Source organism: Gavia stellata, chromosome 20 (assembly GCF_030936135.1).
Source record: "Gavia stellata isolate bGavSte3 chromosome 20, bGavSte3.hap2, whole genome shotgun sequence".
Classification (NCBI taxonomy): Eukaryota; Metazoa; Chordata; class Aves; order Gaviiformes; family Gaviidae; genus Gavia; species Gavia stellata.
The window spans coordinates 3,692,837-3,837,015 of record NC_082613.1 but is presented as its reverse complement, the minus strand read 5'-3'; the positions used below and the strand labels follow the sequence as shown (position 1 = coordinate 3,837,015).

The window sequence follows — 144,179 nt, the reverse complement described above, 5'->3', positions numbered from 1 at the left end:
GAGGAAATACGTGCCCAGAAACCACCTTGGCTGTGCGTGGGCTGGCCAGGATCAGACCTCCATGTGCAAATCCAATCCTCCCCCTGCAATGGTGGCGGTGGTGGAGATCTTCCCTGTACCATTTGCATCCCCAGCAGCGCAGAAAGGCTCTGACCTCGACAGATTATTTTTGCATTTAAATATTTCCAACCATTTCTCAGGGACTGGATGAAGCTGCGCCGTAATTCCCGGCTAAACACAAATGTTAACTATAGATCATGAAAATACAGTGGGGCATAAATAGTTCTCTTTTATATGGCACTAAATTATAAGCGGAGCCAATTAAGTTAGAAGACAAAAACTCCTTCAAATTAGAAGTCACTTTTGCAAGCTCTTGGTGAAAGCAATAATGAGTTTTTGCCTGAAAAATCCGATGTTTGGGGTAAGGGGAGGCCATTGCAGGCTGCTGGTCCTGCTGGAGCACACCGCAGCTCTTTAACAAAGCTTGGCTTGACAAATCCGGCTTTTAAATGTAAAGGCTACGCCACCCTTCAGCCTGATTTTTAATTATTCCATGCTAAAAGGCTCTGAAGATCCAACCTGCCCCCAAAGATCCTCTCCAGAAATCAGACTCACAAGCAGAAGGGGGTAAAAACCCCAAGCAAATACTCTGCCTGGAATGGCCACCGTGCCGGTTAGGGTTCCTCAGATGGGTCATTAGGTCTTTTATGGATTGTCAGCATGGAGAACCATTCCTGGTTCCAGGGCAAAGAAAACTACTTCATATTAAAATACATGGCTCTTGTGGGACACGGCACTTTCACAGGGCTGCCTGCGAATTTGGCGAGAGCCCTGAAGTTGAGAAAGACAGATAACCCTGCAAATCAGAAAAGGCAGGGTTTCGTCAATAGAAAATTACAGATCCCTGGTGAGAACTCCCATCATTATCTATCAAGAAATAAATTGGCCTGAGTTCCTCTTAACTGGCTCATCTGCTGGGATCTCGTGGTGGGAAGGACCTTTGCCTTCCGACCAGCCGTCGGTTCGCTGGGTGTTTTAATTGCTTGTAAGAATAACCATTGCTAGAAGGCCGGTAAAGCCGCTTATGCCCCAGTTTCAAAGAAAAGTAGTTTTTTTGAAGGATTCATTGGCCTGGAGTGCTCTGAGCAGTGGCACAGGTGGGAAGGGAGAGGTTCATGCAGGGAAGAGGTGCAGAGGTGTATCCCCATCCGCCCCTATAAACCTGCGGTTAGAGCAATCCCCATCCCTATGAAACCAACTCCAGGAGCGCTGCTCGGTGTCAGGGCTTCCTGATGAGAAACATCCTCAGGGGGATAAGAAGCACCCTGGCAGGGCCGCGGGCCAGCTTCGCTGCGGCAGCTTTGCGTCTTTAAATCCAACCTTTGGAAAACGCAGAGATCTACCTCAAATAAAATACCCAGGAATGTAGAAGGTAAATGTCCCTTCTCCTTTAGGATACATAGAGCATGCTAGCGTGTCTGATAGCAAGGACGAGGACACCGGCAAATTGCCACAACTCTGCCGAAACAGTGCTTGGGCTCCGTTGGCAGGAGAAAGCCGGCATGCCAAAAGGATTAATTGTGCCCCAAAATAAATGCAAGGGTACGGCTGGAGAAAAGTACCAGCGGGAGGATTTCTGGCACCGAGCTGCGCGCTCACGGCCAGAGGAAACGGAGAGGGGGATGAGAGGTGAAACATCCCTGCTATTAAACCCCGGTGTTTAACATCCTCCCCCGGCAAAAGGCGGGGGGGGGGGGGGGGCACGCGTGGAGAGGAGGCCTTTTCCAGGAGAGGGCACTCGTGGGAAACAGCAGCTCCAGCCGCTCCGGCCCCGGGCAGCGGGACCCCCCCCGGTCCCCCGGTCCCCTCCGGCCCCGGGACCCCCCCCGGTCCCCCGGTCCCCTCCGGCCCCGGGACCCCCCCCCGGTCCCCCGCATCCCTCCGCCACCGGCTGAGCGGGGCTGGCAGCGGCTGTGGAATTAATTAGGAGAAGATGAATCCTCGCCGCTCCATATGGATCCTCTCTCATGCCCCGTCTATGCCGGGCGGATGCTGCTGTGTGCTTCTATTTGCTATCAGTCCTGCAAAAAAAAAAAAAGAAAGAAAGAAAGAAAAAAAAAAGACGATGTACAGAAAAAAAAGCCCTTGGGCCACTGGTGCCTATGTGAGAGGGAAACATCATGTATGCTAATTGGCTTTAGGTACTTACAGCAAGATTGAGACTTGTAGCGTTGCCACAGATTGTTGGAAATTCCTCCGATAAGCTGACAGATGAATGTGTCTCTCTCATGGAGAGGTGAGAGAGCAGCAAAATACTTCCAAGAGCACAGGCAGCGAAGCAGAGATATTTCAGGCATGTCAACACGCCGGGGCGGTGAGAATGCTGACCACTTGCTGCGGGAAGGATGGGGGGAGAGAGGGAAGAGAAGGGGGGAAAGCAGTGGGCAGGCACGAAATGCTGATCTGCTGGCCACGTCCTGCCACCCGCACGCTGAGACGCAGCTTTTTGTATGAAGAACTCCATCAATTTGAATTAGTGCTTGTAAAAGAAGGTGGGAGCGAGCAGGGATAACTCTGCCAGAATCTGGCTCATAGCATTTCGTATACCAGGAAAGGTGCAAGCTGAGATTAATGTCCCGGCAAAGCTCATTGTTGGGGCCTCCTTAAACCATAAACCGTGTTTGTTTGGCGGGGTTTGCTGGGTTTTTTTTCACAAGTTTGAGAATTAATCTTGCCCATTAGCATGGGCAGGGTTCGTCTCTCCCGGCTCCCCAGCCCCGCTGCTTGGGTGATGCTGGGGGGGCTCCCTGGGCGCTGAGCCCTGTGGGGTGGCAGCGGGCAAGGCAGAGCCATGCCGAGGCTTCTGGCCAGCACCCACCCTTCAGCACAGACCTCTACCTCCCCTCTGCGCTGTAAAAAATGGGAAGAAAAACCTTCATGCATCTTGCACCAGAGACTTAGACAGCCGGCACAAACTCTGTCACTCTGCCGGAGCAACACTCGGTCCTGAAAAAACACCAGACCCTGCGGTTCACTCAGTCTATTCCAAATGCTGGGAATAAACCCCACAGGAGTGCAAAGTCGGTGTCACACGGACGGGGTGCCTGGCCCGTGCCACCGCACCGCTCCAGCTGCCCCCGGCTGCTCCACCAGTTCTTGGGCCTTCCTCGACTTGCAAAAACTTCAGGGTCATTTCTGATGGTTGAGATGGTAGCCGCTGTTCAAGATTTTTCCATGACATTTGAGGACATTTCGGAAGCTTTTAATTTGACTCTTTTGGTATCTTCAAGCAGGGACACGTGGCTGAAGCAGTGTCCGCTCCCAGCCACCAGCCGTGCCCGATGCTGGCTGTGGCTCCCTCCTCCTCATCCATACCAGAGTTGCACTGAGCCCTGGGTATTGCTCAGGTCAAACAACGCTGCTTCTTCTCTCCATCTACCTGAACGCATTTGCATGAGTGATTTCCTGCCAGTTTTGAGCGTGCAAGGAACAGAAATGGTCCTGCGGCGTTTTACTGAGCCCTCAGTTTCTAGATCTGGGTTCAGCTCCTCATCCTCTGAGAAAATTCTGCCTCTGACCTTGAGCAACCTCACTTTGTACTTCTGTGCCTCAGTTCCCCCAGCAATAAAATGGGCTTAATAACACTTCCTTTCTCCAAATTTAAGTTTTCCTCACTATGCCTAGCTTTCTGTCTCTTGCCCACATCTGCACGCTGTGGATCCGATGGGACTCTTAATTTAATGAGCACAAGAGAGCCTATTATTATAACCTTCATGCCGCAGCTCTGTCTTTATCTCTGTCTGCTATTTGCTGTGGGAAATATCTCAGCTTTCTCTTTTCAATTGCCATTAGCAATCGCAGCAGCTGTGGTACAGGACCCAGGGATTTTCAGCTGAAATCTAAATGCAGTTGACAACTGTATGAATCTTATAGCCAATGTAAGTAGCTAATGCAAATATCAACATTGTAGGAAGAAACACTCAGAAGCAGTAAGTGACTGACAGAAAAGTGATTATATGGACTTTATGTTGGAAAGTAAATATTTACTCTCCAGCATTGACAGATGCCTCAAGCACCATAGATCTAAAAAAGGCATTGATTCGCTCTCCTCCAGCCTCTCTTATCTCCTACTTATGAAAATATCTGGCAAATAGCACATCATCTGCTTCCTCCACAGCCCAAGTGCCTCAGAGCAGCCACTCAGGTAATTTGTTTGGTATCCAACAGTGCAATAGTTAATTGTAGTGCTCGTGGTATCGCGTGCGGGGCTGTGCTGTAGCCTCCTGAAACGCAGTCATCCAGTGATGCTCCTGCTTTGCCAATGCAGAGCTCAGACTGCGGGCCAGCTCCTGCCCCGCTCTACATCCACCCATGCATTAAAAAGAAAAAAGAAAAAAAAAAGGTTTTTATCTGCAAGAAATTTTATCCCTTAAAGAAGACGTAGAAAAGAAAACGCCTTGGGAAAATGCGACTGTGCTCTTTAAGAGCAGACTGGCGGTCGGTGGCTCCCCGTGCCGCTCTCCTCTTTGCCCTCCTGGAATTGCCTTGAAATAACTTAAATGAAGTTGAGCCGCTTGGAGGCTGTCAAGTTTGTAGGACCTCCTTGGCAATCAATTTAACCTCCTGGAATAATTTTTTCTGCTGCCTGAAGTTGCTGAGTCAGTGATGGGTGTCCGGGGGCTGCCTGCAAAGCCGGTCCCGGTCCTTCTTCCCCAAGGAGCCACCCAGGGACTTCTCTCCAATGCAGAACTGCCGGCGGATAAGGCACCTCGCGCTGTTCCTCCACCTCGCTATTTTTGGAAGGGGCACTCGCAGATGCTGTGTTTTAAAATGACCCGTGTGTGACCACGCTGTCATCAGCCGGGGGGGGTGGGAAGGTGGGACACCCTTTGGGGGTAGCTGTGGCTGCATACACTGAGTATAAACCAGCTTCAGCCTTGCTGCTCCACTCACGGGGCAGGGAGAGTCCTGCTTCAGCATCCCAAAGGACTTTCCCTGCCCTGTGAGTGGAGCAGCCATTTTAGCCTCCCGTTGACTCTAAAAGAGAGAAACACACTGTGCTCCCTCACTTTTGTTCCCTTTTGAGGCTCACCTGTCTTTAGAAGAACCATTTTAGCTGCAGGTGGCATTGGTTGACATTGGCAGGGTACGATCATGCATGCAGCTGGTGAAAGGCATCCCTCCCACGCGTCGGAGCTTCAGCGCGCTTCACACTGCAGCAGCTTTCTCTGTACAGTTGATAATTACTCACCTCAGAAATAAATAATCACAAAGTGGAGTATACAGAGAGCTGTTCACAGAAGAAGGGAACTCAGAGCACTTTGTCTGTGTCTCCTACGGAGCTTCCACATTGGCCGGAGGGATTTGTCCAAGCAACTATCTGAATGTTGTGCTCAGTAATTACTAACTACGCGAACATTTATCTTTTATTTTATTTTGCCTGATGATAATTAAGTGTGAGAGCCTTGTTTAGCAGCCCCTTACTCCGTGCTGCTCCCAGTTGTTTTCATACCTGAAACAGAGGATGGGACCTGCCCTGAAATGATGTGACCCAGTAAGAATCCACTCAGCAAGGGCACTATACCCTGAGAAAAGAGATCCAACCTGAAAAATCCTCCAGATTAAGCCCAAAAAACAGCTGCAGTGTAAGGCTTTCTTCCAGGCTTTCTTCCAGGGTTTCACCTAGAAGTGTGTTTAAAAGAAGAGGAATAGGAAACACATTTGTCAAGTTTATAAAACTGCGACCTTGAGACACAGGTCACCAAGACATCACTGGCTTTGGCCGTAGGGTCATGGCATGAGGGGACAACCATAGTGACTTGGAAATTAACCTTTGATGAGATAAGACATTTCAAGCAGAGATTTGCTAGTAGTGGGGCGTTGGGGTGTTTGCAACACTTGGATTCTGCTTTACCTTTCACCAAAGCATCTAAAACCAATGAAGTAAATGAAGTTATAGGTGTTCTGCGTCTGTGTCGGTGGCTTATTGCATCCAAATGTGAGTCAGGGCTGGGTCTTGATGTGTCCTGCACCCACGTTATTTGCAGGCTGCCTGTCCCTATTGCTCTCCTCCTCCATCAAGTCCCGCTGCCTGCATGCAGGCAAATAACTCCAGGGATTTAGACACGATTATTCTCGTGAAGGAGGCAGGCGAGATGGGACCCCCCTCTTGCAAAGCCAGTACTTTTTCCCCTCTTTCTTTCGTAGGTGCTCTGGTGCCTATGATCAGGCTGGAAGAGCATGGCCCAACACAGACATGTTTTTAAAGTTTTATTGTCATCAGAGCAGAGAGGTGTGTGGATGGAGAATATTTTCTTCATATAGCTAAAATTCAGGTTTCTTTTATTTCTTTTTTGCACTCTTCATGCCATGCCAGCAGCTCGGAGAGCTGCTGCCTGCAGTCTTAGGTGTGCATTAGCTTCCATTTGATTGCTGTACAGCAACTCTTCTTATCTTTGAAAATTAACCATTTCATAAGCACGGAGGAGGTGTCTTGCAATGTGAGCGTAATGCACCAGGCATTGCACCAAGGACTGCAGAGTGCACCGCTCTTTCAGTCAATGCTGAGTCTTTGACAACTAAAAGAAAAAGTATATTCCAGCCCTGTCAGATGTACAGAGCAATTATGCAAAACTGTCTTTAAGAAGATATTATTCTCAGGACTTTTTTTTTTTTTGGTGAAAGGCAGTATTTCACAAAGATCCTCACCTTTTCTTTGTTCTATAATTCAGTGCCACTTACAGTAAATTATATTTGTGCAGTTTCATTATCACATCTATGTAAATTCTGCTGCCCTCCAGTAAAGTATCCTCAGGCTTTAAGATGCAAAATGATGTTGTTAAGATAGGGTATAAGATAAAACAAAGAAAAGGCAAGCAAGGTGGTTCCTTTCTCTGCATTGACTGCATGGATGTTAATGAGAGTCATCTCCACATACAGGTCTAGCATCTGGTTGCTATATTTATTTTAATTGTAGATATTTATTTTTTTTTCAGGAAGAAATCCAAATCCCATTTGTGCTCTTTTATGACACAAACCCCTGCAAATTTGGAATAAATCTATAGGTGAAACATCCATGTGTTTTTTAATTGCTCCCTTCCCACTAACTAAATATTGTGGGATGTTTTACAGTGAGATATGAACTTTCCAGCTTCATCTCTTTTCCACTCCTGTATTGTCCTAGCTGCCTGCCGTTGACTCCTTGTAGGACATTTTGAGCAACATAAGCAAGACAAGCAAAAGGCAAAATTGCAAGATGCAAATGCCCTTCATTTTTGGCTTTGAGTCAAAAAATAATAAGTTGACAATAACCCTGCCAGAATATGCAGCAAGGGTGACTGCATATTTCTTCCTGCTAGCGTGACAGTACGAGAGAGTTGGGCACCGGGAAGAGACAAGCCTGTGTTCCCTGGACGCTGCAGCATGTGCCTTGTCTCAGGTTTTAAAGGTTTTTCTGGATAAAGCATAAATGATTCCATGCAACCGGCAGCTCGTTTCCCCTTCTTCAGCAGAAAAAATAGCAAAAAAAAAAGAAAGAAAAAAAGCAGGTGATTTAAAGTTATGTTAAAATAATACTAAATGAAGCACAACTTGGTTTTTAAAAGCTGCTGCTGATGTAGGGAAGAAATGCTTTTCTGGGTGATGCCTCTGGTGAAGATGGGAGGGCAGCTGGGGATGCACAGGGGTTGGAGCTGAGAGCCCAAGCCTGCATCGCTCTCCCCAGCCCACCACTGTGCTCTGAAACACCACCCAGGCATCTCACGGGTCCCCAGGCACTGCATAGTGGGGTCCTCCGTATCAGCACCCAGGGTTTTGCACCTCAGGACAAACTCAGTTCCTGCTGTCAGTCTTGGGTCTCTTCATTATCTCTGCATTTCCTCCACCATCCCTTTGCAGGCAGCTGCTCCGGCTCTGCTGCTGACCTGTCTCAGGCTTCCCCTCCTTTCCGAGCCTCCCCGTCTCCAGCCATCCCTCTATAAACGCTCTTCAAACTTCACCCCTTTCTCCCATCTCTTGTTTCTCAAATTTTTTAAAAAATTTAGTAACTTGCATTAACATCCTTGGAACCGAAGGGTTTGAGGTGGCTCCTCCGGCGTCCTCCCTTCTCTCCGGAGAGCCACAGCTTCCAGTCCCTTGGCACCAGGCGTGCGCAGAGGCTGACTGCAACAACGATGGGGACATCCTTGTGGTGTGAATAGACTAAATGATTGCATGAACTCCTGGAGCCTTTGGAGGTCAAGATCTGGGACTCAGCAACCATCTCAAGAGCTTGAGTTGAAAGTATTGGGATGCTGCTACTATATTGCTCTCAAGAGGAAGAAGCAATGAAGTCTGGCCAGGGAGGGACACTCATCTTCCAGAATTCAGGTTTCTCCCAGCTAAGCCCATCTCTTACTTAGCTGAGGTCCAGCTCCAGCGCCAGAGGCTCTTTATCTCCAGCCGGGAGGAGACAGTGGAGAAGAATCCTGCAGTGAGCAGCACTTTGGGAGTTTGTGATAGATGCCGTCTACCTCATTACTGAACAATGAAACTTTATTGTTCCCTCTGTTCTATCGATTTTTATGTCTCCAAAGCACGCTGGCGAACTCTGAAATGAATATCTGTCAGAGGAGGAGGACCGCTGCTGCTGATCTGCATCTTTGAAGCGAATGTCCATGGATCAAGTCCTGGGGCACTGTCGCTGCCGTGTCTCTGGGAGGGGAGGGCTCCCCCAGCACCTCCCCACAGGGTTTGCAGGGGCTGGGGGCTAAAAGTATGGTGGAGGTTTGTCCTTCCTGCATCCTGCTCCTGGCTCTGCACCCCAGCTGAGAGAAGGACGTACCTACCTACAGATCTGGTGGGGAAGGCTGCTCTGCAACCTCTCTGCTGGAAAAAGGCTGTGTTTTGGCCAATATCCAGGGAATTCAGCATGGACCTTCTCAAACTAGCTTGGCTTAGAGATCAAGGCTCCATCAATAGGGTCTTCATTGCAAACTCCAGCCTGGGGCAGTGCTGTGCTGGGCAGTCCCCCTCCATGGGCTGAGCACTGGGAGGGGACCCCACATCTCCATGGCATTCTCCCCCAGATGCTCGTGTCCTCAGTGTGCAGCCACCCTGCCTGCAACGCTAGATTAAATATATGTATTATTTGTTTCATGTTTGTATATAGCCCTCAAGTGGGGAAGCATTTGCCCTGCAGTCTACGTATATATCTGGGAACTTCACAATTAGTTAATATTTTATGCATAATTCATAAAATTATACTACATTTTCTGGGAATAATTAGCTGACTCTGTACCTCTAATGAACTGCAGGTTCAGCTATGACAAATACATCAGGCGACTCCAAGGGATAGCAACACGCAGGCGCCTTTAAGCAAAGTTCAAGCAGCTCCTAAATTAACCAAAGCAAATCCCCGAAGATGCAGTATTTATGCACTGAAGCAAGAAGGGAGGGCTCTCTTCTCACAAGTCTCACCAGCCAGCACAGCCCAAGAAGCAAGAGCAAGAAAATAAGAGTTATTTACCTTTTGCTAATTGAGATCTGGGCAGCTCAGGTGAGACTTTCCTCCTTTTCCTTTATTTGCGTTATTGCGTGGAGCCATCATGGAAGTGATCCTCGGTGTGGAAACACCGGGATGAAAATGGGTATGATTGGCACCAAGGTTTTCAGGCTTAAATTGCAAACTTTTCTTAAAATTCTGGACTGAATTAGAGGAAAATGAAACCCATTTGAGCTGTTCTGGTTTTTAAGATAGGAAGGGAGCAATCTTGTCAAAATGCTTATTTCCACAGTAGGTCTCCTGCCTTCTGGGTGCAGGGCTGCTCTCTCCCAGGGGGCTCAGCCCCAGCACCAAACCCCTTTGAGGCTGCCCACAGAGGCAAAGACGGCTCTGCTGTGGCAGTAGCTATACACCCAGAAGTTGAAAATTTGGGTGCTGGGTGAGCAATGCCTGCCGTGACACAGGAGACAGCCTTTTCTTCTCACCTCTTACTTTTGGGCTGAATAACTGATGCAAACTCTGCAGCAAAGCCAGCACCCCCAGGGTGCTCTCAGCACCCGGCCGCTGCCTGCTGCCAGGCAGGGACCCTTGCTCCGTTGGCATTCACTTATGGCATTAAATACAGAGCAGTGACCCCAAGGCAGGAGAGCATCTTCTCCTGCCCTGCTCAGCCGGGCTGCTCCATCTGACCCAGCATCAGTGCTACAACCAGGTGGCATGATGCCGGATGCCGGCAGCGTCTCCAGGGCACACACTTCTCCTCCCAGCTCCCCAGCTGCCTCCTGCTCACGGATGTGGGCAGAAACAAGCTACTCACCGAACATGACCTCAGAAACCTGGAGATCTAATCCACTGCTACCAGGAGTCTAAAATATTGAATTTTCCCTAGACAGCATGCTCCCCAAATGAGGAGGCAAGGCGAGCCCATCCCGCAGCAGGCAGCCGCGCTGCCGGGGCATACATATCCACCGCCAGTAATTGACTTTAAGTGGAGGGCTGCAAACTGGTAAGTATATTAACTTTATGTGCCTCCCTGACATTTTTAAAAAAATTAGATTTTCGACTCTGTCGTAGGTACAAAGCAAGACACAGAGAAAAACTGTGCGTGTCAGGGGGTGAGCACATTAAGGCAGACGATGATGACACCTGTCTGGTTGAGTTTAGGCTGACAAAATTCAGCAGAGAGACCTCGATGGAGGGAAGAGGATGCTCAGGAGAAGCAGTGCTGGTGGGCCCCTCCTCGGAAGCACAGCTCATTTTTTTTTTTAATTAGGTTATAACTCAATTACGAATGCAAGGCTCTTCATTCCTGACAAGTTTTCCATAATCTTAATTTGATCTCATGTCAGAAGGGTACCTTCCTCTGATAACCAAGCCCAGCTAAGAGCTTAACTAGAATAATAGCTGATTAAAAGGGGTTAATAGATACACCTCAAACAGAAGTAAATTAACGGGAGACGCTGTCTGTTGGCTAATGGGATCAGAACAGTATTTGTTTAGTTTATGAATGATTAATCTCCCTCTCTCGGCATTCCTCAGATGCTAATTGCACTTAGGGAGCCCGTGTTTGTTTTTACAAGAGTTGGAGGTGGCAGAGGGAAGGCGATGGTTGGCCCAAAGGGGAGCTCATTCACCCCGCGTAATGGGCTCTTGGCACAGCCGGGGGAAATACCGGTAAAACCACGCTAAACCAGACCTGACCCCAGACGTGTGAAACCCTTGAATTAAAGATATTATTAAAGTCATTTGGGGTATTTCATGACAAAAATTGTAAAGCGCACAAATGCACGGAGTGCCGAGACTTGTCTCACCCTCCTGCCTGGACAACGGGGAAATTTCACACCACAAAAATGCTTGGATTTCTCCCTGTGGAAATACTCCAGACTGATCACAGTAAAGCTAAAAGAAAGGCCAAAGGAGGGAAACCACTTCTCATGGCAACTTTTGCATTTGACAATTCAAAGCAGGAGAGCAGAAGCATTTGTCAGAAGCGCTGGGAGGGAAGCAGTAATTGCCTGGAAGCAGCCACAGACGCGGGGCTCGCTCCAGCTGCTGCCGCATCGCTAAGAGGTAACCAAATCATTTTCCTCTCTACACACTTGTCAGCATTTTAATCCTCCATTATCTTTGTACCTAACAACACAAATGTGCTATCTCAGCCATACTGTGAATTTACTAGCAAACAAACCATTTTAAACCAAAAAAAAAAAAGGTTTTTCATCCCAAGCTTAGCAAGCATGAGGCATTTTCTAAATAAAGCCCTGCCAAATGGGGACCCCAATTCAGCAAGGTACCAAGGCACGTGCCACCGAAGTCAGCTGGCACCACCCAGCTCAAACTTTTAGCATGTTTGCAAAGGGCTTATTGAATTTGGAGGCGGGAGGAGCAGTTTTGGAAGGTAGGTACCCGTCCTGAGCGCAGCATCCTTGCAGTGATGGGTCAAATTATCTTTGAAGCTATGGCAGTCATTTGCAGAGATCAAGGTACCCGGGCTCACTGAACTACTGAGCTGTGATAAAGGCCAGTTCTTTGTTCAGTTTAGTTTTAAATGTCCTAGGTGATGGTGGGATATGATTTTATGGATGATTAGGGCTCACTGATGAGAAAATTTGTGTAGTGAAGAGGAAGACTGGGGTGCTCAGTCTGTGTTCCTGGTCTTCCAGTCCTTGACTCTACCAAGAGATGGATGTTTGAAAGACACGAGGAACATCGGGAGGACCAAGCCAACACCACTTCGGCACAAGAACTTTTTTTAAGTTTGGGATGAGTTTAAATGATCTGAGGGGATTCTCATTTTAATCTCAAAATTCTGCCATTACCAAAATTGCATGCTAAGAAACAGGATGCTCTTTTACTATTCTCCATAAATAACGTTACTTCATACTGTTCCCAGGTATTTCATTCATCACTGTATCATATGGAAAGCCTGAGCTGAATAAAACCTTCTGAAAGAAGATGAGGAGACGCACTCTGCCTTATAGATTATTTTACAGTTACTGAAGCCATTTGTTTTCTCTGCCTGCTTTCTACAAACGTGAAAAATAAACCATATAGCAGGAGGCGTGACTTCTACTTTTTGCCAAACAGCTTTGAAATAAATTCCCTATTAAGGGAGTCACCTAGAAATATTGGTTTTAATAATAAATTACTGGATTATTTGCTTTCCAGCTTGACGGTGCAAGCAGCACTCTCTGAGGTTGGGGGAAGCTCTAGCAAGGCAGGTTTTGGCCGAGGTCTGACAGGGGGGTCAGAGCAGGGGCAGGGTGCAGGTACAAAGCTGTGAGAGCCTTTGCAAAGCCGGGTGCGGGGTGGTCCAGGCGTTGCTTGTTGCTGGAATATGGGAGCAGATGGGAAGTGGAGAAGCAGCAGAGCATTTATTAAACACCACCGTGTATCACCTTCCTGAGCCATTTGATCCCCCAAGCTACGCGTATCCATTATCCAAACTAAACTCCAGGTGAGGTCTCCTGAGAGCTTATGGCAAAGTTGCTGGCCATGATGTTCATAAACCCAACGAGGTGCTTACGAGCACGTGAAGGATGTACAGACATGGCATCCAGCCAAATCACCCCTGCACCCTCACATCCACAGGGATTATTGCCTGCAATAATTGAAAAAATATTACCCTGCAAAGTGAAGCGGACCTCGTGCCTGGAGGTCTAAGAGGTGTCACCACATATGGGTGCAGGTACGGAGCCGTTGTGCAAAAGAGGCAGAGACTGTGCTAAACCGTTCTTTGAAAACTATTAAACTCACCCAAAGGCAATGCTGGAAGAGCGGGTTAGACATGGTGACAGGTCTTGCATGCAGCGGCTGAGCTTTGGGACCACATGGATGGTGGCCAGGGGGAAGCCCGGGGGGCAATGGGTGTTTCTCATGAGGGGCTGGTTGAGTAAGTGTTGCCCTCCAGCTCTTCTTCCCCGTGCTGAAGGCCCATGTCCGCAGCTGAAACGGCCTTTTGTCCAGCCCAGAGCACCCTCCCAGGCTGCAGTTAGAAAATATTCTGGCTTTTGCAGGCGCTTACAGCTGCAGGTAGGTGCCTAGCAAGATTTTCAGAAGTGCCTAGGCATGTAAAGCACCTCATTCCCAGTGCAAATGCCACCAGGTGTCTGCCTGCATCATTAGGCACCTAATTGCCTCTAAAACCTGGCTCCTGGGAGCGGGGCGGCTGCCGCCAGCGGCACCCCAGCACTGAGCGTTGTGCCGAGCCGGCTGCACCGCGGCACAGCTCCCGCGGGACACGCAGCCCTCGGCCCCCTTCCTGCACCCTGGTGCCTGGCAGGCTTCTCCCTGCCTCAGTTTCCCCATGCAGCAGCTAAATTATTCACACGCCTTTGGGAAATCCTTCGAGATCTCCTGCTGACAAGCCGTGTCAGAGAGAGAGGTGATACCAAAGGGCTGATTATTGTAGTTATTGCTAAAAAACCACCTTTACCTACAAACCTAGAGCACAGCATGGCACCGACTCCAAAGAATTGGGAGCAGGGTTAAAAACACATCCCAGCAGAGGATGGCAGGAGCTGCCCTTTGGCTGTCCGTATTTCTAAGTTGTCCTTGCACAGAGGGGCTACAAGGCGAGGAAGTTTTTGCTTCTTGTGCAGTGACGAGTGGCCTGGCCAGGTAACAAATTCCAGGCTGGAATATGCCTCCTCAGCAGCCCAACAACATGTGATTGCAGTGGGCATTGCATTAATTTGTGAAATGTCATTTTTAAATTGGTTTTACAGTTCACTGGGAGTGTGAGGCTGCAGCCTCAATAGCAAGTGCCGCTCACACACGACCGGAGGAAATAATACTAGAAACTGGTCTCTGCTGCTGACCCCCCACGACTGGGCCTGGCAGCAAGGAGCAGGGACCAAATCAGGTGTGAGTTAATAAATACATATATACTGTGAGCAAAGAGCATGCTGTATGCAATCATGAAAAAATACACAAGTGCGTGCAACTTGGTTGCTGAAAATTACTCCTGCTAAATTCTTTCCTCCCGTTGCCTGCATTTCACTTGTATGCAATCCTGCAAGATGGGACTTTGTTTCCATAAGTGCCAGGCAGAAACCATGCCCAGGGTAGAAATAGCAAGTAAGGGATGCTGAGCTGCTGTGCCGGAGCACGGCGGGGAGGCTGGTCCTCAGCGCTGGTGGGGGCAACGCCTGCTCTCAGACCAGCTCAGGGGCTCAGCAGGATGCTGGGAGCTGCAGGGTTCATCAAGGGCTCGAGGACCTGAACCAAGGCCATGGAAAGTCCTTTTGGCTTAGAGGAATTAAACACCATCCATGAGCAACCTAACTGTCAAATCAAAGAAATGACCCAAATGGCACAAACTCCATGATACACTTATGCACAAACCCTGGAGGCTCCAGTTAACTCCTCTCCCGTCTGAAGGAAAGGCCCTTTCCCTGCTGAGCCGGTGCATGTTTGCTCTGGTTAAGTGTTAATGCAGGTTTAGCAGCTGCCAGGCTGGGGAACAAGCCCGTGCTGCCCGTGTGTGCCACCACCATCCCCTGGACCACGGGGTGAGCTGGCCCCAGCCACGTCCGGCTATTGAATCCCATCAGGTCAAAGCATGGTCACACATCAGACGTGCCTGCAAAACCCAACAGCTTCCTACCCCACCGATCTGCATGTTCATCCTCAGATCTGCTGACGTTAGAGATAAAATACGTCCCTTACTACATTTTGCTCCTGTTAGTACAGCACAGCCACCACAGCAGTGATTTCAGGGTGGGCGCTGCCTTCCTTCCCATCACTGTGTCCCCCTGATGGGATGAGCTACGGCTCCTCTTCACCCCCAGAGCCCAGGGCGAGCTTGCTGAGCTGCTGGTCAGAAAGCAAACAAGCAAAGAAAACAAAAAATCCCAGACAAACAAAAAGAAACTAACGCCCTTCATTTCTGTCGTGTTTTTTTTTTTTAACCTGGAAAATGAACTAGAGCCTGTAAGCCCAGAATCCCACAAGGGTAGTAACGGCAAGTCACTTTTCGGAGTGTAATCACACTTGGAGAGACAAATATCTGCAGCGTGTCTGCATGGGCAGGATTCATACCCGAGAGCCGCCAGCCTCCTCCAGCCCCTTTGAGCTATCCGAAGCCTTTGAGAGACCTTGGCACAAGGCTGCTGATTCCCTCTTAGTTGTGTTTTGTTTTATTTTTTTTTCTCTCAAGCAGACCCTGCTCTTGGGAATCATTTGCTCTTTATTCTAATATGTCTCTTAACAGGCAGGAGGCTGCGCTGATCTCCATGCAATGTGTCAATCATCTTAGTCCAGGCATTTTAATTTACACTGCAGTAAAAAATTTGGCACCCAACATTTTCTACTTTGAGCCACAACGGAGAGGCTGTGCCAAAGATTTGACTGTGCTCATTTCCCTCTTCTATTTGGGGGGTGCATGCATGGCAGAAGGACATTGGAAAGAAAATCCCCCAAATCGGGGATGACAGTTTTTAATCACGTCAGTGCAGGATCGCATTGCTGGCGCGACTCTGCCGAACGAGTATCTGTCCGTCTGTCTGTCCAGAGGAGCTTTGCAGCATGCAGGAATGTAGACGATCTATCCTAAAGCATTGGCAGAGGCTGTTTCACTCTAGGACTAGTAGAAAATACGGGTTGCTTTGCTTGAGGAGGTTGCTCCGGTACGGAGGGACTTCCTAGCCCCCTTGGGTAGCCTTCGGAGCTGGCTTGGGGAAACCTCCGCCGGAGGAACTGGGCTCTGGGGGTCCCGGGGGCCTTTCCCTGCCTCTCCCCTCCACCTCTGAGCGAGCTGCGGGTTGGTGCAGCCCCACGCTGAGCTCCAGCAGCCACGCAGCCGAGGGGACTCCTCTGCTGCTGCAATGCAGGGCTGAGTGCAGGTTGCAGAAAACGAAGGACGTACAGACACTGCAGAACTGGGTCCGGAGGCTGGAGGGGAGGATCAGAGCCCAGCCCGGCGCCGCTTTCGCTTTTCCATCTGTCTCCCTTTGGCTGCGTCCATTTTAAGCCAACGCCATCCATAAAGAAGCAGCCAGCAAAGGGCACCTCGGGCACCATCACATTTAGGAGGTGAAGGGGCACAAATGCAACCAGAAATAGGCAGGACCGATTTGCACTGTCCTACATTGCTTACCTAATGCTTTGGCAAGAAGCTGGAGCCAATTCGTCATTGTTTATCCCCAAAAGAGCTATTGCCTTTGCCAGATAGTGTCTGGGGAGAGTCACCTCTCCTCCCTCCTGGGGCCATTTCTGCTTTGCTTTTCAGGGAGGTAGCACTAATTCAGCTGGGCACAGGGAAAATGCACCGACAGGAACACACCGATCCAAAACTCTTTAAAAAAACTTTGGAAAAGAGCAAAAAAAGGAGTAAAGCAGTTTTCTTTCTCTCTTGTCTTGCTTATTTATCACCTATGCTGTTTTCAATATAAAACAAAGAGAGGACAAAAAAGAGACAAAATACACTAAGTGGGGAGACAGCAGTTTTCCTACTTCTTTTATGGATGTGAATTGTTTCCATGAATTAGGGTATTTTGTTTTGTTTTGGACACAAATTCCCCAAAATTAGAAGGGCTGAAAGGTCAAAAAGAACTTAGATAAAAATTCCCAAGCAAGAGGCTGGTTTTCCTGCTCCTCTTTCCTTATCTTAGTCTTGATTTTTGCTGATACCCGATGGCTTCATTTACTCCTATACTTTTACTGAGCAACCCCCCCCGACATAAACTAGCCCCAGCTTTTTTTCTACAGACCATCTTCAAAACCCGCCTAAATGGGAATTTAAAAGATGAACACACCTTCAGAAGATGGAGTGGAAGATAAAAGACAAGGAGCGAAGTTGTGGACAATGTAAGTTTGCTATTGCACAGAGAGATGGGGAAACAACCAGCCGCGAGGAATAGCGTGAAGAATTGGAGCCATCTCGGCGGGTCGCATGCTGGCAATGCCTCAAGAACAAGAAACAAATGATCGACTGCTGTGTTCGTAATGGGATGGAGGGTAAGGGATGGCGGGCAGGGAGACACGGTCCCGCAGCTGGATGGAGTAGGAGGGAGACACTGGTGGAGAAGCAAAAATCCACCCCCTGGGTTACCCTTTGGAGAATATTATTCCTTCATTTTTTCCTGTCTTATTTGCAGTCCAGATGCAGTAGCTGAGGTTCTAGGCATCCCACAGAGTGGGATGGAAAGTAACAGGGAGAAGAGATGGGAAAATGGGACCGACGATCGAAGGAGCAAGGAGAGGAGGCTACTGAGTCGTGGGACATGGGGTTCCTTCTGAAAGTACCTTGGAGTTTCCTGGGGAGAAGGAAGGCTGAGAATGGAAGAAGGGACAGAAGACATCAGACGGGGACACAGCAGTTGGTGCACGGGGTGACGGGCATCAGGGAACCTCAGTGTTATGGAGCACAAGGGAAGCAATAGGGAGATGGGCAAAAAACAAGCAACGATAAATATTTCAGGACCTGTACTACTCACGACAGCTGTAACAGGCGTATATCAAAAGCTCCTACAAACCCTGGAAATTTCATTAAGAAGTCCACAATGCCTGGACACATATGGAATTATGGTCCTCCTCATCCTTTCCCATGTCAAAATCCTCCAAGCCTCAGCTACCTTAAAAGGTTGTTTATAATAGATCTGAGAGTTTACATCTTCTTAATGCTACCATATAGGGTATTTGCAGCTGGATATATTTGACTGATATAGTACATTCTTTATGGTGATCATTCCTTGATTAAAAAAAATATTTTTTCTGTGTCAGGCGCTTTCTGTCACTATCTACCATAAATCAATTTGTCACATAGATGGTAATAAAACAAGAGATGCTTGTTCTCTTAAACATCACATCCAAGCGGCTTTTGCAGCATTGTTACAGCCGTGCTCGGACGTCAGAGTCGGTGGTCCCTGCCCTGATGGTCCCGGGAAGGCAGCACGGCTCACTGGCACTGGAGGGTATGGGGGGAACGGTGAAGGACTCTCCCAAGCATCACTGGTGTCACAAGGGCCACAGTCGTGTCCCAGCACCGGGGACTGAGGACAGAGCCCTGTGCCAGCTGCTCACTGCAGATGTCCCCAAACAATCCAGATCCAAACCAAAATATTTAAAATACTGGGGTGTCCTGCCGTGAGCAATGGTGCTGCAGGGTGTGGGTCAGTACCTGTGAGCATCTCCATGTGTTTGAGTACGAAAAAGCCTTTTCTCTTATCGCAGTGACTGGCAGAGTCCCACAAAGCAATGCCGAAGCCGCTTCTCCCTTCTGTGCAGTGGTCTCAGAAACGCTGCTTTCCAAAAAAAACCCCGTTTCTCATAGTGAAATATTCTTATTTTTTAAAATTCCTAGCCTGGAAACGTGGGACAAGTCAGCTGTGCTGCGGGAACTTGAGTACCAGTCTGACTGACGGGCCATCCATCTCCCACTCCTCACTTTCAGAGCTTCTCAAATTCCAGCCTGGCATCTCTGATCGTAAGTCTACTTAACCGTTTTAATAGCACTAAATGGAGTCTGTGTTACTGCCCTTATCTGCTCTCTATGTCTTCCGGGTCATACATGCTTAGTTTGCTGTCAGAGACAAGTTTTTACTGCTGTCAGCACTGCAGCGTGGCGGTACCTGCAGAGCAGCAGGCTGCGGGCTCTGCTCTGCCTTCTTCATTCTCAAGAAAATTACCACCCGCAATCTGATTCCCCAATATTTGTCTTGCGGTTTCTTAATTGGTGCCATCAAGGAGATGCTGGAGAAAAAACACTACACGGTGCAAAAGAAAAGGTGATGTTATCTATCTACAATCCTTTTGTGCAATGGTAATAATGATTAACATAACAGCAATGACTAATAATTAGAATTACCTGCATTACGTTAAGGACATGATGTTGTTTTCCTTTGTGCACATGCAAATCTGGACTCATTTTCCTCCTGTCACTGGAGGCGGGGGAGAGGGGGAGAAGTGTGAGAGGAGAATAAGTCCAGAAGCAGGCAAAATGCATGTGCCTGGGCATATGCAGAGGCTCTAGTTACACCCCCAGACCCTTGCTCACTGCTGGCAGAGGTGGCCCTGGCACACACCCCACTTTCCACGCAGGATGCTGGGGGCCGTGCATGCCCACTCCGTCTGCGTTTGGTCCCCAGGAAACTTGGTCAGCTGTCTTTAAAATCATACCGAGCAAAACAATGCAGGTGGAGATGAAAAAAGATGCAGAAAAGATGCACACGTGGTTTCCTTTTCACCCCCCTTCACTCCGAGCCCTGCAGGTTGGATCTGCAGCTCCAGCAGCTCAAGGAAATCTTTGTCAAATTAATAGATTTAAAAGTGGAAAACACCAACCGAGAGTCCAGGCATGCATCTGAGATTGCCCGCTTGGGTTTTGCACCAGCAGCACTGATGGAATTACTTTTGCTTTACACCAGCATAATAAATAAAAACGAGATCAGGTCCTCTATCTGGAAGATAAGGATGAAGTTTTACAGCCTCGCTCTCCTTATCACACCCAGACTTCTTAATACTTTGGAAGTATAACGAGCAAGGCTGAGGAAGCTCCCAATGGCTTCTAGGCACTTCTTGCTCCTCCTGCCAGCAAGTGGGCTCACATGCCCTTTTCCTTTAGAAATTCAGAATGCGAGCGGCACTGGGGCCGGATAAATGATCAGTTGTTTATGAACAGATCATTTATTAAATCCTGTTTGGCTAAAGTAATTCCTGCCAGCGTGAAGGTACAACAAATTACAAATGAATAATCTCTCCTGCAATTCGCAGGGGCGAGAGACCACACTCCCCGCACACTCTGTTACTATACTTAGCCCAGATACAGTAAATGCATTCCTAAATGGAAACCACTCTCCCCAAAGATCACTTTTTGTGCGTCTGGACAGTGGGCTGCCGGCAGAGGCTGCAGAGCAGTTTGATGGCCCTGGGTGTGTTATTGGGGTTGCTTCTGCTGCAGGATGCCCGTGGTGGGCACCGAGTTACTGTAAACTGAAACCCGGGGCGCAGCGTTCGAGCCCATGAGCTGGGATAAATCCCACGGAACAGCTGTGACTTACCCGAATGGTCACTCCAGCTTTGGAGTTATCTAATTACAAGCACGTTGCTCCTGCTTCATGCAGCGCTGGGCCTTAATATAACTTTTAAATCATTGCGAAATGAACTTTGCATTTTATTTCCTTGGACTGTGAAAAAATACATTGCTGTATCCTGCCCTGGGATAGGGATAGAGACAGCTATTTATATCATTTCCAGCAAAACACCCTACGAAACATAAAGTAAACTGGAAAATCAATAATTATTATTATTACAGTGTCTCCAGGTCTCCGGTGTGTGGGGCACTGTGCATCCCTGCTCCAGGATCTGCCCCCGGCTCAGAGCATTTACAGCTGTGCTAGCAGCGATGTAGCATGGGAAGGAAAGGAAGCAACAGGGAAACTGAGGCAGAGAATTATTTCTAAAGAGAAGTTTATGGCACAGCAAAAGATCTCCATCCTCACTGCCCAAGTCCCCTGGCAGGGAACAAGGGTGTCCCAGCCCAACGGGAGCATCTCCACAGCAGTTCAAGAGGCACAGGGCCTCTGCAAAGCACCGCAGAGCCCATGTTTTGGGGGCTGAGTGTTTCTGGCAGCACCATAAACCTATTCAGATGATGCAACTGTGCCCCGGACCATTTTAGGGCAGGTTTTTGTGCCGTGCCCCCCAGGTTTGCCTCTTCTGCCAGGACATTCCCCTCCTGAGGAGCGCCCTGCCCTGCATCCATCCCCAGTGCCCGCAGGGCAGGCGAAGGCGAGCGGGGCATCGCGGTCCTTCTCGCAGGATGCCCATCCCTTGGAGGGGCTGAAGCCCTACAGTGGTAACTTGGGCTGGTTTCATCCAGGTGGGCTTGCTGTTCCACACCGGTACAAAACCTCCTGGCAGATGGACAGCAGATCCCATCGATGGGCAGGGAGGAAAGGCGAGAGAGGCTGGGATGTGCCTAGGACAGCAATCGGTGCTGCTCTGACTGCTCTAATGCTTATCATGCTCTAAAAACAATGATCTAAGGATCTCACTCCACCACCCAAGCAAGCACCTTTTGGGTAAAAGAAACCACCGGAGCTAAATCCCAGGGAAATTTCAAAGCTTGTGGCACTTGCATATTACTTTTAGATCAATCTTCCCTATTTTGGGGACAGTACTTCAGGAAAAACCCGTTGCCTTTTTTCTTGTCCAACCAGCACTGATGTCCTCACCGCAGCGGTGGGCTCGGGAGGGAGATGAACTCAATGGTGGTGAGTCCATGTTCTTCCCTCCCTCCTTCCCCTACATCCCTGGTGCATCACAGAGCAAGGCACGCTCCGGCTGGCATCGCGATGGGTTGGCTGGGCGAGCCGCCCCTTTGCCTGGCTTTATTTTTAGTGCGTGCACAGAAGGCAGATAATGGCGATTGATGTGCTTGTTCTTTCAGGTTTAGGTTTCCTGTCAGCTGAGCTGCAGATAAACCATAAACACGAAGAACAAACAAACAATTAGCCTCCCTTGGACCCAGGCGCAGAGGCACTCCACTAAGGTTTATAGCCCTTTTCCAGCTTTACTGCCAGGATAAATCTTTCACCACCCGCTGCCCAATCAACCTCAATACAAAAAAGTTTGGGTTTGTTTTTTTTTTGTTTGTTTTTTTTTTTTTTTTTTACAGGAGATATTTGATTTTTTCTATTTAGGAAACATTAAAACAAGGGTGCAGACAGCTAGGTGGGGACCGACATGTAAATTATATATCAATCTAGAGGATGTGCTGGCTTAATTCTTCCTGGTGTGGGACCAGATGAGAGGCAGAACAACCTCTGCTTCCTCTGAGCTGGGGTTTCTATCACTGCTGGACCTCAATGTGCAGCATCCTTCGCCCTCACGCACCCGCTGGCACGTGAAGGGCGTGCGAGGCTGAAGGATGCTGCCTTGCACAAGCCCCAGTGTCTAATTTATTACCCAGATTTATTTTTCAAATTGAAGAAAATTAATATAAATCTGTTTAGGAGCTTGTTTGGTTTCCATCCTGTGTTTCTGTTTACTCACCCAGGTAGGTTTTTTGGTCACTGGGTGGAAATTCCCTTCATGGTATCACTGGTGCATCACTGGCATAAAAGGCTGATTCAGTTTTGGTGGTAAATTACCCATGGACTTTTTTTTTTTTTCTTCTCCATATGACTGTGAATTTTGTCAAAACTTTGTGTGGCAGTTTCATTTCGTGTCTTTATTGTCCAGCGAGGGAGAGCTGGGAGTGTTAAATTAATTTCCGTGGTGAGACCAATAAATTCAGCTCTCCTGCTGTAAAAGATACATTAATTTTGCTACATTCCCTTTTTTAATAGGCACAAAGCCACCTGGATAAATACAGGTTGCACACAGAGAGCAGCCATGGAGCTGAGCACGGAGACTGTCAGATAAAATAAATAAGTCAGATATTAAGAATACAGTATACGCAGAGAAATTTCACTTTCTTTTGACTTTGGTTTTTAGGATTTTTTGTGTGAGGTGAGGGAAAATGTTAGGCTCCAATAATCTCATCTACCTTAAAGACATGAAAAGGAGATGAAGAATATTCTCAGCGTTTAAAATATTTAGAGTTTTTAATGTTTAATGTCAAATATGTTGGTTTCGATAAATAGAATAAAGGAAGTATTAAGCTCACGTACTGTGCACTGGCACACAGGGCTATGCCCTCATTATAGCTTCATTGCCAGTGGACAACCTGTGCACCATTTTTAATGGACTTTCTTAGGGATAAACAGGGATACTTGGGACTTGAGCCCTGTTTTCTGCAGGAGTTCAGGGGTAACGTTCTGTTGAACAGCAGAAGTTGGCTGGAGATCTCCACTAATATGACTGGGAGAACAGACCTATGCCACCCATTGGCACGTCAGCTCCAGAGACAGATAATAGAAATCCAGCCAAGCCTGGGAATATGTCTGGATTGACTATACAGAAAGCACAAAGACTTTGGGTTTGGTGCCTGGTTTGGTGTTCCCATGGCATTCCCTGCTGAGAGCTGGGGGAAACTGGTGACACCGATGTTGGTCATTCAACCGGCAGCTGAAACACATTGAACCGCAGGCAGATGTGTTTGCTGGAAGGAAGATGCAGATAAGATACAGTTTGGCACTTGTCACACTTTGCGGCTGTGCAATCAGCCAGCTCTGTGGCCAGCACTGGCCAGAATTAAGATGCAGTTGTGTGGAGGAGGATCGTCTTTTAATGGGTTCATTGCAAAACCTTCCCTCTTTATGCTAGAAATGGAAAGTAGAAACCTCAGGCTAGTGGCTGCCCCAGGGACATGTCCCTCCAAGGTCATCCAGCTCAGAGCTCTGGATTTGGAGGAGATTCTCAGAAAGTGCTAATTTTACCATTGTTTTTTGAGCCTGATTCTGGTCTGGAGGGGGTCTTGGTATCACGTATTCAGAAGTCGATCAAAGATACTTTGAACAACTTTTTGGATGAACAGATGGATGGTTCTTTAGTTCCTGAGTCTGAAAATCAAACCCAGAGGCCTCCAGAGGCTTGCCGAAGTGAGGACAGGCAGTGACGTCTGCCAAATGATGTCTGAAAGAGCTCCGTGTCCACAAGAATCCTGCTCACGGCAACACGTTCCCATTTCTTAGACGGATCTCTGTCCTGTGCTGTCTAGCCAGCTCACAGATTTCCTGCCAAACTCTCCTTGCTGTGCTATTACCTCATCCCTCCGACACACTGCTTGTCCAATTTGACCATTTTTCCTGCCCTGTCTGGAGGGTGAACTCTCCGAGACAAGGACTTTGCGTCCATTGCAGCTCCGCGTTGTCCTCTTGCCCGGCCCAAACACTGTGTGGATGGGTGCACCCGGGGTCCTGCAGCGATTCCTCTGCAGGGACCCTAGGGAGTATTTTTCTGTGTCAGCCTCGACCGCTTTGGGGCAGAGCGAGGCAGGGGACACTGCCAGTGTTTGTCGAATGCAATAGGAGAAAATCTACCAGACAAAAGGTACAGCCGTATTTTCTTAAAGCTCATAACATGGTCCCATCACTGGCAAGAAGAAAACAAAGCAGGGAAGACAAAAAAACCCCTACGGACCCACTAGCCTTTGTGTGGCAGAGGAAACATCGGAGGCAGCGCATGTAAATCGCCATGCAAATGAGGCTGGCAAAGCTTTAACGAGATAAAGTTACCACCAAGCAGCCCCAAGGCTAGAGAGGAGTATTCCACTCTACGTGAGCATCCGGAGCTCAGCCCCAACTGCACTTGCAAGGAAGAGAATAAAAAGGGCAATTTAAGACAAGGGTGGCTGTAAGTAGCAGATGAGAAAACACAATAAAAAGGAAGATTTCTTACTCTGCAAGTGAATACATTTACTTCAAAGGTACTACATTACTTTGATACAATAGCATAACGTTTTTATTGGGGACTAATTGAGCCAGTGATAAAATTACGACAGTAAATTAAGGCCTGAAGTATACTTTGAATTTAGGAATAAATTCGTAAATACTTCCTTATCAGTGGCATGTAGGAAAATGGTCAGACTGATTTAGCAAGGAGGAATCCTTACATATTGGCCATCTCAAGAAAATGATGAGCCTTCTTTCCACATAAAAATGAGTGATACATTAACTGCTCTGACTGCAGCCCTTTTATTCATTGCTTGGAATGATCAGTTTTACTAGTGGGTTAATAAAATTTAATTAATAGTTAATTAAGGCTTACAATCAAGTATACCCATTTTTGATTACTTTATCATCGTAGTGTTTACATCAATGTGCAAAGCACAGGTCAAAACTGATCTGTCTCTCTGAGTGCTGATGTCTGCAAGCCAGAAATGGTTTACAGATCCAGGTTCAAACCTGCCAGCGATGGGATGCCCTTTGCAGAGGTGCATGTACCTGCAGCCTCCAGCTCTCAGAGCACTCTTGGATCTCCGTGGTGAGACCCAGACCTTGTCTCTACATCCAAAATAGAACGGAGCCTCACTGTTCCCAAAGGTCTGTCTCTTCCCAGGTACCCACCGTCGAAAGGGGCAGTGCTGGTGCAAGCAAGGGAGAACAGCTGCATTGCCTTCGGACCTCGGGAAGGAGTAAGGGGTGGTCAGAAAAGCTCTTCTTGGAAGGACAGGCTGCATGTGGGTCTTTTGCCTGCAAGGCTGAAGCAGAGTTCTTTATACCCCCTGGGTTTCTCCAGCCTGGCTTTCCTTGCTGGTTCCAGCCATGCCCATCCAAACCATCTACTGGTCAGAAAAATAAAAAGGCAAACAAGCAATGAAACACTCTCAGCTGGTTCCTCCTTTCCCAATCATTATGCAGACAATTACTGTCCAGGATATCCTCAAATTAGATTAATAAATCAAACTCCATCTCTTCCACGGGAATAAGTTTTTTTGCAGTTCAGTGACAGTCTGAGTGTCTTACGTGTTGAAGGAAGCTTCAGCCACATGTATACCCAGCAGAAACTGGATATTAGAAAGGAGAAAAGCCCTTGAATAATGTGTTTAATGCAGAAAATGCCATCAAACTGTTTTTTATGGAAGTGTATCCCTCAGAAACTGCTGACTTCTCTTTTATTATATTTAGCAATACAAATAGCTGAGGACTGTGTTTGGGCTCATTGCAGATAAAGTACTGGAAAGATAGTCGTGGAGTGAAGGGACATTTATTTCTCTTACTAAGATCCGCACTGTGCTGCCACAGCTGGTGAATCTTATCTCTAAGGCTTTTCTTGGGAATAAAACATTTAGCCTTTGCGGCTGGGTCTTGTTACAAGGAACCTAAGAGAAGATTCAATTATGTGCCACGGCATGGGGAGAGGCAACGAGCAACAACTGAGTCCTGATGCAAAGGGAAGAAAGTCATGCAGCAATCACCGATTCCCTGAACTGCGTGCTGGAGACCCGACTGACCGCAACGACATGAATCTAGAGAGGAAAAGAAAGATGAGAGCCTGGAGTACCCTCCAAGACAGACATGATCTTGGCAACGGCTTGTCGGCAGGTGTGCTGTTGCGTGCTATCAAGATCTCTCCAGTGTTTCTCCTTGGAAGGGTTTACAGATAGAGAAATATTGCTCTCCCCAGAGACTTCCATAGGAAACAGAAGCAAGAGCTCAGTGAACCTCCCTTCTTGGAGTAAGACAATGTAGCACAGTCTTTGAATTTATTATTGTAATTACTACAAGAATTATTAATATCCTTGCTACATCCTCGCTAACCTTGTCTCAAAACCAGTCAAGACTAGGGGATGACACTGCATGAGTGTAGCCCACTCGGCAGTTTTACACTCTTGCAGATGGACCTGACAATATTAAACTCTGGCCAGATTTGGCCAAATACAGTGCCAATCCCTCATTGAGCTGGAAACCTGCTCAGATGACGGCGTTTGCACCAAGCTGCCAGCATGCCCCGCGCCCCGCTGAGCCTCACCTCCATGTCCAGGCAGCCACCGGTAGATCCAAAAGCAGGGCAACCTGCTGGGTTTTCATCAAAGGCTCATTTATCTCTTGTGAAAGTACATGACGTATCAAATGTTTTGCCTTGATTAACGATGCTAATTAAGCTAATGGATTTGAGTAATTTTACAATTGATATTTTTATGTAATTTTGTTTTTGCTCTGCGGTAGCCAGAACTTACTGCCCTGTCAGCTTCTCTCTGTCATGTTCAACATTATGCACGGACATCATCTTTAAGGTCATATAAATAAACAAAGCAAGAAAGCTCTTCATATTTATCTCAGCCCTCCTCCTGCCACCCACTGCACATTCCCAGGGTGTGCAACAAAGCTGATTTCAAAAGCCGGGAGTGGAGTGGCCAAAAGCAATATCCCAGCAGAGAAAAAGATTGGATTGGGGGGTCAGAATGTTAGACTGAGCTTATAGAAACTCAACTCCTCATCCCAATTCTATTACAAGTTTCCTGGGGGCCATGAGGAAGCTACTCTGTTCTCCATCAGTAAATTGGATAAACTGGGTAGGCTGTTGGCTTGCTGCGGCAGAGGCTGCAAATGAATTGTGTGTGTAATATACATAAAATTTTGGACTTGATGATCTTAAGGGTCTTTTCCAACATAAATGATTCTATGATTCCATAATATAGGTATAGGTGTGTAGGAGAAAGGGATGCTGAGCTAAATTTGGGCCCTGAAGGTGATGCTGTAATGCTAACTGAATACCCGAGGTATAGACCATGTAGATTAGGTGGTGTTGCAAGGAGAAGCTATTTGCATGGCGCAAATGCTCCGTGCACATCTAGAACTGGGCAAGAATTGGGCATGCAGTTTCATGGGTGCAGTATTGCACACACTGAGGAGGCTTTAAAAACCTTCTCAGTTTTATGTAGTGCCTGAATCCCCACAGGTGGAATTTGTGGGTCTTTATTTGTTAACAGGACACCACCAACCAGAGAGCCGTGTAACTACTGACCATGTAATTACACTGTAAGGCAAGTTCCACATGTTGACAGGGTAAATAAAATACCAGGTTATTTTTTCCCCTCTGCAAGGGAGAGGGTTATCATGAGATCTTATGGCTGCAAATTATGTCATAATTATAGCTTCAATAACCAGGGAACTTCCAATATCATTACCGAGTGATTGCCAGGAACAGGACACTGTTACGTGCTGGAGCTACATGAATCAGGGACACTGGAGACTGACCTGGCAGCTCCAAGACACCATTCCCCCCAGTTCATTTTCCAGTTTTGTCCAGTGTAGTTTCAAACACCTCAAAGGATGGCTTCTATAACCAACCCTGGGAGATGGTTCTGCCCATCCAGAGGAGAAATGCTGAACTTCATCCCTGTAGCCCTGGCTGTATTTATGCCCCACGCTCCTCAACAGCATGGGTTGCTAACCACCACCCTAGCCCCTGGCTTCAGCCTCCTGAGAGTGCCTTAGTCTGATGGCTTTGAAGGAACCAAGCAAGAAGCCAAGAGCAAGAAAATCTCTGTCCAGCCTTACTCAGCACCCTGCTAAAGCAATAATTAACCGTGTAGAGCTACAGCTCAGCTGATAGCACTGGGCACTCTCTGTAAGCCTAAATCTTGGCCAAACTTGCATAAATGTCTGATCTCTCATGCTGAGTGTGCTTGCAAGATGTGGCACACCTGGAAAATGAGACGGCCGTGTGGGTGAGAAAAAGAAGTGAATGATGATTTGGGGGGTTTCGTATACTTTAGGTTTTGTGCTTGGACTGAAACAGCATTTGCTTACTCGTATGTTTAGGAAACCTAGAAACCAGGTGAATGGGTCAGCAAGTAAATAGCTAAGAGGCATCAGGGCATAGGCCCTGCTCTGCATGAGGACTCTGAGGAAGGAGGCAGGAGTTAAAGCTTTGGATCTGCCTGAACTGCTGCAAAATTCACTGGAATAATCTGCCCAGGGAAGTGGTGGAGTCACCATCACTGGAGGTGTTCAAGGAACATGTGGACGTGGCACTGCGGGACATGGGTTAGTGGGCATGGTGGGGTTGGCTGATGGTTGGACTTGATCTTACAGGTCTTTTCCAAACTTAGTGATTCTGTGATTCTGTGAAAATTGTACTGTGGGACGGAACCCATACTGCTTGGAGAGCCCAGTCCTCCTCCCAAGGGAGCTGCGCACCACCAGGGCAGTGGCTGCGGAATCCTGAGGTTTACTGGGTGTCCAGATTTCATCGCTAATGGGTGAAATAGGTCTCTGCCTTGGCAGACGGGCCGTGGCCAGGTCTCTGCTGAAGCTGAACAAGTTGTACCTGAACCCCTGCCCTGGGGTATGACACAACATCAGACCTATTTCCTGATTATGTGACATTTTTATATGACCAAAGCTGCATACTTTTCCTTAAACTCTACAGCCCTTTAATTCAATTTTTAATTATTATTCCTTATCATGGTCAGTGTGTTTCTGCTACAGTTAGGAAAGTGTCTGTCATGGTTAACACCTGCAAATTCCCAAAGCTGTTAACCTAAATCTAGTGGATAAAGTCTTTGCCATACATTTAAAAGATCACAAGGTCAAGTCTACTTGGGGCAGAGCTTTTGTAACCAAGCACATAGGGTATCTATTTCACTTCCTCTATAAGATAGACCCCTGTAGGCTTTATACTTATTTATCATCATTATCAGAGACATTCTGCAGTTGACTGAAATGTTATGCAACAAAACAAAATCTCGGAAGTGAGTGCTTTCGGGAATATTTCTTTACCATACCCTGCTTGAGAAGGACAAATATTGATTCAGAGACTTTGGGTACATCGATTATCCTTTTAGGGAAAGCATGATATCATTAATACATCTTGGAATTTTGCTCTTTGTGTCTCTGAGAGAATGTCTTCTCAGCACGGTCACATGCTGAATAACTGATTAGGGTCTCTTTTATTTGTTTTGGGGTTTTCCCTCTAAAAGTACAGTGCCAGCTCTGTTGAAATGAGTGTGAGCCTTTCTGCTGCCATCCCATGAAGTCCTGCCTTTCCCCCTAAGCACATGTACAATATAGAAAGCGTCACTAATCTTAGCTCATAAACCTCTATCACATGACAAGCTATTACTTCCCTGGCCTATAAGAACTAAGGCTTGACTGCCCTTTTTCTTAAAAATGGAGGCAAAAAGAAAAACCTTGAGGGGTAAAACAAGGCCAAGCATTTCAGATGGTTTTGGATGAAAAGAAAGAAAATTTCTGTGTCCAAGGGCACCACTCATCACAAATTTCTTGCCATCATCCTCTTCATTCAAACTAGAGAACTGTTAATATGGTTGTCTTGGAAGATCTCATCTGCCCCTATAATTGACCAAGAAGATTCAACATTACTGGTAACCTGAGAGGAGGAACTGTGAGCTCCCATCATGGACCAGAGGAGTGATGTCCCGGTCTCCTCCCTGTGAAATGTCAGCTCAATGTGCCCGAGACCACAGCCAGCCAAGAGATCCACCACACTTACAAGCTCTTTGGCAAAAAAACCCCACAGAACTGCTCAAAAAACCCCCCCTTCCACCTTCCCTGAGGATATAGAAAGTAAATGATGGGTCAAAAGGGTCAGGGGGAGGCTCTGATGTCTCCTGGCAATGGCCCTAAAGGAGCGGCTGTTTTTCCTCGAATGAGGACCAAGCAGAACAACCATCACGACAGCAAATTATGCTGCTCTCCTTGAGCCTAAAGGAAATCTTTTGGAGGACATCTGTGACCCTGAAAGATCAATGGCAGGTCAGACACCACTCAGAAACACATATGATATTGGCACCCTCCTGGCACGGCGCTCCAAGAAAAACCACCCTCGACCAATTCCTCCTGAAGATGAGGCAGCTAATTTGGGCTCATAAATCATGGATTGTGGGGAATCGCATTGGAGGATTGGACTAGCAGTTCATTCTTATCAGTGTTTCTGAGGTCTTTGCTCACTGTCAATAGCCCTCCATTTGACATGGCAAGAGGCATTATAATACAGCTGTAATTACAGTCCTTTTATTTTGGAGGGTCCTCAGCATTGTAAATGTATGTTTAAGTCAAAAGAATTGCACTGATGTGCAGCCAATTAGGATCTGGCCTTTGGTTTTAGAGGCACCACTTACAATTTACTTCAATCATTTTCCTGCAGGGAAGCAACATGGCAAACTATCAGCACACAGATGAGAAGGAGCAAACTATTTTCCCCACTTCTGAACAGTTTAAGCACGTTGGTTTATAGCGAGGGCATGTATACTCACGAAGTTAGGAGATACAGCCCAACGCAAACTATACCACCTTCCCACCGGAGCATGAAGCACGGTCCCCTGCTCACGTTAGCTCAAGTATATGTGGCACGTTACATTAAAAAAGAAAGCAAATACGAAACGTTTCATGCTGCGCTTGTCCTCTGGGGAAGTGGGAAAAAGCAGCTGCCAGGACAAAATTCAGACCCATCTCCTCCTGCCCTGCAGAACGCTGTTTGGATGCCACGGTTAAACGCCGGGTAGGAGTGGTACTTGCTGCGTCCCCAAACCCTTTCCGCTCAAAAAAACCCCATTTGCAACCTGCCAGTGCTGGGGTCAGGCTGGCGGCTGGGGCTGGCTCTGCGTGATGCCACCATGCCCGTTACGAACGGGAAGACACCTCACAGATGACAGCTCAGCCCCCAGGAACGCGGCTGCCCTTCCCCGGCACTTGCTCTGTCCCTTCCCCAGCGAGGAAGGAAACCTGAGAGCACTTTCTGGTGAGAGCAGGAGCTTGACAGGCTCATAAATATCCCACCACCTACCCTTTCCTTTCTGTCCTTTGAAAGAAAAGACTGACACTAAGAAAGCATTTGATCACATTGGATTTGTGCCATTTTGCAGCTTACTTGAATGAGCTGAAGGGGAGAGCCGGGAGCAGCAGAGACTGGGTGAATTTCATGGATACAGCGGGGTTGTTGATGGTGAGAAAGGACCTGCACAAGGAATTGCTGGCTGTGTCGGTCAGGTGAGCTGGAAACAGGCGCGTTGCCTGTTAGGGAGCTGAAGACAGAAGGGAGCAGAGCAGGGCTGGGTGCTGAAGGTGCCCCTCTTTGAAGATCCCAGTGCTGGTGCACGTGGCTCCTGGGTCACGCTCTCTGGTCACTTAAAGTGAGGGGAGACGAGGAGATGAGGAAGAGGGGTGAAAGGTGTTTTAAGCCACCCCAATGTATCACAGAATCACAGAATCGTTAAGGTTGGAAAAGACCTTTAGGATCATCAAGTCCAACCATCAACCCAACCCCACCATAGCCACTAACCCATGTCCCACAGTGCGACGTCTACATGTTTTTTGATCGCCTCTATTGATGGTGACTCCACCACCAACCTGGGCAGCCTCTTCCAATGCTTCACCACTCTCTCAGGAAAGACATTTTTCCTAATATCCAGTCTAAAGAAGAGCATGACTTCACCAGCTACACCTACGTGTCGCCGTTACGCATGGGATGCAAGGCAACGTGCAATGGGTTTCACCCTCATGGCCCTGGGCATTCAGTGTCTCTGGCCCATATCATGCATTTTCAGCCCCGTTTCCCCTCACTGTATATTTACGCATGAGAGGGATGAATGCGGACACAGCTCTGTGTTTGCAAACTAGTAAAAGGTGCTTTTTAAAAAAAAAAAGCCAGACCAGCTCTAACAATGAAACTAAACTCTATATCTGATTTCTCCTCATTTTCAGGGTTTGTGGCTGTAAATTTTAGCTTTCAACACAATCTGTAGCTGGGACAGATTGGCCTTTTGAAAACCATTCTTGCTCCCGCTTTGGAGCTCTGGTTTGCGCTAAGATATGGGCTCTTAGTTTGCAAATGCAGTGTAAATTTATAGTGCTATGTAGAAGAGAATAAATGATTCTTTATACTGGGTCCTTGGATTTTTTACAGCTCCTATGAATAAAATACAAAGAGACTTGAAAGGCTTTATTAAATAAGAAGGTGGGTGTCTTGAGAATGATCAGCTATAGGCATTGTACTGGTGTTGCGAATTGTTGGTTTTAAAGCCTTTGGGACAATCTGTAGTTGATCCAAATGATAAAACCTTTGTAGGCTTCAGGGAGCTCTGACAGCTTACACCAGCTGGGGATCTGTCCTGCATTTCCAACGAGGATTAATACGGCGCTGCATTTTTGGCTGTGTTTTGGTAAGGGGATGTCCCCTAACAACCAGAAGAGAGGGAAAATCAATTTTTGTGTGACTAATTGCTTGGTGTGTGAATGCAGCATCATGAGCCCCTGTGTCTGCTGGGGCTGCTCTTCATGCGGGGCTGGGAAAGGATTCATGGGCAATAGCTCCAGCGTGTGCCAGCAGTGAGCTACCATCACCCCAGGAGCCTGGGATGGAATAAGTGATTTTTTATCCTTTCAAAGGGTCTAGAATCCATCTTGTCTCCTTCCCAGGTGAGAGCAGCTCCATCCATGACTCTGCTAACGTGGGACAAAGCCTCATCCTGGGGCTAATCCCGAGGGCAAGCCCTGGCAGTCCCTTTGCTTGTTGCCTGCACCACGCTGTAGCTTCCAGCGTGCTGTTTACTCCTCTGACTTCTTTTTCTAAAGGGCTTTTTAAAAAAGCTGTTCTCCATCCAGAGAGAAACCTTTCTTTCATGTTCCTTTTTCACCAATATCGCTAATTGGAAGAAATTTGGTTATCCCAGCACCAGTCTGGATCAGGACCCTTGGAGCCAAGGATCTTCCCTGCTGATGCAGCGCAGCTCCGAATCCAGCCTGGCAGCTCAGCCTGGTGCGGGGCTGAACATCCTTCCAGGCACATTCCGGGAGCAACATGAGGGGTGGGATGTAGCAGCGTTGCCACTGCCTTCCAGCTGGCCGGGTGCTGCAGGACTGCACGTGAATGAGAGCCTCTCCTGGCTCCTACAGCTCAGAGCAGAGAGCAGCTTTTAATTACCCACGGAAGGAGAGAGCTCCACAGCCATCCCATACTAATGACGATCCAGTCAAAGGCACAAAGAACTAGCAACAGTAAATAATTTTGTCATTTTTGCCACCAAAAAATTCTCTTCATTGCTAGATGTGGAAATAACATCCAAAGACTTCACTGACCCCACCGCCCCCTTTTTTTTTTTAATAAGGAAACTGAAGAACTGAAGGATAAAATAACTTTTCAAACGTGGTACCATGATTGACAGATTCACATTTTACATGCAGGATCACTCTGCTTTCTTGCTAGGGAAATCCTAAACTAAGCTGTTCCTTACTGTGTTTACCTTCCTGTCCACATACTTGGGTTTTTTTGTGTTTTTCACATTATCACTTGCTAAATATATCACAGCACATCATTTACTTTGCTCTGCAGCTCAAAGACCTCTGCATGCCTTTCTCTCCTCACAAAATGAATCGCTGGCTCAAATATTTAAATATAAGAAGAATACCATCATACAGTATACAAGCAATTTGTTATCACAGTGTGCAAACAAGGTAGAGAGGGGAATATGCTAAAGTAAATTTTATGTATAGCTACTGTGTAAATTTGCCTATTTCCCAAGAGTGGTATTGTCACTATTAATCGTAATAGCGTTTCTAATATGGCATATTTCCAATATTTTCTCCTTAATTAGGATTCTGATCATACAACCCCATTTCATTCCTGTTGTGCTTTCCCTTGGCTTTCTGAAAGCTGCCCAAGTCTTGTGCAAAGGGTCACGGCTGGCAGCGCGGTGGAGGAGCAGGCGGGGTACCCCTGCCCGCGGGTGCCTGCCCGAGCCCGGCACACCCGGCGTCCACCACAGCATCCAAGGACAGTCGGCGTGTCCTTCACACCCCTTCTGCCCATACGCAGCTCTGCATTCACAGAACCCGGCCCCAGCCCCTGTTTCTAACAACAGGCAACTGAGCAGGAGATTTCCACCAGCTGAAGGGGCACGCTCTTATTCACTCCTCGCCGTTTACTAAAATGTACATTTGTGTATAGGTTTAGGGGAAAATGAGATTGTTTGGAGAGCAGTATTAGAGTGATGTAGGAAGAGAAAGGGAATGAGATAATTTCCAAGTAGGCTCGGCTGTGTGGAATGTCCTTGACCGTGACTGCGAAGGGTTTCTGACAGCACGCTGATGTGCGGCAGCCGTTCCCCACAGGCACGCGCCTGGGGACCACTGCTCCAGGTGAGCTCTGGGAGCGGGCAGGTCAGGGACCCAGGGTGTGAGCGCTGTGTTTGCATGAGCCAGCTGCCTAAATGATGAGCAAACTCCTATCTTTAACTGCTTTAAAGTGCAATTTCCCCATTTATATACACATGGCTTAATACAGGCTTTCCTTACCTCTGCCTAAACCTTGCTACCATGACTTCTGCGGGATCCTGATGCACTTGCTTCAGTCTTTGCTATTTCAAACACACAACCCCCCACATTCAAAAGAAACACAGAAAAAGCATCCTTGCACACAGGTCATGCAAAGCACATGTGCATTCCTGCCGCCAGCATCAGGTACAGGATGCTGATGCTGTGCCAGTGGAGGTTTTTCATGGGAAATGCAAGCAGATCAATAAGCCCCGGATGAAAAGAAAGGCAAGGGAAGACAGCAAATAGCTGTGGTAGCATTGAAAGAGTTAAAAAAAAAAATCTGGTTTTGTTTAAAAGCTAAAATAAATGCTATAGGGAACCTTCACGTATTTTCTTGGTGGGAGGGTGATTTTTTTGCAGTAAGCTTTGTGTGTTCCTGCTCTGTGATCTAGAACAAGACCTTTAACCTCCTCCACCTCTGCCTCCTCAAGCATAAAGGGAGAACACCAGTCTTGTCCTGCCTTGGTAAAATGCTCCAAATTCCATGGAAGAGGTGTATGAAATAGTGTCTTGTATCCCATGAGATGAGAAGGGCAGGGCAGAAGATCTTCACACATCATGGATCAAGAGAGCTCCTCTGACTTCAGTGGAGCATCATCAGTTTGTCTCTTCTCCTGTTTTATGCCCCCTTGGAAAGGGCAGAAAATGGGGCATTCTCAGCTGGGCTTGAACCAGTTCAGCCAGGACTGGAGCTATTTCAGCAGTTCCAGTATTAACCCTCCAGGGTTATAACCTGTCCTTAGAAATGAGCTAGAGTAGATTATCCTCTTCTTTTTCACCCGGAGAAGTGTGGGAATGGAACAATTTATAAAGTGCCAAAAATAACCTGCAGTCCTTTCAAAAACCCAGAAGAAAGAGAATATTCATGGTCCAGTAAATAAACAGGGACAGTGTTGCTGTGACCCTTCCCAGCCTCTCTTGGTCCGAGTTCCCCATTATGCAGTAAATAAATAGCTATCTGTTATATGGCTATTTTTTAATAAAAACACTTTGAAGTGCTTTGCTTTTCCTTAATTAAAAACACATCAAGCCATGGATAAAGCATTGTGGAATGGCTTGTTGTGGCATTGCCTTTTACAGCTGGCAAGCAAATTTCTAATAAAATGGGTTTTGAAAGGAATATTGCCTTCATTCAAATCTCCTATAAAAACTACCCATCCATTAATTCCAATTAATGACACTACAGCATTTCCACTAACACTGGTAGTAATTCTTGGCTAATGGATGATTTTCAACAAAATCAGAATCAATGTAAGTTTGGACAGGACCCTTGCAGAATTAATTTACTGCCCCGATGCTAGTTGAACCAGAGCACAGTGGTCTTCTCAAGCACATAAATCACAGTGGTTTGAAACGGTTTCTCAGCGCCATTGTACGCAGCCCATGCTATGGGTTTTCTGTGGGTTTTACAGAGAGAATAAAATGCATCCTGCTCTGCTGCTTGATCCTGTGGGTCTGTCACATGAAAGCTGCCCTTATACACAGCAACAGGCACCTTCCATGGAAGGACCCCGGGTGTAGGGGACGAAAGGCAGAACAAAACTGAGAAGGGAAAACTGTCTGCTCCCCACAGCCACAGCATCTCCCTCGTTGACTTTGAGTGGGAGAAAAGCAGCCCAGCCCTCTCCCCATCCTTCCCCGCTCCATAACTCACCTGCCCTAATTCCAACAAGAACCTGAGCCTCCTCTGTCCTCTCTGCTGGGTCTAGGACTGTTCCTTCTTGGTTGGTTTCCAGGCCACCACCAACGCCCAGGCAAGAGATCTGGCTTGTTTCGCCAATCAAAAAACAACACAAAGAAAGCAGCAAGGAAAACAGAGAAAAAAAGCCCCAAGAGCCATGCAAAAATGAAGCTGTGACCCATCCATCCAGAGAGAAGGGATTGAATTCAGTCTGCAAGAAAGTCAGGGCAACTGGGCAGCTGCTGTAAGTCTGCAATACTTCACCCAAGCAAACTGAAATGTTTTCTTGCAGCTACAGGTCTCTGGATTTCTTCCCCCTGAGCTGAAGGTCCAGGTCTCAGTGGGACTGAGAAGCAGCCTCCAGTGTCAGGCTGGGAGCAGTGGGGAGATAAAAAATAGGACAGAGATGTTATATGCAATTAAGGGAGTTGCTGGAAGGAACTCTGAATGGGCCTGCGTCTTTTTGCTCTTCCAGCTCTATTTAGGTTTTTTATAAATATATGTATACGTACACACTGTGTATATGTGTGTGTGTGTATATATATATAAAATCTGTAACGTTTGCTGTTCAGTCAACAAAAGGGAAGGGGAGAGCCAATTATACACTGAACTGAGGAGCAGAGCACACTAGACACTTTGATGGGGACTGCATGGGAGTAAGAGGCTTTGACACACAGGAATAAGAGGAAAAATTCACTCTGCCCCTAATAAGGGGCTTCATCTGGTGATGGGAAGGGCTAAGTCACTTCTTCCTTCTCCTAAAGGAGTCTAATTAACAGCTGATCGTGTTGCTTAATCTATGCATCTCTGCCTACCTGCCCGCTGCTGCTCTTTTGTCCTTTTGGAGAAAGAGTGGTAAAACTTAAATTGTTGACCTTGAAAAGCAATCAGTCTGCAATCACCTCATTGGGAGGGCTAGCAGTATCTCTGGGAGCTGCACATAAACACCAAAAAGGGTGAACAGCAGTAAAATCAGGGTGGGCTTGGACCAAGTAACCCCCTTTTCCTCTTTTATATATCATCAGTTTTACACCATTACCAGCGACCTTACTGCAAATAGAAACCTTTGTGTGTAAGAGCAGAAGAAAGTGCAATTAATGTAAAACTAGCTATTTATATGGGCAGTTCTGAGATGCACTAATTTACATGGGTTCAGCAAAACGTGCCCATCACCAGAGCACAGGCAGCAATAGCAAGGCAGCCCCCGTGTTGAAACCCGTCGGCAGTGTATTAGCATGGCCCGTACCCTTGAAACCCCCAAAATGTTGAGCGCATCCCATGGCTGCTCATCCCTGGATAAAAAAATTCTCACTGTCCACCTGGCAGAAGACCAAAGAAATGCCTGATGGGATGACAGCACATCCCGGATGGTGACAGGGCAAATATTCAGACCTTTTTCTAAGCTCGTTGACCATTGCTGGCTACTTTCAGGCCAGCGGATGCTGGAAATGGTCTCATCGGCAAGAGGCTCGGAGTGATCTGGGATCGAAGGCTTAAGAATAGAAAGGGAGATTATTTATGCTTTATTTCATGTATCAATACTGTGAGAAAAATGCAGAGAGCAGCAACATGAGAGATTTCTGAGAGAGAAAAGACACAAAGGCAAGCTGCGGGATCACTAATGTAATTATTTTCTTTCTTTTTTTTCTCCCAAAGCATTCATTTTCTAATGATTCAGCCAGGCAATTCGAGTCAACTCCCCTTTTGTATTGTGGATTTAGGTAGAAAACCCAAAGGGTGTTTATTTTAGAATGTATTACAGAGAAACGGCATTAACAGCCAGAAGTACAAGGATCACGAGAGCCAGGGCAGCATGCTCGAGGGCTCGGCTGGGTCCCAGTGTAAGTATCAGCATCCCTCCCGCCGCCACTAGACAAGAAGGCAACTTAATAGAAACGGTTTCCAAGTCACAGAGCCCTGTAACCTGTCATTTTCTGGATGGCTTTATTATAGCTTTCCATGTCTGAAAAAAAACAGGTTCATCCTTTGCCAGGTTAAAGGGATTGCGGGGTTTCCCGGCTGACGGTAACACCGTGCTGTGAAAATGCTGGCGGCAGAGGGAAATATTATTTCAGCTGATAATAAAGAGCATTAATGAAAGGAGCTACATCTGCTCCGTTGTAGCAGTGTGTCTAAACACAAGCTCAAACAGGCTGTTGGAAATCCTCGCGGTGGCCCCAGGGTGGCTGAGGTTGATTTTGGGGGCTGTGGGGTGCAGAGCATCACCCGTGCCCCATGCAGGGGTTTCCCAGGGAATCTGTTCTCAAACTGGGGCTGGATGTTGCATTTTGAAAACTTAATTCCAACCCTCTCTCGGTGGAAAATGTGCTTAACACTGAGCCATTCAATGAGACTTAAGCACTTGCCTAAAGCTAAGCAAGTGCTTATGCATTCACCTGGTTAAGGATTCTTTCCTGAACCGGGAGTGAGACATGGTGTTTTTTAAACCGATTGATATATTTGGAGTAAGTTGGTATTAATGATCATGTAAATGAAAATCTGGGAGACATCCAACTTTTTAAAAGCTTCATCTGACACTGCAGCTCCTTGCAAATCGACTTTGTGTTCCAAAGATACCTACATGGAAATGCACTTTCACTCACAAATATTTCTGGGTACACGATGCCTTTTAAAGAAGCTCCAGTAATTACTGTGACGAGGTGATCACGAGGGACATCTGCCATTAAGACCGATTTGGAATACATGTTTTTCAAAATAACCCAAACATGCCCATCATTAATAAATTCTGTTAAAAATATTAATAATAAGATGCATGGTTGTTCTTTGCCTTGATTGCTTCCTCTTTCTGACCACGGGATGAGCCAGGGTGCATAGAAAGGTGGGGGTCTGCTCTAAGTGTGTTGCAAGAAAATAGAGCCAGGGAAAACAAAACTGACGTAAAGAAAGACCTACAATTCCGTGTCGCATATTAATTCCCAGTGAAAAATAATGCAGTCAGGTTTTCCCCTCACTGATTTCCATCTGTTACTCAGCCAGGGAAGCTTGGTGTGCCAGAAATCAGCCCGTTGCATTAGTCAGGGTTTGTTGATCAACCCTACAGAAGGACACAGAACTGCCCTTATGTCTCACAGCATATGCAGATTAATTCACTTTAATAACATCCTAAGAGCAAAATGAGACTCTGCATCCTTCGTCCTGCCAGTGCACGGGAGAAATGAATGCTACTAGTGATTAACCAGTTCAAAAATTCAGTTCACTGGTGACTGGGGATGTTTCAGGCTCCACCTTTCATGCAATCAATGTGCCGTTTGCATGGACATAGCGGTCAACAGCACGATGTTTCCACCACGGCACGGCCGAGGCCTCGTGCTGGGAATGACAACTATCACCCCAGAGAGACAAAGATGTCGGGGTTTGGAGCAATCCACTCCTTTCCTGCGGGGTTTCTGCCGACTCCCCCGAAAGCCTGGGCTCCCCACTAGTGCAAGAGCCACCAGCTATTCCCCTTCGCTGGGCAGCGGCACATCCACATGCCAGGGCATCGCACCCAAGGGCACGTGAAAACACCAAATACATCCCCCAGTGCCGGTAGTTTTTGCATCATCTCTGTCCTTCAGTGATGTCCCCTTGGCTCCAGCTAGAGCCGTTCCAAGGGAGAGATCCCCGGGCTGCTGCAGATACTAATCTTGTAAACACTACTCATTTTTGCCCAGGCTATCAAAGTAAAATGTCTCTACAGTGCAGTACATTTATTAAAGTCCTAATGGAATTAGAGTCCTCCCACCAAAAAGCCAGATGGTTGGTGTTTTTATGTTATTAGTTAATGCAATTTAGTATTAAAGTTTTGAGTTAAAAACAGTGCATGTTGTTTTCTTTATGACGTCTGCTTATATTCTGCCAGGAAGATGAAGTTATGTTTGAATAGGGCCTTTCCTTTATTAACGAAGTCAATTAAAAGAATGACCCAAACGAAGGGGATATTCAGTTTTGGAAACAATCACCTTTTATTACTGCAGGCAGTGCTGGCTCTGGGAGCTGTAATGCTGAGTATGCGCTGGAAAAAGGCCTTCAACGTCCATCGTGTTTAACAGCCACCGCGAATCAGGCAGGGGAAATAAAAACTACAGAATGTCACAAGAGACTTCATATTTTTGTCGCCTTAAAATATCTTCTTCGCAGTGATTGGCAGCTGCCAGCGGCATGTGTGGGTTTGATGTGGGATGTCCTTGAGCGAAGAGTGTTCTGATGGCCACACAGTTTGCTCAGTCCTCATCTTTCATTTCAAAACCCATCACATATGGTGCAAAGGCAACTCCAAAGACTATTTCTCAGACGGGCAAAAGGCTTGATTGCACACAATGCCACTTTCTTCATTTTATTCTCTTTCTTCCTTCTTCATTTTGTAGATGTGTTTTATGATATAACAGCAAGGATGGGCCCCTCTCACCAATTTTAGCACAGTATTAGGAATGGAGAGGTATTTCTGATCATACCGGGCTTCCCTGATGCCAGTGAAGAGATGCTCTAAGGGGGAAGCGGGACCCCGCGCGGGAGGACCCGAGGGACGGTCTCCGTCCCCAGCTGCAGGCTGCACCGGGGCTGCACGGGGACCAGAGCCCAGGCTTCCCCCGGACATCGCGGGCGATGACTCTGCCCCTCAGATCAGCGTCATCTAATTCCCCACGCTGGAGCTGCAGTCTTATGTAAAACTGCTGCAATTTACTGGTACTCTCCTTTACATCAACCCCACAGCCTCTTCCTTTACATAGCATGCTGTCGTTACTGACCTTTCACATTTAGGATTTGGCAGAATGGAAGATAAAATCTTCATTCAACTCAGATAAATTTTTATTTTCTTTTTACTACATTCTCCCTCTCTTTTCTTTCCTTTTTTTTCTTTTTTTTTTTGAAATACACATCTCTCCAAGAGCCATCCAAGCAGCATCAATGCCATCAAGCAAATGCTCTCAGCAGTTATCACAGTTGTACTGGGATGTGAATTTGTGAAATACCTACAGTTTTACACTGAAAATATTACCATAGCATTTATGGACAGACACTGCCAAGAGAGCTGGGCCAGATTTTGGCTGAGTTAATCTCTAACCTGACCGAAGCCAGTGAAGAAATGTCAAATTAAACCAGTGACGATCTGAGCTGTAACTTGGCTGCTGTTTCCTGCATAGTAACATTACTGCTAAGTCAGTAACTATCTATTAATTAGGAAACTAAGAAAAGGTCTCAGATCCATCTCAGGCAGGCAAAGTGAATCATCAGAATAAAATGAAATGACTTTTTTTTCAGTTGCCTAAACATCATCCTCTTCATGGGACATCCAGAATGGATTTCATGGCTGCAGTTCTTAGAACAGAAAAGAGGATGTCTTAAAAATCGCTATCTGGGAGACACATCTGTAAAACTGTTAACCTACAAAGCACAGTCTGATACACAATAAGTACATATAATTATTTATTTTCTACTCACTCGACTTGATTTGACTCGACTCCACTCTATTCTATTCTGTTCTGTTCTGTTCTATTCTGTTCTGTTCTATTCTATTCTATTCTATTCTATTCTATTCTATTCTATCCTATCCTATCCTATCCTTTTCTATTCTATTCCATTCACCACTCTTGAAAGTGCGCCTTACCAGGTGTGCGTTAAGTGGTGCAGCTCACATCTGTTGTGCATGGCAGATTTCCTCTCTTGCCTCCTGTCCCCAGGCCTGGAGCTGGATTTGTGGCACTGTCCTTTGCATTGCTGATGCTCTGCCTGTTGGATTTCTAGATGCCTGCACTACTCTGCCTGTACACAAGAGAAGAAGTCCTCTGTGAAAGCTGGCTGCACTGCAGGGTGTTGAGCACTGGGTAGTCTTGGAGAGGGTCTCTGTCACAGTGCTCTGAAAAGCGCATGAGACAGCTCACACCATGCAGAAGAGCTTGTCCCTGGCTCGTGCAGGTTGCTCAGACCATACCAAAGCAAAGGGTGACTGGTGGTTGTAACAAAGCATTTGGGCTAAGGAAGGTGGGAATGGTTATGGCTACAGAGATCGCCTGGCTACAGAGCGCTCCGCATCTGGGAATCTCAAACAGCCTGATGCAATTAAAATAAAATTCGGCAGTGCAGAAAAAAAGCAGAGCTCAATTTATCGTTTGCATGCCAGAAAAACTTCAGCTTGGTTTTTCTTGCCTGTTTTCCTAGTCTGCATTAGCTTGCCAGCTTTCAGAGAGGACCCTGGGGAAGCGGTGCGGTGGCCCTGAGGAGGGCAGGGCAGCCGGCGCAGGGGCTGGGGCAACGCTCAGCGTGCAAAGGGCAGTGCCCATCGCCGTGTACTGCCTGACTCCCAGCTCCAGGAGCAAAGGCTCTCCATGAATCCCCAGTTAACTGGGGGTCAAGCTGGGGAGTCTTGGCTGCCTTGGGCTCCTGCACCCCCCAGCATTGGTATTAGGGGTTGCATCTTGGCAAGAGGAGGTCAGATAAAGCCCCTTGCGTTCCCTGAATTCCCACACCGAGCCATGGGTCCTAGGGTTTGCTCCTTGGTGCCTCTCCAGTAGGAGACAGCATCTCCTCCAGACAGGCTGCCTTCATCCCAGTGGGATTTAGGGAGCTGCTTGATAAAATGGAGCCTGGCCAGTCATTCAGCTGTAGATGAAACTCCCTTCTCCTCTCTGCTCTGCTGCAAGAGAGAAGTGCTCCTCGGAAATAATTCTTTTTTTTTTTTCCTGACTTGAAGCACTTCCTGTAAACCAGAAGATATATGACTGTTTCAAAGAGTTTTAATACTTTTACCAGTAAGTCCGCAGCGCAGTTATGAAGAAGCGAGGCATTGCAGGTGAAGAAGTGCATGGCAATTTAGAAGATTTAATAGAAGTCGATTTTACACTTACACACATTAACATTCACACAGACTTGATAAGTAAAAAAGCACTAGCCAGTGTTCTCGCAGCTACATGATGCTGTTTGCCAAAGCCTTTAGTTATAATTAGTCAGATTAAACTCCATCCATAGATAGCTTCAACTCCATCCAGAAAAGCTACCTCACTTTCTATTTTTACAAACCATGCTGACAATAACTACTCTCACATCTGACAGGATATATTGTCTTTGCCCATTGCCTCTTATAACCTGACAGTGAAAAATGTATGCTTCAGCATCCAGGGAGTCATTTGTTACCTCTCCACTTCCTTCTAATTAATGAAAACATAAGGGAAGAAACAATAACTGGGTCTACTGTTCAGGCAGAAAATGATTATTGCTCAGATGAAATAAAAAAAATATTTTTGGCACCTGGTTGCCTCAGCAATGACATAATCAGCAGGGATTTTTACTGACTATGCAATAAAGCTACATATAACTATAAATGCAAAATACTTAAAGGTTTCTCCGCCTCCTTCCTTTGCATGTAGTTACACCTCCTGTAAAAACTGTCTTAAAGAAGATAAAAAAGAGGTGTGCTTTATAGAAATACGGTCCTGTTACAGAAAACTGAGAGGTTGTACCCAAAAAGCAGTCCAGCCTGGCTTCACTCATGGAGATGCGTTGTTTGGCATGGAGCACTTTGCTGCATTTGGGCCAGGTAGCATATTTTTGTGCTGGTACATGGGGAAACGATTCATACAGATGAAAGCTGGAATTCAGCAGAGCACATCCCAGGCTTTTACTCCAACGTGAGTCAGCGGAGGGGCTGGGGGACCATGGGGGCTGGGGAAAGCACGCTCACCGACACAAAATGAGTCTCCCCAGGGGCTTTGGGGTTTCTGCTGTGAAAGGTGGGGGTTTCCCCAGCCTTTTTTGAATTTTGCTGCTTTTCACAAGCGCTACACCTGGCCAGGGCATTTCTGCTTGAGATATTCTTAACCAAGATCCACCTGAGAAACATCTCCGGGCTATCGGAACTCGCTTTGGAAATCTGATTTTCTCATTCATCGTCCATTCCTTGGGACTTTTCATAGAAACGTCCTGAATATAATGACTGTCCTGACCTCCATAAATACAGGGCAGTATTTTTTCCCTTGATCAAAATCGTGGAAACAGTGCTATTCCATTTCTCAGAAGGTAAGTTGCAGAGAGCTGTTGGGATAAGAACGGATGTCTTCATTACCTGCAAGACATAAATGGAAAACCAGTGCAATCCAAGGAAAAAAAAGGAGAACAGCAGTGATAGGTTGATATTCTAGTTCATGCTGAGTGGTAGTTTATTGCCTGGTCTTGAATGAGATTATGAACAGTGCAAGATGCTTTAGTACACCCAGGTGCTAAACCCAAGCCTCGAGTAACTAGTGACTGTGGTTGATCCTCATTGTAAATCCAATGTTTGGCTTGCACTAAGTATAAACAACATATCAAAATGGGAAAGTGTCATTATTGACTGGACACAGTGGCTTGCAAAGATGGATGCATGGCTACCTACGAGTAACTCACCTAAAAGAGGTTGAATGTCTTCCATCCCGTTAGAAAAAGGGTGGGTACTCAATAATTGTGATGCACAGCCAGAAATAATTAGAGACTGCAAGACTGGCGATCATAAATTACTTTTCTTTTAATAACATAACGAAGGCAGAGTCACAAAGGTAATAGAAAAGTGTAGCTCAAGCAGAGAAGTTCAAATGAAAAAATCAAGGCCAAATCCATTCCTCTAATTCCTTTCTTGCACAAAGGACAATATAATATTCACAGTTTCCAATGGAGTAACTTTAACTGTAGGTGACCTTTTCCACAACTAACTCGTCTAAGGGAGAGGAAGAAATAAAATCTGAAAGGAGAGCTCTGCTGGCTCTTTAAACCTAAGAAATACAGCACTGGAAATGTTTCTGCACATCTGCAGGGGGATGCTCTGACTGGGCGATGGTGGCTGTAGACAGGAATGGGTCTGGTTTAACAAGCTGATTGCAGCTTGAAATTCCAGGAGAAATTCTGGATACCGGCCGAGGATGGTAATGGGAGCACCAAAAGCATAATTCTCCCATGGGATTTTCTTGGGATACATCAAAGTGATAGTTCTTCCGTACCTGGAGACATGTTGCCTGCCTCCTGCCCAGTTTGCTCCCAGAGCTAGTGCCCAATAAATTAATAGGCTTAACACAGATGTCTAAGCTAGCACGGGACAAATTATGCTACAGTGAGACTCTGAATGATTGACTTAGTGCCTGTCTTCAGACACTGAAATTGGGGGAGATGAATCTTCCTGGGAGCAGCAGCCTGGAGACTGGCTTTGTTTTAGTCCAGTATGCAAGGAGCGGCAGAGTTTGGAGCGGTGAAAGCAAGATCATTGAAATCTGCTGAGTTGATGTTATCCATCGCAGTGATTTTCTTTAATTACAGCAGAAGCTGAACATCCTTTTGTCTGTACAGTACGACAGACTTATTAAAATATAATGTAAAACTTGAAACGTAACAAAAGGAGGTGAAATGATTCCTAAATCACTGTGATTCTTTTTCAAAAGAGGAAAGGCTTTGCTTCCATGCCCAGACCTATCTTACAGAGATAATATCAGGATTTGCATTACAGTAGTATCTTAAAGCCCTGAGCTTGAGGTTCAGTTGTCAAGCGAAAAGATTATACAACCTTTTACATGACTATCATTAAATACAGTTTAATATATTTTCCAATAAGAATGTAAACATGTCTGAGCCAAAAATGGGCTCAGTTTGAATTGTACAGATAATGTAGGCTGGAGGTTTCAGTGTGACTTTTAAGCAGGAGTCTGCAATTTGTCCTATTTTAATTTGAGCCATCCATTTTGCTGGGTAGTCTCGTTAATACAGAACAGTTTTACATCAGGAATATCCCCTTTGAATGATATGAAACCTAATGCATTCCTCCCACACTGGAATAAATATAATATGTGGTAAACATATTACACCTGGTGATTCTTAATGTAACTGATCGATCATCAGTTTTCAAAAAGGGAAACCATCATTGGGTAGAAAATGGATCAGCTATTGAGCCAGACAAATATCTTCTCTCCTGAATGAGATGCTGCGTGCCAAACCAGAAAGAAGAAGCTATTTGGCAGAAGAGTAAATGTTACTAATACCTTTAGGACATCTTGGACAAAATTATTTGTTAATAGTGTTCCAAGAACTGGAAAAAGCTTCCAGGACCAAGGTACCCATCCCATTAGTGGCATGAAAACTACTTCATGGGGGTACGAGGTCCTTCACGGAGTAAGGAGCTGTCACTGCCAATAGTGGTACCTGTTGAATTCAAGACTTCTGGAAGGACCAGCGATGTCCTCCAGTCCTCCCTGCCTTCATAAGGGCACCTTCCTGCATGGCGAAAGTGACACCGAGACACATTGCTCACAGCTGCACCAGGAAGAGAGATGGGTGGCAGGGTTGGGCAGGGTTGGGCAGGCACGGGCTGAGCTTGCTGTCAGAAGCTCATCACCCCTTGGCCACCTACAGTGTCCGCACCACCCCATCAGGGCTGGTTCCCTCTCACGCTGCCTGGCTGGAGCTGTGGTGCAGGGGAACGGTGTCCCACCTGCCTGGCTCTGACCTTGCAGAGAAAACTGACCCAGTCTTTCCTGAGTTGCCTGTGACTGCCTCCAGGTGCTGTTCTCACCCATATGAGAATAAGAGGAAAATTAGGCTATGTTGGGTTAAATGAGCTCCTAGCTGGGTGACCTGTTGAGTCTGCAGGGATTTCAAAAGCATCGCCATGCTTTGCTGCCCCGTGAGATGTGGCTGCTGGGCTTGGCATGGTCCCCATGTTCCAACCCACCCCAGAGCAGGACTCCTCGCCAGCCTGCTGCTGTCTCCATCTCCGGCTGGAGACGTCAGCCTCAAGCTAAAGGTAACGTGATAGAAGTCCTTCAACAAAATGAGATTATCAGCTGTTGCAATCTAGTTTGCTCTTTTAAAAGATGTATGTCAGTTTACATCAAACCCTTTGTTGGCTAATGGAATATATCAAAGGGACACTGTCAAGGGTTTGGAGGCTACAGGTTTGACCTACCTTAAAATAGCTGTTATTAAATGGGATAGTTATTTGAAATCCGGATGTCGTCTTTTTTTTTTTTTTAAGAGGAAAATGACACTCTGTCCTTGTAAATTTGATGCCTGCAATTAAATCAGAATGAAAACAAAAGGTCCAGATCAAAAGAGAAAGAAAAGTGCTCTTTATTTTGTTAGGGTCTATAGAAACACAGCCATTTCTCCTTTTGCAGCTTCCAAGCCTGGCTCGCTGAGGCAGCTTGTTGCTGGAGCTGCACTGTTATTGCTACTGAGGCTGATACTCACGTAGAGAGAATCTGGCGTGAAGCTCCCTTGCATTAGCATATTTTTTCTATGAATGACACTGTTTGTCCTGCAGAGTGGAAAATCCCTCTGCTCGAAAAAATGGTCTCAAGGGACCACCTCTAAAGGGAAGAAAGAAATTTATTTGCCCAGGCTCACACGGTCTTGGTCCCTCTGCTGAGAATGACAACCGGCGTGACTCCATGTGTCAGCAGAGGTCCTGGCTCAGGAATTGGGCTGAGAAATATGGGGTAATTTGATGTTGACATTAAAACCTGTCACCGTCTGAAACAGCAGGGGGAAAAAATACCAATATTTGCTAAAAGGCAGAAGATAAAATCACTAGGTGAAATTACTGCTTCAGAATGACCTTCTAAAAATACCTGTGGTGATCAGTCTGGATGGCTGGAGAGCTACAAACCTGAACTGTGGAGACTTGGCTCTCAAGCCAGGTCCTCCGTGGACGGAGGTAATTTGCACCTTACAAAAACACTGTCCCCAAATAAATTACGGTCATAATGAACCACAAAGACAACAGACAAAAGGAGCCCTTTCCTTGTAAACAAAGGAGCAGGAGGGAAGGCTCCAGCTCCAGCTTCAGCCAAGACCCTGGTCCTATCTCTCGTTAATGCACAGGTTAACGAAGAAGGTCCTAGCAGGCAAGCTGGGGCTGCAGCTTGGGCAGACCCAAGCAGTTTCTCTTGGTGCATGCTGCCAGTGCGTCTTCCACAGTCACTGTCCCCTACAAAACAGGCAACGATTCATTCGCGGCTCTACTTTTCCTGTGTCCAACGACACCTACTTGAGTTTTCCAGGGAGCTCTTTGCAGCGGGAGCCCTGTTTGCATTTCCTGCTGCCTCTCAACAAAGGTGACATTACTGGTGGACCCACGGTAGGGCTACATTTCCTATTCCTTGCATAGATCCGTTTTGATTTCACAATCTCTTTGCTACAGGCAGGAGTACCAATATGCAGCTGGGTACAAATCACCCCACAGGCCCGTGTACACTCTTAATTTCCAATGCATTAGCAGCACATTCCAAAGCTCCATTCCAAGACACAGCCAATAAAAATGAATTAACTGAACAGTCATTAGGATATAATGTGGTAGTGTTAAGGTGAGTCACAATATAATTACCATTATTTCTAATGGAGTTACCATGCTATTACTGCAGAACAACACACCTCACCTCTGCCTTCGAATGGGCACACACCTCATTGCACACGCACTGTGGTGCATGCCGATTCGAGCGCAAAAATCAAGGAGATCCAGTGCTTGCTTGGAAAATTGCAGCCCCAAGTCAGATGTGTGCAAAACCCCCAGGTGCTGTTAGTGGCTGGAGTTGTTAAAAAACCTGGGTCTGTGTCAATGGCATCAAAATGAGCCTTTTATTGACATAAGTGGGTTTTGGATCAGGACCCTCAGGTTTCTTAACAGGGATTCCTAAAGAAAGGTAGATTAGGCATTTGTGATCTGTGGGCATTTAAGTAAATTTTGAACCTGAAAGCCAAATTCACCTGCGTTCATGGGAGGAGTAGCGGACAGAAGGTCATTGACTTCTAGCAGGCTGCAGCAAAGCATGTGGCTGAGGCAAAGGCACGGAGTCCCGATGGTCCCAAGGAAGGGAATGCTGCAGCATCTGTTCCCCGCTTCAACTTTCTGGGAGACCTTTGGTTTTAGCAGTGTCCTCCCCAGGTTTTGGGTTTGCTTCTCTCAGGACTCCTGGTTTACAAGGTGGTCGGTGGACTTTTCACAATGTTCATCCCACTGCCAGGTTTGGGGCATGTTGGGTGGTTCCTGAGAGATTCTCCGTAAGGAGCCTGCAAGGGCAGGGAATATGGGATGTGACATAAATGTATTCTGCTAATGCTGTAAATTAGTCATCTCAAATATGTATTTAATATAAAAAATTTGGAAGACAGCTACTGTAGGTTAAGTGGCAACTGACAGCACTTATAATGAGGATTAATATACATACAGGTCCTACAGATTTGTTAAACTTCAATAAATATTTATTATAATCCACTGGTTCTTAACTTACACTTGAATAAATTGGCTAATGTTAAATAAATAGAGAAGCATGACCGAAAGGAATGGGCAAAAGCCTGTCGGTGCTACCGTAAGCTCATGACTCACAAGGGGTATGTCCTAACAAAAACCAGCCTACTTAGGTTTGGTTCCAATGCCAGTTGGTTCAACAAGATTTGCATTAGAGCCTTCATTTCCAGATATGTTCCAGTAGGGAATTCCTTTGTGATTTTAGATGAGATGATCCTTTTCAGTCAGAACATGGTTAAGGGTTGCTTATGTCTTTCCTAAAGAGCAGTCTTTGCTCCAATTATTCCAACAATCCCAAGAGGTAATTAGTTATTCTTGACTATATTGCAACCTGATGCAGTCTGCGCATGAAAAACTCATCTAACTTTTGCAGCCTGAGGAATATGTTTTTGAGGAAAAAATACCATTTACTTTCCCTTATATTTGCCTCATATTTTTTAGAGAAAAGGAACTAAAGCTGTGGCTATAAGTCTGAAAAGGAGCAAGCACAAAATTGCTCCCATCAAGCTGTTGTGTTCCAGGAGTCTAGGGAAGCTCCAGTTGGAGGTATCTGACCAGGGTCTAGGAGTGGTCCAGATGCCATCTGACCATCTCTCAACATGGCATCTCTGACATGGCTCTTCCAGAACTGGCTTGGTCACAGCAAGTTCAGGTACATCATGCTTAGCTGGAGGCACAGCAGCGTGCCTGGAAGGAGCAGCTTTCCAGAGGTACTCGGGTATCTTAAGATGTGGGCAGAAGTTCAGCTGAATTTCAGAAGTGCTTCGCCATAAGTAAGCACCTAATTCACTGCTTGTGCTTTTGGAAATGTTACCAAGCACCTCTCTGTCTGCGTGGGTTGGTGCCTAATTGCCGTTGAAGGTCTGGCAGGTGCAGGGACTACATTAAAAGCTCCTCAGACCTTTTAGACCAATGTGGAAGGCTTTGCACGGGGCAGAGATGAAGAACAGCAAAGTTTTGAACTGCCTATCACGATGAGTACAGAGCATGTTGTTTTGCTAAATTATTTTTGCTCACTGCTTCACCAATCGTTTTTTTGTTGATATTTTTCCTGACTTATCAAAGGATTCTTGGATCTTTCAGAAGAACTTTTATCCATATCTGATAATAAATTACCTTCTCCTGGCAATCCAACATGGGGCATACTCTGCTGGCTGGCACTGCTGTTCATTACCATCTTTCATGGATCATCTTGTTGGCTTCCTCTCCCATCATTATGTCTTTGCCTGTGATAACCTCCTTGACATTGTCTTACTGATATTTTCTTAGCCTTCCTGGACCCTTTTCCTACTGCTGTCATGCACAGGCTTGCAATGAATATTTCCTCAACCCCATGTGACAGATAATAATGTTTTTCTTAATTGCTAATCACGTCTATTAGTGAGTTACTTGCAGGAGAACAGTTAATTCCAGACCATTTAGAAATTCTCCAGAAGGGCTGTGGGTACGTGCCGTGGTTCCCAGGGCGACTCCCGAGCCTTGAGCCCCGGTGAGCTGCTGATCTCTGCACCACTGACACCGTATCTAGAAGTGACGTGGTTTCATTTCCAGCCCTGGACAAAAGAGGAGGAGATATTAACCTTATGGATGAGGTTGACCCCATCCAGTAGCACAAGTCCTGTGTAATGCATTTGGGGGGGGGGACATAGACCCCATAGGAAAGGTGAACTTGTAGAGAGTGGTTGATCTGAGCAAGGGCTTGGCTCAGCAGAGCATTGGGCATAAAGCCACTGGCACAGGTCCCTCGGAGGATGTCTCGCCTGCTCCTGGGCAGGCAGCGGAGCCTCACCGATGCCCCTGGCTGCAGTGGGTTGCTGGTTTTTAACACCCTCGGCACAGTTGCTGCAGGATTTCCTTGGCTCAGACATTGTCAGAAACTCGGAACAGTCTCATGGATTAGATAAAGGTGGTGGGGTGACCCTCAAAGCCAGGCAGTCCCGATGACTTCAGGGAATTGAAGTGAAGCCAGAAGCACAGACTGAGTGAGAGCCTAAAGCATCTGCGCAGCACAGCCTGACGAGGAGATAACTGTAGGGAAACGAGAGGAAGGCAGGGGCTAAAATGAAGTGGTTAGCATTTGTAAATGGGACTCTTCAGGAATTGAACATGATTGCCTAAAAACTGCCACACTTCCTCTGAACAGCTGCTTTCTCTGTGCTAAATAAATCATGCATCTTGTTACCTTATCCTGTACGCATGGAAAAGATGTGTTTGAGCAAAAAAGCACGGGGCCCTTCCAGCACTTTGTTTTTCCCACCAGCCTGCGCCTCACTTGTGTCAGTTCCTGATCTCATTTCGCTCCCATCCTCCCCCAGTTCCTCTGCTCCCAAACCAGTCCGGTCCAACCCTGACTGCCGTCAGCCATCAACGGTGACCCCAGGCACTCCTGGCCTGAGATTTGCCATGGAGGAGCCTGAGAAGACACCTGAGAGCAGGTTCATGCTCTGTGGGGTGGTATGGAAGTGCTCAAGAGGACTTGGACCATCTCCACCGGTGTCCCTTCCCCATCCCTCATCCCTCCAAGGATGCTCTTCTTGCTCCTCAAAACCTCGCTGAGGATGGTACCCCACAGCAGGCTGCAGCGTTTGGGGGTGCAAAGGGCACCAATGCATTTCGGGTATGAGTTATTTGAGGTAGCGGGTCTTCGCAGAGGAAAGCTGAAGTGCTCCGTTAATGTCGGGAGATATTTCTGTAGCGTGCACCAAGCCACGAGTGTCCTTTTTGCTGTTAAGCACCACCAATGTTAATCTGGGAGGGAGCGGGAGGCGTGCTCGCTCAAGGAAGATGTGGGAAACCAATTACAAGTTCTTATACAAATCCAAATGTGTCTTCCTAAATACGCCGCCTCTCAAAATGAGGCTGAGATTTAGCTTTCACAATAAGCCTGAACTGTGAACTTTTTAATTTGCACATGGTTTCAGGAAATCTAACTCATCAGAAAAAAAAGCCGCTTTAAAAAAAATGCTCTTTTGCTTGTTTCTTTATTCCAGGAGCAGAGTAATTTATGTACTCATTTAATTTTGTTCTGCCACAAACAAAACCACAGTATATAATGTGATCTCTGCTGCTGGAATGCTTATTGTTGGAAGGACATCGGAGAAGACATAAATGTCCCTGACACAAAAGAAGATCCCAGGTTTCAGAGAGATCACACAGATTGGAAAATACGGGGTTTTTTTGTTAAATTTATGAGTGGTCCTTTGTTCTTTCCTTTATAGTATGATAGCATAATAATCTTTTAAAACCCCAGTAAGAGCCAGGTACCTGAGAGATTAGTGCTTTATAAATACTTAAACAGATAGACCGCTATGAAAATCTTTTGTTCTGATGCATTTTTGCCCATCATTAATATTGCTCCAACAATGCAGGGAAAAAACCCTCTAATAATTGAAAAACATTTGTGTTCAGAGGTGAGGTGCTTAGCGGCTTCAGAGAAATATCTCCCAAAACAAAGAGCATTATATTACACACGCAAACTGCGGAAACAACGTGCTGGTTTTGCGTATATGTGCATACAGAGATACCAAAAAATCTCCCAGCCAGCCAGTGAAACAGCCGTATTTCATCGTCACGATAGCATCCGACAGCTGTATTTCACAACTTCTGAAAAGTCAAAGAAAAACCCAACCCTTACATCTTGCTGAACAAAAAAGCCCACAACGTGTGAATGAACTCAAGTCAGCTGGTGGGTAATTGGCTAAGTTATCTCTAATGTCACCGTTTCATCCGCCGACAGTGAGATGCTGATAAGCCCCGGAGGTGGCTGAGCTCACCGGGAGGATGCGGGGAAGCAGTGCGGGCTGCCCCGGCACCCCCCAGCCATGCCTTTGCTCCCCGGGCAAAGCAACCCCTTCTCCTGCCTCAGTTTCCCAATTAAAAAAGGGAGAGCACCGCACCGCTGCCTCCCACATTAGGATTTTGAGAGGAAAGGGTGTTACTACTGTGCTATCAATGAACTGCGCTTCTGTTTGTCATTAGTTTTGAAAACAATTCTATTTTCTTTCTCTTGCCAGAAACACCAAACGAAAGGAAAAAGCTTGGCGGGAGGGGGAGGGAAAAGCACCTTTTGCATCGTATCCACATGAATTGTACGTCACACAGACATCTTATATCCATGTACAGTGGAAAAGGCTGGAGCTGGCCTCTGGCAGAAGTTAGGAGACCTGTGTTTTTAAGCACCGTTAATGTTGCAAAACGGTGATGCAATCGCTGCTTTCATCTGTGGGAGCTGCCTCCCTCGGTCTGTCTTCGCTGATGGGGCTGAGATTTTCCCAAGTAATGTGAAATTTTGCAATGGCTTCAGTAAATGGAGAGGTGGGACCCTGCACAAAAAAAAGGTGCTTTTTATTAAAAAAATGAACTTAAATTGCCAAAAGGAAGAAAATTAGCTTCAGGAAGATGAAACTGCAATAAACACTCTTCTTTTGGGTCAAACCTATATCAAACACCTATATCAGGTGTTACAGTCGTGTGACGTAGGAGTCAGATCTCATGCTGACTTCGGGGACTTTGCAGGCTGCTTCGAAGCCCAGAGTTGGTCTTTCCCAGTCATTAATAAAAGTCAAAGCCAACAAAAGATTTGCTTTGCTTTTATAAAATAAAGAATAACTCATCTTTTCACTAGGTGTTTGGGGTATTTGTTTTTTGGTAGGGATGTGCCAATTTGTCATCACCTTAATTTTTGGGGAGAATTCTTCTGTGTTGACAACTGCCATTGGCAAAAGCTAATTCCACCTACCGATGGAATTTCGGGTCAAAGTAAGAGAAAGAGACAAAAAAGAGAGAAGGCACATCCCCAGCAACCTTCTCAGCTAGGAACAGGACAGAGCCACATTCACGCTTCTGTGCCAATAAAAAATTAATTATTCATACAAGTTCTTGTGGAGAACAGAGGGAGACCAACCACTGGGTGACCAAGAGCCTCCTCACCACCAGCGAGGTGGGAAGGTGGCTGGGCCAGCTGGGAGATGCCTGGCTCTTCCAGGAGCTCCCTCGAGCCGGAGGTGTTTGGGGGTGCTGGGAGAGGGGACGGGGTGGGTGGTGCGGTCAGTTTGGCTTCATCCTCGGGAAGTGCAGTGTCTGCTGCAGGGTGTGAAAACCTGGGTGACCTGACTCTTATCACAGTGTATCGTCCAGTTTTTTGGTTTGAGGTAAGATTTTGGCCTAAAGGAAACCAGAAATCAGTACCAAAAAATGCTCCAATTGGGTCAATAATCTGCATTTTTAGTTTTTTCGTATTGGAAATATTTATATTACAGTAGCTTGGTATTTTAGAAGGCTATAAATGCGTTTTTATATAATCAGCATTTTTAAAAGTCTATAAACATCCACTATGTTTGCCTAATGTACTATAAAAGCTTCCAAAGGAGCTGTTATTATCCAACTTGTCACCTCACACATGCTCCGAGGAGGAATTTTTTTTTTTGTCTGCTGTTAATAAAATGAAGCAAACCATTAACAGCTTTGGAGCTGCAAGGAGAAGTAAAGGGGCTTGTAATCTTGGACTCCAAAGAAAACGTCTGCAGCTTTGCTCCTCGCCTCTTTGAGATTCCCAACACGCAACAACAATTTCGAACAGACAAAATCAGTTTAGGTTACATAAATTCAAAAGCCCAAGCCTGCTTCTTTTAAAGTAACATCTTGCATTTTGTTTGGAGTGTTGCAATCTCTCACATAACATTTTGAACTGGTTCAGTGTTGCAGTCTGCTGTGCATCTTCCTCGGGTTTCTTTGCTTAAAGGAGCTTTAATGTAGAATTATTATGTGCACACATACATACATTATTATTACATACGCATGTACATATATGTATATGTGTATATATGTATGTGTGTATGTAAATATATATATACACAAAGTTTGGCAGGCTGTGGTGGTTGCACATTCAAGACCCATCTCTCCTGGCACTCTCTGCATGCCAAACTCCCAGCGTTATCGGCGCGTGGAGCAAGCTCCAGACCAAGCCCTGATAAAAAGGTGCCATGCATTTTGGAGAGGAACGCAGATATTTTAGTCCCTGTGAGCTCAAGGGCGAGTGTGGTGTAAATCAATTAGTGAAGGGAAGAAATCTATGTGCAAAAAGCAGGTTTGGGTTTTAAACAATCTCTTAATTCACATCTCAGAGATTTACTTCTGGTTCATCTCCGTTTATAGTTTGCTCCTGTTCCCAACATATCTTGGTGTCGGGATGGATTCTCAACCCCGGGGAACCTGTCAGGGATGTGATAACAACTCACTCAATCCAAAGAAGGGCATGATTGCGCCTGCGATAGCGAGCGGCTCTTAACAGCTCTCCTGCCGCCGGCACAGGGTCCCGCCGGGGCACGGGGAGCCGGTCCTCCCGGGGACTTTGTGATTTAGGATGAGGCTGAAAATAGCATGAGAACCTGTCGCTTTTGGCACTCGGGTTCTCAAAAGCCCCAAGATGCTTCCAAGAGGGTAACAAGCAAGAAACTCCCCCTGTGCTGGCTGGGCTGGTATTTTGGGTAAAGGCCTTCCTGGATGAACTTGGGGTGGCCCTGGGGTGAGCCAGGGTGGAGAAGGGCTTCCGTGGCTTCAGTTATTGAAAGGGCACGGGCTGGGAAAGCATTGAAAGTCCTGTCTGACGCCCGAAGGGCAGCGGCTTGGACATCCCTGTGGTGATAGAAAAGAGAAGGAGAAAAAACCAATGGATGTGGTTTACGCCACTGCAGGAAATTCCCGCTGTTCCGCAGGGAAACGAGCTGAAGGTGCAAAGGGAACATTGGTGGTCACAAGGACCACGTTGGGGCAGAGGAGTGGGGAGGGGGGAGAAGCACTCCTACAGGCTCTCTCCCCACTGCCAGTCCCATGGAGGGTGGCAGGTTCGGTCTCTGGGGTCAGATAGAGCTGCCTGAGGGCTGCTCTATGTTGTGGCCACCGCAGAGATGGCTCTGGCACCTCAGGGACACCAGACATCATGGGTTTGCTGCCACACACCCTGTCCTGAGCTATCCGAACGGTGATGGTGTGGATCTGCCTGTCCTTGGGACTGGGGGGACAGAGAGAAATCCACGTTCCCAGGGCGGGTTCGGGAGAGCCGTTGGCTGAGACAGAGAAAGAGCCAAAGCAGCCCAGGACAGAGAGCAGACGCGTCAGCCGTAGTGGCTATTTCTGGCATCATCCTCAGAGCTGGGGAGCTCAGACATCAGGGCAAGGGGAAGCACCGCTGGGACCTCCTGGGAGCCCTTCCCACCTCGTGGCACTATGGGGTGGTTCCTGCAGGCATTTCCCATCCTTAGATGACTTGCTATCAGCTCCCAACAAGTACGACAACCGCAGACGAGTGTTGCCTGACAGTCTCACATGGATGTCCTAAGTGGAGGTATCCGCTGGGATCGGCACTGCCGGGTCTCTGCACAGCAGTGCGCAGACCCTGTGGGCGGACATCTCCGTCACACGTCACTCCATGTTCATTGATCGCTGATGGGAGCAGAGGGTGTTGGGCACCTCACCAGGGTTCGTGCGGACTTCCCACCCCAGCTCCGCGCCACCACCACCCAAGCATGCATTGGCAGACACCGGTCCCTCCAGCCCCGATCCCCCAAAGCCTGCCCACGGCAGGGCTCTGTCAGCAGCACGAGGTGCTCTTGGGCTGTGAGGAGGTGTTGTGGTCCTTCTGGGTGAGCCTCGACGAGGCGGCACGGTGTAGAGAGCTGGTGTGAGCAAGGCAGGGGGGGCCACTGGATTCAGGTGGTCCTCCAGGATGGGGGTCTGCTGCGAACAAGCAGGCTGAATACAGCCAATGCCACGTCTGTCGTCATTTATCCACTCTCTCAAGGTGACCTCCCCAGGGCTCTGCTGTCCTGGACATCTTTACTTTGAAGCTGGGTCTAACTCGAGTTTCTAGAGACGTTCACCTGCTTCTCCAGGTGTAAGCCAAGGGCAGTCAGTGCCTGTGCTGCCAAAATCGCCCCTCCTCGGTGTACCGCTGGGTGAAGCTTTGGAGTCTGGAAAGCTCCCATGACCTCGAGGCCCAGGAGACACTGCTGTGTTGGTGACCCACATTAACCCACTGTGGCAGGGGGGGTTTCCCTGGCTGGCAATGGGGCTCCCCGGTGTTCCCCATGAAGGGCAGAAGGTCTGACACCTTCCCAGCCTTCAGCACCTTTGGAGACACAGGAGGACAGAGGTGGCCGGACAACGAGGTGCCCAGGACCTCGTGGTGAGGGACTTGGCCCCAGCGTGAGGTCTTTGAATCCCGGTTCTTCCCTCTGTAAGGAGAAAATCAGGATCCCTTGAGCTTCTTCCCCACCTTCTCGCCTGGATACCTTTCTAGATGGAGGGAGAAATATAAATGAAAGAAAGAAAAAGCGAGGAAAAGAATAAATACGGGAGGCAGCCAAAGGTCTTCCGGCCCGGACAAGGTCTCCGCTCCGTGTCTCCCAATGCCAGGGCTTACCAAACATAGCCAGGGCCCCGCGAAACCTCGGGCCAGCGGAGAGTAGTAAGATGAGCTCCCTCTTTATTTGGCCTAGCTAAAAATAGCGGAGGGGAAAAAAAAGGCAGAGTCAGGACCCTGCAGGACCAGTAGTCAATGGGCTGCGAGGAGCGATTGAACTCCAAATCCTGCTCAGCAGCCTCCAGCTGACAGGCTATTTTTTGCCGTGGTTGACTAAATATGGTCAGGGAGGGAAGAGCAGGAGAAGGGGCCGCTCGCCCGGAGTGCGTGTTTCGGATGCTTCGCCGGGTATATAAGCACTGGAAAGGTGGACTCGCTTTCTGACCAGCGCTTCCCCCTCCCCTCCGCCAGCCCCCCCGCCCCGGGGTGTGCGTGTGTGCATCCCTCCCGGCAGCCCGACCCCCAGCCGGGCTGACCCCCGGGGGGGCGAGGGGGAGACGCGGGGCGCGGGGACACACACACACACACGCACACACACGCACGCACGCAGGCAGGCACTTCTGCAGGCGCAGCCCTTTCGCATCAAGGTGTGCTGCAATCCGGGCGGGCAGGGCTGCTTCTCCTTTAACTCCTGCCTGGCCGGCAGCGCTCCCCGGGGCCGCGCTCCCCCCGCGCGGGCTCCGCCGCGCAGCCCCCGCTGTACCGCGCTGCCGCCCGCCCGCCTCCCCCCCGCAGAGAGCCGCGCTGCAGCAGCGGGGATGGAGTTGTGGCGGTGCGGGGTGGAGGGGGTGAGGTAAGGGTGGCTGGGGAGGGGAGGGTTTGCCTGGTGATCTTTTTTTTTAATTTTTTTTTTCTCCTCCAAGTGAGGACTAATACCGTTCCTGGGCCTGCTCTCTCTTTCCCTTCCTGCATTAGAGATTGGCTATAAGGAGAAGGCTGACGGCTGCAGCATGAAGCGCATTATTACCTTGTGATTCCATGACCCTCCTCTATGCATCCCTAACTCTCGAAAGCTGATTCAGCTTTCAGCTAGTGCTCTGGTGAGTCCTCTGCTGCAACAGAAGCTCCTAACTGGTATGTCCTTTTTTTTTTTTTCCCTTCCCCTCTCCTGCTCCCTGCCTTGCCTTTAACCGCTACCAGCTCAGCTTGTTTGGAAACACTTTTTCTGGCCAATGCAGGACCGAGTGCCCATCCAACTTACCCGGGGACTTAAATGTGGGCTTTTGCATCCGGCAAATGTATGTGCGTGTGTGTGCCGCTTGTGTGTGGCTGTGCGGGGATGTGCTGGGTGTGTGTTTAATCTGTGGATGGGTTAGGAGACCTCCCCCCCCCTCTTTTTTTTTTTTTTTTTGTTCTGCTGTGGCATACTCCGCATTTAAAAAAAAAAAAAAAAACTAACAAACTGCAGAGCAAGCAGTGCACTAGAATAATCTGAACTGAAATGTTAGAACTTTGACATGCAACCGTTCTGCAAGGTTAAACCGGCCTTTAAATGCCTAATTCAGACACAGGCTGGCTAATGACACCTGGGGGGATTGGGGCTTTATTTATTTATTTGCAACAAACTAGTGCTACGAGCTAATACCAGCCAGAGCAAAAGGGTGAAATGTGGTTAAACTTAGCCTAACTTGCAATGATCTCAATGCTGCGGGGATTAACTGTTAAAATGCCGAGAAAAGAGCATTAATTACAGGCGCATGGTTTGTGGACGATTAGAAAGGGAATATGAGGAGAAGGAGGAGAAGTTAGGTTTTTCCCTGCAAGGGTTTGGAATTCAGGTTACACTTCATACATCAATTGACTGTTATTGCTTCTGCAGCTCAGAGTTGACTATGGTCATTATATTTTATATGATAGTGGTGATACCTAGTCACATAAATGTATAGACATCAGTATTGTGAGATGGATGCTGTGGTACATACACACACGCATTTAGGTATCTTTTGTAGCACGCATATGCATATTTTAGACATCTTTATACACAGGTATATAAATGCTATATATAAGCAGGTGTAACATATCATCAAAATACAATGCATCTCCAGGCTGTGTTTAGAGTATGGATACACGTATATGTCTGTGCTGGAGAGAGTGTACACTCAGCAATCGTGTGTAATTGTATAGGCAGAAGTCTGTGATTTGTGCTGTCAGTTTAATTGCTGGGTTTCTCCCGAGCGGATGGTTGTGTCAGTGTCTCCCAAGGACTGAGCCCCACGCCCAGCCCAGCCCCTCCGCCGTGGGCTGCGCTGGGGCGAGCGCGTGCCTTTGCCTCGGCCCCGCTTGCCTCTCCCTTGTCCGGCGCCCAGCCCTAAATACGGGCTGTCTCCAAAGTCCCCAAAGTTTTGTGCTGCACAGCTCCAGCTTGACTTTGCCACCCGGACCTGAGCAGCACCTCGAGCCCGGGGCAGAGGAGGGGTATAATGTACAGCACCTTGGTTTCCACCCCCCCCCCCCGCCCCATGCTCCTTCCCCCTCCGCCTCCAGGCAATACCTCAGGCTCTTCCCTTCCCTTTTCTTTGCCCGTTGGCCTCTGCGCTATCCAGGTCTCCATCCATTTTTCTCCCCAGAACAGCCACAGTTTTGTTGCACATCTTTTTCTGCTGACAGCAAGCCCAGGAGCTCAGCGAGCCTAGGTGGGTCGAGGACGTTGGATGACGCTCGCCCACCACCGCTCACTCTTGGTGGCAGCTGCAGGATGGGAAGCACAGGGTGTCTCTGGCGTCACCGTTAAAAGCACCGTCACGCCATTTATCTGCTCCTCCACCAAAAGGCACAACCCTGGAAAGCATGAGCTTCCACAGAGAGCCTCAAAGCCAATTTAAATCTCCAGGATGAACTTTGCTGCTGTGGTCGTGTCATTGTCTTCAGTTTTAGTAAGGATTTAAAAGGTCATTTTTTTAACTCTGACGTAGTGCTCTCTTTAGTGGCTGGCAGCCGCTGTCCTGCTCATCTGCGGAAGATGGGGACCCTTCAGGACAGCCCATGTCAAAGGCATTTGAAGAAAGCAAATTGGGTACGAGTTGCAGACGTTTAATGGTCCAAGAAGTCCAGTAGCTGTCTTGCTGTTGTCGGTCTGAAGGAAATTCAATACCATGGAGTGCCTTGGCTCTGCAAAACCCCCCACCAGCACTTTGATTTTTGTTGGGTTTTTTCTGAATCTTAAGCACTCAGACTTTCCCTCATACTCCTCAGCTCTCCCTTTGCTTTAATTTCACTGCAGTCATGCATTACAATGGTGCCACAGCTCCATCTCTCTTCCTCTTAATCCAAACTAAAGGTTGAAATTTGCCTTGAAATGAGACAAATAATGATGGTTAAAAGGGCCAACAAACTCGGGGAATGAGGAGGGGAGCTGCACAGAGCCAGGACCGAGGCACGTGCCGGTGTTGCATGAGCAGTGTAAAGCCATTTTGGGGGCTGGGGGTTGAGCACAGCGGATTTCCACCCCGGCTCTGCGCGGCCTTTGCTTTTCGGTGGTACTAGAAGTCGATGGAGAGCAGGGAAATATTTACTCCCCAGCTGGCAGTGATATTTTAAAAAGCAGTGGAAAAGCATCGATGCAATTAGGTATTCCGAAGTGCTTAGCTTGCCGCTTGCTAAGTTTACTTAAACCCTCTTTAAAGGGTTCATTAGAAGACTGTGAGAAACGGTAAAATTCATTAACACGAAGGCAGCCATTCTGCATTTGCCTGTAAATTGGTATCGATCGGCAGCTGCCGGGCGAGGGGCGGCGGGCGCAGGTGAGCGTGCCCCGCTCGCCGTGCTGAGCGAGCAGGCAGCGAGCAGGCAGCGCCCGGCGTGACCTCCGCCGTTGCTCCCTGCCTAAATCCTGCCCATAATAGTCTCCTATTCAGCCCGGGCGGCGTTTGCAGCCCTGCCACTCGGCCCACATTGTTCGGGGAGCTTTAAAGCTCAGCGCGGCTGCGAGGAGGCGAGGCAGAGGGGGAGAGCCAGCGGTTGCACGCGGGGCTGAGCCCCACGGGTGCAGAAGCGCGCGGCGGCGTGCACGGGCACGCATCCCACGGGGGCTGCGGGAATAACTCAGAAAGACTTTGGCCCGGGCTCCCGGCACCTGGCTTTGGCTGCCTTTTATGTTGCACGTCTGCAGGTGTCTCCCCAAAACCCCTTAGCTGGCGCGGAGCTCAACCGGATGACTTATTAGAAGCAATTTTTAATATTTTTTTTTAAAATACCCTGAACTCCCCAAAAGGCATGTGCTCTCTTTTGGGGTTTGCTTATCCGCGAGGTAGTGTTTCACTCACAGTGACCAGCAGAGGAAAAATCATTGGATTCACTAGGTAAGACGCTTTCTTCTTCCTATGCTTTAATCTCTACTTACTGATGAAAGCAATTGCTTGTCTGGAGCTGATGAGTTTTCTTACTCTGGCAAATGGAGCAGTCCTTCCCGGTGTCGGTTTGTAAATCAGTAGCTGGCCATTTGATTTTTGGCTTTCTGAAAGCAAATTGGCTTTTTGTTTCCAAATTGCAGGATAGAGGCAATTGGGAAATAATATATATTGAACTTTCCCCCCCATGGCTTTGTCTAAAATTATATCTATATGCATGTAAAGCAAATCCCTTCCACTAAATCACATTTTGGTCTTCTTAATTGCTGAAAGTTTATGATTTCAAATGAAACACCTACTTTTTAGGTGGAGTGGGAGGTTGGCTTTTACTCTGGTGCCGTTTACGTGACAAAGAGCCCCTGCCAGGGCAGCCACCAGACCGCTGCCTCTTTGTGTCCGGTGAATTATCCAGTTCCTCTTCCCAGGGACCAAAATCCATCACCTGCCGAGGGCAAAGCCCGGGATTACTGGCGAGGAGCGGGAACTGGGGGGGGTGTGTGCATCTGCACATGGGCTGGGCAGGAGGAAAGTCTGCTGGTTTCAACTGAGCCGTAACTCGCTCTCGGGATGTAAATTGTAAATCAGCGTTATTTTTCCTCCTGTGACTATATAAATGCGCATATTGAAACTACCTGCTTGAGAGACATACTTCTTTATATGCCCATATGAACCTGGCAAGCTATGGAATGTAAAGAAGTATGTATTTCAGGTGGGAACCCTTCTCAGAGGAGCAATGTGTGACCCCGGGCAAAGCCGGGGAGAAAGGCAGACAGATTATTTTATATTATTATTTTTTTTTAACTGCCTGACCTGGCAGACCGACTGGGGAGTCAATTGATGATCTTGTTCCAGCGCGTGTATTGTTCTGTCACTTTGCCTGTGTCAGCAGGTGGAAATGCTCATCAGGACATTAAATATTCAATATGCTGACTGCGGCATGGGCTTTGAAAGGCGATGCCAGAGGAAAGCTGGCCGTCCACTCCTGGGTTTTAACGGGGATGCAGGCCAAGCGCTCCTTTTCCCTGCTTCCCCATCAACCCTTTTTTCCTGAAAATAAGGCTAGATAGCGAACAGAGCCAGCTGATCTTTAATTCCAGGAAAAGCAAAAGGAGATGGAGGGGGGGAGAAGAAGAGAGAGAAAAAGGATACAGCACCTGTGATCTGGGCGTGCAGTGTTTTACCTTTAAATTAATGCGCAAACTCCGTTTTTCCACTCTTTCCCACGTTAAAACTTTTTGTGCTTAAAACTGGAGAGGAGATCTTCCTTGTCGGTGTGATGAGCCATCGAGTCAGCAGATCACAGCTAAAGCCAGAAGAGTGCTCTCAATATAGGGGTCTTATTTTCCCAAAGGAAAATAAGAAAATTAGCTCCTTTAATTCTGGAAGCCTTCGCTGGCTTTTGCTTTTCCTTTTTAACCTCTTCCAATGTAAAATAGTCGGCTATTTTTCCAGGATCCTACAATAATGAGGCAAGATGAAAGAAACGCGGTTTAAATACAAGTTTAACGTTCCGCCTAGGTGGGAGTCGCGTTGGAGGGTGTAAAGCTTTCAGCCCCAAACATCCTCATGCTCTGTGATGCCTGTAATGACGGGCAAAGCCGAACTCCTCGGAAAGCCCGAACTCACGTTCCCATCTCCGCGGGGCAGCTGAGAACCCGGCAACGTTTTGCTTTTGCGTGATTTCCCTGCGATCGCAACACCCCTCTTCGCTTGGCTAACGGGCTCCTGAAGCATCGTTTGGTAGGTGTGACGCCTCGGCATCCTGCGCCGAGGTTAATCAAGTCTTACCCCTTGCAGCATCCTCTCCCAGGCACGGGCAGCGGGTGAGACTCGGAGTTTGGGTTTTGCAGAGTCTTTATCCATCTCTATTCATGGCGAGCGCCGTCATCACTTGTTACACGTACGCCGAAGGGGATTTAACTGTAAGCAGGCGCTCGTGACTAGCGGGTTAGAAAAGGCAGGCTGGGCTATCGGGGAGATTTCCTACCTGTAGGATTTGGTGGGGTTTATTAAGAGCTTTTGTTTGTTTGTTTAAAGTAAATACCGTGGCTGATGGGAGCGTGGGAAGCGCTGAGCCCCTTCCTAGCGGAGGAGGAGCCTTTTCTTTGCCGGTGGCTTGGGGAAGGCCGGGTTTGCGCTGGAGGCTGGCTGGTCTGCACATCATCCCTTTTGCATTTTAGGATGCTCTGGTTATGCCGGGCCCTGGGAAGTTGGGGCGTTGCTGGCTGGCTGCGGAGGGGGCTCTGGGGGCATTGCTGCAGGGATGCAGCGTCCCCTGGGCTCAGCCCCGCCAGCAGCCACCCTGCCTGGGGATGGTCCCCAACCCCGGGGTCCTCCCGGAGACGGCCCCGGCCACTGCCGGGCTCCAGCCCCATTTTGGGGTCACATTTAAATAAACTGCTGTTGGATGCTGGGAGATGAGCTGAGCCCGAGCAGGAAAGCTCTGGTGCCCAGGCGGGGTTGCAGTCTCGCTCACTTGTAAATCTCCAATGTTAGCCTGAGCCTCTGAATAAAAAAAGAGGGCAATTCTCACCATTCTGGATATAACACAAAATTCCCTCCTTACACTGCTGACCCTTTGCCCCACCTTTTCTCCCTTTCCTTCTCCCTTCTTTCCTTGTCTTTTTCTTGCTTTTCTTCTTTTTTCTTCTTTTTTCTTTTTTCTTTTTTCTCTTTTCTTTTTTCTTTTTTCTCTTTTCTTTTTTCTTTTTTCTTTTTCCTCTCTCCTGTTTTTTCCTCTCTCCTCTTTTTTCCTCTCTCCTCCTTTTTTCCTCTCTCCTCCTTTTTTCCTCTCTCCTCTTCTTTTCCTCTCTCCTCTTCTTTTCTTTTTTATTTTTCATTTTTCATTTTTTCTTCCCTTTCTTTCCTTCCTCAGCCCAGTTTTCACTAAAACTCCAGTGCTGCTGTGCGCTGCTCTCGTGAAGGTGCTCGTGGTCTGATTTACAGTAGATACCTGCATTCCTAATGCAATTTTTATCTCCTTCCCCCCCTTCTGAATTAATACACTTGTTAATCACATGGAATTGCTAACTTTAGGAAGTCACTAAGTGCTCAGATTTATTTTTTATGTAAATATTTTCAAAGCTATAATTCTGAGCGCTGTCTCGCAGCATGGGAGCGGAGGTGGCAGGGGAGGCTTCGCCGTGGCACATGTCCCGAGGCACCCGGGCTTGGATGATGTTAAAAACAAAATGGGGAGTGTCTGCGTGGCCCCCCCAGAGCCACGGCAGCCCCTTGCTGTTGGCGCCGATGGAAGCAGATGATGGCTGCAGGCCTTCAGCAACCAGTTTGCATTGTTCTTTTGCTGGATGGCAGCTCCTCTTCCCTTTTTTACCTATTTGGATTAAAACTGTGAGCGTTATATTGCACTAAATCCACTCTATTTGGTAGCTAAAATTAAGCCAGTTCTCTTTCGCTCTTTATAAACTGGTGAGCATCTCCCAGCCTTGAGCGCCGTCGCGGGCACGGTGCTGGATCCGCTGCGTGCATCAGTGCCGGGATGCTCGGATGCGCCCATCCATCCTGCAAAGCGAGGACTGTGCAGTGCCAGGCGCAGAAACAGGAGCTTTGAGAATTGTAAAAGCCATAAATCCAGTGGACCAAATTAGTTAAATTTTTCTATTCTATGCCTCACAAAATCCAGCCGTTCTGGAGATGAATTCTCCGCATGTGAGCGGAACTACCGGCAGGTATAAGATGGATATTTTGCACATGCACATGAGAGCACAGGGACGAATTTGTGCCATGCGGGTTTCCCTGGTGGGTCTTTTTTTTTAGTTTTGTGTGTTTGTTATGTTGATGATCTATTATTACTGTTGTTACTATTACTTAATATTGGAAGACAGGTGGTCCCATAAATTCCAGTACACTCTTTGGGAAAAAAAAAAAGGGGGGGGGCATGTTTGCAATTCAAGTTTAATAGTGCATTCATCAAGAGCAATAAAGCATTTTATTGCACAAGTATTTCAAGGGATGTGCTGGCCCTGGTAAAAGCATTAGTAAAGGGGTGCATCAGCAATCTCATTTAAAACTGTCGACCCAACGTGAAAAATGTTGCGTTGAAGAATAAACTGCTATTAAGCATGATTAGATTGACCTGCAGGACAGATATTTTAGCTGCAGCAGCACAAGTCGATCAAAGTGAGCATCGCTTAGATTGCAAATTTTTTTTTTTTAATGCCCTAAATTAAAGATGGAAGAGCCTCAGAATATTTAGGACCAGAGAGTGACTTTGGGGGTGAGATTTGTGCATTCGATTCGAAGCGGTTTGAAAAGGTGGGGAAAGGGGGAAAATGTATTAATTGCTGCCCCTTTAGCATACATTGAAAGTATGTTACTCAGATCAACCAATCAAAAAAGAAATTGTGCTGACTCAGCATTCGGGCTAGTCTGCACGTCCGATTGCAGAAGAGATCAGCACTGCACTGCAGTATCTTTTCCTGCCTTTGACACCAGCCTAGCTGGGCAGGGCTTCCCTTGTGTTTCCCAGGACTGGTTTAGGCCAAGAACAAGAGAAGGCCCTGAAGAGAGGAGAAGAGAGTCAAGGTTGCATGAGCCTCGAGCTGCTAACGATCCTTTTTAGACAGTAAGCAAGAGCTTCCATGCTAGGTTTGCCCTGCCAGATGCAAGCGGCATGAATTGCTTGGGAATATATCTATTTTTAAAGACTTTCACCACATCTTGCACTTAGCAGTGACTGTGGGCGAGGGGGTGGTGTGTTCCTCGCAAGAGAAATATCCTCGCTCTTCAGCTCGGATCCCTCCCCTGAAAGCCCAGGGCTGATTTAAGTACTGCACTTGCGATTCCCTCCCAGAGAAGACACCAGGTTTAACGTTTGACGCTGAAGTTGCTCTTGACCTCAGCCAAGCGGGCAGCGATGCTGCTAGATGCTTTCCCTTTGGGATGCGGGGGGTCACGGTGAGAGCAGGTGCGTGCTCCAAGGATGGGATCTGAGGGCACGGGCTGCACTGCCAGCTCGCTGGGCTTGCAGATGAGTCCTGTAGCTCCCCTGCCTCAGTTTCCCCCAAAGGCAGAGTAGGTGTTTGCCATGGAGTTGTTGAGGTTGTTGCTTGCACCATGGGGCTAATGCTGGAGGAGGTCAAGCCAGGTTAATGCAACTACCCAAGGACGAGCTCGTTCTGGGTTTGTCAGGACTTCTCTGCTTTGGTGTTGGCTTGCACAGTGGTGTCCAGCATGTGTTTTGGGGAGATGGCACAGCCTGGCTGGACTGTGACCCCTCTGCCCTCATGCTGAAATGCAAAGACCTCTCTGGACTCCCCAACATCTCTGAGCGGGTGCAGGGCGCGAGGTGCCGACACCGGACCTCAGGTGGCTTCCTGGGGGGTAGCCAAGCGGGAGTGCGAAGGGGCCCCGTCACCTGGCCGAGGCGCCGGGCAATGTGGTCCATGAGATGCTCCGGCACCGTGATGCCGCTTGCTGCCTTGCGGATGCTGGTGGCCAAGCTGGACAAAATACTGCCCAGTGCCGCGGTGCCGGCTGGCTCTGCCGGTGCCGGGGAGGTTGTGCCACGCCAGCACGGCCCCCAGGTTTGCCTGACCATGAGTGCATCGGTGGTACCTGCATGTGCAGGCGGAGCAGCGTCCCCGGGGGCTGCCTCCTCCTGACCAACTGCACCCCGTGGTGCTGGGAAGGCGTTTTCGCTTGCACTGTTTAACCAGCATCAGCGTGCATCCCTGGTTTAGTTTGTATTTTTGCAAAGCGGTCTGTATGGAGGAGCAGAGACGATGGCGGAGATCCTTGTGTACAAGCGGAAGGCTTTCAGACTCAGATATATCTTGAAAATAGCAGAACGTAACAGCCGAAGGTTTTAGCATTTGGAGCCATTGCTGGTGGTGCTCAGGAGGCAAGCTACGCGCTGGGGCTCGGGGGAAGCAAGGCGACTGACATCTCAAACAGATGCAGGGGTTTCCTTTTTTTTTTTCTTTTTTTTCCTTCTTTTTTTTTTTTTCATGAAGCACAGGGCCATGTCTGTAAATGCCTCGCCATGCCCAGATATGGCCTGCGCTGGGACCTGTGCCGCTATCTAAAAAAGCCCTGGGCAGACTGATGAGCCCGGGGGGACCGGGGAACAGCTGCTATAAATAGTGCTCATTCTCAGCTGCCCTTCTGGGGGGACCGGATTAGGTGGCATCTGGGCAGCCAAGAGGCGCGGGACTCGTGACCACCCACCGCAGAAGTCACCCGGCAGCTGTAAGGAGGGGAGCCGTCCCTGCAAAGCCCTTACATAGGCAAGTTAACCCTGGCATTTGGGGAGTCGGATAAAGCTACGGGAGCAGGAATCCAGTGACCTAAGAGCAATCAAGAATAAAGTTCATCGCGACGGCCGGGGCAGCACTTCCAATCTGGGAAGTGACCCGATGTCGGAGGCAGGGCTTGGCCTTCGGCTGCTGAAGCTGTTCGGTGCAAGCGAAGGAAGGTGTTAGGAGGGAGCTGGCGATGCAGGAAGCAAAGTGTTGCAAGGAGTTGCTGAGATGAAGAGATTGGTGTCCCCTTCTGGGACGCCGTGGGTTAATTTGCTGGCAGTAAGATTATTGGAAGCTCTGATTTAATATTTGTGTTTCCTTCGGTTAAACAAATTAACAAAAACTCGCCAAGTCTTCATAATTTAAGGCACCAAGTTGGTTGAGGGTAGTAGAAAATAATGAATCTCATGCAATGATGTCACTCCTAACCTTGCAGAAGGTGGATACTGTGCGTAGCTTGCATCCACATGGATGCAATATAACTGGTCCCTATACGTGAGAGGTACGTGTAGCTAAAGACTGCAGGAGCCTGATCCAGCTCCCGTAACAGCAGTGGAAAAGGACTGTGTTTTGCTTGAATTAAGCTCAACCTTGAGTATTTGAAGGGAAAAGATGGAGCAGGGAACAGGGATGGTCTGGCTGAGCGGGGGATAAGTCTGTGCAGACGATACCTGGAGGGGATGGCCTGAAATATGTGCAACGGGGGATTGGGGATAAAAAGCGGGGAGTGACACTGCAGCTTGTCCCTGAGTGGGTCTGCTGTGGGACGGGGACTGGGATGCACAGGCAGGCAGGGCGAGATGGGTATTTCCATAGAGGCTTTATCCCTTCCCCTCCTCACCGGTGTCAGGGCTCGGATGCATGGAGCGTTGCACCACCTCGCTCTCTTTAAATTAAGCCAGCTTTGTCCTAAAGCCTTGTCTTTGAGACAGTAAGACGCACCCACTAAAATCTATTGTGCCATTTTTGCAAAGACCAGCAAAAGTCGCCTGTGTGCTGTCCCCTCCCTGTCCTCCTCGCTCATTTGGCCTATTTGAAGCTGAATTTATTCCTGGGAAGGTCCCCATCAATTTGCCTTGCTCTTTTGTTGACAAGTTTATTAAAAACCTGGGCAACTACATATTAAACTTTTATCAGTGTCGAGGAAGAATACGTCCTTTGAGCGGCCACAAAAGTTATGGATTGGGTCTTAACGTTTCTTGTTCAACCATTCGGCTGAGTCAGCGTAACAAAGGAAAGCTGCCACATCTTTTTTTTTTTTTCCCCCTTTCTTGAGAGACAGTTCCTTTAACAGTGTAAGTAACAGTGTCCAATAATGCAAAAAGGCTTCAGGTCTGGGTAAACATGAGCTTTTCTATTTTTTTGTGGCCATAAGCCTTTAATAATTGGAATTACTAACTTAAAATGGGAATAAAATATGAACCCTGGAGAAAGTTATTGCTTCTTAGCTCTGAGCCAATAGTTTTGATAAAATAACTGATACTTTATAGTGTTTATATGAAAAAATGCCCCCCAAATTACCACTGTTTGTTGTACCACAAGTGATGTGCTTCCATGCACTGCGAGGGCATGAAGGGGTTGGAGCGACGCTTGGTTGGGGATGTACCTTTTGTGCTGCTGCGTTATGGGATCTTTGCTCTTTTTCTTTAGTCATAAGATGAAACAAAGAGGAGGCCAATATGTTGCACCAAAGATGTTAAAAATAAAGCGTTAGAATCACATAACCTAGTTCCCGTTTTGCTGTGCAGCTGAGTTTTTAGGAGTCGAAAGAAGCCTGAAAAATAACCAGTGAGAAGGAGTTTGAACTGATATAACAACAGAGAGGCAGGGAAAAAAGTGAATTTCCCTGGGACTGAGCCGCAATTTTTAAACTCCGTCGGATAAATAAATAAATAACTGTCCCCAAACAGCATCTTTCTCTGCCTGTCACCGTGTCCAAGGATTTTTTAGTTCTTAAACAGGTTTGCTGGCATAATTTGTCAAGTCCAACAGGGAGGTTTCCGTGTGACAGAGGATCATTTTTCACCACGCACAGTGGAGCACCAAAGCAGTCCTGCAGGCTCCGAGCAACTCCATAATTAGATAACAGTTAACATACGTGTATTAGATGGATCATCATTCATGCTATAGGATACAGCAGAGCCCACCACTGCCGATACTATGCCATGCCGAAAGCAGGCAGGGAGCGTTCTGGACAAACATGTCTTCCTCCAGGAATTTATCTGCATCACCATTTGCTCCAATTATAACTAATTGGGCACATATTGCATTTTCATAGCATCTAATTTTCTATTGATTTTAACGGGACTGCTGGTGTTTTGTACTATTAAGTGGTATCTCGTATCAGTTGCTGTTTAAAAATGCTGAGTACACTCCCCTGTATGGAATTATACAGTCAGCAGATGTTTTAAAACCTATTTAATTGTTTGGTCCATAAAATGCACAAACTGTATTAGGGAACGGCTTTGTTCTCTTTTGAGTGTGTGAGTTGAAAAAACAAAAAATCCAACCCCACAACTATTTCCACCACCGGTTTTAGGAGCTGCAGCTCCCAGAGACCTGCTCAGAGCCTTGCGTTTCGGGCAAACAGCTTTGGAGGGTCCGCCTCGGTCCCGCGTGGAGCCAGAGCAGTTGCAGCTCCCTCCAGGTATCGGTGCTCTGCACTGCCAGAACAGATCAGGTCTGTGCTTGAAATAGGACTTTTATTTTCACAGGAGGCCTAAGGTCAAAATTTGGGTTAAGACAGAGAGACGCATATTGAGAGCCAAGATTTTGATAAGGTCGCTTTTGACTTTCTGTGTAACTAAGGAATAAGGTGACAATTGTAGGGTTTGGGGCTTTTTTCTCTGTCATAGATACTGCCGTGTACCTCAGCAATACATCCAACTAAAACCAGGTTATCAAATTAGCCCTTGCATTTCAGCAAACACTCAGTGAAGCAGGATGAAAGCAATAGTCCTCTGTTCAGCATAATTTAAAGAAGAAAAGATTTAAAAGAGAGATTTAGGGGAGGAACGGAGAGGTGGCCTGGCAAAAAGCGTTTCCAGCAATGCGCGGTGGATCGTTGAATCATGGATATTGGATCATGGTATTAACGGCAGAGAAGGCAGATAAAAGGTGATGGAAATTATGTTATGGGGCAGCCGAGTTACCCCGGGGTGCTGGTGAGTTTGCCGTCAACTTGCTGCCTTTGCTGGTCATTAGAAAGAGCCGCGTTGTGTCTGTGGGAGACAGGTGAGTTCATGGGGGTGTATAAATTAAATAGACACTTTATTAAGTTCAGGTAATAGTTTTGGTTTGAAAGACTGAGTGGCTACTGCAATGTCAGCAACTACTTTAGTGCACAAAGGAACTGAGTGCTTTTTAATTAAGTCAAATAAAATCCAAGCGGAAGACTCCCGAGCCTTGTCTGCAGTCTACTTTTTGGGTTGAATATCTATAATTTTAGAAATGTTAATAAAACACAGTCCACTTTTTCCCTGTAATAATATAAGTTAAATTAATATTTGATGTCTGTAAAGAAAAGGATAAAAGCGGCGAGGTTGTATTTTCTGGTTTACAAATGGCACATTGTGCAGAATACAGCAGCTGTGGCATTGATTTAAGCATCCTCGCAAAGACACCGTGCAATAAAGTTGAATCATCTGCAGCACAAGTATGGTTGTTTGGTGGAAAAAATGGCAAAGTGAGAGAGTAGACCTTTTCCTGTATTATCAAAAGCCACTTCATTTTGGGGAAATTTCCTCCAATTTAGTAACGTTTGGACGGAAATCAAATAACACATTAGCTTGAGGAAAGGGGAAAAAAACCCTTCCAAAGCTAATTACGAAGGGAGTGTGCACTTCATTAAGATAAAGCTGTAGGAAATCAATGTTCTGTATTGTTGTTTTTTCGTTTTGATTGGATTTTAGGATGATAAATTGTTAATGCATTTGATCTAAAAATGATTTGTTTATTCAGATGAAGAGCAACAGTACTTTGTCTCATTTGGCCTTTTAGCTTATAATGATAATGGCTTTGAGGGAAGCTCATTTCTCAAAAGGGTATCGGACTGGAACAGGCAGGAGATTTCTGGACTCAGAAGGATGGGCCCTATGCAAGGGTTCGTTGTAGGCTAATTCTGTTGCATGTTGAATCTTCTGCTTCATTAGGAATATCGACAAATGCTGATAAATTCTTTGGCTTTTCTGTACTGTCTATAACACGTCTTTATTAGAATATTGAGGCTAAAGTGGAAAGGTCTTCAATAGATCAGATCCTCTTATGTTGCCTACTACTAATCCTACTTGCCATGGCAGTGGTTGGGTAATGCGTGGATTTTGCCCGTTCTCATGCCTGTAATCATTCACAGTGGAGCTGACACCCGGGCCCAAAGCAGAACAGAGGCACTACACAATGGTCGGCAGAGAGAGAAAAGCAATGCACAGGTTTATTTTGTTATTTTGGCTTTGATTTCCCTCTAACAAGTGTTGTTTGCTCAGTGTGCCCATGGCTCTCCAATGCCGTCCTGCAGCACACGTAGGCTTTGCCCAGCTCGGGGATGCGCCAGTGCGATGGGCAGGCAGGGCTTGGAGCGGGGTCCTGCGGAGAGTGGCACCAGCACCCAATCCCGGCCCTGGGGACGGAACAACCAGAAAGGACCTTTCCGCTGTGAGACCCAATTTCATGAGGAAATGACTGGACCTGGCTTCGCTTTGGGCAGCAAACCTAAATTTGGTGGTGTGGGTGGTTGAGGTTTTGAACCCGGGGCATGGTGCTGTGGCAGACCGCTCTTGCAACATCAGCATAGGCAGGATGGGAGAGCGACGCCAAACGCCTGCCTGGTAAGGCTAGGCAAAGCTCTCCTGCCAGATCCTGGCAGCACTGAGCAGGTAGAGGTTAACCCCATACCCCCATGTTTCACAGGGGTGGGGGCCCACAGGCATTCAGGCAATGAGCATTGCCTCGCAGGAGAGATCAGGAGCTTCAACAGAGCTCAGACCTTTGAACAGGTCTGAGCGAAGCCTCTAATTCATCTTGCTCGGATGGCTTGTACAGCCTCAGAGCCCAGCCTGGCGGTACCCGGGCCGGCGGAGAGCTGTGCTCTCCCTGCTGGGAGGCTACAAGCCCCCGTGCGTTGCAGCTCTCTCCAGCCGATAACGTGGGCTGCTCTTTCTTGGCTGCTGGGAAAGCCTCCCCACCAGAGAGACATCATTAGTTTTGATTAATGGCATCCAGAAGAGAAAAACTAATTTTCTAAAAGGGAAAACCTCACCCATAACTCACGGCAGAGAATTTAAACAAAACGTTACAGAGCATCCACACCGACTCGCATTGATTTCAAATGTGTTCCCGGGCACTCCCCGAAGCAAAGCTGGGGGGAGTGGGGACAGCACTTGTTCCCGGCAGAAGATGCTCAGAGTAACCCCCCACCGCTCTCCCACAGCACTGCTTTCAAATGCCTCTCCCCAGATCAACGGGACCGGGACAGAGCAAGCGTACCTGGGGAGCAGAGCATGTTTTAAGCGCGCGGTGGCAATGCTCATCAGCTTGGTGCACGCTAACCCAAAATCCCCGGGCCCATCAGGGTTTAGCTTGCAGGCTCAGCGCAGCATTGGTCACCAATGGCACTTCCACCTCCCCCCAGTCACCTGTAAATAATTACTTTCCTTTGCGTCCTGTAACTCACTAAAGGATGAATTTAATACTTCCAGGTCTTCACTGTCTAAGTTTCCATTTAGTTCTTTGGCTTGATTGTCTCTTGAAAAGGTATCTAGAGATAACTCGATTAAATTAATTGTAGAGCTCTTTTTAAAAAGCTATTCTCTCTCTCTTTCTCTCTCTCCATTTATTTATAGGCAGCTTAGAGTAACGGGTTTGGGCAGTTAAGTGATCTGCAGTACTTACCGTTGCAATGCAAAGCCTGTATTTCTTGGGGAGCTATAATGCTGGCCCCCTTGCAATGTGTCTGCATGCAGTGGTTATAAGCGCAGGTGCTTTCTCCTAGTATCATCTTGCAGCGTGGTGGGCTGCGAGGAAGAGGGGGGAAAAGTCACCTTTGCCTTATGACGCATATAAATTCTTTAAATAGGTTATGCACATGGCAATGTGCAATATCTGCGCGTGGCTCTAGGTTAAGAAGGAAAGGCCTGACTTTATTGGCTCCCACTGCAGAAATGATCGGAGCTGCTGTGATTTTTTTAAATTTGATTTACCGAGTTATTTTTAGCAGTGGGGTGGTCATGCTGCAGGGCTCTCCAGGAGAAATCAACTCCCCAGCGCTGCAACACGAACCATCGCACGAGTGGCTTGGGCAGTGGTGGCGTGGCAGGGGCTCGTTTTTGCTCTTCGGGGGCAAATGGCCTGAGTATGAGATTGCAAGAAAGAAAAGATGTTTTTTCCATTTCCCCCCCTCTTTCTTTTCCTTTCCACCCCTTTCCTCTTGGTTTCTGGTGATGGCAAATGCAAGCATTGCTTGTCTCAAGCAGATCTTAAAACCGCTGAAACCGCTGATTTTAATGCCAGATGAGAAAACACGGGGTAGGGAGGCTGAGTCTGCTAACCTCTAAAAAAGATTTCGGGTATTTCAGCCTTTTCCCTCCCATTTGCCAAGGAGAGCCCCAAGGGGAGAAGAGCTCTGCAGCCCTGAGTTACTCGGCTGCGGGCTGGGCTGGTCGTAGCAAAGAACATCTCTTTGCTTTACTTGCTGCTGCGTGTTAGGTGGCACTTCAGATACCGAAACACAGGGCATGGAGGAGGACAGCAGACCATAAAACACTGAAAGGAAGAAGGCAGGATGTGACAATTAAAGTATCTGGATTAAAACAATACCCTTTACTTATGTCACACTGTAATAGCAATGTGGCTCTCCAAGCAGACAGAGCCAAATATCAGGCTTAAAAATGCTCCAGGCTGGTGGTTACTGCTGCAGACTATCCCACTGCTATTAAACCTGCCTCTTTAATTCAGACCCGCTCTTCAGCCATAGCCTCTAAGAAGCTTAAATAAATCCCGACTGCCTGGAAGTGAAGCCATTTGAACCAGCGCAACGTCAGGCAGCAAGTTCTGAAGAGATCCAGGCAGCTGGGAAAGAAAAGACCCCGAGGAATTCCCCTCTTTGCTGGCCACAGCCCATGAGGCCAAATGCTTTGCTAAAGCTGGTAAAATGGAACCAAATCAACTGTTCAATGGATTTGGTCCCCTTCAACCAGCTGTAGCTGTGCATTGATCTCTCAGACGCACCTTGGAGGATAAAACACTTGAACTGGACCAAGGCAACTCAGGTAGCAGAAGACAAACGGCCACGTGAACACTGCCGATAAGGAAATTATGATGACTGGCATCTGCAGATCTATCACTCGGGCTCTAAACTGGTGGGCTGAGCCTGAGTCATTATGTGGTTGCCAGTCAATTCTGCCTAACGGAGACCACTCAAGATTGATAATCTCTATCGTCCTTCTATATTGATTTCAGCTGTAATTCAGGACTGTATATTTCAACTGCAAATGCTGTGCATTTTCATATGTATTCGCTCGTGCCCACCCAGGAGCCCCGTGCCTCAGTGTTTCATCTACTGCAACGAAGAATAAACATTTTGATCTGAAGTTCCCTTCCTGTGTTTTGTACCGCGCGCTGAGCTGCTCATTCAACAGGCTCTAGTGGAGAAATGGGTTGTTACGGGGCTACCAGAGCTGGGAATGAGTTAGGAATACCAGCTTCCCAATTGCCCCAAATTGCAAATATTCGCAGCCTGTACTGGCCAACAATGTTTTTCTTGTTTGGGAGATAAAAGCTATGCTCCTAAAAAGGGGTCCCCAGTTTGACTTTGTTGACCTAAAAGACTTGTAAAGCGTCTACCCCAGTCTGGTCCTTATGAGCACTAATGTCATGCTAACGGACTTAAAGAAAATCACTCACTTTCCCGTGTAATAATGATTGGTGGGAAAGTAAGCTGGGCGTCATCTTTTCCTAACCATCGTAAATCTATAGGACTATCACAGGCTATGAATATTGCTGGTATAATGAGCCATTTGGATGCAAAAGTCTGATGTGAGATTATTCATGTCCTTACTTCCTAATGACACCTGGCCCAAGTTAACCTCTGGCATGAGAGGGTGCAGAGCTTTGTCTCTTTTCACACACCAGAAATTTGGTTCACTTGATTCCACGTCTCTGGTCCTTTAGGTACCATTTAAATGTTCTTACTAGGGCCAAGAGTATTCATGTGCTTTAAGCTATTTGCTGGATCTGAGGCTTAACATGAATCTAATATTTATGTCACTGGGTATTTAAAAGCCAAAGACATCAGGAGCAATGCTACTGCAGGAGCACCTTTCCTCAGCTAAAAGGAAAACAGTGCTTACCCAATTCTGCTAGCTCATTTTTCTGCACTTTAACAGTGCCTAAACATCCATGCCAAAATCCTACTGAAGTCTACATGGGTTTTTTTTCCCCACATACTTCAATTAGATCAGGCACATACCCGCTACTTCTGCCCGAGAACAAGTTCAGATTGAAGAGCATACGTGGAGCTGAGAGCTCAGGTCTCCAGCTCTCTCTTTCGGGATGCAGTGATCAGTTCTCATACTGAAAAGACTGCTAAGATGTCAAAACTTCACTAAATGTGACTAGTGCCTCTATAGCTGCCATGCAGTGAGACCGTCTTCCGTGGTGAAAGCCCCTTTTGCTAGAGCCCGGATCTGTACAACAGCGATGACAGATACATTTCCAGGTTGCCGCTGGGAAGACGTAGGTACTAAGTTGTTCTGTTACTTTCTTCCCTTTCTGTGGTTCATCAGTACTGAAGCATAAACAAGCCAGCAAGGAGAAGCGGTTGTATCAAAACTGATCAGAAATATTTCCTGCTTTTTTTTTTTTTGAAAAATGCAAAAGTGGGAAGCAACAGATGAACTCTTGGAGAAGGATGTTTTCCTTCATGCCACCAGCGGATTTCTTGGGAACATGTAACAGAAATTACTGGTTTATTTATTTCTTTTTCACAAATGCAGTATCTTTCTGAACACCCAACTATACATCCAAAAGGGCTTTGACCTGGCCTAACAGAAGAGATGCAAGCCTTTGCAATATGCATTTGCTGACAGTTGTGCCTGCAAACAGAGGAAAACGAGCAGCTCCAGCAAATCCCTGCATTAGCATGGAGCCAGTTTGCAGCCCTGGGTAGTAAGGAGGCTCGTGGCTTTCCAGCTGCAGCCACACAGCACAGCTCTGCCCTTGGCAAAATAGCCAAGTGGCCACCACCTCCGTAGCTGTGAGCCGCCAGCACATGTCTCGGGCACACTCTTTCCCTGCCAATTATTTGCTTTGCAATTAGCAGTGCTGGTTTCCGAGCACTACCCAACCCCAGCTCCTAACTTCCATCTCAGAAGCACCAAGCAAAGGCATCACCTGAGACAGGAATGACTGCGTGAGGAACAGTAGCTGAGCAAACATCACCTTACCGCTGTCATTGTCAGTCCTGAGATTCATAAACAAGGAAGGCAGGGGACAAAAGCACAAGGGAAGGGGAATCCTCAGCACAAGTCCCTAATTGCTGGCAGTCTGGGCTGTGAATGATATCAGGACTCTAGAGGAAAAGGTTGAGTAGAAACAGATGCTTCCAGCAGGTTGTGGCCTCGGTTTCCAAAATACCACGCTCCTCCCTCCTGCTCCTGCAATCTGGGTTATTCTCTCTCATTCCCCAGGGCTGCATCCAATGTAAACAACACCATTATTAAAATTCTTCCTTGGTAATGATAATTAAGTTACTAAAAAATGTCAAATGGGGAAGCTGGAGGCATCACGATTTGAACAAAACCATGGAATGTAAATGAAAATGTTTTCTCCTTAAAGAAGTGTGGTCCATATTTAGGTACCTCTAAAGCCACCTGAGCCTTGACTAGAAGGAAAGTTCTCTTGAAGCTAGAGGAGATATGAATACATGGGGATCCCAAAAATTGGGCCACATATTCAGATGCTTAAACGTGGATCCCACCTTCAAGCACCCATGCTTGAAGGTTTCTGCTGGTATTTTTATTGCCCAATTATATCTTTACGGAATGAGAAATTCAATTCACTTAGCAAGGAATTTCTATAACAATACAGCCTATTATGGTCTAATTGAGGAAATAGGAGGCCCAAGCAGAAGGCAGCTGGTAGACTTCAGGGGAACTTCTCTAGGGACTGCTAATACATAGGGACAAACCTAAGGCATGGGCCAAAGAATTACAAATAACCCTCCCAACAGTTTGTGTGTCAGCTCTGCTCACTCCCAAATCCCTCCTGGTGCAACAGCAGGGTTTTGGAGCAAATGGAGCCGGCTCACGGCTGCCCATTTCAGCCAGGAGCTGCCCAGGTCATGAACCTGCCCATGGTCTGAAAATTGGATCTGTTTCAGTCGGTTTCCCATAAAGCAGAGCTCTTGAGTGGAAGTTTTACCACCGACTTTGAAAACCCCAGGATCAGGTCCTGGCTAAGTCATTATAAGCCTTTAGCCAACCACCCTTAACTACATCAAATCTAATTGTCCTCCACATCCACTAAGAGACTGCTCTGATCGTCCACCAGACACTGCTGCTTTCCTGGAAACCCTATTAGCTTCTCAAACAAGGCAATCCTGAGGACTCAGTCCTGCAAACCTTTTGTGCAAATATTAAATAACAGTGAATAATTAGCAGGGATAATCCTTTTTTGCTTGACCCTCTTCTGTAATAAAGACCTTTGTCGGCAAATGCAAACGTTATTTTGAGGAGCAATTAATAATCTAGATCTGCTAAACACATCAGCCTAAATACACTAATGCTCTAATATCCACCGTATTTATACAGGACTTAAGACAGATAAAACCAGACACACTACCTGTCCCAAAGACCCGAGAGCATTCATCAGCCAAGTGCAGGAAGAGAAGGTGGCAAAAGAGGTGGTAAAGAAGGGACCCACTTTTACCTTTGGTACATCTGCAAGCGCATCTCTGGGTGGAGCAATCAGATCAGCTGGATTCTGTCCATGGAGTTTTATTATGTGCATCCTTTTCCTTCACCTGTTTTTTTTTCTGAGAGGAGAGAAAGGAAGGGACGAGCAAACCAACAGGCAGATAATTGTTCTGTGCTGACAGTGTGTCAAGTGAAGGAAGCACAATTTAGGCAAGAGATCTGCGTTACCGCTTGAGCAGAAGTCTCTTCTTTTCCTCGCAGATGGCATTGACATATAGCCTGAAGGGGCTATCAGGATACAAAGCTAAAGATGGTTAAAGACATTTAAAATTGTACAATGTGTGCACCATCTACACCAGGACCATCATCTAGGAGGAAGATTCATCCTGACGTATTGGGCAGAAGACAGACCTTCTACTGGTGTTATGTATAGCTGTTGAGCCAAAGGTATTTTTGAGATAGACAAAAAATACGTATAATCCTGCTACTGACCATGCCTTTTCCAGTGGGTCTTCTTTGACTCTTGAAAAAGTGTGACCAATAAATGTAATGATCTGCCTTCCCCTTTTTTTCTGGGTGAATGATAGCTCCTGCAGTGTGTTTATCATTGAGTGCAATGACCGGCTTGAGCCGTTCATGTCTGACTCCACTTCCCAGCAAGCTATTGAATGCGTCCTCTTCATTGCAGGGCCACCAGCGTTTCCCAGGTCCTGCCAGGGCTTCTGCTAATAATAAATATTGCACTCAGAACAAGATTGTAAATCTTGCCATAAGATGGAGGGAATTTGCGTTTCTGCATTCCTTGAGCGTAAGTCGCTTTAATTTACTTGCACAAGAATGGGCTTAATACTCCTGCATTTTTTTAATAAGCTGTACAGCTCTTGTACAGTAGGTGCAGCTGGAGGGATAGAGAACTGCAAAGAGGGGACTTCACCTGCAGGAAAATATCCTCTACTTCCCCCAAAAGAGATGAAAATGTCAATACTATTGACACAACCCCTAATTAAAAATGACTGCCATAAACATGCATATGATAGCCGTAGGACATTAGTTTGGATTAAACATAAACAGCAAGATGTACTGCATGTGTTTTCCAAAGGAATAAAGGGCCGGATGATGGTATCTTCTGTACATCCAAGGAAGAACAGAAGAAGGATGCCTCAGCTCCTATGCATGGGCTGCTCCTCTGCCGCCCAGCCCCAGTGAGCTGTGCAACGGCGACTGCCTGCACAGCCTGAGCTATTTGCAACCGCAAGATAAAACATGTCCATGTGTATTTCTTTGGCTGAGGTTTAAGCAAACGTCCTTTACTTTGTGTTTGACATGGACAGACAGCATGCGCATGGCCGGTCGTAGCAGTTTGGTGGATTCATGCATTATCTCAGTTACTGCGGCAGTGCTGAGCTGTAGTAACACCCCAGCCTGGGGTGTGGATAAGTCGTCCTTTTTCTCCCAAGAAATAAAATCCTTCATTTTGGGGTATTCAGCAAACAGAATTACAACAGAAAATAGCTTGTCAATGCCCCATGCAAATTATTTTCTTATGCAATTGGTCTGCCTGGATTGGACAGGCTCCCTATTTTAATGTTCACCTGCTCTTACTTTATGCTTGTGATATTAATGTATGCCCAGGCATCCCAGTGGGCTATAGGTAGTTGTCTTTTATTGTACAACACCAAAAATAAACACTGCGATGTTCCATGTGGTCCCAGGGCTGCACGGTAGGGTTGCACCACGGGGCTGGGGCTGAGCACAGAAGCACCATCTGAGCTGCTGTGCCTACAGGTGGGCTACAACGAGCTGAGTAACTGAGTGGTGGAGGCAGAGCACGGCCAGTCTTTCTCTTGAAGGTACAAGAGACTGAGCACCAAGGACTTCTTTTCCACCTCCATGTGGGACAGATATTTCACATCACTTAGCACCTCCCTCTGATAGCATTTGCCTCCAGCTCTTTCTGCCCTCCCTCTCCTATAAATCATTTTGTGCCGTGAATGACAGAGAGCTTCTGCTTTCTCCTTTTACCGCTCTAGAGGGGGGCGGAAGGAGTGAGAGAGAGGGCGAGATTTGAAACTGTTTCCTAAATATGCAAGTGTTCAGCCGTGAGCTGATATCCTGCCAGGGGTAAGAAGTGGCCCCGTGCTGCGCTAGCTTGGGAACAAATAATGAATTATCCTGCAGTCCCTCCTCGGTGTTGTGGAAGGAATGAATTTCTATCCCCCTTTCGTAAGGCAGCTCATTCTCCTACTCCTGGGCTGCTCTTCCCCCAGCCTCTGCCACCCCCTTGCTGAGGGGGACACTTGGTTGCTGGACAATTTGCTGTAGGACAATTAGCTCATCCTGGCTGCTCCTGCCCATGACCATGGATGGGAACAGGTCTGTGTTTCCCTAAACACCCGCTCTAAAGAGGTCAGGCCCCCTTCCAATCTCTTTTGCTCCCCAAATTGGCTGCCAAAGCTCCTGATTTTGTGCCACTGTAGTTTTACTCAAAGAGTAGGAAAAAGAGCCGTGTCCCCTCGTGGGGTGGCTTACGTGGCTGGTTGTGCCCTGCACTGAGCTGATCTGCCCATTTCCTTCAGCAAGGTGTGCTCATCGCTTTGGCTCTGAGTGCCCACGGCTGGGAAATGGCTAATGAAGCAACTCTCCATTACAAGGACTCCTGCAGAATTTAAGGGGAATTTCCAACCCTGATCCCTCTTCCCCCTTCCTGTGCTAAAACTCCTCTTTTGTGAAATTCCAACACGCTCCGCGCTTCAGTAATAACACACAGCAATGAAATATAAGTAGACTTATGTCTAATACCATGGCAGCATTATTCCCAGATGGACAGTAATCATCGCTAGTTTGCCCCATCTTTTTTGCAAGAGAGTTTGAGGTTTTTACACAAAGAAAAGAGGGGGGGAACATGTTGGTTCTTAAGTATTTAGGGGGAAAAGTGGATCACCTGGAAAGTAAAGGCATAATCCATCTTTCCACGGTGAGGAGCATGGCCCAATGAGCCAAAAAAGCCTGGGAAGGACAAAACCTGGGACAACCCTTTGAGCTGGGACATCTGTCAGTCATAGAAAGAAGCAGGAAAAGAAAAAAAAAAAACAATTGCGCCATTCGTGCCATAGGACAGTGTTCGACAGCCGGCACTTCCCAAGTCCAATGATCCTGACCCCAAAACTGCCACTGTAGAGGCTTAAGAGTTATATGTTTCTTCACTTTAAAGCAGAGGATGGAGTCTGAAGCAGTCAATAAAAAAAAGGGGATTTTTAGGAAACCAGGGAACAGCCAGAAAGTAGCTATTAACTAACAGCTGGGCAGAGACTTAGACTGGCTCCAGACCCCGTATACCTCTTAAACCTGGGAGAAAAGTTGAATCCGGATCCAGAGCTTCTGCATTGTGGCTCAGGTCCATCGCCGGCAACTGCAGAGGATTTATCTGTTGAATACGCCCAGCCTGACTTTGCAGATTCCCCGTGGGCAAATGCCCCCCTTGACGTCCGCAGGAGCCTTGCGTCAGGGCTGCAGAGAAGCTGGGATCGCTGAAACCTCCCCATTGACCTGCCGGCAGCGTTATCGCAGGATCCGTTCAGGGCAGCCGTGCTGCCAGGTCATTGGGCTTTTAATGGCTTGTCAGCCTATGTGGTGCAGTTAGGAAGGAGCTGGCAGGTGTCTTGGCCCTTGTTTTAGACACTGTTGGCCTCCCGAGCTCTTCTGCTTGCAGTTGTCGGTGCTTTTTGCACTTCTGAATAGGCCGGGTGAGGCTGGAAAAGCCCAGCGGTTTGCTGCTGGCGCTGATGGTGATGGATGCGATTCCATGACTTTACCAAGGCAACTTCATCTCCTGCAAGCGAAGCTGGAGTTAAGCCCAGTGTAACACCCTCACTTCACTTTGGGGATGAGTATTTCATTCTCAGCCGTGGTGGAAGTGCTAAAGTCTTCCCAATAATACCTTTTCTTAATTTTAAAACTTTGATTGTTATATCCAGCATGCAGTTTGACTCCGGACATTTTTAAGTGGGGTGTTAGTAGGTTTTCAAGCATGGACAAATTGATTTATGAGTGGATTAATCTGATGCATCTTTTAAATGGAAAACTGACATAATTTTCCATCAGAGACCCGCTAATAAAGCACATTTATTTGGTTAATCCATTTTTCCTGTACTAAGTGCACTACATAAGGTATAAAAATACCAAATCAATAGCCAAAGACTATATAAAAATGAGACTGAGTGATCAGAAACCATGTGTGAGCCATCCCCTCCTTGGCTTCTTGGAGGACTCTGCTTTCTGTTTCTGCTGCTGAAAGATCCATTCCCAAAGTCGCCCCAGGACGGCGAGGCTGCAGAACCCCAGGTGTCCTTGCAAGTCCCAGAGGGGAGCGGGTGCAACAAGCCACCTGCTTCCAGGGCTCTCGAGGCATCGGCTCTCCTGCAGCCCTCCCGATTTTTAGAAGTAGCTAGTTTGAAGGTGTTGGGTTTTTCTTCTTTACTAGTTTTTTTATTATTATTGCAGGAGGAACTCGGTAGCAGGAACGTGTGTAAAAGACAAAGGCATCTTCCATCACGATTGTGCAAGGAGCCTGTCCCAGCCTGCCAGGGAATCTGCACAAATTCCCCTTTTCTATTTTTCAGCTGGAGTACAGCAGTGTTATTTCAAAGAAAATGCCTGCACAGCCTTCTCTCTGCAAACACTGCAACCATCATTCGATCAGTGCAACTCTCTCGTGTGAGCTAATTTAACAAGCGGTTGCTTTGCAGGCTGTGGAGAATTGCCTCTTACCTAATAATTCTGCTAATTTGCTTAACTTTCCCAGATTGCAAACGGCCCTACTCTGAACAAGCAGCTTTCTAAATGAACCCCCAGACAATTGCTTGACAAGAGGGAAAGGAAAGGTGGGTGGCTCGGGAGGCTGAAGCTCACAGTCTTTTATTTTTGACCTTTGGGCCAGCATTCAGATTTGCTTGTTGGGAAAACTGCATTCAGGATATATTTTCTTCAGGGATTTACGCTACCCTTTTGCTTGTAATTATTCTCACTTGATGTCTTCCATAAATTAAAGATGCTTCTATTAGTGAGCTCCAGTCCTCTCAATTATCTTGCTAAGGTCTCCTTATTTGTGGCAGTGAGCTACACCACCAGGACTGCCATCCTTGCAAAGCTCCTGGTCGGTGGCTACAGGCAGAGAAATAAGGAATGTACATGGGTAATACAAATGTCTGAGCAATCCCAGAAAGAAATGAAAACTGCAGTAAAGGTAAATGTCAGACTATTTAAAGACAATGTTAACTATTGATTTTTTAGAGGAGACTACCTCTTCAAAGGATGGCATGCATGCCTTCAGATACAGAGGAGGCAGTCTAGACGGATGGCGGAGAGAGGGAGGTGAGGGAACTGGGAAGACAGAGATTTTCCCAGAGAGCAAAATGAACCCTTTATGAAGCCTTTGGGATTAAAGACGTGGCTTAGTTCTTTCACAGCGTCCATCCTTTGACCCATTTAAGCACCATGCCTTTCCCAAGAAATGAAGGGCAAAGAAGCACTGATGAGCAATAAAGAGATAAGCAGCAAAGTACTCGTTTCACCGGTGTTTTCCAATGAAAAATGAACCCTCAAGCACACCCAGTGATTTGTTGTCGAAGTGGCAAAGCTCACCCAAGTTCCTGATTTTGCTTCCAGCAGAGATGCTCATTGCTCATTCTCACACCCTGGAGCAACTCGGACTCATTACGCGGTGCTCGCTCTTCCCACCCGCACCTGCCTGCACGCGGGGTGGGACCACCACCGCCGCAGCGGGGATGCTGGTGCGGAGATCCAGGCAGCTGGCAAAAAGGGGGGAAGAAAGCTATCATTCTCCCTGTACCTACAACTAGGGTCTTGTGGGAAATTATAATCAACTTGGCAATTTTTTATTATCCTTTAGTACAACAGGATAGGCTATGATTTCATATGGTTTAAGAGAAAATCAAGCCTAGAATAAAAGCCTTGGTTTTTAAGAAATACATGTGTGTGTATATGAATTAGAAAAAATATGCGTATGTATGTACACATACATTTTTTTAATATATATATATAAAAACACTTGCCTTATGGCTCATGCTGTGATATCCCTGCCAAAGCATCTGGGAGCAGATATTGCTGGCCTCGGATGCATGCATCTGCAGGGGATTGTTCCTTTCAAGCTGTAGTGCAGAGATGATGCTATACATGGTGCTTGGGGAAAACGGCATGATAAGAATTTAGTGAGGGGATTTAAAGGTCTTCCAGACCTGCATTTTCAAAAAGGGAAACTTCTTATCTCGATGGGTGTTTTGGAACAGGAGGAACGAAGGATCTAATCCAGCGAAGTGTAATGTCAGCTAGGGCAAATTAATTTTGCATTTGGATACACTGCCTTTTTCAGAGGCTAATTTGGGTCTTAAAAGAAAAATAATTATACACTTCTATACAACAAAGGAAATGGGTGACACTGCGGGGTCACTACTGACCTTGGCAGGTTTTGAAGTGGGTACACAAGAGGAACAGACCCTCCCGGCACCCTGCGTTTCCCCTCTGCAAGTCTTTTGGGTGCTTCAGTTTGAAGATCCCCATAGGGCTTATAACCCCAGCTCGCCTTCTTTGGCAGCCGGCTCAAGTTGCAGAAAACCCCAGTTCCTGGTAGATCCTAAACACAGCGCAATACGGTATTACTGCCTGGGGTAACTTTTGGTTTAGATGTATTATTTCAATAACGAGGTCTTCAGACAGTGTTAAACGACAGATGATATAATTTTTGAATGCGATGTTCATCTGAATTTTATTTTCTGATGTTTTGACTCATTGACTTGATGTCTCTCTATTATGCACACACCTCTGGAGATGTTGCTGGCAATGATTATGCATAGCATTGAGTTAGTGAATAAAACCACTCCAGGAACTGCTTTACAGATCACAGTATCGTTTTCTCTATAATTGTCCCACAAACGGTGGAAGTTATATGGAGAGAGCAGTGTGCTCTGACAGACTGCATATTTTTGCAGTGTGCATCAGATCTCACTTTGGCTTCTGAGACTTATTTCTGATGGTTCTTGGGGATTTAACTTTAAGACCAATGTATTTTAGTATCCATATGCGCTCCACTGTTCATGTCATCCGGCAGCAACCGAGGATGAGCTGTCTCCTTAATATGGATGAGACACCAATTTATCTAAGTTATCACCTCCCAATCTCTCATTCATCTCTGCTGTTAAGTGCTGTGTTTCTGACATCCGTACCTAAACTATCAGCAACTTCTTCTCCTTCAATTGAAACCATAAGTAATTTTTGGCTGGAAGTTCTTGTTATGTATATAATGGTTTCTTCATCTCCCAGCTGGAATTCACCCATCAGGTGACTGAATCAGGCTCTCCGGACACTGCATTTTAAACCCACAATATTGCATAGATCCACGCAGCACAGTAAATCAAAAGCCAGGGTGTCTTTCCACCACCTGAAAATATATGACCAAATTAACATGTCCCAGGCTTACTTCGAACAGCGCTGCAGCCCCGGTTGTGTACAGCCCAGGCGTTTGACTGCAAAGTCAGCAATACTTTCCCCCTTCCTGATGCATTCCCAAACCGGCGAAACTTAGCCCTACTCCTGGTATTCTCTTTATAGAAGGTCCCAGTGATATTATGTATCAAATAAAGGTCTCATTACTGAGTTTCTGGTTCCTTCATGCCGTTCCTCTCATTAATCATCCTGTACTTCAAGCCGGTGCTACAAGCCGTTAGGACTTTAGTGGTGAAGCACTGGAAGAGGCTGCCCAGGGAGGTGGTGGAGTCACCATCCCTGGAGGTGTTCAAGGAATGTGTGGATGTGGCACTGCGGGACACGGTTTAATGGGCATGGTGGGGTTGATGATCTGACAGGTCTTTTCCAACCTTAGTGATTCTGTGATTCTGTGATTCTGTGACTGTCTCGCTCCCCACCCCTCAGGGAGGCATTCCCTCCCCTGCAGTTCCCCTGCCCCTTCATGCCGCATGTGCCATGGGGAGCACGGACCCGCTGGGGACCACTGCTGCTGGTCGGGCCAGTGCTGGGGGGCTGGGGACCTCCTGGCCATGAGCTCTGGGCTTGAGCCTTAATGCAAAGAGACGGTCTCCCCTTTCTGCCCTGCCTCATCTCAGGGCACACAGGGATGTTCCCGCTGCTAAATACCCCAATGCTGTCAGCTTTGTACCTTGTCGCATGTCTAGATGCAGCCCCAGTCCCAGGCAAAAAGGAAAACTCCTTGGTTGTGCCCCAGATCTGTTAGTTTAACCCCCGATTTCGCTCCAAAAATTGTTGCGAACAACCGAGGACAGGGAATCTGCATCATCTCCTTCTCCCCCATCCGAGCTCCCATTTGGTTTTATTTCCAGGGAGCTCCGAGGTCTGGCACAGAGACCACTCGAAAGAGTCCCCCCCCTCCATCTCCCCCTGGCAGAAGCGCTGCAGCCCACGCTCCCCACCCCTCTCCCACCGGCCACTGCCCTGCCCACGCCACGCAGCGGCACTTCTGTTTGCAGAATGGGACCCAGGGAGTTTGTTACTTTCCCCGGGTAATATATTTTTCAGGAGCACAAATGACTTGCTTTAAGCGCTGGAATCTAATTCTCTTTGTGCTGAGGATGAAATGCAAAAAGGGAGAAGAGCAGCGGAGAGCGGATCCCCCCTCAGCTCTATGAATTCACCAAGTCCGATGGTTTATTCATCTTAGTTAGCCTCAGCATTCATATATATGTGTGTGTATATATATAGACACACATATGAATTCATATAATGACACATAATTAATTTAGAGTTTGGCATTTCAGAACAGGTAATTAAAATAGTTCATTGTTGATTAATCACTTGCGAAATAAATTATTAGCAATATCACTGTTAGCATTATGTTTATTACTACAATTTAGAGAAATTAAGGCAGTTCACTTACATTAAATTAAACATGAAAGCACAGATGCAGTGTACCCTAGACAATATCTATTTACTCGGAGAACAAATGTGATGTGTGCATTACAGTACATTTGCTAGGTCATACATCTTGGATGGCCTCTTCATGTCACCACCAGAAACCTAATACCGACACACAGACGATTCCCATCTCTCTCCATAAATATAAAAATAGGATCCGCTGGACTTTAGCACTTGCTCTGCACTGCAGTGTGCTCCAGGCAGCTCTGGCTGATCCGCGGATGCTGAAGGCAGCTTGGACCTGGGATGGAGCGCGGCTCTGCAGCACCGCAGCCAGACGCAGGGAGTGGAGAGCTAACGGGGGCAGGAAGGGCCACACCAAATACAAGCCCCCAAAAAACAGAAATGGGAAAGAAAATAAAATTTTTCACTCCTCAGCAGGACCCCAGGCCACCGTTATGAGCCAAATTATAGCCAAATTGCACAGAAACAGAATAAATCTCAGGCTGACTCTACCAGGTGCTGAAGGCTTAAACAGATCATTTAAGTATAAGCTGAATTTGATTTTTAAGCAGCTCTCTGCTGGGGTGGTGAGAGATTTTGTCCTGGGGGGAAATAGGTATCCCTTGCTTTTGACAACTGTTTTATCTGGAGGATGTTCAGCCTGGAGTCTACGGGAGCAATAGGGAGAAGTCAGTAGAGATGAAGAGGGGACAGAGCACCTCACGACACATTTTCTGTATCTGTCTCTCTGCGGCTTTATAGCTATGGGAAATAATCTATAATTAGGTGTATAAAATACCTCTCTGCTCTCTTTGCTTCTGGCCCAAAAGAGCACAAAATTGATAACTCAATTATCGCTGCTGGAAATACAAATAAATTAAAAGCACCTGGTAGGAGGAACTCTAACCGAGGGACACCCATGCAGCATAGCGGATGCTGCTCTTTAATTGCGAGCTCAGAGGCAATTAAAGCCCTGGGGCTCGGGCTGGAGCAGGAGTGGGACCAGACTGAGCCCTTCGCTCTCAGGCATATGGGAATAGTCACAAAGTGGAGCCAAATGTCCCCCCGAGCTGATGGCACAGGCTGGAAGAAGCACTGGGGACAGTGGTGTCACCTTCTCAACCCAGGAGCAAGGTCGGGGTGAAAGCTTTGGAAGCGGTGACATCCTCCGGGAAGAGAGGGACATCTTGAATGACCAGTGAGCTTAGCTTGGTTGTCGGGTGAGGAAAATCAGGGTGGGGTTTTAACAGTTTTCAGTGTAAGAAGATAATTGGTGCCTAATCCTGTCCCCAGCAAATTCCTTGGAGTTTTTTTTCTGAATTTACAAGCAGAGCAACGTAGGATATTGAGGGTCGTCTTCGTATTTGTGCCAACTCATCTAGCATTTACAAAAACCCCTCTCTCCACTGAGGCTTGTTTTTAATGACTCCTGTGCTGAATTAACAGTCTACACCGGTGTGACAATGACAACAGTCACTAATGACCACTCTGTTTGTCTAAGCCACATGCTGAGCACTGATTTCAGTCCTGGTCACAGACTCTCTTTGCAGAAAGGCTTCTGGGTCTTTCTAAGCAATTTAAAATGTGTAGGATGGGCTGGCCTGTCCATCCCTGCTCCTTTGATATTCTGCTGCCTGGAAGTGTCCTTGAGTCAACACGGAGCACCTGTAGGGAGGTGTGACCCGGAATGATGTGAAGAGCAGGAGGAGAAAAGCCTTTGAAATTTCATATCCCATTCTGATGACCCACTCAATAACCAGTGAAATTATATTTAAACAATCTGCCCTTTGATGCAATCTCAACCAGATCAGAAGGGCAAGTGCAGTTTTGTGGAAAGGTCTGTTTTTATTAGGCAACCCACTTCGTGGCCCCCCCGGAGAGCGTGTGACGGTGCAGACACATGGGATACGTGCAGGTATTACTTCAAAAAGGAAAGCAAAAGTACTCCAGATGATCCCCAAAAACTTTGTGCCAAAAACATTCCACCGTATCACATTGAACGGGATGTTTTCACCCATGAAATTGTTTCTTGGATGAGGGAGGGCAGAGATTTAGCTTTGTGTAGTACCATTGCACGGTTCCAACGATGCAAAACCCAGCCAGGGTCACACGCACCCCGTGACGGCCGGGCAGGGGTGGAGGCATCACCTGGGGAAGGTGCCAGCTCTTCTCGTCCCACGCACCTTTCCTGCCACTCACTCTGCCCATAGGCATGCGTTGCTTTTCTGCTGGAGCAAAACAGGGCAGCACAATAATATTCACTTTATGAACATGACAGGTTTTTATTTAGGCAACAATATTGCCCACGAAGAAGTCCAGTGCACGTCATCCCTCCTCTGCCCATTGCACGGGGCAGATGTCAGAGCAATTCTATCTGAAAGCTTTTAGCTCCTGTAACTGATGATTTATATTTGTGCTGTAATAGCAAGATACTGCAATAATACTAAGGATTTAATTGTTTTAATGAAAGCAGCTTTTTCTGCATTCAAATCAATTTGGTAAGTTTGGATGATGGAATATACGACTGGATTTGGCCGTGCTTTTTGTGTGCCTTGAACAAAAAGGCACAAGCTGTTTCAAAAGAACTAGCTTGGCATACTGAAACTTTTAATAAGTAATATCTGCATAACTAAAGGCAATAGGAACAGCCCAACCTGAAGAAAAAGGGATTTACAGGAATTAGTGTCTCGCTGTCACATTTGTAAAAGGGACACATGCATTTTTCAGATCTTTGCACATTAATGGCTGTATTTGATTCAAAATACAGTCAGTGAACCCTCAGTAAATGGAATTAAATGGTATGTGTCTGATTTGAGGGTGACAATCCACCAATTGTTTCTTGTTTGAATTACTACCTGCGTGGCTGGGCACAGCGGTAATTGAAACTGTAATGTTTCATTCCTCTTTAGCTATAATTTATCTGAAAAGTTCATTCACTGCTATTCTATTCTCCTTCCTGAAATCTCTCCCTTTACCATTACCACGCTGTCAGGGACTGCATCCTTTCTGTGTGCCCAGATTTTGACCTGGCTTGGGCTTGGCAATTCAAGCACACGAACAACCGGCGTTTCACTGGAGCAGCCCCCTCTGCCCCCTCTTGCTCCGGCCACGGGCGACGGATCGGGGGCTCGGCTGCTCTGCAGGGCATGGGGCTCCTTTTATTCAGCCTCAGGTCTCTGCTTTGCCTTTGGCTCAGAGCCCAGGTGAGCACATCCTTACAAGGTCCTTCAAATTTCCCTTCAAAACCAAGAATTTGCAGTGGCTTTGAGACCATCTTATTTTGTGTGATGACGATTATTGATTGCAGGACCCAGACCTACTTGTACAGCAATAGCTGTAAATGGAGAGGTATCAGATGTTGCTCTTTCTTCCATCTGTGCCTTGTTTTGTTGCTTTGCGTGGTTCTTACACACTATACAGATGTGGCTGTGGCTGTGGCAGTGCTGGGCATATGCTAGGGGTAACAAATAGATTGCCTCTCTCTTGACACCACCCATTTATAAGAAATTTCTAATCTGTTTTCACCCAAAATTGAGAAACAGAAGAAAATGGAATCTATTTTATTCACCCATAAAGTCTGACATTTCCAAAGATGGAGTCAAATTTTCCTCCTCATCTATCTATGGATAGCTGGATTGCTGACTAGGTACAACTTTATGCCCGCAGAGTAATGACACCTAGTATGACACCTGATTTCTGAGATTTCAGAATGAGCTGGTCTGAGACAAGCAGGGTTATTTTCCTTACAAATAATATGAACCACAAAAGCCAGACTCTGTGTCCCAGGATGATAGCACTTCTTTCTCCCATGGGACCAGGCTGGAAATCCCTGGGAAGCCCTTGTCAGCAATGGGGCATGTTCTTGGCAGAGGCATTTCTACGAAGGCATTTGCATCTTCTTGAGCTGGTGCCGCTGCCTGTGGTCTGGTTGTGATTCAGGAGTGATGAAGCTTGGATTTTGCCCTTGCTTTTGGGGTGATTTAGGTGAAAATCCCATGAGGCTCGTGTGCAAGTTGTCTGGGAACGTGAGGGTGCTATGAGAAATTGCAGGGAGAGGCAGAGCTCTCCACTGCCCGCAGACACAGAGGGCTGGAAGGAGGAACAAAGAGGAGAGCATAGGAAAGAGGATAATGAGGTTTAAAAGATAATTAAGGCTGCTGGTTCCCAAATACCACAGTGCTCATGGCTGGGCTGGTGAGCCCAGGGGAAAGCCAAGTGCTGGAGTAAAGCTGGCAGCTGAGGTGGGGCTGCACATCTGGAATTGCACATCTGGGAGGGTCCTCAGCATCTCCAAGCCCCGGGGCTGGTCCCACTCCCCAGGCACAAGATGTGTGGAGATGCTCATGCTCTGGGAGGCATTCATGGCATTGATCTACCAACCTTCACCTCCACTGGGGGATCCTGGCACCTTGACAAAGCATCCACGTTTGAAACTAGGCTGAGCTAAGGAGATGGGCGGAGAATAGCAATGAGCAAGGACAGACTGGCATCTAAATGTGGAAGGAGTGTGGCAGCCCATGAAGAGAGAGCTGGGGAAGGGGTGGGGATGGAGTGAGACGAAGCACCTGGAGGACAAGTGCTGAGAGGGGAACAGTCACCCAAGGGCAGAGGAGGGCAGTTCCTCCCCGGGGAATTCCCTGCATTTCCTTACCAGCACCAGGAGGGGTCCCTGTGGTGATGGCAGATCAGGGGAAGGAAGTCTCTCCTCCATCCTCTTCTGGACCCAAAGACTCTTGAGTTTCCCCTTCCAAAGCTGATGATGCCACATTCACCCGTGCAGGAAAGCTCTCGGTGGGCTCAAATATGGTAACCGTGCTGGGCAGAGAGACAAATACCGACCCAGGTCATGGCATCTCTAACCAAATCCCCAGCAGCAAAAGCAATCCCAGCTGTCTCAGATGGAAATTTCACCCAAAACGAGACCTCAAGAGTTAGTCTACAATGTTCTCCCACCCCTTCCACACCTTCACACACAAACCGTTGCATAAATACAGACTGTCTTTGTTAGGGGTTGTACTTCTTCATGCCTGTAGCAATTTAAACCACCCCTTGCCTTTTCAAGTTTACCTACTAAATACTTTTTTTCATTCGCCTTAGAGTGCAGGCTGAATAATTAGAGCAAGTGGCTGCATTTCTCAAAATAAAACTGGGATTTGTAAGTGCCAGAGAACGTTGGTGGTGCTGGAAGGGAAAGGTAATTGACATTCCCTTTGGGAAACCTCTTCGGAAATTCGGGCCCTGGTTGCTTTGGATTTATTGTCAGTGGTGCAATACAGGCAGGGAATATGATAATCCTTGCAAGCAAACAAACAGCACAACCGAAAGCAACCAAAGAAGAAGTTGCGCTCCACTGTGTGTCTGACAGCAGAGAGGGACTGGTCGTGACCTTGCTGATCTTCCAGCTCTTTCGTACCAACCACGATGTTAGTGCATTACAATGCAAAAAAAAAAGTCTAATAATGTACTTCTAAATGGGAGTGAATGGTCTCATCAGCAGACCCAGACCCCGCAGACAAAGTCCGGGAGGGGCTGAGCGCTCAGCCGTCCCTGCGGCGCTGGGGGGAATGTGGTTGCCTGGGCTATGGCTGCTCCAGCGCATCCCAAAACGCCGCAGTGAAGTCCCGCTGCCCGCAGCAGTGCACAGCGACACGGCGCTGATTAACTGCAGGCTCCCCAGGGCTTGCCAGGATTTCCAGAGAAGCAATGGAGAGAATTTGTGTGGCATCCCACACCCCACCGTGGTGAGAGGAGAGCCTCTCTGCTCCCCAGCCTACATGCCATAGATAACTAAATACCTGTGTATGTGAGATAGATATATATATATGCATCCGCACTGCTGCAAATGCTGTGTATATGTGCTAGGTGCACAGCACAGCCTTGATTAACCCTTGCCTGAGTCACCCCTCCTCTTGCAACAAAATGTGCATTAAATGATACTCTTAGGAGATGAGTTTGCACCAGACTCTCAGCAGCTTCTCCTTAAAGGGCAGCTCTGATGTCCTTGCTGTTGGGGTACTTCCAAAAGGGAATAAATCGTTGTCCCTTATCCCAATCCCCCTGTTACAAACCACTTAGTCTTTCCGAGATGGGCACTTGCCGTTGGCACTTATACGAGGTTTTTGCAGTACCCCGCAATCCAGCCTTCATGTGTTAGGATGTTTTGCTCCCAGCTGGGTTGAAGCAAAGGCTCAGCTATTGCTTACGCATCTGGATTTACACAAGCGCTTGCAGTGCACTCAGCACCAAACTGTTGCAAAATGAGTAATATAAAAAAAAGGTTTAAAATCCAAATTAAAGCAGAACAGCTCACCATAACACCGCCCCAACAACCCCACTGCTCCACTCCTGCAGCACTGAGGGGTGGGGATGGGGTTTTCTGGGTGCTGGGGTGCAATGACCTTGGGGCAGGTTGGGCAGGGAGCGATGCTGGGGGCTGTGAGACCTTGTAGCAACTCCAGCTCCCCCTTCCCCACCTGCAAAGGGTTTTGGGGAGTTTTCCAGTGGTTCCCCTTCAGCTGCTCATTTACTGGGGCAGAGGAGACTCTCCTCCCTCGCCTGCTTTTGAAGGTGCTGCTCCCCACCCCAGGCTGCGCAAGCCTTTGACATTGCCACGTCTTTACCACTCACGACCTGACGCACCACACCTCTCATTTCTGCCCAGGATCTCTCTTTTCCCATTCAGTGATTTTGCACAAGGGTGTCTCCAAATCTCCCTTCATTGTACCTCTGTTTCCAAACTGCAATTGGGTGTCTTGTGGTTTAACTGCCGCCGAGAGCACAGCAGCTCTGGTGCATCTAAATAGCGGATTTTTTCAGGATCTGATTCAGGTCTTGCCTCCAGTGATATCAGCTTGGCTGCTGCGGTGGGAACACAATGTTAACTGTGTTCAACTGAAGGAGAAAAACACTTGGGAGCGTCAGGTGCGGCGCAGGGAAAGGGCTGGCGGGCTGCACCATGGCTCCCCTCCACCCGTGCTGCCCCGGTCATCGAGGTCCCTGGGCCTCCCGCTGCTCCCGGTCTAAATTTGGTGCATGCCTCGAGCGCAAAGCCATGTCCACTCTCCTGTGCTGCCGAGCTTCTGCCTCGGAGAGGATTAACACGGCTCATCCCCGGTGGTGTTACGGACACCCCACTTTGCCTCCAGCTCAAATGCCGAGGTGCCGCCGTGATATCGTGCCCAGGTCCCTAGATGTTTTTCCACGTTCCAGAGGCACTCATGCACCCGTGATATCCCCGTGCACCATCCCCTTGGCCTGAGGACGTGAAGCACTAAGAACTGTGGGTGCAGCTAAATGCCTCCCCATGCAGGGCTGAGAAGGGGAGGGTGGACAGAGGGACTGTCCATAGTCATCGCTGCCAAGGAGCAGGTCGTATGCGGTTGCTTGCGCCTGACCTGAGCAAGGTTTCCTTGCAGGAGAGCCGGAGGAGAGGGGGACCCAGCACTTCGGGTGCAGTTGGTCCCCACAACCCTGAGCACGTGCACACACCTGGGAAGAGGGTGCATCTCCGTTCTCCATCTGCTGCTGTAGCTCCAGGGGTGCTTTGGGAATTAGATTAGATTTAGAAACAGCCTGGGAAGCACTTAATTCATGATTATCTGCAAGCCACTTATCCCATGGAAAAGCGTCTGCCGGGAGCCAGGCACGGGTCAGGGCGACTCCGGCAACACAGCTCCAGTCGCAAAGATTGCCTTGAGACCCTCAGCAAGCTGCAGGCACCACCACCTTCTGCTTGTGCCTGTGAGCAGAAAGGGTCTGACCCAGCAGCGTGGACCCTGCCGAAATCAATGACACGCTGGGGATGTGGAGCTGGGCAGGGAAGGAGCAAAGCCTCCGGCGGGACAGCGATGGGAGAGAGCTGCGGTGCTCCCGGCCAGTTTGCAGCCAGGACACGCACCGGCACCGCTGCCCACGGAGCCACCGTGGCAGTCACCGGAGGCCGTGGGGGTCCCACGCTGGCTGCGCTGGCCGGGGGTCTGGCCACCACATGCTCACACATAATTCCTGACTCAAGTCGAAAGTATAATTCTTTCTGCCACGTCTGACATTTAGCTGTACGGCGATCCTTGCCAGGAAATTGCCATCATTTCAGTTCTGCTCCCAGCTACCGTTCTGATTTATATTTTTGTTTTTATCCGATTTTTCTGACTTGTTTTGGTAGGGTGGACAAAATGTTCTCACTCAAGACAGATGACAGTTTGCCGATAAGAGAAGCAACTTATCACAAACAGCTCCGATTCTTTCTCAAATGCTTAGTCTGTGGGAACAGCTTTAAAGTCTAATGTGATATTGTAGGTTAGCCCCAAATCTGCTTTCCCTCCTGTATTTCATACTTTATGGCTCTGAGCATCAGTCCTTTTAAAACAAAAGACTTCAATCTTGTTCAGATCATCCATGCTTTTCTTCCTTTTTTTTTTTCCTCCCCTCCCCTTAATTTAACTGTTTTAAAACTTCTTTTGGTATTGCAAATAAAATAAACCCCGTAGATGAGTGACCTCTTGGAAGCTTGGTGTCCTTGAGTCTAACTTTAGAAATCATTTGTCACAGGCACGGAAATGTGCACTGCAATCAGAATTAGCTGCCAGAATTTTTTTTTTCAGACAATTATATTGTAATTTGAGTGGCATTCTTGATAATAGTTCAGGTTCTCCAGCCTTCCCCCCATACCCCAGCAAACTGTGCACTAACAAAGAAAACTTCTGCCCTATTCTGTTTTAAAAATCCTTTTTTTATTATTTCTTGCACGGCAAATAAATGAGAGGGAGAACAGACACAAGGAAACTGAGCAGCTTTGAGCTCTGGAGACAAGCCCAGTAGGCTAAAAGGGTATTATACAGTTAGTTTTAGTTTAGCAAAACCAGGACATTCTACCAGAAATTCTACTAATTTGCAATTAGTCATTTTGGCCAGAAAAATTCAGGTTATTTCAAAACTTGCAGCTTTACTGAGTGAAATGCCCTCTTCTGCTCGTGATTTGTATGCTAGCAAAGCATAAAGTGCTCTGATCAGGGGCTTTCACTGCTTGAAATTGTAGATTTTTGTAGCAAAATCACTTTGGGTCTGCAAATGTGTTATTTTGATGCGACCATTTTATTGCTAACACTCAGGCTGCATGGGTGCATTGTACGGGACATGGGATGCGCCGGCATCTGCGAAGGGATAAGCCCCTGGGCACATGTACCAGGTTCAAACCTCCTCCTCTGCCAGGTAGTGTGATGTGACCAGAGCTCACTTCAGATGCTCATACCAATATTCATGTTGCAGATGCATTTTTATGACACTCCTTCCCGTAGCACAAGTGCTCGGGTGTGCAGGCATAGGCCCACAGCAGCGCTCTGTCAAAATTCAACTGGGAGTCTTTATAAATAACCTGTTGGATTGCTCCCTCTGCCCTCCATTAAATAGATAGTTCTCAAGTTTTATACGTCAGTATAATACCCAGTTGCTGAAACCACCCTGTGAGTCTGCACGTACCAAGTAACCGAATGCTGGAGATCTCTGCTGGGTGCACGTCGGCTGCAGGACAGCCTGGAGGGACAGGGGACATCATCCTCCATCGGGGCAGGATCTGTCCTCACATCCCAGAAAGCTCCTGAAATCCTTTTGGGAGCTCCCGCTCCCTTCCGGAGCGATTGCGGGTGGGTTGGCATCGCCCCAGGGTACACAGGGTGGGAAGAGCACGTTCCTGATCGCTGGGTTTGGATCACGGGTGAGACCTGCACAAGGAATTCACTTCAACGAATACATTTTGGGGGAAAAGCCTCTGGATTTGTAGCATTAACTGAAAGCAGGAGAAAGAGCTGGTGTCCTGAAATGAAAGTTGCTGAAGCTGCTATACGTTGGTTGCTCGGGGCTCAGGTCTTTTGGAGGGTTTTGGCAGTCTGTTTTAAAATCTTGAAAGACCTTTTTGGGGCTCAAAATACAGCTGCCAGCCTCCATTGCTAATCACATCACTACAAGCACCTCTCATGTGTGTTTGGAAGGCAGGCGTTTGGTGAAAAGCAAAGCTGCCCGGCCCTACTTACCGCACAGCGTCAGGGGAGGGTTCATTTATCAGACGTGCCGGAGCACCGCTCCTAGATGCCACCGCAAAGTGGCTGCACCTGAGCAGCACTAACCTCTCCCAAAGGGGGTTTCACAGCTGCGCTCCGGCCGATGCAGAGCCGGGCTGAGCATCCCGGCCGGCACAGCACGGATCCTGCCATCACAGGAGACGTCACGAGCCGCAGCCTGCAGCCTCCCCACACAGCACCGGCAAACCTCTCCCAAGGTCAAATCCTCCCAAGCAGCATGAAGGACCCTCCAGGGACCCCTAAGACTAACGAAGCATGAAATTCAGGTCTAAACACATGTACAGCCAACAAGATGCCTCTTTCACAGGCGGTTGTTACCTGGAAATAGGGCACGCGATATCTTGTAAGGGCACGAGCTTCGTTTTCCCCGTGCTTGAACCCCGCGGCGCTGGCGGCTCGCCCTGTGACTTCCCGGGCCCCGCGTGCACAGAAGCAATTGAAGGAGACACATTCACTTCTCCGTGTGATGGAGTTATCCGCCTTCCAGTAAATAAATGTCTGTGTGTGTACTTCTCGCTTGTATCTGAAGAGGAGATACCGTCTGCGCGGCTCTTTCCATTTTTCATCCTCCTGGAGGGAAAATGTGATAGGAAAAGCCTAAAAATGAAAAAAAGACAGAGTGAACAGCCATACCTAGCACCTTTTTCAGCATGATCCACCCAATTATTTTCCTTCCTCTGCCTTTTTTAATTTTAAAGCTTCTTCTGAATGTAGGTCCCAGGTCAGCAAGGCATTAAGGCACTCCAGAAGTACCTCAACTTTAAGCCATATCCCACGGAAAGGACACTAATCATCTCTCGCATCTTCAACCAAAGACACAGCATTTTATCTGTGATCCAGAGTGTGGCTATAAATATCAGCCCATCTCGCAGCCAGGCAAGTGCTCGGTCCATTACAGAAATGGGTAATCTAAATCACGGAGCTGGCCGGGGCTCGCCCATGGTTAATCTTTATAATGGGAGGGAGCTAGACCAAAATCTACGTACAGCTGAGATGGCAGGAGGTCCAGAGGATATATACAGTGCAAATACCATGGAAAGCTATTCCCATAAAGATGCCCAGAATAATCCCATCTCCTCCAGACTCTCTCACAGCCCCATGGGCCACCATGGGACAGAGGTGACGGGACACATAGGCGAGCAGTGACTGCCGCTCTGGAGGTGTGCAGGCAGAGGACACATCTCGAGGGGACCCTTCAGGTAATAAGATGAGCAAAGACCTATTTCTCAGCTCTTCTGCTGATGGAGGAGGCTGGTTGGGTGACCATAGCGAAGAGAAAGTGGGCAACCTGCTTGCTATTGTGCTGTCACACAGAGAGCTCCTGAAATGCCTCTGTACATCAAAATGCAAAACCTAATGGGATTTCCATCCCTTTGATTTTTGCTAGCATTTTTCTTGCTTTTTATTATCCTGAATATGCAGGTTTTTTAAGGCACTTCTCCCTCGGAGTAGGCAAACTTGTACGACACCAAAAAAAATAGCCTTTTGTGAAGCGGAGTGGGCTGTGGGTTGGGTTGGAAAGGGAGAGCTCCCTTCTCCCCCAGGCACAGCCTGGGGTCCCTCTGCAAATCCCGGGGCAGAAGTTCACCTGCAAAGGCTGTTCCCAGGGACACGCTGCCATCAGCGGCGATGCTGCCAGGGACGATGCCAGGCCATAAGGTGCAGTACGCCGCTCTATGTGTCGTTAGTCATTTCTTGTGGTTAGTAAGCAAAACCACCCAGGCTCATTTCTGTTCTATTACAGGAAGGAAAGAAAAGGGAATAAAATAACTCATTTCAAGGTAATTTGCTGGGATTTTGTATATGATTGAGAGGTCTGCAAAAAGTGGGAATAGTTGCAAAAGTCTAATGTGGCCCTTTAGAGAAAAGTATCACAAAGTTATCAAATGTTGACAAAGTGAGAATAAGGCGCAGTGGTTTCAATGCATTTTGCATATCTATAGATCACAAACTGCCCAGCTCCCATCTGCCCAGCCCGGGAGCTGCCTTTCTGTTTAGTTTGATGGGTTTTTGGCCAAATCTCAGAGGGATGTCGCTGTGGTTGGCGGCTCCTCGGCAAGGATTCAGTCCTGGGGGTTGGCACATGTGGGGTGTGATCCTCCTGCGTGATCAGCCGCCACATGGACCTGGCACAGGTCCTGCTGCTCTTTTCTGTTCCCCACATCTCCGGGGAAGCGCAGGGAGATCCAGGGTGGGAAAGGTCCCCTTCCCCCGGGACACAGAGCACAAGAGACCCTCCAAACGTGGAGATAAATTTCAAAACCACCACCGAAAGACAGCTGCGTCCCATAAAGTGCTGGCTGCTTTTAGGAGCGAAATGGAGATTTCTCCCGCTAATTATAAAAATGGCAGGCAAAACCCTGCACGATATGATTTCTTACATTAAACAAATTTTACGGCGGAGAAGACTTTTAGTAGCACTATTTGCAGACCTGGCCTTTTGCCAGCTCGCTGTCATTAAATCTGCCGATCTTAAGTATCAGCTGCACTTATTCAAAGGGGCTATAAATAAAACCCTGAAGCCTATTAAAGGAGCCAGCTTCCTCAGGCTGTTTGTCAAGCCTGCAGACAGACTGACATCGCGAGCGTTTGGGCGACCCTGGCCCGATGTCTCGGGATGGGTCTTTCACATGCTCACAGATTTATCTTTTATGCTGCAAGACACACGCGACTTTTTCATTAAAAGAGAACCTCAGTTTACGCTGGCAACAAATAGCGCTTGTTCTGTTAGGGCTGGACGAGTCCTTGACCACATGCCTGAAGCCTGAAACTGTTTAACCTTCGCCTAGCTGCAAGGGTTAAAAATGAACAGGAGCACGGGGAGAGGATAAGAAACAGAGCTGGGATATTTTATAAGACAAGGAGGTGTTATAATGTAAAATGCGGAGAAGTCACCACCCCCAGGATGTTTATATGCCATCAGTCACACTTGCACTCAGGACTGCCACCATTCTGGCTCTCCTCTGGGATTTGCCTGGTAAAAAACTGCCAAGCCCACAGGCTGTGGGTGCCCCCCACCACCCCAAGATGCCCGTGGGTTGCAGGCAGGATGCTCCAGGATGCAGCAGTCGTGCTCCATGTCACTGGTGCGGTCCCTATGAAAAATGGCTAGCAGTACTAATGTGTGGTTAATGACGCATGGTTCAGAAATGACTAAGATTCAGGAACTAAATTTACAGTCAAGTTCCTTTTTTTTTTTCCCCCCTGAAACCTTGAAACCAAAGTTGCTAATCAGAAAAGTCCATGAAAGTACCTCTTCGCTTCCAGGCAGGGCAGGTGACTGCAGGCAGCCGCAGTATTGAAGTTGGGCTCTGTCACCGTGCCAGGCGTGATACAGGGCTGCTTCAGTGGCGGGGTAAATTGATGACACAATCTCAGGAGAGCTCACTAGTTGATGCCAGGTTTATTTTTGTAAGTGCAAACTAATGAAATTTAGAGGTTTTAATAAAAAAAAAAAAAAAGTAGAAGCCACAATTTCAAAAATGAAATTCATAACCGAACCGAGCGCCAATCGCATTAAAGAAATGAGCAGCTCAGGCTTTTTCCCAGAACAGCCCCCACGTTTTTTGGCAAGAGGCAGGGAGCTCCAGTTTGTCCCAGTGAAGCTCCCAGCTCTGCACAAGCAATGGACCAGGGCTGTGAGCAGGCTGTGGAGGGTCCCTGCAGACACCATGCCGTCCGTCTGTCCTGGGCTCAAACGACCGTGAGGGGCATGCAATGATGCTTGCCCTGCAGCAGGCACCGACCTCTTATTAGAGACCGTTTATCCCTTTCCCTTTCCCCCACTGCTCAGCCAAGGGGGGACCTCACTCATCATGTTCTGAATTTTAAAAGGTAGCAAAGAAATTGCTTAAAAGGCAGGGAAAGGGAAGGAAAAGTTACCATAAACGCACAGCAGAGGCATCCCAGAAAATGAAGGTGAGTATCCAGGAGGAGAGCGTTCAAAGAAAAGGACAACCCTGAACACCTCCCAACAGAAAGGATGCATAATCTAGGGCAACCTGGAGGCATTTTGTTTATTTTACAAACTTTCTGCTCTCTTCTCTCATACTTCTCCACTTCCCTACTCGCAAATTTGCCCCTAAATACTCTGCTGGATTAAAGAAGATGGAGGAGGGTATTTTCAAGAGCAGGGACAGGCACATCCCCAGTCACTGAGCCCAGCAAGGGCTGAATGGGGAGATTTGCTCTGGTCTGGTTTTGCTCTGAAACAGCGATTCTCTAACCGTGATACATTAACATGCACCAGCTGTAAATAAAATCACCCAGACGGGAGACTTTTCAAAACCATCAGAAGTCTCTGTTCCAGCCCTTGGCTGCAAAATGTTTAGGACCTGCAAGAAAAGTGCTGGTTGTTTTTTTCTCGCTTTCCAACAGGGTCAGTTAAAATGAGCACAAGCGTGTTCTGCGGTCAGCACAGCTTGGCCTGGGCTGGATCCAAGCCAACACAACCTTGAAGCACGTGCCAAAGGCAGAATATGAGCAGGTGAGAGGAAACCTTCAGATCTCAAGCCACGTGTACAGGTGCCCTAAGCACTGTTCTTCCTCTCTCTTGGCTTAGCCTCCCATCACCAGGGTTTGCAAAAACCTCTGGAAATACCCCAGGGACTAAAAGGCAAGTGAGACTATGCCCCAAATGTGATGTTTTGTGGCAGTCCAGTAAAAGCGCTTGTGTGTGCCTGGGGAACGGTCACACCAGGTTGAGCTGAACATGGGAAGCATCTGCCAGAAGGAAACACGAGAGATGGACGCCATCTGAAGCAGATGCATGACAGGTTATTTTTTGAGTCATTCTTCATGCACTGCCATGATGACCCTGAAATGCTTCTGTGCGGCAACTAGTGGTGGTTGGGCTGAGGTTTTCCCTTCTACTGTGTTTCTCCTGCTGGCTCTTTGGGCTGGTGGCCATTTTGGAAGGAGAGACGCTTGGACTGGGTGGGCAGGAACAGGCACTGGAGAGCATGAAGAAGCACAGAAATCCTTTGGCATCCATCCCCATCCCTGGCCCAAGGAAGAAAATGAAGATGCTGAGACGAGAGCTAATGAACACACCTAGGGAGAAGAACATTAATTGCCTGTACAGCAGTGCGGCGAGTCTGAGCAATAAAAAAAGTGGGAATGACTAATGTATGAGTGCAAATTCTACCTGGAGAGCATGACTTAAACTTAGGGAGAAAATCCATGTGCTTGGAATATTAAAATCAATAGTTGTAACCTATTTAGAAAGAATCGAGTGCGCAAAGAAGGTGCAGGAGGGACAATCAATATCAGAAGCTACATTGCTGCGTTTCAAGCACTACTAGAAACTTAAGAGAAAGTGACCTCAAATACAAATAAAAGCCAAAGGAAAGTGCTTCTTCAGACCATCAAATCTCACTGACTCCTTAGTCACATATCTATATAATATTTAAGAAAATGTCCCTATGCTCTCCTGGAGAACCTCAACTTGAATGATCTGAGCTGGAGGGCTCACACTGCTGGTTTTTGGAATTTCTAAATGTTGTAGAAGAGCATTTCCTAACCAAAACCAGGAGGATCTTCTACAGGATCACCTTGACATCTGGGGGACCGATCACAGATCCAAAACCTAGCCACAGCCAGCGCAGAGGTGACCCCGTTTCAATCGTACGTGCTGGGCACAGACAGAAGAAAGCCTGAGCCGACAGTAGGTCCCTTTGCTTCGCAGGGTTCAGCCAGGTCACCTGGAGGATTTTAAACAGAAAACGTGAATAATATTTGGCAGCTCTTTGTTTAAAGGCACTGTGGCTTCTAGGGAATCTAGTAAAATCTCAGCGTTGGGAAAGAGAGGGTTATTCTGGTTAAAACCAGAAGCTCAAAGGGGAGTGAGAGGAGAAAGGAAGGAAGGGAAAGTGAGAAATAATGAACGTAAACCAGCCCCAAGCAGAAGGCTGTTAGGTGAAACCTATGGCTAGCAAGGCTGAGGGCAACAGGGAAGTGCTTTTTAGATATAAAAGACCAAAAGTAGTTGTCTAGACGGAAGAGCAGACACTAAAAAAAGAGTGCGTAAAAGGCAGACATTAAATATTTGATTTCTCTATTTTGGGAGGAAAAAAGCTAAGTGAAGTAGCAATGTAATATGATGATGTGAAATATCTTCAGTTCCAACTCAGGATGTTAAACAGCTGCTACTACAGCTAGAGGATTTTTTTATTTTGATCAGCAGCCCTCAATATTCAGTGCCTGAGAGTTTTAAAATCTGTCCCAGGAGCGCCCTGGGCCGGCAGCGTCTGCGAGGCGAGGAGCTTTCCAGAAGACCGAAGCAGCACTGACTTTGTGCCAATGCATAAACGTCGATGAGGAGGATGACTTGTGTAATTATAAATCTGATTGTCTGATGTTGATTTTGTGAAAAATAATGGAAGAGCTGATAAGGGACTTGATTAATAACAATTTAAGGAGAATAATTAATTACAATCAACATGAGTTAATGGAAAATAGATCTTATTAAATGAAATTGATATAATTTTTCAAGAATGTGATTATAGATTTGATTGATTTAGTACATTTCATCAACACTGTTATGTTTGACTTCTGCGAGGCATTTGACTTAATGTTGTCTCATTTATTAGGAAGCTAAAACAATGTGAAATCAACACGGCACGTGCTAAACGGATGAAAACCCCGCTGATATGTTTAAACATATCAGAGAATCATCCCAAGTGGCTGTGTTTCAGTTCATCATTTTTAGCAAATGGTAGAATATCAAAACTCATTACAATCAAAGTTTGCTGATGAAACTGGGAGTAGGACCATGTGTATGTGGATCGGTGTCTTCCTCAGACCTGTGTCTTTCATGAACCAGATATAAGCAAAGACCAGCCGGTTTAACGTGGGCACACACAGAGCCACACTTCTAGGAACCAGGATTTCACTGGGGGGAGGAGGGACCTTATTATACAATGCTGGAAACTTGAAAAAATAGCAGAGTGAAATATCTCCGGTGTAACATCTAGTGGGACACTGCCGCTATTTCTGGTGTCTGCGACTCAAGAAGGATGGTGATGAATGGGAGAGGGCACAAGAGAATGACTGAAGCGTTGCAGAACATGCCTTATAGTGACAGATTCAAGGACCCCAATACGCTTAGCTTAACAAAGAGAAGGTTAAGGGATGGCTTAATGACAATCCAGATGTATTCAGACAGGGTACAGAAATGCAGAAAGGGAGAGCTCTTCAATCTAATAGACAGAGCTATAAAAAGAGCTGGTGACTGGAAGCTGACACTGTTAAATTCAGATTGGGAAGGGTGTGCTTTTTAAAGTGGGAGAAGTAACATCAGAACAACTTCCCAACAGACGGTTTCATCATCACTGGCCATTTCTAAATCATGCTGGGTTTTTTTTGTTGTTTTAAGCCATATCCTGGATCCACCAACGATCACTGTGAACCTACACTGCATGGATGGGGTGGTCCTTCTTTGGTTTTATAATGTTCCTAATAATGAGTATTTAAGTCATCATCCCTGGGCACTGAGTGGGACAACTCCCTTTTCTCAGAGTTACTGGTCTGGCCTTGGTGTACACTCACGCAGACACCTCAGTGTTATTAGTACTTCATCTCTGCCAGTGGGAAGGCTGGAAAAGTACTATAAAACCAAATAAAACAAACCAAATCTACACCCCTCTGATATAAAACCCCCCGAAATGCAGTGCCAAAGAGAGCATCTCAAAGCAAGTATGAAGGACCTGCGTTCCAGTGGTCCAGTTAGCTCCTGCTGATCCCTGTCTGCTGCTTTAGGTTGATAGACTTTTCAGAGACGTGACACATCTGTATTCCTTAAAAGCTGCTAAAACTGTGAGTAAAAATGCATAGCTTGATAACACGCTCATCTGAGCCCAGGAAAATGCAGAATGAGAGCGCCACTATCTCACATAGCGGGGCTTTCTGCAGCAGCTCCTCCACGCCTCGGTTCTCTGGTTTGGGAGCTGCTGAAATTTCTCCTTTCGTGGAAAGTCTTCAGCAGGAGCCCTGGGTGCAGAGCCCTCACTCGGCACCTCCAGGAGCCACACATTGACTTCTCTTGGGACTGGTCTGCGAGCCCCAGCTGGCATCTCACTGTGCATCCAGATGCCCTGGGGACCAAACCGCTATCCTTTTATTTTTTTTGTAAATTACTTTATTTTTATTCTTTATTTGGGTACTGGGACATTATTTTGGGCTTTTCAAGGTCTGAAAACAGTGTCAGGAAAAAAATTTCCTTCCAAAGAAATGCTGTGATGGGTGGAGGTGGTTAGATAAGAACTGGTATCTAAAAGCAGGACAATTAAAATTGTTTCATAATTGATTTATATATCAGGAACTTTATCTTCTCGTAAGATCTTTACCTTTAAAAGCAGGTCTTTACCTTACATAAAGGATATAAAAGAGATATAATTTGTTATCTTAACTTGTAATGACATCAGGAAAGAAAGACTTTTAAGCCCCTCCACAGCCTATTCGTGATTTCACTGTGGTTCTTTAATAGCAAAATCTATCTGGCTGTAAGTTTAGGGCCTCATCCCTGAACCTGGGAGGCTGGGACCTTGTCTCCTCCCTGCTGCCCACACCACGGAGCTAGCTGCCCATGCTGAGCACCACCAAGGGCTCCGGCTCCTGGGCTGTGCTGGATTTAGCTCTGGCGTGATTCAAGCCATCACTGCTGTCCCCACTGCCTGCCACCTCTCTGCTGCTGTGACCAGCACCTGAGAGCCACAGCTGATAATCCAGATTATTAATTAGTGGGGAGAAGGCACTCCCCACTAGGGTGCTGCCGACCGCAGTAGTTAGCCCCGTGCACGCTTCTGCAGCTCCTGCTCAGGGCAGAGGGCATCAGGCAGCAACTTCTTCAGCAGCTCCAATTCAGTCTGCAAGAGCCCTCTGCTCCGAATGCCATTTAATGCAGCTCCGTGTTAGCCAGCCAACAAGATTTCCATTGATTTCAGGTTTTGGCCAGGAACCGTGCAGATGCTTTTGAACTGACCAACTTAAACACAATGCTTACGTTTTGTCAGAAAAAGCCTGAACCAGCAGAAACTGTTTTAAAGCCAGGGCAACATCATTACCATGGAGATAAACACTACTTTAATGTGGTTCACCTTAACAACAGACTGTTTATTAAAACACTTCACCATTTAATTTATCCAGCATTTTATATTGAAGAGTGTTTTCATTAGGATTCCACTGCAAAACCAAAGAAGGCATTAAATCATTTAATATACTGACAGCTCACTTAATTTATTTAAGCGCAGGAGTCTAATTCAAAAAAGCAGACCTTACACAGTGCCCTGTCTTTACAGTCCTGGCATACAAGGTCCTATTAATTTCAGGGTAGGGTGTTATATGAAGTGAGTCTGAGATCCCATTACGTGCTTTCCTGTGGTCAGCAACCTGCTGCATTGCTGCATCTGCCAGAGATGCCCGTAGGCATCCCTCCTGGTGCCCACCAGCCCAGCTCCATGCCCTGTGCTGCTACTAATGCTTGTGAGCATCCAGCCCTTTGCATTTGGCACCTGGCTTCGTTTGGTCCTTGACGGCCACAGAACAGCCGGCATGGGTGGTGCAGCAGCAATCAGCAGGGAAACAGCGGCAAATGCAGCAAGCCCTGAGGCCCTCAATGAAGTCTTCAATTTAACTCTTGTTAATTGGCATTCCTGGCTCTGGAGCACTTGGTAAAGTCTGGGAGATCCACTGCAATGTACTCCTGTCTGGGTTTGTACTGAGTTCACCAGCGACGTTCAGTTCTTCGGCTCTGGGGCGATGTATGGTGAGGCTTCACCAGCCCTGTCCTGGGAGGTGCTGAGCAGGATCAGGATTGTCCACAGTTGTCACATCAAAGTTGTCACATCCTGCCTGAAGCAAATCCTCCATTTGGTATTCTGGGCGCTCAGCTCCTTGGACGATCAAGCCCTTGTGGCTTATTACTGATGTTCCCAGTTCTGCCATAATAAATGGCGGAGAAGAAAATTGTCACCTGCGACAAAGCCCTGGGTGATATTGGGGTCCCCGGTGGCTCCTGGTTTGGCTGCTTTCCAAGACTGGTGTTGAAGCAGAACCTCAGAAACAATAGCACATTGTCAGTAGGATGCACAGGACATCGTTAATAAACATTAGGGAGCTTGATACGATCTGGTAAAAGCAGTACAATGAAACGAGGTACCAAAAGCAGGATGGAGAGGAGGGGAAGAGACCTGAACAGGGTGTTTAATGACTCACCGGACTGTGAAATGCAGCAGAGAGCAAGGCTGGGATAGAAAATCTTTTAATGAATTCAGCTTGTGTGCACCCTTCGAAGGCTTAGCTCCCCATTCCCCAGTAATGTTTGACACACCTGAAGATACTGATCGTATAGAAAATAATAACCAGTAAGTAATAATAATAGTAATAATAGGAAGAGCAGGACCCTCATCTCCAATTCATATTTATAATCCAGCAAATATCTCACCTAAAGCCAGAAGATTTATGGGTTTGCATCTATAATTAATATCCTTCCTTAAGCAAGAAGGGGTATATTTTCATATAAATAAACCTGGCGCTCTAGACCTGGATTTTGAAGACTAATATTTAAATCCCCAGCAAGACACGGTTATTGATTGTATAGATGCATGTACAACAGAGACATGCCGTGCACAAATGTATAGACAGCATGGTACATTTATTTTTAAAATAAATGGGTATAGTTTCTCTTTTAAATGCAATAGATGAAGCTTAAGCAGGAAACAGGAGGACGAGGGGGAGGTCGGCTTGGTGTCTGCTTCAAACTGTCCCTGTTTCCCAAAGATGCAATCTGCATTAGGCCTGCTGCTAACGGCACGGCTGTTCCTGGGCGCCAAGACACATAAAGGGCTTTGAGACAAAGGCAATCGATCTAGTTTTAGTTTTATGAGGAAAATAAACAGTTAGGCTGATATAACAGTAAAAGGGTCAAACAGGGTCAGGGCTAATGAAGTGACTCACAGCAGGTTAAAATTAAAACACCCTTCCTTTTCTCCGTCCTTCCTTGCATACCTCTCCTCCGCGAGTGACTCCTGTGTCTGCCCAAAATCACACGTGTGGGCGACAGCAAAGCACCAGCTAAGGGGCTGGGGGCAGGACTTGCCTTGGCTGAAGGTTTCCATCTCCAGCAGCATCTGCTGAGCGCCGGAAACCTCCAGCCAAGGCAAGCCCTGCCCTTTAGCTCCTCACCGTGACCACGGCATGGACCACAGCCACTGCACGCTGCCAGGGAGGCTCAAAGGTGCCCAAAATCACCCCTCCAGGGCTGCATTGGCCACTGGCGGTTGGAGGCTTCCTTCAAGGAGCTGTGTTGTAGACTTGGAGCTTTGCAACCTCAAGGCTAGCTCAGGTCTTTTCGGGTAAACCTCCTGCTAGCCCACGGCGGGTCAAGACCAGCTTGCTGAGCATCTGCACTCAGGGGGTCTCCTGGCTTTCTGAATAGTCTCTACAACCAGGTTTCAAAAGGTTTATTTGTTCTTTTTATTTTCTCGGGACTTCTTTTCACTTTCCGGAGTTGTAACGAGCAGAGTGGGAATGTGCTGGGTAAGCAGGCAAACCAAAACGGCGAAAGGACAGCTTCTTTGGTGCAAGCAGGGATTTATCTGAAAAATATTGAGAATTACTGGAAATTTAAATGTAGGCACTGTTCCAAGGTCAAGGGTGTAAGCGTCACCTCACTTAGTGGTGCACTTACCAACGGAGGTAAAGTACTTCTGCTGTTCTGGATCCAAAGAGTAAAGATATGAACAGAGCCCAGACACTTGTATTTATACTGTCCTAAGCTGTATAACATCCCCATTTAACTGAGATTTTAATTATTCATGTTTAAATACTATTCATCAAAAAAAAATCCCTTATGCACTCGGTCATTTAAGGAGCTCATCGGTGATTGCGTGCCAGTACAAGAGCTCCGTTCAAACCTCACGGCACTGGCTCTCACAAGCTGGGAAGGAGCTTCTTCTCCCCAAATTACGGTCTCCCAGAAAAGAGATTACACCCACGGGAAGGAGGAGGAGGGAAATGGCAACAATACTGGTGCGGTGCAGCAAAGTGGTGGCGAGCCCCCAGGCAGGCTGGCTGCACCCGGCTTCGGGGTGCCAGCTCCATCACCTGCAGCTGCACGGACACGCAGATGGTCTCCTTCCTCCCAACATCACTTTTCAGTGTAGGAAGCCTCTGTGGAAAGGGGAAAAAAAAAGAAGCAAAGGAAACCTTCTGGCAAGCACATGAAGTAGCTGTGCTGCTCCAAAACCTAGCCACCGTCAAAAAGCTTTCCCTATAGACGTGTTGCCCGTTGCACTCCATATGTGATTTTTACCTCCATGACGAACATGGGCTGTGAGTGCTTGGCCACTGCTCTTACCTGCGGCTGCGAAAGGTGGAATAACCTCATGGCCGTTGCTCTGCAAGGCCGAGTACAAATAGCACAGGGGCTCGGGAAGCTGCAACCAGTGTGGGGTACTTAGCCAAGGCAGAGCTTTGCTGCAACTTCATTTTCATGATTTAGCATTCTTGCTGTAAATAATTGATACTAATGTAAGTGAGATACGAGACAGACTGTCTGTGGGCCGGGAGGAAGTGGATCCTGGTGACATCCACCCGAAAATGTGCTTGCGGATTTATCTGAAATAGAAACGTTGAAAAGCCAAACACAAAAACTGAGAGGCGGGGAAGGGAGGAGGGATGAGAAAGGTAATCTGTGGATCAGCTCCGAGGACTCTCGTCTCTCTAAGAAAAAGCTCCTGATATTAATTTCCTTAACAAGAGAACTCCAGCACTAACTAGCACTTTCTAGCTCCTCGTAAACATCACTCTTGCACTAGTCAATAAGCTGTCTTCATGCATTGCCAGAAAGCTGGGTGGATATTAGCATGGTTTAAGGAATCAAAATGTCATTACAGGGGGTATGTGGAGTGCAGCCCTCCTCGTCGGAGACTGCGCCGACAGGAAAATGCCAGTGAGCTTGGTATATTAGATGTCTTTGGCTTAGGTTATCTACAAACCAGCTGAATACCAGGAAGGAGCTCTCCTGCATCTTAGTCTTTGAAACTGGAGAAGGCAAAATTATACAGCTGGTCCTGTGAGGGCAGCTGTGAGACGGGCGATGGAGACAGCCGCTGCTGGGGTGGAGAAGGGGAGATTTCCCCGCTGGGAACGTTTGAATCCAGCACATCCCAGGGGCCACTACACGGTATCCATTTCTAAAACCTCATTTTTGAGGCTGCTATTGGCATTTCACGTCCTCTGAGTAGTCTGTGCCCGGCGGCAAACAGACATTCACTTCACCCGGCATGACGTAATGCCCGTTTTCATCCTGTCTAGCATATATAAAAAAAAAAATGCCGCCACTGTTGAGCCACCTTACAGCTCTCCACTGAACTTCCTCTCTCTCCATCTTTACACCCCACCTGCGTTACCGGTTGCTCATCAGCCCAAGGACCCTCCCGCACCCACTGTAAAAGGTAAGCGCGCCTGATGGTTTTAAATTGCTGGAGGATGTCACGCATAAGTGAAAGAAATCTGCAGTGGGAATTCCTTCATTTTAAACTATTTCCTTGTAAATGCAGTGGAGGGTGCCTCAGATCATGGGTCTCCCAAGCCTAGAGCAGGCAGGTTTGTTGTACTTGGTCCCAAAGGCCATGGCTTTACACATCACTCCGGTAAGCACATATTGAGAGCTCTGTATTTGTTTCAACATATACATCTTAGCCCCTAGGTTTCATGCAGGAGGCCAGATGAAAAGAGCTGCTTCGGAAATGCTAGGAAAGAGCAGCATTGACTCATCAGTGATACACACGGAGAAAGCTAGAGAGACTTTCTCATCTCTAACGTGATTTTATGAATCAGTGAATAATGCATATTAGCATAATACTAACTAAAAAAATCCATACTCATCATTTACTATTAATTAGTTATCAACATTATCCTATTATTAATTATTAACGTTTACACTATCAATCAGCCCCTGGCTGACTGATAGCTTAAAATCTTGCATAAAGATTGTTACAATGATAGCTACAGTACATCACGTAACGTGCTTCACAGTCGGGTTGTCATATCCTCATCTATAAAGCTTTTTACTAATGCACTTTGCAACATATCTTACAGTACATGGATGAAGAATGTGGCTGCACCCAGTAATAATTCCATTAATTATGAATAAAGCATTTACAAATGACATCCTTATTTAAAAATGGTGATGAACACATTTTGTTTTAATGCGGATGCACTGTGTAATTTGCAATTCCATAAAAAGCAATGCTGGCAGCATGGGTCAGGGAAAAAGGGCCACGATCTTATGATCTTTACATCAGAAAGCGGAAAAAAACAGTGGAGAAAATAATTGACAAACAACAAATGTTGGGATAAAGCTGACCAAACTCCAAGGTGATGATGGGAAGGGATGTTTAAAGGTGCCATGCAAAGCTGAAAGGCTGAAAGACCTTATCCAGTGACCTTGCATTGTGGTTGTGTCAATAAAGCTCTATCCTACGTTAACAGTAAGTCACTGCTTTCTCTCATTTGCGATGTTTTCAGCTGGCTGGCAGCTCACCGGGACTCGTTAGCCACGTAGAGTTTGCTTTTGCAGTACCTTCGTGCTGCTTTGTCCTATAGGCTTTCGGAGATGGCAGAATATTTATTACATACAATATTTCAGCAAGGCTACTGACGTCAAGAGGCTATAAATACATTACTCTTCCCAGTTTACTTAAGGGATAAAAAGTGAGTAGCTAAGTTTACAGATCAGGCTCAAGCTCTATTAATGTGTGGTCTGTTCATTTTCATATATATCTCAATTGTTTGAAGTTATTTTCCAGATTTATCCTATGAGTGATTCTTGACTTACTGATCATTTTCAAGCGCTGCTGGTCAAGTTGTGCAGCCATCATATTACGGTTATTACACGTATTATGCAAGAAAGGTTAATTTAAACTTATGATGCTTTTTGGTAATAAAGCTGTGAATATTTATGTTGGTCACGGTTTCCAACTGAGAGCTGGGAGCCAAGAGCTTCTTATACCAAGGTTCAACCATTTAAATGTCTGCTAACTGGGGATGCCAAAATCCCGGCAACTCACTTCTGACCACACTGGTGGGTGGCTGAGAGCTTTGGTCATCAGCAGAGAGTCAGCAAACTCCTCCTGATTATTTTTTTCTTTAAGTCCATCAGCGTTTACAGCAGTCTGGGTCAACAAGGTGCTTGGATAATTCTTAGACCACGGTGCCACGTATTTGTTAGCACGTAGCCAAAGCCCTGCATGGTGGCGAATGCTGAGTGCGGTGCAAGTTTCTGCAGAGTTGCAGAGTCCAGAGGAAAAGAGACCTGGTTCCATCATGGGAAGATAAGAAAAAGCAGTGCCTTGGGAGGGACCTAGCTTTGGGTTCAGCCAGACCTTTTTGAAGGTGTCCTACAGAGATGAGGCTGCAAACAGGAGCCAAGCCAGGCAGGAATTTAATGTGAATTATTTGTTCAATGTCCCATTCTGGTATTCATGGGTGACACTTAGCGCAAAGCATGACACCTGACATGGCCCTTTCCCCAATTTTTCAAGTCAATAAACGTAGTAAAAAGTTAATACGTAGTTTTTACTGCCAGCAGTGTCAACCAGGACATTCTGCAGTCCCCCTCTCCTCTCAAACCCTGGGAAAGCCAGGCAGTGTAGGAGAGGCTGCTGTAATTACAGGTCTCCTTGTGCAAGGCTGCTTTGAAATTCCCAATATTTCTCCAAACCACCAGCAAGTTGGTTTTCAGAGCTGGCTGACAGAGGATTTATTTATTAAGGTTTTGGCTGTTTGCAGCAGTGGCTGGGCAGCAGCAGTTCCGCAGAGTTATCAAAAATCTATTTCCTCGCAGAGGCGCTAGTAAAATACCAAACCCCCTCTGAAAAGCCGAGTGCAACATTTACATTTTAATCTCACAAAACACTTTAGTTTCTGACAAACTGGGTTTTTCGGTCTGTGTGTTATGGAGAGGAAAGGCAGCGGGGTTACAGGAGAAAGCTTTATAGCCCTGGGAGTCAGCACAGCCTGTTTCATATACGTGATATGGCCGGAGCGGCACGGTGACCTCCCCATCCGCAGTGACAGCAAAGCCTCTCACCCTTCAGCACTGCTGGAGCCAAGTGAAAAAGAAAAGCAACCTGGCCCCGAAAGCTAAGGGTGCACGGGCATCTAGCGCTGAGCTTGGCTAGTGATGGCGTTTGCATGTGCACCACAGGTTGGGGTTGGAGGACTAAGCAGCCCTGTGCTGCTGGCTGCCGTGCACAGCCACTCAGAATCACAGAATCACAGAATCACTAAGGTTGGAAAAGACCTTTAAGATCATCAAGTTCAACCATTACAAAAAAAAACCCCCACAAACTACACCCACACCACACAGCACCATGCCCATCAAGCCATGTCCCACAATGCCACGTCCACACGCTCCTTGAACACCTCCAGGGATGGTGACTCCACCACCTCCCTGGGCAGCCTCTTCCAGTGTGTTACCACTCTCTCAGTAAAGAAATTTTTCCTAAGATCCAGTCTGAACCTCCCCTGGCACAACTTGAGGCCATTTCCTCTTGTCCTGTCACTATCACTTGGGAGAAGAGACCAACACCCACCTCACCACAACCCCCTTTCAGGCAGTTGTAGAGAGCGATGAGGTCTCCCCTCAGCCTCCTCTTCTCCAGACTGAACACCCCCAGCTCCCTCAGCCGCTCCTCATCAGACTTGTGCTCCAGACCCCTCACCAGCTCCGTCGCCCTTCTCTGGACACACTCCAGCACCTCAATGTCCTTCTTGTAGTGAGGGGCCCAAAACTGAACACAGTATATAAGGCTACAAACAGAGGCAAGACAGGGGTTTGAACATGGGCTCATGTGGGGTTTGCAGTAGCCGTCTTCAGCCTCGGCTGCCAGAGACCCAAGAGCAAAGGTCTGCCAGGACACACAGCTCTGAGCCGGGCTGGCCCTCCGCGAGGCAGAGGTTTTTCTTGCACCCCTCGGCAGGCTGCACAGGCACCGGCAGCTCGGCCTTCCCGAACCCGGCTGCAGCTCTTATTTCACTGTCTATTCGCATCTTTGCCTCCAGAGCAACTGCGATAAAGGGGAGGTGCTGGCTGGACCCAAGCTCTACAGTTTGCTGTTTGGCGACGACAAGCATCCCTCTCTTCTCGTTATGACGAGTGCTGAGGTCCTGCGCTGCTGCCGTAGAATCGCTGCAGCAGGATATGAATTATGGATGAAATAAAAAATCCCAGCCCAGTGCACAGAGGGAATATGCAAAGTGCAGAGCAATCACCTCTGTGCACGAGCCGTGCTGTGTGCCACCTTCAAGGTGCACGGTGCCCCAAAAACTCCGCTCAGCCTCAGCCCGCGACTCCCTCATCCCACAGGTCTCAGGATTCCCTCCTCCCAAGGGCTTTGGGTTTTGACATGATGACATCTGTTAATTTGAAAAGCATCCCCTTATGCTTTGTGGGATCTTCACGTGGAGGTACTAAGGGCACTGTGTGGGTAAGCTTTCTTTTGAATTTACACGCAGAGCATCTCCAGCGGTGCAGGCATCAGGCAGGACGGGTGTCTGCTCCCAGCATGGGAAGGGCTTGCCCTGGGGAAATTTGGCATGCTGCAGATCCCCCCACTCCAGATTTGCTCCTGAGCACATGAAAGCAGGTTTGCAAAGGAAGTGATGCAGGGAGCTGTGGGCAGGAGCCCCCGGCCGGGGCTGGTTTGCAGGGGTGAGCCTGGCCAAGCCTGGCCCCGAGCAGAGGAGCTCCCCCGGGGGTTTGCAGAGGCCTCGGCTGGTCCCCGCCAGCGCTCCCTTCTGCGGAAGCAAAGTGAAGTGTTGGACAAGTGCTTCAAGGTAGTCACAGACTCTGGCTTTAAGGGTCTGTGATTTGGGGAAGCTCAGTCTCTCTACTCATAACTTCTCTACCAGAGAAGAGAATGCCTTTCAGAAGGCATGTTTTAAATGTCTTTTAATTTTCAAATGCTTTAATTTCTCCCTTGCAAACACAGCTCTTTGCTTTCGTGCACCATCTAATAGCACGCTGCAAATGTGTTTCCACACAGACATTTCTGAGTTTGCAATATCAACATCTCTGCTAAAACCCAGCAGAAATTTTTCCCTGAAGCAATATTTTGCTCAGTATTATTATTACTTTTTCTTTTTAATGGTTTGCTTGTCATAGGGGTTCTTCAGCCTCTTAGTTTCAGGAAATGAAGGCTCCCTTCTTCTCCCTCCTTGTCAAAGCCAGCCCCGGCAAGAGAGAGCCCTTGTCCCTTCTGCTAAAAACATTTACTTAGTGCTCACTAAAATTATGCTGCACTGAAGCACCTCGTTGAACTGGGGCTTGGCCACACTCTTCATCATCCCACAGAGCCCAGATCGGCATGCCCAGGCGTGGGAGAAGGGCCATGCACTGCAGCTGGACCAGCCATCCTTCTTTAGGGCTCAGCTTTGTAGCAGATGAAGACTACTGGTTGGAGATCGAAGAGGTGCAAAATAACTAAATAGAGAGGTTGCTGCTATAAAAACAATCCACAGGAGCCAGTGGTTACCCTCCTGCGGTAGCTGAGATGCTGCAGCTGCTGCTCAGGGTCTGGTTTAGTTCACCCTCATGCGGTGCTGTTACCCTGTCCTCACCGTGAGCAAAGGACGGTCAAAGTTTGTCCTGTTCCAAAAACCAGCCCAGGATAACTGCGGGTATGGAGGCGCTCGCTGAAGGTATCGACAGCACCTGTGCTGAAGGTGCTGATGAAGGTCACAAACTGCTGAGCAAAGTGCTTATTTCTGCCTAGGGAACAGCATTTAAGTGCCGTTATTTTACCAGGGTTCCCTTGTAGAAGCTTCAGTAGCCTCCTGTGTTTGCCCTGGCTTGTTGCCTGCACCCTTTCCTTCGGGCACTGCTTTTGCAGCCCAGATCATTGCCACTGGTGCCACAGCCCTCCCCATGCCCGCCTGCATGTGCTCCTTCAGCGAGGGCTGTGACTTGAACGGGCTGTGGGATGCTGTGCGGGTGACGATCGCTTTCCTGAGAAAGGGCTGACGTGCAGGATTGCCCCGGGATGGGAAAGGGAGTGAGAATTGCCGGTCATGTGCATCTGTAGCATCTCCAGCGGGAGAGAGTGATCAATTTTCAGCTCTTGGAAGCTGAAATAGGTCTGATGTATAAGAGTCCACTTTTGGTTTCTTTCTAATTTGTGTCTCTGTTGCCTTGCAAAGGGTTTGGGAGAGAGGTGCACTCTGATGGACAGATCCGTGCCTTCCCGCATGCCTCTCCTTGGAGGATTGTTTGTGGTGGCGGTGGTGCAGCAGCAGAGGTGCAGTAGCAGGGGTGCTGGCAGCGATGTCTTGCAGGGACTCCCAGAGTGGCTGCAGTGGAGGGAAAAGGGAAGTTCTGGGATCACACTTGGAAGTGGAAGCAAAGCAAATGGCTCATGTCTGGCAGGGCTCGAGTGGACGGGCAGCGCTGCCTGCAAGTGGTGACTCCAGCTTGGACTTCCCCGCTGGCAGTTTGCAGGTCTCTGGGCAATTGTCTTCTCACCCATCGCCCTTGCCCTGCCCCATACAGAATAGGCTGGCAGGATTGACGGATCTGTGTTTGAATTTCTCCTGTTAAGTAGGAGTTAAATATTCTTTTTTTTTTTTTTTTCCCATCATAGCCACAGTGGCAAACATTCCCCTGTGCATGTATTTAAGCTATCCAATGTGGGCCGCTTTGTTCTCAATTTTGATTATTTTAAGAAGTCCTTTAGCACATCAAATAGTCTCCGTAGATGAGGATTTATGGGAAGGTCTTGCGAGCTGTCAGAGTAATGTTTTTCCAGCAGTGAAAACTTAACCTCCTCTTAGATCTTTGTTTCTGCTTTGTCCTGGGTTTGCCATGTGATGAAGAGATGGTGTAGCTGTGGCAAGTGCTTGGTTACAGCTATCAGGATGAAGGAGATGTGTTGTCAGTTGTTTTATTTTTGATCCCATTTGAATGTGTCAGTCAAGTGCCTCGAATCAAAGAAAGTGAGAAGGAGCCTTTAATAGTTGTGATTTGGAAACTTCAAACTTACCTTTTTTTTATAGACACTAAGTAAATGGTTGGCGGGCCCTTGTAAATCATAACATTTCTAAATATATCAGAGAGGCTCTCAGCCAAGCTGCTGGCAAAGACGGTGTCTATTCCTATTGACTTCTTTTCCCCCTTCAGATTACTTTTGCATTGAATAATTTCAAATCATAATGCAAAAAATCAGGGACTCTTAACGAGACTAGCTAACGCTGTGATTAATGAAAGTGTAATGCAAGCTACTGTACAGCCCTTAGAAACCAGTTAGCTAATTAGTGTAATCACAGAGGTGGAAATAATTAAAAGACCGTAAAATAGAGGTAGCCTAATAACATCATTTTCATCTGACCTAGAACTGGTGAGAAGAGGATGGTTTACTGGGTTAGGAACAGAGAGGAGCCGAGACCGAAGGGTCTGGGAGTAATCACCATCAGTGAGGTCTCGGGGCTGGATCAGACAAGTAGAAATAGAGCAGATTTTACAGCAACGCAATCCAGATTGCAGCAGAGTCCTCTGGCAACAGCGCTTCACGTTACAGCACCCCTCTTCCACCTTTACCCATTGCCACAAGTTTAGTGGCAAACTAATGAAGACACGGGCGCTTGTGGTGAGGCAGGATCCGGCTGGCTCTCTTTCTTACTTACTTGTTTGTTCCCTTTCCTCTTTCCCAGCTTATTAGCAAATACAGTATTAAAACTTCACTCACCTTGCAGTCCCTGAGCCCTTCAGGTTTGGCTTCAGGAAAGGGAGAAATCAGTGCCCTAAGGTGCTTAAGAAGAAAATCCTGTTAGAGGACTCTCTATATTTATATAGCTTATACTGTATTTATATATGTTATTCACTACCAGTTTCACAGGACTCTAACAGCTCGTTGGAAAATCTCTTGCTAAGAGGGAAAAGTCTTTCTGGGCAGAGAAGAGCAGTGCAGCGACCGGTGAGGGTGGTAGTCCTTGCCAGAGCTGCTCCCAGGAGCTGGGTGCCAAGCAGACCTGCCACGCTGTTCAATCCTCACCCACAGCCTTTGCACCCAGGTTGGTGCAGACAGCCCCCAGTCCTTTGGGCAATACCAGCACATTAGTGTAGTGGTGAATCCTGAACAACCCCCAAAATTCGTGCCTGGTGCTTGTCCAATGGGTCTCCCAGGCAGGGCTGTTCAGATTTGTCTCTTGTTAATTAGAGACATGGGACGGTGTGATGAGCTGGATCTCACCCTTGGTGATTAGAAGTGACCTACCTCTTGCTGCTAGATGAAATAGCTCCATGTAATTGGCTGTAAAAAATCCTAACCAGTAATTTTCCAGTTGGGATGGGTCACCACTATGGCCATCTCCATTGGCTCTTCTCATTTCTGCCACCGTTTTATGTGTGTTTCATTTGACCTCGGTATAATGAGCAAAGAAGAATAAAGTAGCTGCAGACACACAATCAGCGATCATCCACTGAAGCTGATGAGTATGCCAAGACTGCCAAGTGGGTCTTCATTAGCTATTCACATGCTAAGAGCAGTCCTTATTTAGTCTTCTTTCCTAGGTGAATCTATTTTTGAATATCTTTTGTACTGATCTTGTCTGGGGGGCGGGAGGTTGGATGGAGGGTACCACCACTGCCAGGTAACCAGATTATTTTCCTGAAAAAATAGACCGTGACACCAAGTTGGCAGCAAGCTGAAAAGAAGAAACAATGTGATGCCATTTAGAGAAGGAAGGAATAATTTTCCCTGGTGACACCTCTAGTGGGAGGCAGAACTTTATCTTCTCTTCGCAGCTCAAATGAAGCATCACAGCAGTAGCATTAACTGCACTTCCACGTTTCCAGCATGTCTTTTCATTAACCTTTTTTTATTGCTGTAGCAGGGAACATGCTTTCCAGGGAGGGTTTGCAGGGCCATTACTGGGGATGCAAGCCCAGGATGTCCCACCTGGGTCCCCAGGCTGTGGCATATGCGGTGCCTGGTGGTCTGTGCTGCATGTAGATGAGCTTGCAGCGAAGAAGGGAAATGTGAAATATATCTATAAGTCTGCTGGAGAGCGGATTTCAGAGCAGCAAGTTGTGGCCAGCCTTGCTCCAGGGACCCTTTTGCCCCACCAGCTCAGACGGGTGAATCACATCCCGGGACATCCTGGAGGGTGGAGATGGGACAGTGCTTAACCCCTGGCAGTGTCTTCATGAGAGAAAGGTGCCTTTTTCATCTGCACAACCCCCTCTTCCACACTGGGCATCACTTAAGCTTCCCTATTTAAGCTTTTCTCAGAAGCCACGGCCCCGCTGTGCTGGGTCAGTGGGTTGTGGGTGCCTCTCGCCCTCCCGACACATCCATCTGCGGCGAAGGCTGCCCTCTCCCGACACGCGCAGTGCCGGAGGGATACGGTGGCTGAGCTGCTCCCCAGCTGTGCTGAGGGCCCAGCACCCTCAGCCAGCACCCACCCCGGTCCCAGCTCCACCGAGCACAGCTCCACCATGTCCCGTCCCAGTGAGCACAGACCGACGTGGCCTCACGCGTCCCCCGAGGTGGCCTGGCCCCATCACCAGCTCCTGCCCATGCCCAGTCCAACCCGCATCCCCCCTCCAGCAGCGTGTGGGTGCTGCTTGGAAAAGCACCCAGAGCACTGCATTCCTTCTGGCAGAAGATTTCCATCTTACCTGGCTGATTCCTGCCCTCCTAAACCTCCTCAGCACCTTTTTTTTTTCTTTTTTTTATAACCTGACAGTGTGGGAGTGAGTACCATATTCATCTGAGTTATCTTTTCCCAGCTGAGGCTATTAACGCTGCAGACTACGTGGGTGACACCCTGGGAAAGCCAAGTTTAGCAGCGTGCTGCTCTAGGAAAGCCTTTTTGTATGAACAGCAACGTGAGCTGAGCCCTTGTACCTCCGGGGTTTGTAAACAGCTGATCTACGAGAGATTACATTTTTTTTTCCTTGTGCTTTTGACCTACTGAAAATGGAACATCATCTAACCTTTCAGGAAATGCCACAATTCTTTGATCTGACATGAGAACATAAATCTTCTGTAAGAGTGCATCTGTTCTGGTCAAGCTCTCGGGTCTCTGGAACAGGGTTCTGGACAGCAGAGTGGGAATCACAGCATCCTGAATCCGGGACAGCAGGACCTGAGCCCTGTACCTCTCCAGCCCGGGGAGCGACAGCCCCATGGGGTTAGTCACTGACCGAGCTGGTTTCATACCAGTTCCTCATAAAAAAATTGGGCTTTCTTGGGCCTGAATCACCGTAGGAATCTTAAAGTTTTGTGGGAGAGGTGAAACCCTTCCCATCCAGCTCTGTGGGTCTGGCTGAAATAAAACACAGCTTTACAGCTCGAAGTAACCCACCTTGCCCGGCTTCAGCCTCCCCTCGTCACCTCCTGGGAGAGGTTTTAAAGGCTGTTGCATTGCTGAAATTTCGGGCTCTGCATGTCATGCTCAGCGCCTGCAGCCCGTGGCTCACATTTCCGACAGCGCATTTCCTGAGCGCGATGCCTGCGGGTACCTGATCTCGTCTGTACAATCAGTCTTCGCCGGTTGCGCCTCCCCCTGCTATTTTGGGGGACCGCAAAGGCCTTTCCGGGAAGGCAGCCGGGCGGCTATGGGGCTCACATGTGGGGCGGCCGTGGGGCTGGGGGGAAGCTGCAAAGCAATGTCCGCATCCGGGCTGGAGCAGCAGCTTGGGCTATTTGAAGGTAAGAGGTTATTTGTGGGAAGACACGGCTCTTGCGCTGCTCTACAGCTTTCCGCCTCCCACCCACCACGGGTGGTTTAGAAGACATTCTTTTGCTCAAGGAATGCCCGCTTTTAGAGCCAGACCGTTAGTGTTTTACCTGGGGTGTGCTCACCAGTGTGCAGATCTCCCTCCTTTCTGGCTAATTCCCGGAGCAGGGGCCCCCAAACCCCGCTGGACCTGGGGAAGGACTCGAAGCCACCTTTGCACTTTGCTGGGTTTCCCTCGGGATCAGGTCGGTGACATTCCCGCTCCCCAGCATGCTGGGGAAGATGGGTTTAACTGAACCCACAACGATACCCCCTCCAAAAGCCCCAGAAAGCGGAAATTTCTTTCTTTCTGCCTGGACCACCTTTCCTTCTTTTACCACTAGATGGGAGAGTGAGACTGGACTAACTCAGCTGCTCCCCTCCTCGTCCCGGTAGGAATTCCGAGGGGAGATGAGCACGGAGCAATGCCCGCAGGTCATCCTGCAAATCCTCCCATCTCGGGAAGGTCGTGGGTAACCCCCAAAATGCATAGTTATTGCCTAACCCCAAAAGTGCCTGCTTAGGGGGGACGACCGCTTGCCTGGTGCTTTCCCTCAATGCGGGTATCCTGGTGGTAGCCCCTCTGCCCTCACGCAAGGGGGAATCACTTACACAAAGACTAGATACATTCTTGGGGTGAAATACTTCATTTTTTTCATATCCACCTGTCCCAGAGCAGAGGGAGGTGGGGAGAACGCTTGCAATTCACTCCTCTCATCCACATCCCAAATCCCGCTTCCCAGGAAGCCGGGTGACCCCAATAATTCTTTGGGAGGTAAAGAATAAAGCAGCATTTTCTCCCCCTTTCCTTCTACACCATTCTCCTACAGAATTCCTGTGTAACGATACTCCCAGCGATACCATTTTCCTGCAAAGATTGAACATGTGCTGGTGCAAAGGTTGCATGTGCACGGGGAGGATCCGTGCCCCGGTCTGACGCCGCTCGCCTCAGGAGCTGCCATGGGCGAGGGAGGGGAGGGTGCCTGGTTCATTAATGTCTTACTAAATTTACTTTCACTGCAGCACTTCCCGCTTCCTGAGTTTTTGCTGGGACTGGGTGTGTTTGGGAACTGCATAGTTGCAGATCAACCAAATCAAAGATTGCCCAGTTTGACTATTTTTATTATTATAAGGTTTGGGGTTTTTAAAAATGGACATCTCTTCTTCCTTCCTGAGATTTCACAGGTTCTGGAAGAAATCTCATAGTAGCCAAATTCTCCGACTGCCTGTATGACTATGGCAGAGTATGTGATCCCTGTAACTTGGAAAGTATCTTTTTGGGGAGGGTTGCTGCCTGCCCAACCTTCCTCATTTGCAAGCTTTTTAGAGAAGTGGCTCAAGTGGTTTGTTTAATGCCTGGCACAGTTGGGCAATGAAATGCAATAATCCTAATAACCTCCCTAATTGCAGTGCTCTTGTTACGTCTGTTGGGGTCTCCTGGCTTTGCCTCCACAGAAAACATCTGCCATTATCCTGTTAGAGGGAAATAACAGCTTCTTTGGAAGAGGAAGTTTGTTTAGTTACTGGACATAACTACTCCTATTTTCCATAAGCAACAGCCACCCCACCCTGTATGTGCAATGAGGCCACTGAGTCACCAGCACAAAGCACCGACCGGCTCGTGCACCTCGCCGGGGAGGACCCAAAACCCCCTCCAAAGAAGAGAAGAGATGTCTTTCTTCAGCTGATAATTACAGATGAAAAAATGTTGCCTGGAAGCAATACAAAAAATAGAAATTCCAGACCTGACAGGTCCAGGGCACGTTTGCTTGTGCAAATGCATCTTCTAGGTGCTGGGAAGAGCCTGGGGTGACAGCAGCGAGTGGGACAGCCGGGGTGGGAGCATCCCCTGCCACAGCGGGGGCCAGGGCTGGGGCTCACCCCGCTCTCTGTCCGTGGGCAGAGCTGGGACGTGGGGGGATGAAGGTCAGAGCAGCCATAGGGTGTCTCTAACAGATGGTTAATCATGTGTCTGCATCTGGCCATGGATACTCCTGGGAAAAGTTACTGCCCTCGGCCAACTGCCTGCTGCTCCCTGAGATCCTCAGATGCCAAAGGCTGGGTAAGCAAGTGGAAAAAAAAATCTCAAATACCCACGAGCAGTGCAGTAGGTCTGATCTGCTTTGCTACACTCCCAGCCTTTATATCCCTTTCCTCTCTTATCTCCCTCTCACCGTCCTAGAAGAGAATTAAAAACCAGAAAAAGCACTAACTGGGGAGAGGAGCTACAACGCGAGCGGTGGCATGGTGCACCCTTGCGATGACACAGGACCGGAGGGATGAGGACACCACAGAGACCAAATTCAGGCCTCTGCCGACTGCAGGAGATGCTGCGGCTTGTCGCTGTCTAACAGCTTTCAGCACGCCGAATGCAAAGTCAGGCCTGCTCCAGCAAGGAGAAGTGGGGCTGATTAAGTTTCTCTTTAATTCTAACAAGGAAATGGCACATGCAAATGCCTTTGCTTCGGATGAGAAACACGTGGCAGTCACCAAGTTAAAGCTGTATCCTGTAAACCTTCCCGGTACGTGAGGCTGAGCCTTGAATTCCTGCTGCTGCAGGGCCAGGGGGAGGAGAGGAAAAAGGGTTTGAGCATGGCCCGAGCTGTGTGGATGGGATTTGTCTCCGGAGAGCTCAGCTCGCCGTGAACGGTGAGCCCTGCCAGGGTTGGGGCAGGGTCCGGCACAACACGTGTGCACGCACGGCATTTACTGCGCTAGTAGGCAGCCCCAGCAGCAATATAAAGAGTGTGAAGTTTAAACTTACAAAGCATCAATGTAGAGACCAGGATAAAGCAGCAGACTTGCAAAACGCAGCCTTGCTTGGAAACGTTGTCTTGCTGCAGGTTGCAGCCGGAGCCCTTCGGTAGCTGACTCACAGCATCCATATGGACCCTCGTGATGGTGATTACGAGCAGTTCTGTGGATTTGGAAAGGGGGCAGAGGAGTCTACCTCCTCCTCAGGGGCATTTTGAGCTCCCAGCTGAGCGCAGAGGGGTGAATGTATGGGTGCAGTACGTGGGATGGGCTCCACGGGGCCTTGACCAGTTTGGAGGGGCAAGATGCAGTTGCGCGATGGTAAGCACAGAGCACGAATTAAGTGAAAACTATTTAGGTGGGTGAACATCAGCCCCAGCAGACCGGGGCATCCCCGGGCGGAGGGCTCTGCACCGCGGGGGATGGTTGACGCTTGCTCTGACCCGCACGGGGAGCTCCCGGCCGGGATGCAATCCAGACTCACAGATTCAGAGTCCGAGCTCTCCTGTAGACCTTGATCCTGCAAGAGGAACTATAGGGATGGATTTTCAAAATCAGCCAGAACGAGTGTGATCCAGGCCTTACCTGAGATAGTGACAGAATTAGCCACGTGATTTCTTCTCCGTGTTTACAGGGGCAATATTCTTCCAAAGTTCAAAGTCTTTCTCTGCAGAAAGCATGTGACGTGCTTCAGTCACAACATAGTTTTGGTGTTATGAACAATTAAAAAAATCCATTTCTGGAGCAATATTTTCTATGTTTGTAATCTCTGAACTAATTACAGAACTGGAAAATCAATAGCTATCTGGAAATCTTTCCAATACGGCTAACTAAGCATGCTACATATCATGCTGGAATATATTCTTCACAAACACATGATGCTCATGACCATCTCCCTGATTATATGGGCAGATGATATCACTGTCAATAAAAGTCTATATTTCATTACAGTGCATTGGCAACATTTACCAAAATCTGCAGGGGGGATTGGGCAGAGTGAATAGCACTGTACGTGAGATCTGGAGCAATATTTGGTGCCAGCGTTTTAAGCCAACAACAAAAAGAGTTGAAAGAGTCGGTTAGTTCAACGGGGATCTTCAAAAAGATTATGAAACAAAGTAATTAAAAGTTCATGCCTCAGTTAGAATGTTGGTTTTTCATCAGACTTTATTTAAAAAGAAAAAAAGTAAAACCTTCAGTGACTGAAAACCTCTTTCTCCAGTCTCCTAGCAAGGGAGAAGTGGTGTTAAACAGGTGGTTCAATGGCGATTACACTTCAAAAACACGCGTAAAGAGGAAGGGTGTTGCTCTGATGAATATGATCTCCTCTTGCTGTACAAACACGCTGTGTTGACCGTGGCAACTCGGCTGGAGCCAAAGCCCAAACCCTTGTGCCGACGCTCCGCACCACTTCCCGCGCACCGCAGGCGTTGCTGGGATCTTATCTGAGATGCTGCCGCCTCGCTTGTGCCCTGCGAGCGCTGGGTGCATGCTTCCTTGGTGCGGTGGAGGGTCTGCTCTTGCTAAATGAAGAGTGAATATTCCCACTGGACACAGTGCCAAAAGCACAGCAAGTGGATAAGAAGCAAAGACCACAGTACAGGTGATTTTCCCCACGCTCCCATTTGCATCGCTGCTTTGCACACCCAAGCAATGAATTCTGAGCCGTCACGTGCCCACAAAAGATTTGCTCTCATTTTATATGTTTTTCTCTGATAATTCTTCATAGCTTTTTTCCCCCCAGTGAATTGAGCAGACAAAAAGTGCGACTGGGGTACATCTCTGCCCTCGCTCCCTCCCCACGCCGGGGGATTCCCACAGCTATACCCACACCCGCAGCTCTCCGAGGTGGCCGATCCTCATCCCGGAGCAGAGCTTTGGGTCTAGCAACCCACGAAGGTAAGGTGCAGAGTGTGCCTCGTTCCAGCCCTCATCTCAGGAGACAGACCATGATTTATAGTCCTTCCTAAGTAAGAATTTAGCAGGTTAATTATGCTCAAAGAATTTAAATTTTGGAGGTGGGCATGACCCATGTAATGATCTGGATTGTAATCATTGTTGTTATTAATGACTGTTTGCATTTCTGTAGGACTCCCACGTCCAGCTCAGGAGCTCCCGTGCGCAGTGCAGCACATCAGCACAGAGCAAGGAGACCCTCGAGCTGCTGACAGCCTGCCCGGAGCAGCGGGGCCGGACCCGAGCGTGGCTGGGGGTATTATGGTAACAGTGCTGCCTCGCCGGAACATACACTCCCATGGTGTGGCTTTGCTAATCTGGGCTGCTTTCAGCCAAAAGGAACAGTTACAAAAATATTGTGCTTATCATCATCACAGTCAAAATTTCCCTTTTAACTCCTAAGCCTGAATTGACCTCGATGCTAACTCAGAGCTGCCGGGTGCCACGTACTGTTCAGACTCTATGGGAACATACCTACAGCCGCTGCACTGAGCTTCAACGTGTTTTGTCTTTGGACGACGTCGTCTTTGGAGTTTTCCATCATTCTTGCCAATGTAATGTCATATTTCATTCAAATAAAACTTAATTGGAGTGCGAGAAATCACTTCTATTTCTCTCTATCTTAGGAAAAAAAAAGGCTGTGGTGTCTGCGCATCACCTAACGGAAAAGGCCTGAGAAAAAAGAGCTCAGATCCTTCAGAAATCTTTCAAAGAGAAGCTACGGCTCTCCCTTATCTCTTTCAAAATTAACACATCACACTTTGTGCATGCTCAGCAGCAAAGCTCCTAATATAATTTCCCAATACCCCAGAGGTACAGTATTGCAGTGCTGCTGTTGGCTGGCGAGGGCAGGACGAGCGGCGAGGGATCGCTGCCTCTCGCGACGCTCCCCTGGCCGCCGGCCATCAGCACCTCGGGGACATCCCGAACGAGAGGTTTGCATGGAGATTACTGGCTTTAACAGCCGCCAGAGCATGTGTCACCCATGAATTCGTCTAATCCTTCCTCAAACACAGTTACACTTTGGGCTCTGCAATGCCCTCCGGCAACGGTTGCCACTGTTTAATCAGGAGCTGTGCAAGAGTTTGCTTTAAACCTCCTACCTCATCCTTTCATTCACAGGATCCCTTGCTCTCGGAATGATAAATGCAGCTCGCAGTGCTGAGCAGGATGGATTCCGATGCTCCAGTTTGCAAAGCCAAGGGGGTGTTACAGAGGTAGGATAACACAAAGTCTGGTAGAAATCCCATGGGGGATTCTCAGAAGTGCATTTCCCACTGCAAGCCAGCACTAGCCACTGCTGTTGAAAAAAACTATCTTTATTCATTATTTATTACATGTTTCCTGTGAATAAATTTCTGGCTCAAATTAGAGTTTTAATAAAACTCTAAAAAAATCTTAGAAAAAAATCCAGTTCTGTACTTCCTTCCCAGAGATTTGTTGCATGTTCTGCAACAGGGGATGTGAATCATGGGAGTATTTATAACAGCAATATTAGGAAATGATCATTCAGGCACCAGAAATCTATATTAGACATTAGGTCTTTAAATAAATGGTTTATTACTATGTTAACCTAATCTTGTAAATACATGCACACTTAACTGTATTCAAAATGTAAATGTTCCCAGAACCGGACTTTACATGATGAATATACAACAACTCCCTTTCTTTCCTAGTCAGCTCTGTGGATCTTGGGAAAACGAGGATAGCTTCATTTGATGGGTGTTAATAAGGTTTATGTCTGCACAGATTTAGCCCAAAGATTGTCATGATCATCTCAGGTCCCACGTGGCTTACAGGACCGAACTTGAAGAAACATCTTTCAACAGCCGCTGGTGACGGAGCGATTCCAGCCCTGGGAGCGCCTCCAGCCAACTGACTTCCCCTCTGTGGCACTAAATTTGCATTCATTAAACCCAGAGTTTTAATGATTTATGGAGATTTATAAAAAACAGCAGCCCAGAGCTCCTGACACTCCCAAAGCTTCTGACAGAGGTACAACACATGATAAATCCATCCCGGTGTGAAATATTGAATGAAAATCTTCACAGGTATATCTGCAAGTGTTAACATGACCCATTACGTCAGGGTTTCAGTCAAACTAAAATGATCGGAGCCTCCCAAACCCAAGGAGATAGTAACCCATATAATAACAACAATACAATTATTATAATGTAGTAACAATACTACTAATACGATTACCAGTTTCCTTATCATTGTTTATCATTGTCACTGCCCTGATAATTCTCAGCTCTACTGATGGACAGAGGCAGAGATGCCCCCATCCTTTCAGAAACCTTTGTGCCCACCACCAAGCCCCAGCCAAGCGAAGACCTTCTCCCCTCCAAGTTTAAAAGAAAAGCCACCAGCAGTGTCAGCCGCTAGCAGAGCTCCGTATCCAGACTGGCTGAGCTGGAGGGGTGAGGGAGCGAAAGGAGATGGTCCTGACACGAGAGACTAGCAGAGGTGAGGAAGATTTGGGCCAGATGCTGTCAAGGGAAGCTGATGCGTGTTGCAGGCAGCACGGGGCACAGGGCTGCGCCTCCCCATCGCCCTTCCCACCTCCCTTTGGTGGAGGTGTCTGGGGCTCGCAGCAGGACAAGGACTACGCTCTGGCGAGTACTTTTCTATTTCTTCTGCCATACATCTTTACCTTCGCTCCTGTTGCATCCTTCCCCTTCGCAGGTTTACAGAGCCGAGAGAGAAACCGAGCGAGGCACGACCTGAGTTCATGCCAAGCCCCCAGCACCCTCCCGCTCGGGTCCCTGCCACCCTGCCTGTGCTCCCCCCGCGAGGGCAGGGCTCTCGGTCCTCATCTAGGCTCTGCCCAAACCTTGCCCATCCTTTCCACCCCCTGCCGCCCCCAGCTTCCATTGCATCACACACGCTTCATGCCTTTCTATTGCTTTGACAAATTAATTCCAGCTTCTCCTATCCCCTAAACCTGCAAAGCTCCTTTTGGATGAGCCCAGTCCTGGGAAGACTCCAAGCTCTGGAGGAGCGTTCTACCATTCACGCAGCAAGGTGTGTGTCAGCTCACCATGAGCCCCGCGGGCTTTAAAACGGAGTTTAAAACAAACTTGTCCCTGGGACAGACTCCTTTTCATTTACAAGTGAATCAGCAGAGATGGCAAGACTGATTTGCAGTGGCACTGCCCAGCACCTTTTAAATATTTTTGTAGGAGACGCATTTCTTCCAGGTGACCTCTGTCCTTCCTTGCCACATCTTCTCCCTCGGACACGTTATCATAGTTACTATCAGCTCATGCAAATCCATAGGACAAGCTCCATATCTTTACATCTTCCTCACCCAAGAGGTAACGTATTTTGAGATGCTGTACAAAAAAATCACCAAAAAAATTAAGTAAAAGAATTACTCCGCACCTCTGAGGACAACCTCACCAAAGGCAGAGCGGACCAAAACGCATGTGGAGAAGTGAGTGGAGCTGAGGAGTAGGGATGCACCACCCTGAAGCTGGAGCCAGCGATGAATGCAGCTTGGCGCTGTTGAACGGGAAATGTGGGGAGTTTCCCCAGCTCAGATGCTTTTGACGCACCACTTCACCTTTGCACAGCTGGTGTCCTTTCCAGCCTGTTTATTTAAAATGTAAACGGTTTGAAACAGGGCCTTACGCATCAGTGATTGTACAGCACCAGCCAAAACAATGCCCTAACCTCAGTGCACACAAAATGATTCATATATAATAAACCGACATCAGTGCCTGTCCATGGAGCAAAAGCTTTCTTCTTTTCCTGACCACAGCATGTCGCAAACAGCAGGCTCTCCCACATTTAATCTTGCTTTAAAAGCTTATTCAACAGCTCCCAATTTAGCCCAGTAAGTGAAAGCAAAACATGCAAGAAGCCCATTCACCTCCAACTCCATGGGGCATGGCAAGGATGGGACAAAAAGGCAGCACCTTCCAGCTCCATCCCAGAGCCACTGCTCAGGAGGAGGATGAGGAGGCAGCGATGCAAACGGCACATTGCCGCAGCCCGGGATGAGCCTCAGCGAGTTGCAGGGTCTGCTTCTGCCCCGGCTCCTGCCCCGGCTCTCAGTTACCTGTGGGGCCCTGAGCTCCGGCAGCAGCGGTGGGAAGGGTGCAGCACTGCTGCCCCTGCACCGAGCAGAGATGGGTACCGCAGGGAGATGGGTACCGCAGGGCTCAGCGTGGCGGCTGGATGACAAACCTCTGGCCACGTCTTTGCCCTCCTCACTGCCTTGTACAGCATTAGCTGGGGTTTTCCATTACCCAGGTTATCCCACGTGCTCTGGGTAATGGAGAACTGATTGCACTTTAAAAAGCCAAACATACAGCGCCTGAATTATTTATCTCTGAACACGCAGAAACAGGCCAAATTCCCAAGTGATGTGAAACAGCCCTTATAAGAAATGCAAAGGGGGCTGCAAAAGCTGCACGGGTAGGTGCACAAGAGCTACACGGTTGGACCCTCGCACATGCACATGTCACATCTGCTGAGATTTATGTCCTGGAGGGTGTGGAGTGCTCAGGTGCGGGTGCTGGTCCGGAGACTCACCCGTGTAACCGCTCCAGGGCCCCCTCTGTGCCTATAAACCAACCACTGTGACAGCAAGTACCCCGAAGAGCGGAGAAAAAGGCCCAGACGAAAGTGTTAATGCAAATCAAAGGGGTTCGGGGTGTTGGCACAGCTTTTCTGCACAGCTCCTTCAGCTCCGGAGGGCAGTCGTACCTCCTCTGCGGTCACCCCGCCAGCCCTGCCAGCCTGACAGCGCCGGGCGCTATCTCGCACCAATAAAGATAACGCCGCGATAGCTGCGTTTGTGCCCCTGATAAAATAATACCCGTGCATCCGCTCTCGTACTTTTCCCTCCTCTTACACGAGGTCAACGCGTTGCAATAGCTGGAGTAGAGGTTAAATTCCTGCCCTTGCTCTCTGCACCCCAGCCAGGGATGTGGCTGCTTTCAGCACAGTTTCTCCCCTCGGTCTGGTGCACGGATTTATCCCAGAATTTCTCCCTGAGCATCCCGGGGGTGCAGGGAGGCTGGGATACCCCGGGGCGGGGGGGGGAACGGGAGAGGGGGCAGCCCGAGCCCTGCCTGGGGGCTGTGAGGCCCCAGGTCTGCAGCGGGACGGGAAATTGGGCATTTTTCACAAGATGCCCCCGCTCTCTCCTTGCCCTGTTTCTTCTCGCCCCCCCCACCCCTCTCCCCATCCTCCCCGTACTGCCCCTCTCCCCCTTCTCTTCCCCCCCCAAGGTGGGGGCCTCTCCCTACCCCTCCTCCCCCCCCACCCGCTCCCATCTATCCCAGTCCCTCTCCCCCACCCTCCTCTCCCCCCCGGCCATCCCCCTCCTGCCCCTCCCGCCTCCCTCTCCCCCCGCGCCGCCTGCCTTACCCCACTTTCGCTTTGGCCTCAGTTTCCCCGCCATTGGCCGGGTCGCCGCCGGGAGCCGCCCCCCATTGGAGGAAGTGGCCGTCCGTCAGGGCGGAGCGCCCGCCCTCGCGGCGGGGGCCGGGGAGCGCGGGGGCGGCGGCGAGAGGGCAGCGGCGGCGCCCGGCGGCAGGTACCGGGCACGGGGGATGCGGGGGGGATGCGGGAGGGATGGAGGGGCGCGGGGCGGGCACCGCGGGGTGGGGGCTGCCCGGGCGAGCCCCCCCCGACACAGCAGGACCTCCCGGGCGGTGCCGCACGTGTCTGCGGGAGCAGCGCGGGGAGCCCCGAGGGGCGGGAATGGGCGCGGATCCTCCGCCGCTCCCCGCGGCGGGATGGAGGGCCCCGAGATGGGGTCGGCGGTGGCCCCGGGGGGGGGCTCGGGGCCGGGGTTAGCGGTACGGTGCCCGGCGGCAGGCAGCGCGCCAGCCCCGGGGTGCGGGCTTTTGGGGGGGGCGGTGGTTTGACGGCCGCGGCTCGCGGTCCGCCTCGGGAAAAGCCCGTCTTGTGTCAAAGCGGGGGGAAAGTCACCAAAATAGCCGCCCCCCCCGAGATTTTCCATCTGCAAGCGGTGTCCGGTGATGCTTCAAAACGGTATTGCCACCTTGTAACCGAAATTCGTTAGAGCTGATTCACTGGGTGGTTTTTTTTCCCTTTTACCAAAGCCTTGCCTTTCTATGGGAAATAATGAAAAAGCCGCAGAGAAAAGGCGGAAAGTAGGAAAAGCCGGTAAGGTGGCATGGCAAAACGATCCTTACAACAAATAAAAAGCATATTAAGGATAAAATGGTCCTTGGTGCGGGAGGGTGGCAACTGAAGTGAGAGGAGGAAGCCACGGGCAGCGCGCGGGGCCGAAATCAGAGGGAGCGCTTTCATCGCCTGACCCAGACTGCTTTTCTAACCGATTTGTTCCGATGAGGCGAATCAAAAGCATTGTTACAATAAAAACGTGGTTTTCCGTTCTGAGAGCCCAAAAGGCACAAGTGGGCATTAATCACAGGAGTTTGTTGGGTTAATACTTTATTACCGTTTTATAGGCTGTTTGGTTTTACCGGGCAACACGCTCCAAACGTGAAGTTATCCCGGTCTGGCACCTCCTTTCTTTTGATTTCTGGGCTCCTACCTTCTACGGTGCCACTTGGTTGTAAAAACACACATTAAAACAGCATTTGAGGAGGAACAAACCCAAAAGAGATCTTTAGAGACCTCTGCCTTGAGCTGTTGTAAACGTGAGAAAAAGGGTGAAACGTGGGGAGAGAGGGTTAGTCAAATAATGAAAAGAAAAAAGAAAAATGTAGCTATTTATATGCAAAGAAGTCTAGTCTGCAGGCTACCGAAAATGATGGGAAGCTGAAGCAGCAGCTCTCTGCGCTGGGCGGGCTGCGAGGGAGAGACCACAGCCACCTGCCCTGCCACGACCCGGCCGAAACCGCGCCGGCCTGCGACGAGCGCGGCCGGGCGCGAGAGCCTCGGCTGACGCCCTGTGAAATAACCGCTCCGCTGACATTGCCCTCATTTGCCCCGCACGTGTGGATCCAACCCACGAAGTGACGGTGGCAAAACGGTGAAGCGCGACGCTGGGATGACAAATGAGAGGGGAAGCAGCAACTCCTGCGAGGGTTCGATGTTCTTGACCGGCGAAACCAGGAACTACCTGAGCAAGTACATAGCAGAAATCCTTACAGAGATCAGGGATTTACAGGCAAGGGGGAAGATGGGATCAGCCACTAACAAAAGAAATATCCGCTGGCTTAGGGAGATTGGCATCCAGCTGCTCACTGCCTCATGATTTCCGATTGCAAACTCCTCGAGGCAGCTTTAATCTTTTTTGGCGTGTGTCTTTACAGCATGGAGCGTGCTGAGGAGGATCCTGCTCTCCCATTTGGGGCTTTACACCCTGCAGCAGCACAAAAAGTGATTCGTGGCTTTGCTTTATGCTGCTTGTTTTGCTCAGCCCACCCCAAAAAAGCATCCCTGAGCAGTTGGTTTGCTTTGAGTGTACCAAGCCCAGAAACCTGCCTTTGCCTGCGGGGTTGGTCACAACCCCCAGGTGAAGGTGCTTGTATGCCAGATTGCCAAATATTCTGCTTTGCCATTTGGGTTTCTTGTCTTTCTCGCCTAGTGCCTTGACCTGCTGCCCATAAGTTGATTATTCAGAGCCAGGGACTTCCGCATCTTGCAGAATTCCATTGATGCAACGGTGAACTGTGGAAATGCTTTGCAAGACTCCGCAAACATTTAGCGGAGCTGACAGCTTGTTGCTGGTGGGTTAGTGAGATGCTGAGTATGATTTGGGGGGAAAAGGTTCCCCCCTTTGGATTTTATGCTTAATAAACCGAGGTTGCTGTGTTAAAGCAATGTGCGAGAGTTGTTAACCGTGCACGGGGTGTTTCGGATGGGGGCTGCCCTGAAATGCATTGGTGTTCTGGTCTTGATTTTGATGGCCACCCTGAAGCGTGTTGTGCTTCCCTAGCACATTTAAAAAACGCATTGTCTTGGCCCCGTGAGGGGCTGATCCTTGCGCAGAGAGGCAGAATTTGGGAGCAGTAACAGCCCAGACCACATCGCAGGCAGGATCGGGGCTTTGCCCACAGGGTCGGTGGCAGCACGGCTCTCCCTGCGCCTGTGTTTCGGCAGGTTCCCCAGCTATCCCAGCCCTCTCGAGCTGTGGGATCTCTGGATGCAAGAGCTGCTCCTGTCCTGGAGCCACTCTCCTTTCCCTTTTCGAAACCGATTTATTGCTAGACCTCCCCGTGATATCATTAGGTTTGTTCCATCTTGGCCTTGAGCGACCTCCCGGCGTACAAGTGGTGATGCTGAACTGGGGGATTTGAGAACAGAGAGTTTCTGCAAACACTTTCTGGGAAAAATGCTCTGAGAGAGGTCAAGAACTTCATCTGGTTTATGAATCCCAGACAGAAGCATCCATCCTACTTCGGTAGTTGTGATGAGTGATTGTAGACGAGGACTCAGAGAGAGCACTAACTTTAATAGATTTTGCGTCAGACCTCTCGTTAGTACGGTGGAGAGCATGAGATGAGGCAGTGAAGTGTTTAATATTAACAGAGTAATGTTATTCTAACCTTAAATCTCTCTTCAGGCAGAAGTACCCCTAAATCTGGGGTCCTACTCTGTTGCTGCTGTCAAAAATAATGTCATTACACCGCTAGATTGTAAATGAGTTTTATGAGCAATGGGAATATGTTAGTGGTGGGAAATACTCTGTTTATTCTTGTTTGCCTCGTTCAGCAAAGTGCCGAGCCTTTCCAGCAGTTTTTGAAATTCCTGGAGCAGCGAAGGCACTAGTCCCATTTCTTCTCTTGTGCTATTCCACTGACATGTGTATAGTTACACTAAAACTGAGTTTGATTGCTGTTGTTAATGAGTGAAGTATATCGCTGGATGGCATCAACATTCTTCACAGTCATTGGAATTCTCAGAGCTTGGCTTGGTTGCTTCAAGAAAGAAAATGAAATGCTGACAAGCTTTGCTTAACCATCAGCCAGTGGTTTGAAGGAGTTAGGGAGTCGGTTTCACGTTGAGAAAGCAAGGCCAAACACTCCTTTTCCCCAAAAAATACTTTGACTTTACAATGTTCTGGCTGAAAAACGTCCAAGAAAAAGCACTTTTTGGCATTTTTATAGCTAGGGTTTCATATTTGTGAATTCAAGTGCTTTGGGTATGCTATGAGATAAGAGTTTATTTTTCTAGATGGCATTAAGAGGTTAAAAAAATACGTTTAGATTCTAGAGTTCTGAGAAATGATACCAACCCATGGCACAGAGAAAAGAAGTCCCCAAAACATCTGAAGGACACAGGCTCTGTTAGATTTTCTGTTCCCTGTGTTTCTCCTGGGAAAACTGCATCGATCCTTTTAGTTTAACATACTCCAAATAAATCAGATTTAAAAATTTAGCTCAAGATCTCTTTTACTTTAAAAGCCCCATAAAAACCAGAAGCTCAGCCCTTGTCCCGGCCGCAAGTCGGAGCAGCTGCAAGGCTGCTCTACCTCACCTTACTAACGCCTTCCCTCCGCGACCGACCCGATCCTGCACCGCTTCAGCAGAATCGAGGACAGGGCAAATGCCATGCAGCTTTACGTTAGCATAAGAATTCCCCAAAAAAAAGGGATTTCCTCGCAGTGCTTTCAAAGCAGCTTTATGGTCTTCTTTGTATTGCTGGAGTGGATTCAATCTCGCGGAGGATTTAGGTCCTTCGAGCCAGATGTGGGTCTTGGTTACAACAGAATCAGCCTTTTCTGGAGTCCCCCTATGACCCTGATCGACCTGTGAGCTCTTTAGTATTGCCTATTTTCCTCATATTTGGCAGAAAACCTTGAAAAGAGTATTTTAAGTTGCTGAAGAAACTGAATTAAAAGGAGTGAAAAGGAGGTATCTAGCTTGTGATACACTATCTGTCTCCAATATTCTTGTTTTAAAATAATTTAAAACTGAAAATACCGCCTTTTTTCAAGAGGCAATAAAAAACTTCCTTGCCTACCAACCCGCCAATATTTATGCCCTTGATTTACCTTTTACTTTCTGTGTGGGATCTTGGGAACCCTGCTTGAATGCCTCGCGCGAGCAAACACTGCTCACGGGTAAGCAGCAATGGCAGGATCAGGCCCATCATTTTTTAGGGAGCACTGATCAAAAATCAGTCCTCAGGGACCTCGTTCAAGCTGTTAACCAAGAACAAGGTTATCCCACCGTGTCCGTTTGCCGTAGCACCTTGGCAGGGGCGGTAGGATGCAAGCAGGTCCTGAGCAAGGAAAATTAAAAAGTTCCTGAGCCAGAAATGAAATCCCCACCACGTTGCTGTGTGGAAGCAGGAATCCCTTGAAGGCAATTTTCAGATTTCCAAGTAAATCTGTCCTCCAACAGCTGCTGTCTAAGGCTGCGATTCCCCGCGCGTGAGAAAAGGGAGGGTAGAAAGTAGCAGCCGTCTCCGCAGCGCGCGCGGCCGGCAAACCCCTCTGAACTCCAGCAGATGTTTTGGGTTGACAATGGGAACATTATACGCCTGTTTGTTCCTCTGTCTCGGGAAGAAACACCATTTGGCAACAATTTGCTCCCTGGCAGTAAGAATGAATTACTGACCTGATTGAGCGTTGTCGGATGAAAGACGTGCCAGCCTGCAAGAGGGGCAGCTGGCAGACGGCGTGGTGCTCGCGGAGAGCACGCGCTTACCTGTGGACGCGCTTTGCTCTATACGTTAGTATGTATATTGATGTGTGTGTGCATGGGCTTGCTGTTTCATACTGAGCTGGGTTTCTTAGAGAGGCCTGTTCATGCAGAACGGTATTGCTCAGCCTTTTTCCACCAGGATCTCTCAAAGGAATCAGTGGACTCTCACCTCTTCTGATCAGCGGGGATTTTTATTTATTTAGATGCAGCCAGGCGCGGAAGAAGCAGGCAGCCAAGGACAGCACAGCCAAGGTATACCTGCCCGTTTACAACCTGTTGCGTTTGTGGCCGTCACAGAATCATAGAATCATTCAGGTTGGAAAAGATCCTCTCTTCTCCCAAGTGACAAGTGATAGGACAAGAGGAAATGGCCTCAAGTTGCGCCAGGGGAGGTTCAGGCTGGATATTAGGAAAAATGTCTTTCCTGAGAATGTGGTGAAGCATTGGAAGAGGCTGCCCAGGGAGGTGGTGGAGTCACCATCACTGGAGGTGTTCAAGGAACGTGTGGATGTGGCACTGCGGGACATGGGTTAGTGGGCATGGTGGGGTTGGGGTGATGGTTGGACTTGATGATCTGACAGGTCTTTTCCAACCTTAATGATTCTGTGATTCTGTGATCATCGAATCCAACCGTAAACCTAACACCCTTGAGATTTTCAGTGCTTTCTACATTAGGTGTTTGCTGTAGCCACTGTAGGGACTTGCAGCACAAGGACTTGCCATAGACACCTCAGATCTGTTTCAAAGGAAGGTGTCATTGCAGGCTGACTTCTTCTGCCCATCCTTGGTGGCAGCGGTCAGCAGCCCTGCACGCTGCCAGCGTGCGGATCTCGTGCTCTGTCCCATTCCCCTTTGGGTCTGGGTTCCTATGCTTCATCTCGTAGTTGTAGCTGTAATTTGTGGTTATGGTACTCGTTTGGGATTTTGAGTCAGAGAACGAAGAGAAATTGTCCCTTTGAAAGTGGTCATCATTTCCTCTCGATTACATAGTAGGGATGTGCCCTCTTTGAAGAAATCCCCAAATTTACCCCAGTGTGGCAAGATCTAGGGTTTTGCATGATCAGATGCAAATTGACTGCAAGCTGACATCGTGTTTATTCTAAGTGGATGAAATACGATGAAGTATGATGCTTTTTTTAGCTCGTCTTTGGAGGGCGGATTGGGAGTGCTTGATGTCTAGTAACTTAGAGGCTGCAAACGCTAAGTCAGAAGTCCTGCAGCTGCGTCAGCCTGTGCACTGATCTTGCCCAAACTCCCTCGTGCCACATCAGATTTGTACTGAAAGGGTTAATTTTGCACCATCTGGCTTTGTGCTAGATCAACTATTGTTTGCGTTGCGGTAGCCAACATGAGGCCAGAATAAGCTCAGCCTAATATGCTTGGCTAATCCAACAGAAATATGATTATGTACCCGTTCCTGCTCCAGACCATATCTGCGATAACGGCTGATGTAGTAACACACAAAATAGTGATTGTGGAGACGTGGCTTGAGGGCTGTCGCCAACCTGAATGTGATGGTCCCCTTGCAGTGGGCAACAGAGAGGAACGTCTAACTCAAATTAGGTACTTAACTTCAAACAAGTAATTAAGAGAGAGAAATCCCAGCCTTAATGCAGAATGACTTCCTAGGGAGTCACCTGGGATGTAGAAATCGGGGTTATTTAACTTTGCATTTTGCATGCCGTAGTGACTTCCTAGGTGCTAATCTGAGGTTAACCAGAAACGAACAGCCGGAGTTCTACTGTATTTTGCAAAATGGCCCATTTCAAACAGTGAGTTCATTTAAGTGCTGTCTGGGAGGCTGTGCTGTTCCCGTGCTTGGCAGGAATCTCAAGACTAATACCTAAGAGGATTAGAGAGCACCGCTGAATGTTAAACAAGATCCAGGCTAAGCGGTGTGCACCAGTGAGCTTGTGCTCCCGGGGCTGTTTGGGGAAGCTATTACTTGCTGATCTGGAAAAAAAGTGGGCTTGTGTGGGAAACGCTCTTCCCTCAGCTGAATCCTTCCTGTAGTTTCTGTTTCGTGCTCCCACTTGGCGCCGGGTTTCCACCCTCTGCCCATCTCATGGACTCGTGCTCTTGTGCTCGCTGAGGATGGCGAATGTTGCAGGGGACACTGGTGATCGGCAAGTTTCTTTTTCCGTGATGCATTTAGCTCTTCTAATGTGCTCTCTTCAGCTCTGTGGTGTCTGGTTTGAGAGAGGAGTGGGTGGGCATCCAGCCCACCGACGTGGGGCTGAGCTGGAAAACTTGTCATGGAAAGGTCAAGCTAAAGAATTCCGTGGGCTAGTAGAGCAATATCACCTCTTGGTACATGATTTTCCCCAGAAAGTCCACTTACTATGGAGAATAGGGGTTGGAAGGTAATCTTGTCTCAGGAAAAAGTGAAGTACCAGGTAATTCGGATGTTGACCTCCAACCCCCTTTGTCCACAGCATGTAAAAGAGACAGCATGGAGGCTGTGTCCCACGCCACATCTTCTCTCCCTTTACAGCACTGCGTCATGCCCCCGGATTTCACGTGGATTTCTTCCCATGCTGCAGCAGAAATTGGGGATTTAAGATTTGTATTTTATCTCCAAATTTTGACCTATTTGATCCATTTGAAAGGAATAAGGCATTAAGACCCCATGAAGGAATGGTTCTTCAACAGCAAGGGTTCAGGTGAAGCTCGCAGTCTGCAGTAGCACGGGCGTGGTGGGTGTTTTAAGGGAAAAAACAATTGTGGAAATGCACAAAATTCTCTGGGTTTTTTGAATGGCTGACAGTAGAAAGGAGGGTAGTGGTCCGAGTTAGGGTATAAATAGTTCTGGCTCCAAGCATGATAGCGTTTCTGCTTTTGCTCTTAGGATCAAGCCAAAAATAGATTCCCGATACTCTGCAAGAGGAGTGCAGCCTGGTGTAATAGATGAACTGATCATTCAGTGGAAAAAAAAAAAAAGAGCCAGATGAAGGAGATATCTCAATGAAAAGGCTGTTATCCAGCAGCAATGGAAGAGAAAAGCCTGCGGAAAGGCTTTGCTACTCCAGCAACGACTGTTGCCCTCTGCTTATGAGGCGGATGCAGTCATTCTGTATAACATTAACACACCGCCTACAACAGAAGGGCGTCATATGATTTGTGCCAACTCCATTTTTTGTGGTATGGCTTCCACAAAGTTTCATGGTATCGTTTCCTCTGGTTTTCCCTTTTTGTTTTTACCTTCATACTGATCAAACCAGGAGGATGAAAAAGAGTAAGTTCCTGTAAACGATGGTAGATGTCAGCATTATTCTGTTATATTTATCCTGTACTCAGCATCTTTGCATTGTGCAACATAGGATGTTGCATTTTTTGCATTTTTATTGCTTCTGTCTTTAGAAGCAGCACAGAATTGTGTCTTGCATTCTTCATTTGGGTTTTGCTCATTTTGTTTCATTTCTTATGCCTGAATCTGCATCTTCTGCATGGAAACAAAGAAGGGATTATCTATAGGAACTAACCGGTAATCAGTGGGAAAAGCTGACTAACGGCTCACGCAGAAACATTATATTGAATATTGAACGTCCGTACATGGGTTGTAAGAATCCAAATGATGGAAAATAACGCCATGCTGCGGGCAGGGCTAGATATTGGGAAAATGCTGGTGCTGTATCTGCGTTGGAAGAGCCACGGAGACAGCCAGCTCCGTGGGCAGTAACTGTGGCTGGAGGGCACGGTACGGCGCCAGCATGAGAACCTTCTCATCATTGATCAAACTTACGGGTAGGAAAAAGATACTAAAGCAAGAGTGACGTTAGGGAGAGGGAGTTAGGTATTATAGCATAAAAGAACCTTTTGTCTGGCTAATCTTTGCTCTGGCAGAATATAGTGGCCCGTTTAAATCTGCTTTGTGCATTGTCACTGCAAGTTTTTAAAGATGGTCTAAAGCAGCTGCAGCAAATTGTATTTGCACAGATAAGCTGGAACAAATAAGTAAGCTCAGAAAATCTGGCTAGGTTTATCTTCAAAGCGTTTTCAAGCAGCTAATTGAAAAATATCCAAGCCACCTTCCTGATTTCTTGCATATTATTGCATTAATTTGCCAGCGAATGGGAAGTGCTTGGAAGAGACACAAAGGATCTGAGTGCTAAGCTTTACTATTTGGAATTTATTTAATTATAAATGTGTCCTTGCTCATGTGATACTATAAAGCCAGCTTCTACTACTCTCATCCGTGCTTCAGACTCCGGTGGGACTAATCACGTAAAACCAGGTCTCTGGCAGGAGGGGTGGGCCAGGGCGTTCCTATCGCCCTCCGCTCCTGGGTACCCCCTCCCTGCACATCAGCTGTCCCTGCAGCACTGACGCGAGCACAGCGTTGGATGTATGGTCAGCTGGCTGCTCTTGAGGTGTGTTTCTCATTCCTGAGACGTTTCCGTGTGTGCGGGATGATGCTGTTCCTGTGGGAATTGCTTACAAAAGGCTCCAGGCTCGTCCCAGTGCCCCTCCCGGCAATAGCAGCATCCTCCGTATTGCTGAACTGGAGGGATGCTTTTAAAAAGTGTGCTAAAAAATGCAAGGTTCACACTTCGTGTAAGCTGAGGAACGTTCCTCAGCTGCCAGGAAAACAATTCAATGTCACACGTGAACAACCCGATCACCCCGCGCTTTCTTTTCTCTCCCTTTTAACTGAACCAGCGCCCTAAGGACAAGCCCCGTTCACAGGACCGGGACGTGGATTTATCTCACTTCTGGGAGCCTTTCCCACTCTTAAACCAGCGAGTGGATTACACTTGATCCATATGGTGTTTATCAGCCACGACAGAAGTAATACTGATAATCCTCTGAAGCCAAACTATCCGAGAAAAATTAAATGGGCAAACCCAGATGAATTTGTCCCTTTCGGGAGTGGCATGAGCTTGGTACTTGGACAGGGACTTTCCCAAAGTCAAAGTATCTGTTTAGCAAGGTCAGGCTCACTCGCACGCTGGGGAGAATAACTGAGACTGCCCAGCGCAGCCACCGAGCATCACCCAGGGCTGCTCCTCCCTGGTTTGCAGTACGTTTTCTGATCATTTTTTATCCCTCATTCCTGTTCCTTAGCAAATATCTTCACGTATGCCATAGAATTGAAAAAATTATTAAGTCTGCCCATAAGCCGTAAACTGTGCTCAGCTATGGAAAGCAGAAGTTATGAATAGATGTTATTTGCCACAATAATACTCTATAAAAGTCAAAAACCGTAGAGTGAAAGGGAAGATTAACTATTATTGGGCATGCTTCAGCAAATGGGATTATTTTGCATGTCAGTTATGAGTTAATTTGTAATATTAATCTAATCGCAGTCCTCGGCAGAGATGCAAAATGTTTTTAATTGGTCCTGTGACTTTTTAAATGATCATCTGATGAAAAGCTTGTAAGTTTTACTATTGATTTAATGCTGAATATTAGGGGAGGGAGCCTTTACAAATTTCATCACGAAATACAAATCATATGCTTTCACTGCCTTGCTGCTTTTGTTGTGTTGACTTGGTAATGTTGGCAGTCTGGAACCAGCTGTACAGCTGAAAAAAATTGAGTTAAAGTCTTGCAGCAAAATGAGTAAATCTATAGCTGGGAGATAATAGCTTTGGGACTGATTCAATGTAAGCAAAAAATCACCAGCTGAGTCATTAAAACCAGAGATGAATGGAAAGCAATAAATAGATGGCTCAGATGAATACGAATGATTAGGAAATGCGTGAAGTTGGTTGGGTTTTTTCCCCTAAAGATTATATTTTGTCTTCTAAAGTGGCATATGGCTCCTGTGAAAGCTAATATTCCCAGTGAATATGTCACTGCCAGTTTAGAAACACTCTTGAGAGAGAAAAAGCAGCTTGGTGGAGAGCACCAAGCAGGAACGGGCTTTGTGCCCAGAGCACCTGGGTATGAGTCGTTAGCCCAGGTCCATCGGGAGATGGCCAGGACGTGGGCTTTGGGGGCGGAGAGGGCTTCTGGAGGGGGGAAACATCTGCTGCTGGGAGGAGAGACCGGTTGCTTTCTTGGAAATGTTTCACCCTGTGTTTACTGCTAAGTAGGACTAAGCGTAACCGAAGTCGGAGGGGAGGATGATGTGGTCACCTGGGTCCGGTGGCCCAGAGTCCTGCGACTTCAAGGAGAAGAAAACTTGAATGAAAAGCTGTCATCT

The 144,179-nt window shown here is 47.7% G+C and overlaps 1 long non-coding RNA gene across 6 annotated transcripts; it reads left to right on the top strand.

Moving 5' to 3' along the window:
- Positions 1–58,874: 58,874 nt before the first annotated feature.
- On the top strand, positions 58,875–105,489 carry LOC132318740 (uncharacterized). 6 transcript variants are annotated; one of them, XR_009484374.1, is made up of 3 exons: positions 58,875–59,033; positions 59,362–59,520; positions 84,463–87,678. It is a non-coding gene; the product is annotated as an uncharacterized LOC132318740 (long non-coding RNA). The 6 variants fall into 6 exon arrangements; XR_009484376.1 differs by lacking the exon at positions 84,463–87,678 and adding an exon at positions 76,017–76,638; XR_009484373.1 differs by lacking the exon at positions 84,463–87,678 and adding an exon at positions 76,004–76,638.
- The last annotated feature ends 38,690 nt before the right edge of the window (positions 105,490–144,179 follow it).